This window comes from Pleurodeles waltl, chromosome 4_2, assembly GCF_031143425.1.
Source record: "Pleurodeles waltl isolate 20211129_DDA chromosome 4_2, aPleWal1.hap1.20221129, whole genome shotgun sequence".
NCBI classification, from domain to species: domain Eukaryota; kingdom Metazoa; phylum Chordata; class Amphibia; order Caudata; family Salamandridae; genus Pleurodeles; species Pleurodeles waltl.
Genome location: NC_090443.1, coordinates 198,879,872 through 199,024,050, shown reverse-complemented (window position 1 = coordinate 199,024,050; position 144,179 = coordinate 198,879,872).

Sequence of the window (144,179 nt, the reverse complement as noted above, 5' to 3'; positions counted from 1 at the left end):
GTGGTTCTCCTTCTGCAGGTGGAGGGGTGCTGGTGGCCTGTTGGTCCTGTGGCGGGGCCTCCTGTCCACTAGCGGCAGCGAAGGTGGAGGGCTGTTCATCAGTTTGGCTAGTGTCAGGGGCGCGTTGGTGTGCCACTGCCTCCTTTATAGTGTTGGCCATGTCTGCCAGCACCCCTGCAATGGAGATCAGGGTGGTGTTGATGTCCTTCAAGTCCTCCCTGATCCCCAGGTACAGTCCCTTGTGCAGGCGCATGTTCTCCTGCAACTTGGCCAGTATCTGGCCCAGCGTATCCTGGGAATGTTGGTATGCTCCCAGGATCGCGGTGAGTGCCTCCTGGAGAGACGGTTCCCTGGGCCTGTCCTCCCCCGTCACACAGCAGTCCTCCCAGCTTCCCTATTGTCCTATGCCTCTGTCCCCTGAACCGTGTGCCTACTGCCACTGACCCTAGGTCCCTGATCATCCTGTGTTTGTGGGGTGGCCTGGGGTCCCTGTAGTGGTGGACACACTGCTGATTGATGTGTCCTGGGGACAGAAGTATGGGCCCTCTGGGTGTGTGCTGTGTTGGTGTTTGCTGAGGGAGGAGGCTCTGTGGTGGTGTGAGACTGTGCCTGGGTAACCAACTGTCCGGAGATCCCTGATGGGCCAGGTTGGTCATCGAGATCCAGGCGATAAGAGCCGCTGTCATCACTGTGGGTCTCTTCTGTGGAGGGACTGGATGTTGCTGGCACCTCTTCTCCGGTGACATTGGCTGGGATACCTGTGGGGATGTAATTGCAGTGTTATTGTTTCTGCGTGTGACATATTGTGCATGGGTGTGTTGCTCTCTATGGTTGTTATTGCCCTGGCAGATTTGCCTTGTGTGATTTGTTATTTGGTGGGCTAGGTGATTCTCTCTAGTGTGCATGCAGTGGTGGTAGGTGTCCATGCAGGTCTGTGTGGGGTGTCCATGCATTGGTGTTGCATGCAGGGCTTTGTATTGGGATGAGTGGGTTGTGATGGTGGTGCATGCGGGAGGTGGTGGAGTGATGGGAGTGAGGTTAAGGGTGGGGGTTTGTGATGGCATGCAGGTAGGGGGGGTGATAATAATAGAGATTTGACTTACCAGAGTCCAGTCCTCCTCCTACTCCTGCCAGGCCCTCAGGATGCATGATTGCTAAGACTTGCTCCTCACATGTTGTAAGTTGTGTTTGAGGAGGTGGGGGTCCACCGCCAATCCTCTGTACTGCGAGCTGGTGTCTTGCTGCCACGGAATGCACCTTCCACTGTAGGTCGTTCCACCTCTTCCTGATGTCATCCCTTGTTCTGGGGTGCTGTCCCACGGCGTTGACCCTGTCCATGATTCTCCGCCATAGCTCCATCTTCCTAGCAATGGATGTCTTCTGCACCTGTGATCCAAATAGCTGTGGCTCAATCTGGATGATTTCCTCCACCATGACCCTTAGCTCCTCCTCTGAGAACCTGGGGTGTTGTTATGGTGCCATGTAGTGTAGTGTGAGTGGTGTGGGTGAGGGTGTGTGGGGTGATGTGTTGGAGTGTGTGATGTAAGGTGCATGGGTGGTGTATAGGTGATAGTGTTATGTGGCTCTGGTTGTGAGGGTGCTCTTGCTGTATCTCTCTCTGGTGAGAATGCGTTTTTAGTCGTAAAGGGTTGTGGGTACTGTGGGTGTGTGTTTTATAGTGTTGTGGGTGTGTGGGTGTGGTGGGTGTATGGGTGTCAGGTGTGTGTAGTTTGAATTGACCAATGTGGTGTATGTACCGCCAGTGGTTTACTGCCATTGAATGTCCACTGCGGTGATTCGTGGGTCATAATGTGATGGGCGCTGTTCTGTTGGCGTAACGGTGTGGGATTTGCTACCACCAGTTAATCACTGACCTTTGGGTTGGCAAACGTGTGTGTGGCTGTATAGTGACGGATTGGTATGTGTGTGTCATAATATGCTTGGCGGTTATCCGCCGCGGTGGCTTTGTGTTGGCAGCAGTCAGCATGGCAGTAAGTGGGACTTACCGCCAATGTCATAATGAGGGCCTTAGTGTGTTTTAAAATTTTCAATTGTACATTTAGCCACTTTATTTATATACACTTTATTAATCTGTTAATATTAATGAATTTCATAAGCTGTCACAGACCACCTGAGGAAGCTTTCTGGCTCCCCAAGTGTTCCCAGACCACAGGTTGGGAACCACTTATGTAAGACATCCCGGCTTAGTCTATTTCCATAATTACCTCCTGGGGCTAATGTGGCAGCATTGGTGGTAGATAATCTTGTACTGCAAATGTTTGTGTTTTCAAGTGATATGTGTGGTGTGATATGTCACAATGTATTTTATATTTGCCTGCACACATTGATGAAGCACATGTCTACTGTATGGGTTGGACTGGGTTCCCAAGCACATACTAAGGAACTCATTTAGAAGCTCCTTGCACTGCCGTAGGTCATTTGTTTTACGCTATGGTGGCGCAAACAGTCCCTCACACAGCGCAACATTTACAAACTGGAGCAATGGTACCATTGCAACAGTTTGTAAAGCCTTGCGCCACATTATACCTGCTCCTTCCCCCGCAAAAATCCTCACAGGAATGGCATAGTGAAATCTACAAGATTTCACTGCGCCGTTCTCTGCCATGACAGTGTCATTTTTGTAACGCCTGCTCAGGGCAGGCGTTAAAGTGATGTTGTGCTGTTTTGAATGGGACCCCCCCTATTAGTGCTGTACTAGTGTCAACATTTTGATTCTAGTCCAGCAATGCTACGGTGTAGCGCCACAACTGTGTCAGAATTTATGACGAAGCTGTGGACACTGTGATCCAAGGAGGACTGTACTGTAAATACAGCACTAATGGCATCATTATGGGGGCACAGGGCAGCACAAGAAAAATGGTGTATCGATCACGATGCACCAGTTTCTTCTAAAGAGGTCCTAAGTGCCTCAGCTGACAGGCATCAGACTATGAGTTCAGTCTACTATCCTTCAGAAGTATGTGGCAGTGCAAATGGGTAGCTGAACAACACACACAGAGTATTTGGGCAACATTTACTTTCATGCAAATTGTTGTAAGTATTTATTTGTCTGACGTTACTTACAATAGAACATATCACATTACAATGAGCTGCATGACTTTACCATATTACAATAGTTGTTTGTGATCTGCATTTCCAACAGGCATTCATTTTCCACAGGTCATTGACATGGACACTTCTTTTGGATTGCAAGATGTTGTCCCACCCTATTTATTACACATTGCAACATACCTTTGTTGTGTGCCATTGACTAGCAGATATGAATAGATATTTTAGTGGTTTACAAGTAACTTGGAATAAAGAATGCTTACACATTGTAAGTGGTACAAAATAATTTTAATATCCTTTTTTCAGGTACACAACGCATTTATCAGTGGCTTGAATTTTCTCATGCCTATGTGAAAGAAATATTCACAATTTTGTGTCTCTGGAGTGTCCCAGCAATTGATGCAACATTTTGATGTTGGCCCTCTTCTTCATTTTCATCTTCAGCAGGGCCTTCTTGCTCCGCATTTTCCATATCCCATGTTACATTGGTTTTCACACAAATATTGTGCAGAATGCAGCAGACTAGGATGATTTAGAGACCATAGGGGGGAGTAGAGCAATGTCTCTTTGGACAAATCAAGACACCTAAAGCATGATTTGAGGATACCAAAAGTCAGCTCGACAATGGACCGGGTCCTGCTATGGGCATTATTGTAGTTGTGCTGTGCCTCTTTCTGGGGATGTGCATATGGGGTCATGATCCATGGCTGCAGACCATATCCTTGGTCAGCTGCAAAGATAGGGAGGGAACAATCAGACAATGTTCATAATGGTTGCTGTGCCCACATTCATTTACATACTGTTTTATATCCTGATTGACTCAACTACTTTTCACACAGTACAGGAGGGTACTGACATTGGTTGACATACACTCACTTTAATTTTTGGTATGACTGACACTGTACGACACATACAAGTGTTCTGACTTTGGTCTTTGTTATTACACTTACTATTTGTCTAACTTGTGAGTGTCAATGTCATGACCATAGCAAGTCAGTAATATTATGGATAGTCAGTTGGCAATTGAGCTGACACATCTATCAAACTTCTAAATTGTTTATTTTTGGTACTTATGTTGGCATGTCTAACCTCATACATGTTGGAATTTTCAAAATTTGGAAAGTGCTGATAATGTTGTCCCATTCCTTGACACGTATTTGGATGTGACAGCAGCAGTCACTGTTGTTCATCAACTACAGCCATGGAGAGTGTATAGTGAATATCATCGTGCTTCATGATAGTCTACACGTGGCAGTGTAGTGCGTCCACTGTGTTGATTGTACAAAACTTGAGAGAATTTTTGGAGTTCAGCGGTGTACAGTGCAACTGTGAACCTCTCACAACTATTCTGACTCACCTATTGAGGACAGTGTTGGAAACATGTTTCTGCATGATGCATAATCGTGGGCTTGCCACCTGCACTTGCAATGGCAGCATTGCACCAAGACAGACAAAATATGGAAATGGTGAATGCGTGGCTTACTACACAAGGTGAAGTTGTAGGTGACCGTTAGTTTAGGTTTTTGTATTTTAAATGTAGCAGACACAGGATGGCAGGTGTTTTAACATGACAAGTGTAGTAATTTCCCAAGGTGCAATGAGATGGGTATGATCAAATATTTTTTCCTCATTAGGTTTCACAGATATTAGATATCTGACATGCTAGTTACCTGTGGACACAGAGACATAATAAAGTGGAGGTCCTTTCTTGAATACAGTATTGTAACACAATACTTTACATTTTTTTGCATTGCTGAGGATCTTTCAACCATTTTGAGGTCACACTCAGGGACTTATTTCCAGATTGTTGGCACAGGGCAGCCCAGGGGCTCACATAGCTGTACTGCCCTGCATTAAATGAAAAGGGCATACATGTGCAATAATAATAACATACAGCACATTTGTGTTTCTTATGCATGCTCAATATCACAGATTGGGGAATGGTGGCAACACATGCCCCCCTGCACCATGGTGCAGGTGTGTCTGCATTGTGGACTCACTTGTTTTTATACCGTAAGGGAGACCTTCCTGCATATGGACAGACAAGTTAGGCTTATGACACTTTGTTTATCTGCTGCAGAATGCAGCACAAATATGAAGAGTGACTGTAGGAGGCTGGCCTGGTTTGTAGTGGGTACCTTGGGTACTTACACCTTACACCAGGTCCAGTTATCCGTTATTAGTGAAATGTAGTAGTGTTCTAGCAGCTTAGGCTGATAGAGGTAGCTGTAGCAGAGCAGCGTAAGCTGAACTAGGAGACATGCAAAGCTCCTGCAATACCACATATAGTTACACAGTACTTATACACAAGTAAAGACAATACTCAGTGTTACCAAAAACTAAAGGTAGTTTATTTGGGTGACACAAGGCCAAAAATATCTTAGAGGCAATACTCCTTCTGGAGGTAAGTATTATACACAATATATACACTAGACACCAAAGTAAGGTAAGTAATTAGACATAGGATAGTGCAAACAATAGGAAATGCTATGGAATGCAATGGGAGAAAATAGGTCTAGGGGCTACACAAACCATATGCTAAGAAAGTGGAATGTGAATCACAAATTCCCCCTTAGACAAGTGTAGTGTGTAGAGAGTCGCTGGGAGAGTGAGAATACAGTAAAGGTAAATAAATTACCCCACCCAAGAGCCCAGAAAAGCAGGAGTAAAGTACTGCAAGTTTCCTTAGGACACACTATAAGTCGTGATTAGAGTTACTGCAAGAACCAAGCAAGACTGCAAACAACAAATGGTGGATTCCTGGGCCTGAAGACCGGCAAAGGAAGGAGACCAAGTCCAGAAGTCGAAAGAAGTTCAAGGAAGGATAGGAGCCTCTGCCAACCCAGAAGAGGGTGCAAAAGAAGAGCCCCCGTATGGACGAACACTGCATATATGCACCCAAGGAAGATGTCAGTGGGTTCCTGCATGATGCACTGGATGTCCCACAGAGAGAAGTTGGATGCAAGCACTGGATTCCTCCAACAAGCCTTGGTTCTGGCAAAGTCACAGTTTGCGTCACAGTGACGTTGTCTGGACCCAGGAGGGACCTGGGGGCCTTAACTCTGTGTGAGGAGGAAGAGGGGGCACTCAGCACCCACAGGAGTCCCAGGACACGGGGACAAAGGAGGTGCAAATTGCGGTTAGTGCAGCACTGCAAAGGAAGGTCCCACGCCGCCGGATATCAACTCAACGAATTGAGTGTTGCAGGACAGAGTACTTGGGCCCTGGGCCAGGCTGTGCATGATGGAATTTTGCAAATAGTGCACAGAGGCCACAGGATGTGAAGAAGACGTGGTGCATAGGGGTACTGTTGTTCTCGGGGAAGGCAAGGTCTTACCTCCTTCAAATTGGGTCAGCAGGACCTCGGGATAGTCTGTGTTGATGGGGTCCACCCTCTGTGTTCCAAGGAGCATGCTCGTCGCCGGGAGATGAGTCCAAGAGAACCGGTCGTCGACTTAGAAGGTGCCTGCTTTAGCAGGGAAATGACTCCGTCACTCCACTGGAGATTTCTTCAGTCCTTCTGGTGCAGGTTGATGACAGGGAGTCCCCAGAGCATGCACACGTGGAAACTGTTGCAGTTGCTGGCGGGAGCTGAAGTTGCAAAGGAAAAGTAGCCCTTCTGGATACTTTGTTGCTGTTACAGTGGTTCCTGGAGCAGTCTGCGGTCGATCCGAGGTCAGAGAATGAAGTAGTAGTTGCAAAGGGTTCCTGATGGAAACTTGCAAGCAGAATCTGAAGAGAAACCCACAAGAGAGACCCTAAATAGCCCTGAGAGGGGGATTGGCTACATTATCAGGTACGGACCTATCAGGAGGGGTCTCTGACATCACCTGCTGGCACTGGACACTCAGAGGCCTCCAGAGTGTCCCCACACCTTGGAAAACAAGATGACTGAAGTCTGGGACACACTGAGGAGCTCTGGGCACCACCCCTGGAGTGGTGATGGACAGGGGAGTGGTCACTCCCCTTTCCTTTGTCCAGTTTCATGCCAGAGCAGGGACTGGGGGTCTCTGAACCGGTGTAGACTAGCTTATGCACGGAGGGCACCATCTGTGCCCTTCAAAGCATTGCCAGAGGCTGGGGGAGGCTACCCCTCCCCAGCCTGTTATACCTATTTCCAAAGGGAGAGGGTGTAACACCCTCCTCCCAAAAGAAATGCTTTGTTCTGCCTTCCTGGGACTGAGCTGCTCAGACCCCTGGAGAGCAGAACCCTGACTGTGAGGTGCAGCAGCTGTAGCTGCATTGCAAGCCTCAGAGAGCTGGTTTGGCTGTACTGGGGGTCCATGGTGGACCCCTCAGGATGCATGGAATTGGCTCCCCAAAACCAGATTTGGAATGGGGGGATAATTCCATGATCTTAGACACCTTACATGGCCTTATTCAGAGTTACCATTGTGAGGCCACATATAAGTATTGACCGTGTAATGGCCTGCCCACACTCACAAAGTCCCGGGAATTGGCCCTGAACTATGTGGGAGCACCTTCGCTAGTGCAAGGGTGCCCTCACACTTGGTAACTTTGCACCTAACCTTCAGTAAATTAAGGTTAGACATATAGGTGACTTAGAAGTTACTTAAATGCAGTGAAAATGGCTGTGAAATAGTGTGTGCACTATTTCACGCAGGCTGCAATGGCAGGCCTGTGGAAGGGTTTGTCTGAGCTCCTTATGGGTGGCAAAAGAAATGCTGCAGCCCATAAGGATCTCCTGGAACCCCATGCCCTGGGTACCTAGGTACCATATACTAGGGACTTATAAGGGGGGGTCCAGTGTGCCAATTGAAATTGGTAAATGAAGTAACTAGCATATATTGACAAATTTAAAAGCAGAGAGAGCATAAGCACTGAGGTTCTTATTAACAGTGCCTCAGTGACACAGTTAAGCACTATACACACACACACATTATGCCATAAACTGTGAGCACGGGGGTCCTGACCAGCAGGTTCCCAGTGAGACAGGCAAAAACATACTGACATACAGGTAAAAATGATAGTAACATGCCAAGAAAGATTGTACTTTCCTACAAAACCCACCCCCCCCAAACGAGGGACAGTAATGCTAACCTTGCCCAGATGAGTCTTCATTGTCTAAGTGAAAATATCTGTAGAGTCCACCTTGATTGGAGTGGGTACTCTCCCTGTGCATGGAGGGTCTATGTTCCACTGTATAGTCCATCCCCTGTAGGGAAATGGACCACCTCAACAATTTAGGGTTTTCACCTTTCATTTGTTTAAGCCATAATAGAGGTTTGTGGTCTGTCTGAACAATGAAGTGAGTCCCAACCAAGTAGGGTCTCAGTTTCTTCAGCACCCAGACCACAGCAAAGGCCTCCCTCTCTGTGGCAGACCAACACTTTTCTCTAGGGGTCAACCTCATATTAATGAAAGCAACAGATTGATCCGGGCCCTCTGCGTTCAGTTGTGATAGTGCAGCCTCTACCCTTAATTCAGAAGAATCTGTTTGAACAATGAAGTTTTCAGAGTAGTTTAGGCTCTTTAATACAGGTGCAGAGTACATTGCCTGCTTCAGCTCCTCAAATGCTTTCTGACAGCTAGCTGTCCACAATACCTTTTTAGGCATTTTCTTACTAGTAAGGTCATTAAGAGGTGCTGCAATGGAGCCATAATTCTTAATGAACCTCCTGTAATACCCAGTGATACCTAAGAAGGCTCTGACCTGTGTCTGAGTTGTAGGGGGAGCCCGGTCCATAATGGTCTGAATCTTTCCCTGAAGTGCTGGAATCTGTTCTCCACCGAACAGGTGGCCCAGATAAACCACTTTCCCCTGCCCTACCTGGCACTTTGAAGCCTTGATAGTTTAGCCTTCCTCTTGCAGGGCCTCCAAAACAATCCAGAGGTGGACCAGGTGATCATCCCAGGTGGAGCTAAAGAAAGCAATATCATCTAAATATGCTGCACTAAACAGCTAAAGGGATGTTATGAGCCAGAATTAGGAGGAATTCCCTGTACTGAAGGGGGATGACCAGTGTCCTGATGGCACCAGGTTTAGGGCCCCTTACTTCAGTATAAAGGAGATCATTCTCCCAATAAACTCTGTGTGTGTCAGTGAAATCATCATTTTGCTGCTTGACAGCTTGCTGTCTGAGGCCCTCCAATGTGGGACAGGTTTGCTGTGCCACACTCAGCTCTTCCCTGGCAGGACCCCCTGTACCCAAAAGCTCAGCTGTATCAGCTTCCAGCTCCTCTGGTGTAGGTTCTGCACAGGGAGAGAATTCATCTTCCTCAAAAAGGGAATCATCAGTGGAGGGAGGGATAGTGGTCAAGGGTTTGCCCTTCTTACCCCTAGTTTTTGGAAGCACTTGGTCCATTGTTCCAGGATCCAACTTTCCCGGTTCTCTTTGTTTCTTGGCCTGAGCACTGGTAAGAACAAAGATATGCCCAGGAATGCCCAGCATTGCTGCATGGGCCTCCAACTCGACTTCAGCCCAAGCTGAAGTCTCCAAATCATTGCCTAACAGACATTCTACAGGTAAATCAGTGGCTACCACAACTTTCTTTGGACCAGTAACCCCTCCAGTTGAGATTCACAACAGCCATGGGGTGGCTAACAGTGTTGCTATGGGCGTCTGTCACTTGATACTGGTGACCATGTAGGTGCTGCTCAGGGGCACCCAGTTTTTCCATCACCACGGTGACACTGGCACCTGTGTCCATGTAGGCCTCATCCTGAACACCATTAATCAGGGGTAGCTGTTAATGGTTATCCATATTAAAGGGACAAGCAACAAAAGTGGCTAGGTCAATGCCGCCATCAGAGACTAAAACAGCCTTAGTGATCTCCCTAACTAGACCAACCCCAACTACATTACCAATGGTGAGCCCAGCTACGCCCTTGATTGGCTATTAGTAGTGCTCTTCCCACCTCCACTGCTATTACTAGGGGCACTAGTGGTTGCAGTTGGGGTTGTGGTGGTGGGAGGTTTGTTGTTTTTCTTTGGACAATGACTGCCAGTTGCCCAATAGCCTTTGGCTTTATACATGTAACACCAAGGTTTCTTATCTTTGTGAGAAGAGGTTTTGGACCCACCACCCACAGAGGATTTTTGTGGGCCTGATGAAGACTCTGATGATATTTTATCTTTATCCCCACCCTTGTCATGTGACCTACCATCCTTCTTCTTGCCATCCTTGTCACCCTCTGTATGAACTTTTCTGTTCACCCTTGTTCTGACCCATTGTCTGCCTTCTTTCCCAATTCTTGGGGACAGGTCAGATCTGGGCCCACAAGATACTGATGTAACAAGTCAGACACACAATTATTCACAATATGCTCTCTCAGAATCAAGTTATACAGGCTTTCATAGTCAGTCACCTTCCTGCATTTTTAACCAACCTTCTAGAGCCTTCACAGAACAGTCTACAAAGTCTGTCCAGTCCTGTGATGACTCCTTTCTGGTCTCTCTGAATTGAAGTCTGTACTGTTGAGTGGTTAAGCCCAGACAATCTAAGAGTGCACCTTTAAGAATTCGATAATTATCTGCATCATCCTCTCTGACAATAAGAAGTCTGTCTCTCCCCTGGCCAGAGAAGAAAAAGTAAAGAATATCAGCCCACTGTACATGACGGACCCTCTGAACTTTACAGGCCCTCTCAAGTGCAGCAAACCACTTGTAGATGTCGTCACCATCCCTGTAAGGAGGGACAACTTTGTGCAGATTTCTAGAATCAAATGAAGGTTCCCTAACATTTGAGTTTCTAAAACTGCTGCTGCCACCATGGTGAACTAACCCTGCTTCTCTTTCTCCACAGCCAGGGATTCCCTGTCTAAGGCCAACTGTGGCTGCATTAGCCTCAGTCTGGCCTCCTCTAACCTCAGCTTTCTGAGTTCCCTATCTAGGTCTGGTCCTCAGGGTTCGCATTGTGTACCATGAGAGTGTGCAGAGGGCCACTCTAGTGACCTGGCCTCTAGGGGTGAAGGGAGCCCTACTTGTGTGTGAACCCTTCCCACTACCAGTAGGGGGCTGATTAACAGATAGATATGTGGAAAAGTTTTCTTCTTTTCTGTAAAGAGTTAGCTCTGTTAGTCTACTAACCTTTTTACTGACTTTCCTAAACTTTTTCTCTTTCAATATGTCTTCTGTGGAAGTTACCCCTAGAGTTTTGAAAACAACATATGAAAGTCTTAACATTAAAAGTTTGAGGGGTCTCTGTATTAAAAGAAGCTTAGGGATTGGGAAGTACCCCAATAAGGAGTTCCTCTTAAATCTTCTCCTCCAAGATGACTAGGGACTAAGCACTGGTCCAGATCAGACAGGGGAGGAGGTAGAGGATGACTCCAACCAGGAAGGCTGAGAGGAGCAAACTGACAATCCTGGAGAGGGTCAAGATGGAGAATTTCTAAAGGCAGGAGTCACCTCAGCTCAGGGCACCTTAGGGGCTGTCCTGGCAGGTATGTGACCCCTCCTTGTTTTTCTCATTATCTCCTCTGGACTTGCTGCCAAAAGTGGGGGCTGTGTCCGGAGGGGCAGGCATCTCCACTAGATGCGTTGTCCTGGGGTGCTGGAACAACAGGCAGGAGCCTTTGAGGCTCACTGCCAGGTATTACAGTTCCTGCAGGGGGATGAGAATCACCTCCACCCAGTACAGGCTTTGTTCCTGGCCACAGAGTGACAAAGGCACTCACCCCATGTGGCCAGAAACTGGTCTGGTTGTGGCAGGCTGGCAGGAACTGGTCAGCCTAGCACTAGGAGTCGGACTGGAATTCAGGGGGCATCTCTAAGATGTTCTCTGGGTGTATTTTACATTAAATCCCACACTCCCAGTGTGCATTTATTGTGCTGAGATGTTTGATACCAAACTTCCCAGATTTCAGTGTAGCCATTATGGAACTGTGGAGTTCGTATTTGACAGACTCCCAGACCATATACTCTTTATGGCTACCCTGCACTTACAATGTCTAAGGTTTGGCTTAAACACTGTAGGGGCATAGTGCTCATGCAACTATGCCCTCACCTGTGGTATATTGCTCCCTGCCTTAGGGCTGTAAGGCCTGCTAGAGGGGTGACTTACCTATGCCACAGGCAGTGAGAGGTGGTCATGACACCCTGAGGGGAGTGCCATGTCGACTTAGTCATTTTCTTCCCACCAGCACACACAAGCTGTGAGGCACGGTGCATATGCTGAGTGAGGGTCCCCAAGGTGGCATAATTAGAGACCTTCCCTGGCCACAGGGCCCTTGGTACCAGAGGTACCATTTACAAGGGACTTATCTGTGTGCCAGGGCTGTGCCAATTGTGGGAACAAATGTATAGTTTAGGGAAACACTGGTGCTGGGGCCTGGTTAGCAGGGTCCCAGCACACTTTCAGTCATAACTGCCATCAGCAAAAGGCAAAAAGTTAGGGGGTAACCATGCCAAGGAAGCCATTTCCCTACAACAAGGATGTAAGTTAAAATCACCTACTGAAACCACAGGACTAAATAGGATGAATTAATCTCCACAATGATCTATAGAAGCCCGTAAGGCCACAAAATTATCAGTCCTATTTCTATATTAGGGAGAAACATACACATTTATACCCAACAAACTATTTGATTTAGAAAACTGCAATAGGACAGCTAAGATGTAAGGTGAACCGATGTTCAGCTGACTTAATTCACTGCCATGCCAAGAAATTAACCCCTCTTTAGCACAACAAGATATAGCAGGGATGGCTGACTCAAATAAGAACTAAACTAATTCATATAGAAAGAATTGCCAACAGCCCATGTTTCTTTGGTACAAATGATACAAAAGTTAAGACAAGAGGCGGGATGTTTCTTGAAATTCAGGCCCCTAATATTTCAACCCAGGATGCCCAAAATGGGATTAAAGCCCCCTCTAGAAGTGGTTGGGGAGGACTGGACGTAGTAGGGAGAGAGAGAGGAGATGAACAGTCAGTCCTGAATGTTCTGGGATGTAGAGAGAGTCCTGGGGTGTAGAGAGAGAGATAGGAGATGGACAGTCAGTCCTGATTGTTCATGGAACTTAGTGGCTCGAACAGATTAGAAATAGAGAGACGTTACAAATGTTTTCAGAAACTGGCTCAGAACGGGGACCTGATCTAAAGGGAACTGGGTGGATCTGGTGCAGTGCTGAGAAATCAAACAATCCAAGTGGCTGACCTTGTATGAGTGACCAAGCATCATAGGTATCAAAGAGATGCTTAAGTGGAGAGTCAGCTATGTCTGCACTGTCTAAAATAATTAACATACAATCCTCATCAAAAACAATTCTGGCCTCCCCTATCCAATCAACACGTCTCACCATCTTAACTTGGGCAAACAAAAAAAGAGTTACCCCCGGCTTGCCCATTGCAACAATGAACAACCTGGTTGGTTAACTGCTATTTGGATTCATGCACTCCGTCCTTCAGCTGCGGTACGTCCACAAAAACTATTGAATACGTTGTTCGATGGCAGAGGGGTGGGAGAAGCATGGGGGGGCAGTGATAGTCTAAAACTGTCTACGAAGCACGGTACTACCTCTGGAGGCATGTCTGTCACTCAAAACAAGTGGGGTAGGGTGAGCTGATGACCCTTGACCCAAGGGGATGGAGCTGCGATGATTTAGATCAGAAGGGTGAACTGGTTTTTATAGGGTGAAAATTGCCCCCTGGAGTTAAGGATTTTGGGGGCCCTGGACCAAATGTAATTTGGGGGCCTATGTTCGGAACAGCTTTGAATTTATGATCTTATTATAACTCTTTCATGCGCTCTCTGACCTGGAATAAAATTTTCACTTTAGCGTAAATAGCTGCCTGTAGAGCGTCCATATGTGAGGATAGTAAAAGACTTTGGCCCCCAACAGTCCATGTCCTCTATGCCCATGCAACCCCTAGCTCCCCACGATCATGCCTTTGAGACTGATTTACTGTTGTTGGTTCCCTCTCATCTTCCTTTGGCAGACTGGTAAGGATGACTCGAGGGCTGATGGACCTCTGCAGCTGCCATCATGGGACTGTGCCCCTTTCCCAAGTAGGTGGAGGCTTAGCATGGTTAACGATAATAGGTTGCCTCTGTCTGATGCATTGATGATTTGAAACACTATTGGGGTGACTGCTGCTAATCATTAGTTCCTCCTCAATAGAGCATATTTCATCTGTGAAGGCCCCCACTGCAGGAGTAGGGAAGGACATGATGGAAGAGTTTGTTTGCTTATTTGTGTTAGCGTGGTCAGTCACCAAAGGAGATTATTTTCTTTTTCCCATGTTAGGCTATGATCCTGAGATGAAAAAGCTAAGAGGAAAGCAGCGAGGCCCAACCCAGATTGACAGGCCCAGGCCGAGATGGGCTCGCCCTTGGCCCAGACTTTTACTCATGCATGTGCCCTGGTACATCCCCTGAGCGTCCTGCACCGCAGGCTTTGCTGGGATTTTTAAATTGTGCACACAGCACTGGTGATGCAGCCCTGCCTTGCAGAAATAGGGGACTGAGGGGGTCATTCTGACCCTGGCGGTCATGGACCGCCAGGGCCAACGACCGCGGAAGCACCGCCAACAGGCTGGCGGTGCTTCCTGGCCAATTCTGACCGCGGCGGTAAAGCCGCGGTCAGAAAAGGGAAACCGGCGGTTTCCCGCCGGTTTCCCCCTGGCCATAGGAATCCTCCATGGCGGCGCTGCAAGCAGCGCCGCCATGGGGATTCCGACCCCCTTCCCGCCATCCTGTTCCTGGCGGTTCTTACTGCCAGGAACAGGATGGCGGGAACAGGTGTCGTGGGGCCCCTGGGGGCCCCTGCACTGCCCATGCCACTGGCATGGGCAGTGCAGGGGCCCCCTAACAGGGCCCCATAAAGATTTTCAGTGTCTGCTTTGCAGACACTGAAAATCGCGACGGGTGCCACTGCACCCGTCGCACCCCTTCAACTCCGCCGGCTCCATTCGAAGCCGGCTTCATTGTTGAAGGGGCTTTCCCGCTGGGCCGGCGGGCGGCCTTCAGGCGGTCGCCCGCCGGCCCAGCGGGAAAGTCAGAATGACCGCCGCGGTCATTTGACCGCGGTACGGTCTTCTGGCGGTTCCCGCCAGGCGGGCGGCTTCCGCCGCCCGCGGGAGTCAGAATTACCCCCTGAGTCCCTGCCCCGAGTAGTCCTTCCAGGCTTCCTACCCTGTGAGCAATGCAAGGATTTTTTAAAACCCCAGCTTCGCGCTGGTTATGCAACCCTGTTTAGCAGAAATCCAGGGGGCGCACCACCCATAGGGCTGAAAGGGCTTTTAATAATGCAAGGACAATTATAATACATGGCACCATTTTGACTTAAATGTACAAAATTTATTTTACATTCTGGCATTGGTTTGTATTTAATACACATAGGGCCTGATTACAACTTTGGAGGAGGTGTTAATCCGTCCCAAAAGTGACGGTAAAGTGACGGATATACCACCAGCCATATTACGAGCCTCCATATGACAGGTGGTTCCCTATTCTACTCACCTAAGAAGTTGTGCGAGATCATCATCGCCTGCTCGATGCTTCATAATTTGGCTTTGCGACACCGGGTGCCTTTTCTGCAGGAGGATGGTCCAGATGACGGTGTTGTGGCAGCTGTGGAGCCTGTGGACAGTGATGAGGAGGAAGCTGAGGAAGAAGACAACGACAACAGGGAGTCAGTCCTACAGCAATATTTCCAGTGAGACACTGGTGAGAACATTTTCATTTTTACCATTGCATTAACTTTCACACGTCTACCTCTATCCTGTCTGTCGATTTCAACCAGTATTTGGTAACTGAGTTGTACCTTTCCATTACGGTTTCACAGGTGTGGTTACCAACGTGTGTCATCTGCTTGCATCCTTCAAGGACTTGTGATGTGTATCATAGGTATGTTGGCTTTACAATGGGAAACGCATTATGACTCTGTCATTGATAATACTTATTTACAATCTCACAGACTGACTCCAGATTGTTTTGTGTTTCAAGGGTGTTTATTGAAGTGCTCAGAAATGGGAGGGGGTTGTAATATGAGGATGGGTGATGGCGGAGGAATGTCCATGGCAGAGTCCAGTCTATTAGTCTCACAGGTGCACTGCCCATCTGGGCATAGGAAGTGGAGCTGGGGCAGTTCAAGTATGGACAGGGTAACAAAGTGGGTCACTGGGGGGACAATCAGGGTGGTCTCATTTCCTGGCGGGGGTCTTGCCATCTTGCTCTGTCCTGTTCCTGGCTCTCAGGGACCGCTTGCGTGGTGGTTGTCCGTCTGCAGGGGGTGGGGTGCTGGTGTGGTGGTCCTGTGGCGGGGCGTCCTGTCCACTAGCGCCGGCGGAGGTGGTGGGCAGTTCATCGTCCTGGCTAGTGTCAGGGGCCCCTTGGAGTGCCACGGTGTCCCTCATGGTGTTCTGTATGTCCTTCAGCACCCCTACGATGGTGCCCAGTGCGGAGCTGATGGTCCTGAGCTCCTCCCTGAACCCCAAATACTGGTCGTCCTGCAGGCGCTGGGTCTCCTGAAACTTGGCCAGGACCGTAGCCATCGTCTCCTGGGAGTGGTGGTATGCTCCCATGATAGAGGTGAGGGCCTCGTGGAGAGTGGGTTCCCTTGGCCTGTCCGCCCCCTGTCGCACAGCAGCCCTCCCAGTTCCCCTGTGTTCCTGTGCCTCCGTCCCCTGGACCGTGTGCCCACTACCACTGCCCCCAGGTCCCTGTTGTTGTTGGGGTGGTGGGTTCTCCTTGGTTCCCTGTAGTGGTGGACACACCGCTGATTGACCTGTCCTGGGTACGGAGGTATGGGCCCGCTGGGTGGGTGCTGTGCTGGTGTTACCAGAGGGTGGAAAGTCAGTGTTGGGCTGTGCCTGTGCAAGGGGAACCGACTGTCGTGAGGCCCACGATGGTCCGGGCTGGTCATCAGGATCCAGTAGGGCAGAGCTGCTATCGTCACTGTGGGCCTCTTCTGGGGGTGGAGTGGTGTTGTCTGGACCCTCTGGTGTGGTGACGGTCCTTCGGGTTCCTGCAGGGGCATAAGAGCATGATTAATGCATTTGTGTGTGTGATGGTGTGCAATGGGTGTGTCTGTGTACCCCAGTCTCAGGTTCAGACCTGGCCTTCAGGAGGCCGAAGGTGCGTTCGATCACCCTCCTAGTCCACCCATGGGTCTCATTGTACCGTTTCTCTGCCCTGGTCCTGGGATTCCTCACTGGGGTCAGTAGCCATGACAGGTTGGGGTAACCAGAGTCCCCCAATAGCCAGACACGGTGCCTCTGGAGTTGAGCCATCATATCAGGGATGCTGCTATTCCGTAGGATGTAGGCGTCATGCACTGAGCCAGAGAACATAGCATTTACCTGCGAGATGTACTGGTCTGCCAAACAGACCATCTGAACATTCATGGAATGATAACTCTTCCTGTTTCTGTACACCTGTTCACTCCTGTGGGGGGGGACCAGAGCTACATGGGTCCCATCAATGGCACCTATGACGTTGGGGATATGTCCAAGGGCATAGAAGTCACCTTTAACTGTAGGCAAATCTTCCACCTCAGGGAAAATGATGTATCTCCTTAAGTGTTTCAGCAGGGCAGACAACACTCTGGACAAAACGTTGGAAAACATAGGCTGGGACATCCCTGATGCCATGGCCACTGTTGTCTGGAATGACCCACTTGCAAGGAAATGGAGCACTGACAGCACCTGCACGTCAGGGGGGATTCCAGTCGGATGGCGGATTGGTGACATCAGGTCTGGCTCTAACTGGGTACATAGTTCCTGGATTGTGGCACGGTCAAACCTGTAGGTGACGATTACATGTCGCTCTTCCATTGTCAACAGGTCCACCAGCGGTCGGTACACCGGAGGATTCCGCCATCTTCTCACATGTCCCAGCTGACGGTGCCTACGAAGGACAACAGCGACGAATCAGTCATTTTTCATCCAGGTATGTACCCACAGTTACACACAAGACTACACCAATCACAAAACCCTTCCTGTATGTGTGTTGAGTGTAGGCCTAGCTATGTGTGACGCCGAGGTAAATGAAGCCATGTGGGCCCCTGAAATGGCGGCTGCCTGACCTCTAAACTGGGACAATGGGATTGTGGGGTAACAGCGCTGGCGTTGCACACCGTCGCGGTAGGCGGTCGTAGACCGCGGCGCAATGCTGCATTGGTTAACATTGGACCCTATGGGTCCCAGGAGCCAATGAACAGGTGCGCCGTCGGTGATGATGCGCACCGCCGCGGACGTCACCGCCATTTTCTATCAGTTCAATCACTAGATACCTGACCTTCGACAGGAGAGGACCTACACTGCAAGTGCTGCTGTGACCTCGGTCTGGAAGTGACAATGGCTGCTGCGTCTGGGGAAAGGGCCCCTGCCTTCAATGCTCAGGAGTTGGAGAAACTGGTAGACGGGGTCCTCCCCCAGTACACGCTACTCTACGGTCCTCCAGACCAACAGGTCAGTACACAGGGAGCACGTTGTATGGGCTAGGCCTGGGTGGAGAGGGCTGGTTGGAAGAGAGAAGGGGGCAGAGTTCATAGAATGGCCAGAATAGGGAGAGGGCCACTCACATTGACGGTGCAGTTGGTAATGACTGTTCCTCTTCCCTTCGCGCATGTCATGTAGGTCAGCACCCACCAGAAGAGGGACATTTGGCGTGCCATCGCCAAGGAGGTCCGGACCCTGGGGGCCCACCAGAGACGGGGCACCCACTGCCGGAAAATATGGGAGGACATTCGCCGCTGCAGCAAGAAGACGGCGGAGGCTCAGCTGGGGATGGCCTCCCAACGTGGGAGGGGTGCCCGTCACACCATGACCCCCCTGACGTTCCGGATCCTGACGGTGGCCTACCCGGAGTTGGATGGGCGCTTGAGGGCATCACAGCACAAGGGGGTGAGTACAACCTCATTCTGCTGAATTTGCGCGCAGTAGCGGGGTCTGGGTGGGGGAGGAGGCTGTGGGTGTACCTAGGCCTGCCAGAAACACGAAGACTAGGCCCCTCTGTAATGCAGCCCATGTGGCACTCTACCCCACCTCAGTAGAATGCCAAGTCGAGGTATAGTTGCCCCTGTGGCATCCATGTGTGCAGATGTCCACCATTGCCATGTAGGCCATATCCCAGAAATTGCATATGCAGAGGGCAGGAGCACGGCGTAATGCAGGGGGCTGCTGTGTCTGTCTTGTCCGCCAACGGTAGCGGTATGCCATGCACTCAACCTGTCTTTCTTCTGTCCCCCCCCTTTTTGTGCTCTCCCTGTTCTTTTGTACATCAGCATCATCAGGCGGAGGTACAGTGGCACCGGAGCACGAGGGAGCTGCATCCCACATGGCCATGGAGGGCCACACCATGGACTCTGAATGCACCAGTGGGACGGAGGGCGAGGGGAGCTTCACGTCGGCCACCGGATCACCAAGCAGCGACACGGACTCGTCCGCCGATGGGGGCTCCCTTGTGGTGGCGGCACCATCTGTGCACCCCACTTCTACAGGTACAGCCGCCACCTCCCCTACCAGCACCGCCCTCCCAGCAGCCCCTCAGCGTTCGCCCCGTGCCCGCTCACCCAGGAGGGTGGGCATCACCTTTGCCCCAGGCACCTCAGGCCCTGCCCCAGTCACCCCTGCTGCCCTCAGTGAGGAGGCCATTGACCTCCTCAGGTCACTCACTGTTGGGCAGTCTACCATTGTGAATGCCATCCAGGGTGTAGAACGTGAGTTGCAACACAGTAATGCATTCCTGGAGGGCATTCATTCTGGTCAGGCTGTCCTTCAGCGAACCCTACAATCTCTGGCCTCAGCACTGATGGCAGCCATTGTCCCTGTCTGTACCCTCACCCCTCCAACCTCCTCCACCCAGACCCAATCCCCTGTACCCCAGCCCATCCCAAGCACACCTACAGACTACCATGCACACAAGTCAGCACACGCAGGTAGCTCCAGCAAACATAGGCACCACACAACCCACAGGCACTCACGCAAGCCTTACCCACATACAGACACAGCAACATCCACTGCCTCCACTGTGTCCCCCTCCTCCTCTTCTCCCTCCTCCCTCCAAGTCTCGTCTACACACACACCTGCATGCACCACATCTACAGGCACCATGAATCGCACAAGGACACCCAGCACCCCAAGCCGCTCACCTGCACTCACCACCTCCACTGCCATTTACACGTCCCCTGTGTCCTCTCCCAGTGTGTCTGTGACGCCCCCTCCCAAAGTACACAAACGCCGGCAATCACACACCCAACATCCATCCACCTCACGACAGCCTCCAGTACCTGCACCGGCACCCAAAACACCTAAAGTGACACCTCCTACAACAACCTCCTCTTCCTCCACTCCCAGGCCCCCTCCAACTACCCATCCCAGTGTTCGTCAGAAACTGTCCCTCTGTAAAGTTGACCTTTTTGCCCCCCCCTCCAATTCATCAGTCCCGTCGTAGCGCCTCAGCCAAAAAGCCTCCAATACCAGTGGTGCCTGTTCAAGGTATGTGGAGTGCACCGTCCACCAGGGCAGGCAGTGTGACCCGTAGCCAAGGCACTGGCAGCCCACCCCCTGTAAAGGCTCTGAAATTGGAGAGTGGACGACGGGACCGTGTGAAGACTCCTGGTGGGAAAACAACTCACATGGGTTCCAAGGGGATTGGAGAGTCAGCTGTGACTCCACCAAAGGTGGGGAAGGGCCAGAGGAAGTCTGCCCAGCCTGTTGTGAGTATCACGGCGGAGAAGGGCGCCATCCTTCCCGACGGTCGAGACCCAACCGCCAGCACCGTCGTCACTGGTCAGGAGACCACCGCCGGAGTCATCGCCCAGGAGGGCCCAAGTATCGTCACTGGTCATGAGACCACCGCCGGAGACAGTGCCCAGGAGGGCCCAAGTATCGTCACTGGTCAGGAGACCACCGCCACCGCCGGAGTCAGTGCCCAGGAGGGCCCAAGTATCGTCACTGGTCAGGAGACCACCGCCGGAGTCAGTGCCCAGGTGGGCCCAAGTATCGTCACTGGTCAGGAGACCACCGCCACCGCCAGAGTCAGTGCCCAGGAGGGCCCAAGTATCGTCACTGGTCAGGAGACCACCGCCGGAGTCAGTGCCCAGGAGGGCCCAAGTATCGTCACTGGTCAGGAGACCACCGCCAGAGTCAGTGCCCAGGAGGGCCCAAGTATCGTCACTGGTCAGGAGACCACCGCCACCGCCGGAGTCAACCCCCTAGGAGGGCCCAAGTATCATCACTGGTCTGGAGACCACCGCCGGAGTCATTGCCCAGGAGGGCCCAAGTATGTTCACTGGTCAGGAGACCACAGCCACCCCTGGAGTCAGTGCCCAGGAGGGCCCAAGTATCGTCACTGGTCAGGAAACCACCGCCGGAGTCATCGCCCAGGAGCGCCCCGGCTGCCACAGCCCAGGTGGGCTATGAGGGAACGTCATGCCACACACCAATGCCCAGTCTAGGGAACGTCATGCCACACACCAATGTCTATACCAGAACCGCCATGGCAAAGCACCGCTGAACAGTCCCGAACCGCCATGGCAAATCACCGCTGAACAGTCCAGAACCGCCATGGCAAAGCACCACTGAACAGGGAAAAGACCCCCATGGCAAAGCACCGCTGAACAGGGCAATGACCGCCATGGCAAAGTACCGCTGAACAGGGCAAAGACCGCCATGGCAAATCACCGCTGAACAGGGCAAAGACCGCCATGGCAAAGCACCGCTGAACAGTCCAGAACCGCCATGGCAAAGCACCGCTGAACAGGGCAATGACCGCCATGGTGAAGACCGCTGAACAGGGCAAGCACCGCCATGGCAAAGCACCGCTGAACAGGGCAAAGACCGCCATGGCAAATCACAGCTGAACAGGGCAAAGACCGCCATGGCAAAGCACCGCTGAACAGTCCAGAACCGCCATGGCAAAGCACCGCTGAACAGGGCAATGACCGCCATGGTGAAGACCGCTGAACAGGGCAAGCACCGCCATGGCAAAGCACCGCTGAACAGTCCAGAACCGCCATGGCAAAGCACCGCTGAACAGGGCATGCACCGGGTAAGAATGAATAGACCGCCACATCAAGCATCCTTATCCCATGTGCAGCTGGGACAGTGACGGACAGGAACTTTCACGGGGAGACTAATCCAGTCTGGGCACCAGTCCCCCTCACGAGCCACTGGCGGATGTTATCTACTTGCGAAATTGAGGCTTTGCACTCCCCAGGATGGCACAGTGGGCAAGCCACCCACTGTAGAGACTTGAGAGACTGTGGCTTTGCACTCCCCAGGATTGAACAGTGGGCAACCCACCCACTGAAGAGACTTGAGAGACTGTGGCTTTGCACTCCCCAGGATTGAACAGTGGGCAGGCCACCCACTGTAGAGACTTGAGAGACTGCGGCTTTGCACTCCCCAGGATGGCACAGTGGGCAAGCCACCCACTGTAGAGACTTGAGAGACTGTGGCTTTGCACTCCCCAGGATGGCACAGTGGGCATGGAGCCCCGTCGTGGATCTGGCTTTGCAGTCTTCCGGCTGAGGTGCCCCCCCTTCCCTTCCCCCTGAGGTGCCTGTAGTATTTCTATCTGATGCCCCGGCAGTGTTCTCTCCAATTGTGGTCAGGTATCTTTTGTGGGCCTTGCCCATGCATTTTTGGACTAGTGGTGCACGGACATTGATATGTACATATCTGCACTACTTCTCGTAATGTATAAATTTCTGCCAGATTTTCGTACATATCTGTATATTTTTGCAAGACTTGTTTATTGCAACATTACAATGTTTGAACGGATTTCGCTTTGTCTTTGCATTCTTCCGGGGGGATTGTGGGTTGTTACTGTGATGTTTGGAAATGCATTGGTGTGTATGTTGTAATATGCGAGGGTGGGGGTGGGGGTGTTTCGTGGGTGTCCCCCTAACTTTTGCCTCCCCCATGTCGTAGGTGCAGTACTCACCGTTGTCTTTGGCACCTTCGTAGATGGTGGTCTTAGAGGAGCAGAAAGACAAGCGCAGGGAGTATTTGGAGTTCCGGCTCCATGGAGTCCTCCTTCCTCGTGGGATGTGTTCAGGTGAGCGTTTTCCCATTGCAGCAACTGTTTCCGCCGTGTTTTTATCCACGGTGAATCCGCCCCGGAAAAGGTGGCGGATTGGCGGGTTGTGATGCTATGGGCGGTACATTGTATTCCGCCTGTCTGTTGGCGGTGACCGCCGTGCTGCTTGTCTGTACCGCCGTGGCGGGCGGTGTGTTAAAGTGGCTGTCTTTGTTGGCGGTTTCCGCCAGGGTCATAATTCCCTTTTTTTTTTTCGCCGGCCTGTTTGCGGTATTACCGCCGCTTTAACACCGTCCGCCAGGGTTGTAATGACCCCCTTTATGCTTAGACTAGTGTCCTGTGAGCACAAATTAAGAATACATTTGCACTCATGAAATGGCAAGACATTTCGCAGATTTTGCTTAAACAAAATGGCACAGATTTAAGAAAAGTGGCGCTTTATTACATGAAGCACCACTTTTCTTGCGCCCCATTGTGCCCCCGTAACGCCACCATGTGTGAGCCGTCATCATGGCACACGTTAGGATCAATAACGTCATCATTTCTGATGCTATTGTGGTACTTTGCAGGATTAGCGCCAAAAATGTCGGTGCTAATCTTGCAAAGTACATAGAGGCCCATTATAAACAATGGTGTGCCTCAATTTAACGCCTGCACTGAGCAGGCGTTAAAAATGATGAGAAAAATGTCGCTGGGGAATCTGATAGATTCCACTGCGCCGTTTTTCTGGGCCTCCTTACAGAGGATTGCCCCCCTTGCATACATTATGCCTGACGCAGACATAATGTGGTCCAATGGTTTACAAAGTGGTGCAATGCGTGCATTGCACCACTTTGTAAATTTGGCGCAGCGTTTTTGCCAACCTAACACCACATTCGCGTAACACAAATGATGCTAATGTGATGCTAGGTGGCGCTAGGTCCTTCTTAAATTTGGACCAAAATTTGTGAATTTCTCAAGAGTTAATCTATGTAACAAATGTTTTGCCAAGGCCTAATGTGGGTATATGATCCACTATTGCCATTTTTGCAGAATTCTGTGTCTACCCTATAGGGCACAAGTATTAAATTTCAGCATGGGCATCACAACCTTTCATCATTCTTAAATTTATAAAATGGGTATGGATGAAAGAACGTCAGAAATCTGGTGGAGCAAGTGCTACATAAAGCACAAGTCACCATAACTGTGCAACCAAAAAAGTGTTTCTGTGGAATTGCAACACATACTAGTAATTGGCAAAGGTAATAGGTCTAGCGTGGGCACCAGTATTTCGACTTTGTCAGTGCTTGTTTTGTTTTGGCATTTCTTTGTGAACACTTTTGCTGTGTGAGCTGCTAGATAATCATCAAGATATTTTAAAATATGGTTAACAGCTAATATGTTTGGGACTCAAATACACACATCGCCATAGCAAAACCTGCCACTAAATGGAACTACTGTGAAAGAGCACAATGCCGTGTGGTGAAGTTAGCCAATGGCTAAAGTAAGCTGACCCATTGCTCCATGGTCTATGCTATAGTGAGCTGAAGAAATGACAATGAAACAACTAACCAATAGAGGAAGAGAGATGTCTGAAAGTCCCTATAAATGCATTTTAGTAGAATCGAGAGGTGTTGGCTAACGCTGGACCTAAAAAAAACAGGAAATGTTTGAGGGTGACAGAAAAATGAGTTCAAGAAACATAGAAATTATAGAACCAGGGAGAGAAAGATGTAAAAAGAATGACGAAAGTGATGAGATGTGAGGAAATAAAGAGAGTGAAATAAATAAATAAGAAAAGCAAGGCATATAGAATATGTAGGAGAGAGAGGAAAATGAGGGTAAAAGTGTAAGTGAAAGAAAGCGGGGATACAGGAACAAAATGGTAGAAATATGGAGGACATGCAGAAAGTTTTTACAAGTTTCAAAGTGTATTTATTGTGCCAGCATAGCGTATCTAGGCCATACAATATATAAACACCATTTCTTACATTGAAGTGCCAATACAGAGCATAAAAAAACATACAAAAGCCCCCATTTAAAAATGAATAAACTTTGTGGAACAAATAGAATTTAAAAGAATCCCTACTGCTAAGGTAAAGTACAAGTGCTTGGTTCTTTTGTTTAATTTGAAAATATCAAAGCCACTTTAATGGAACATCCCAGCAGGCCTCTAATACTGGATTCAAGGAACATACAGACACTTTTCTGCTCTTACCCGGACCGGTCCTGACTTACACAGCATAAAGACAATTGAAAAAATCAATGCAGCTTTAAATTGCTTTGCACAGCCCTGTCACTTATGACCAGAAGTACTAAGCCGTGGGCCTTAGACGACCCTTTGCACATAATAATAGGGGTAAAGCTCATCCAAGTTTACATCACGTCCTACATCATTTTATCTCGTTTTCCACCAGTCCCGTATTGGGTTATACTGAGCAGCTAGACAATGTTTGTGCATATAAATAAGGGCTGTATAGGCAGTATTGACTGTGGGACCCCCAAGCCCTTCATTTGCCTGCAATTTTTTTTAAATAATTTACGTATGGTCTCAGTGATCCATGTACTTACCCCTGTCTAGCCAACAAAAAACTCCCCTTAAACCCTGCTAATGATGTTACCTAGTTATTCTCCCTACAGCGTATATCTATGTGAATACTTGGGTGACAACTTGCTCCAAGTCCGTGCATATACACAAGGACAAAGCATCCTTACAGCTTCTTATTGAGTATGCTAGAAACAGCGAGCACAGGTATTCTTTTCCAATCCCGGCAGAAAAAGTGCAAAGCAACATAAAATGCATTACCATCTCCTACCCTCCATGAGAACATCCACAGTTAGATGCACTAGGCACATCTTTATGTCACGACCTGGTGTACTGCTTGACTGGCAAAGTGCCTAGTCTAAAATTTATATATGATGGCTTATTAAAGGGGGGATTAATTTTGTCCATTTATGGCTCAAAGGAAGAAAGAGGCTTAAACGCCCGAAGCTGGTCCAATTTCAAACCCATCTGATTGGTCAGCATATAGTTCCAGGATGTTTCCTTCACAGATTGAACAGTTCCTTTTTTGTCATTTTCTCTGGCTCAGTCCAATATGCAATGCAACCTATAGTCTGCAGAACGCTGGCCACATGGCTATCCCAGGGTAATTTGACTTGTTTAGTGAAAGACCAGGCCTTTCATATAAAGATCAGGTAAGGTTCCAGCTTAGGTTTGGTCCATACCTTTGTCCAGTGTAAAACTGGGCAAATTGCGGCTTGTAGCTCTATTGATCTAATACCTAGATCATATCGTAAAGCATCCATTGATGTTCCAGGACCAAGTGTGAGTAGGCAATGCAAAAAGCGAGTTTCTGCTTTGGCTAAGCCTTTTACATTTTCATACCCCCAGACCTCTGCAACATACAAGCCTGCAGCAAGGGCCTGTAGTCTTCAAGGGGAGGGGCAATGAGCTTTCTCTCCTGGCTTCTGGCGAAGCCAAACAACCCACCAGCATAATGACTCAGTGACGACTCACCCTTGATCAATTGCGGAGACTAGGTCCGCTTGGACTCAGATCTCACTCTTAAATAGTCATAGTAGTCAACCCGATCTAAAGGTGTTCCATAGATTCTGAAAGATCTCCTCAACTTGATACTGCCTTTGATGATCATGAACTTTGCTTTTGATGTGTTAATCTTCAATTCCCTTCTTGTGCAGTTAGTCTCTAGTGCATGCAGAAGCTTAAGCATGGCCAGCTCCGTGCAAGACAATCATCTGCGAAGAGCAAGATTGTGATTTTATTGCCCCAGCTGACTGGCACATCAAGGTTTAAAGCACCCAAAAAATCAGCAATGTAATTGATAAAAATGTTTAACAATGCTGGGGCCAGCACACATCTTTGTCTAACTCCGATATTTATGCCAAAGCCCTCCGTGACTTCCCCTTTTGTCGCCATACCTGACTGATGAGATTATTACTGAAAGTTCTTTGATAATTGCAAATAGCTTCCCTGGGTAACCATACCTTAGTAATGTTTGCCACACCAGGTCACAGTTGACAGTTTCAAAGGCTGTTTTTAAATTTACGAATGCCAAATACAATTTAGATTTTTCATGCTGGTATACTTCAAGGAGATATTAAATAATTGCATGGCTTGGTCAGTCGTTCCTTGCCCTTTCTGGAACCCAGCTTGGAAGTTATTGATTACCTTTTTCTTGCTTAGCCAATCATCTAGGCGAGTATGTAGTAGCTTGGCATATATTTTTCCTGCTGCTTCCAACAGTGAAATAGCGTGATAGTTGGCTGGGTCAGTCCGTGGGCTTTTCTTGTTCATAGGAACAATTATTGCTGCCTTCCAGGAAGCTGGAAGAGTTTCCTGGGACCAGATTGCATTATATAACATGGTCAGTAAAAATGTCCAGTGCTTAATCTCTGCTCTGTATCTCTCTGCTCTAATCCCATCGGGTCCTGGTGCATTATTTAGTTTCTGGTTGAGGATTGCCAGACGTACCTGCCTTTTGTAAAATTCAATTTCAATTGTTGTATTGACTTAATTACAGGTGAAGTATCTTGAATCTTCTTTGGTTGGTAGATGAGCATTTGATCTACTCCCTTTCCCAATGCTTGACCCCTAGGGCTGGGACCAGCCAGGCTTGAGGGCCTATATAATGATAAAAAGTGATTGAACTAGGTACAGGAAGTGATCACATTTTCGAGCTGCCTTGAAGGCCCTTGTGCTCCCCAACATACTATCTCCTAGAAATGCCTGCTGTTTCTCTGTCTTAAGGCTTCCATAAGGGCCTCCCAAGTCTTGAGGTTGATTTGATTTTTCTTGATCTTAATAGGGGGTTTGTAGTTCTGCCATAATGCTTTTAACTGTCTTTGACATCGGGTGCAGAATGCCTTGATTCAGGGTGAGAGTTCATGTTTAAGCTTACCGCACTCTTGGTCAAACCACTTCATGCTCCATTTGCCATTACCATCAGCCCTGCATCTGCTGGCTTGATGTCAGGCACTGTGCCCCCATTATGCAATAATTAGGGTCTCAAAGCTGCGGATGATTTCTGGATCATTTAGGTGCCCATATTCTATGTAATCCCTGGAAGCCTTTTCCACAAGAATGCAGATTATGTCAGAATATAGATCTAAATCTGGATTTGAATTCTGCAACCCAAACCCTGCAATTGATTTTCCGTTAACAGATGCTTGCAAGGTCTTTTTCCAGAGCTCAGGTACACAATGAGTTAACAGTTTGTTCACCAGTGGAATTTTTAGGTAGGCTATCAACGGATTGTGATCACTCTCAATTCGTTTCTCCATTATGAAATCATCAACCAGGTGCCAGGAATCCAAATTAATCGAAATGCAGTCCATCAGGCTTTTATGCTCCCCCGCTTGAAAGGTATGGTGAGCTGGCATATCAAAGTGCATGGCTTAATTTAGTGGTCAAAGACCATATTTAGGTACCAGAGAAGTAATTGCAGCTCCTCTCTTGGTGCGGCGAGTTAACAAGGAACGTGTAGATATGATGGTTTCCCCGAAGTGTAATTATGGAATGCATCAAGATCAGCCATTGCATTATCAGGTTTTGTATTAAAGTCACCACCTACCAGTAAGACATGTTGTTTTGCTTTTGACTGAGTCAGTGATGAGGAGGACTCCAGGATGCAGTTGATACTACCAATATAGTTTTTCAGTTTAGCCTGCTTGTATGCCTGGTAGAAAATAAATATTCATTAGGTCCAACACCCAAAGATCACAAGAAATTACCAGTTTTTGAAAGTCCTCATTAATTGGGGTAAAAACTTGGCAGTCAATACTCAATTGGCTAAAGTTCAAAATTGTAAGGCTACTTCTTGGTCCGCCCCTTGTTGCCTTTGTGGCACTTGTCGAGAACGCAGTGAACCCATCCATATTAAGCTCATCCAGGGCCCACGTTTCTTGAAAACTGCAAATGCTGTTTGGTTTAAGAAAATGTATCCAGTCCGTATCATCCATCTTAGATTTTAGCAATATTCCAACTGAGCACCTTTAGCCTGCCTTGAGGATTCACTACATTACCCTGTTCCTATGGGCAGTAAGAGACATAGGGGGTCATTACAACCCTGGCGGACGGTGTTAAAGGTGCGGTAATACCGCAAACAGGCCGGCTGACAAAAAAAGGGAATCATGACCCTGGCGGAAACCGCCAACAAAGACAGCCACTTTAACACACCGCCCTCCACGGCGGTACAGACAAGCAGCGCGGCGGTCACCGCCAACAGACAGGCGGAAGACAATGTACCGCCCATAGTATCACAACCTACCAATCCGCCACCTTTTCCGGGGCGGATTCACAGTGGATAAAAACACGGCGGAAACAGTTACTGCAATGGGAAAACGCTCACCTGAACACATCCCACGAGGAAGGAGGACTCCATGGAGCCCGAATTACAAATCCTACTGGCCCTTGTATTCCTACTCATCTACGAAGAGCAACGCCGGCGACGGCGAAGACAACGGTGAGTACTGCACCTACGACATAGGGGAAGGGGGGAGGCAAAAGTTAGGGGGACACACACGAAACACCCCCACCCTTGCATATTACAACACACACACCAATGCATTCACAAACATCACAGTAACAACCCACAACCCACCCGGAAGAATGCAAAGACAAAACGAAATCAGTTCAAACATTGTAATGTATCAATATATATGTCTCGAAAATATACATATTTTTAAATCATTCAAAAGTATATACATTACGAGAAGTAGTGCAGATATGCACATCTCAATGTCCGTGCACCACTAGTCCAAAAATGCATGGGCGAGGCCCACAAAAGATACCTGTCCACAAACGGAGAGAACACTGCCGGGGCATCAGATCAAAATACTACAGGCACCTCAGGGGGAAGGGAAGGGGGGGCACCTCAGCGGGATAAGTGCAAAGCCAGATCCATGACGGGGCTCCATGCCCATTGATGTATCCTGGGTAGTGCAAAGCCACAGTCTCTCAAGTCTCTACAGTGGGTGGGTTGCCCACTGGACCATCCTGGGTAGTGCAAAGCCACCATTCTGGGGAGTGCAAAGCCACAGTCTCTCAAGTCTCTACAGTGGGTGGCTTGCCCACTGTACCATCCTGGGGAGTGCAAAGCCACAGTCTCTCAAGTCTCTACAGTGGGTGGCTTGCCCACTGTACCATCCTGGGGAGTGCAAAGCCACAGTTTCGCAAGTAGATAACAGCCTCCACTGGTTCTGGAGGGGGACTGGTGCCCAGACTGGATTAGTCTCCCCGTGAAAGTTCCTGTCCCGTCACTGTCCCAGCTGCACATGGGATAACGATGCTTGATGTGGCGGCCTTTTCATTCTTCCCCGGTGCATGCCCTGTTCAGCGGTGCTTTGCCATGGCGGTCTCTGGACTGTTCAGCGGTGCTTTGCCATGGCAGTCTCTTGACTGTTCAGCGGTGCTTGCCCTGTTCAGCGGTGCTTTGCCATGGCGGTTCTGGACTGTTGGTCAGTGCTTGCCCTGTTCAGCGGTGCTTTGCCATGGCGGTCTCTGGACTGTTCAGCGGTGCTTTGCCATGGGGGTTCTGGACTGGGCATTGGTGTGTGGCATGACGTTCTCTGGACTGGGCATTGATGTGTGGCATGACGTTCATTGAACTGGGCATTGGTGTGTGGCATGACGTTCCTTCATTGCCCAGCTGGGCTGTGGTAGCTGGGGCCCTCCTGGGCACTGACTCCGGCGGTGGTCTCCTGACCAGTGACAATACTTGGGCCCTCCTGGGCACTGACTCCGGCGGTGGTCTCCTGACCAGTGACGATACTTGGGCCCTCCTGGGCACTGACTCTGGCGGTGGCGGTGGTCTCCTGACCAGTGACGATACTTGGGCCCTCCTGGGCACTGACTCCGGCGGTGGTCTCCTGACCAGTGACGATACTTGGGCCCTCCTGGGCACCGTACCGACCGCCGGGAAGGATGCCGCCCTTCTCCGCCGTGATGCTCACACCAGGCTGTGCAGACTTTCTCTGGCCCTCCCCCACCTTTGGAGGAGTCACAGCTGACTCTGCAATCCCCCTGGGACTCCTGTGAGTAGTTTTGCCTCCAGGAGTCTTCACAGGGTCCCGTCGGCCACTTTCCAATTTCAGAGCCTTTACAGGGGGTGGGCTGCCAGTGCTTTGGCTCCGGGTCACACTGCCTGCTGTGGTGGCCGGTGCACTCCACACACCTTGAACAGGCACCACTGGTATTGGAGGCTTTTTGGCTGAGGTGCTACGACGGGACTGATGAATTGGAGGGGGGGGGTGGGGGCAAAAAGGTCAACTTTACAGAGGGACAGTTTCTGACGAACACTGGGATGGGTAGTTGGAGGGGGTCTGGGAGTGGAGGAAGAGGAGGTGGTTGTAGGAGGTGTCACTTTAGGTGTTTTGGGTGCAGGTGCAGGTACTGGAGGCTGTCGTGAGGTGGATGGGTGTTGGGTGTGTGGGTGCCCGCGTTTGTGTACTTTGGGAGGGGGCGTCACAGACACACTGGGAGAGGACACAGGGGACGTGTAAATGGAAGTGGAGGTGGTGATTGCAAGTGAGCGGGGTGTGGTGCTGGGTGTTGTGTTGCGACTCCTGGTGCTTGTAGATGTAGTGCATGCAGGTGAGAGTGTAGACGACACTGGGAGGGAGGAGGGAGACGATGAGAAGGGGGACACAGTGGAGGCAGTGGATGTTGGTGTGTCAGCATGTGTGTGATGCTTGTGTGTGTGCCTGTGGGTTGTGTGGTGCCTATGTTTGCCTGAGCTTCCCTTGTGTGTTGACGTGAGTGCATGCTGGTCTGTAGGTGTGCTTGGGATGGGATAGGTTACAGGGGATTGGGTCTGAGTGGAGGAGGTTGGAGGGGGGAGGCTAGACACAGGGACAATGGCTGCCATCAGTGCTGAGGCCAGAGATTAAAGGGTTCGCTGAAGGACAGCCTGACCAGAATTGGGCAGTGCTGGTAGGGGAGGTGGCGGCTGTATCTCTAGAAGTGGGGCGCACAGATGGTGCCGCCACCACAAGGGAGCTCCCATTGGTGGACGAGTCCGTGTCGCTGCTTGGTGATCCGGTGGCTGACGTGAAGCTCCCCTCGCCCTCCGTCCCACTGGTGCATTCTGAGTCCGTGGTGTGGCCCTCCATGGCCATGTGGGATGCAGCTCCCTCGTGCTCCGGTGCCACTGTACCTCCGCCTGATGATGCTGATGCACAAAAGAACAGGGAGAGCACAAAAAGGGGGGGGGGACAGAATAAAGACAGATTGAGTGCATGGCATACCACTACCGTTGGCGGACAATACAGACACAGCAGCCCCCTGCACTACGCCGTGTTCCTGGCCTCTGCAGATGAAATTTCTGGGATCTGGCCCACATGGCCATGGTGGACATCTGCACACATGGATGCCACAGGGGCATCTACTGTATACATGTACTTGCCACTCTACTGCGGTGGGGTAGAGTGCCACATGGGCTGCATTACGGAGGGGCCTAGTCTACGTATTTCTGCCTGGCCTAGGTACACCCACAGGCCTCCTCCCCCATCCAGACCCCTCCACTGCACGCAAAGTCCGCTGAATGAGAGAGTACTCACCCTCTTGTGTCTGCTGTGATGTCCTCAAGCGCCCATCCAACTCAGGGTAGGCCACCGCCAGGATCCGGAACATCAGGGGGGTCATGGGGCGACGAGCACCCCTCCCACGTTGGGAGGCCATCCCCAGCTGAGCCTCCGCGGTCTTCTTGCTCCAGCGGCGAATGTCCTCCCATCTTTTCCGGCAGTGGGTGCCCCGTCTCTGGTGGACCCCCAGGGTCCGGACCTCCTTGGCGATGGCACGCCAAATGTCCTTCTTCTGGTGGGCGCTGACCTACATGACATGCACAAGGGAAGAAGAGAAGTCAATACCAACTGCACTGTCGATGTGAGTGTCCCCCCTCCCTACCCTAGCCATGTGGCACATTCATTCACATGCATTCATGTTCCCTGAACTCTGCCCCCTTCCCTCTTACAACCAGCCCTCTCCACCCAGGCCTAGCCCATACAACATGCTACCTGTGTACTAACCTGTTGGTCTGGAGGACCGTAGAGTAGCGTGTACTGGGGGAGGACCCCGTCTACCAGTTTCTCCAACTCCTGAGCAGTGAAGGCAGGGGCCCTTTCCCCAGACGCAGCAGCCATCGTCGCTTCCAGACCGAGGTCACAGCAGCACTTGCAGTGTAGGTCCTCTCCTGTCGAAGATCAGGTATCTAGCGATTGAACAGATAGAAAATGGCGGTGACGTCCGCAGCGGTGACGTCCGCGGCGGTGACGTCCGCGGCGGTGCGTATCATTACCGCCGGCGCACTTGTTCATTGGCTCCTGGGACCCATAGGGTCCAATGTTAACCAATACAGCATTGCGCCGCGGTCTAAGACCGCCTACCGCGACGGTGTGCAACGCCAGCGCAGTTACCCCACAATCCCATTGTCCCAGTTTTGAGGTCAGGCAGCCGCCATTTCAGGGGCCCACATGGCTTCATTTACTTCTGCGTCACACATAGCTAGCCTACACTCAACACACATACAGGAAGGGTTTTGTGTTTGGTGTCGTCTTCTGTGTAGCTGTGGGTACATACCAGGAAAAATATTGACTCGATCGTCGCTGTTGTCCTTCCTAGGCACCGTCAGCTGGGACATGTGAGGAGATGGCGGAGTCCTCCGGTGTACCGACCGCTGGTGGACCTGTTGACAATGGAAGAGCGACATTTAATCGTCACCTACAGGTTTGACCGTGCCACTATCCTGGAACTATGTACCCAGTTGGAGCCAGACCTGAGGTCACCAATCCGCCATCCCACTGGAATCCCCCTTGACGTGCAGGTGCTGTCAGTGCTCCATTTCCTTGCAAGTGGGTCTTTTCAGACAACAGTGGCCATGGCATCAGGGATGTCCCAGCCTATGTTTTCCAACGTGCTGTCCAGAGTGTTGTCTGCTCTGCTGAAACACGTAAGGAGATACATCATTTTCCCAGAGGTGGAAGATTTGGCTACAGTTAAAGGTGACGTCTATGCCATGGGACATATCCCCAACATCATAGGTGCTATTGATGGGACCCATGTAACTCTGGTCCCCCCCCACCGGAGTGAACAGGTGTACAGGAACAGGAAGAGTTATCATTCTATGAATGTACAGATGGTATGTTTGGCAGACCAGTACATCTCCCAGGTTAATGCTATGTTCCCTGGCTCAGTGCATGACGACTACATCCTGCGGAATAGCAGCATCCCTGATATGAAGGGTCAACTTCAGAGGCACCGTGTGTGGCTATTAGGGGACTCTGGTTAACCCAACCTGTCCTGGCTATTGACCCCAGTGAGGAATCCCAGGACCAGGGCAGAGGAACGCTACATTGAGGCCCATGGGCGGACTAGGAGGGTAATCGAACGCACCTTCGGCCTCCTTAAGGCCAGGTTCAGGTGCCTCCATATGACAGGTGGTTCCCTATTCTACTCACCGAAGAAGGTGTGCCAGATCATCATCGCCTGCTCGATGCTTCACAATCTTGCTTTGCGACGCCAGGTGCCTTTTCTGCAGGATGATGGTCCAGATGACGGTGTTGTGGCAGCTGTGGAGCCTGTGGAGCCTGTGGACAGTGATGAGGAGGAAGCTGAGGAAGAAGACAACGACAACAGGGAGTCAGTCATACAGCAATATTTCCAGTGACACACAGGTGAGAACATTTGCATTTTTACCATTACATTCACTGTCACACGTCTTCCTCTATCTTGTGTGTAATTTCATGGGATTATTTGGTAACTGAGTTGTTTCTTTCCATTACGGTTTCACAGGTGTGGTTACCAACGTGTGTCATCTGCATGCATCCTTCAAGGACTTGTGATGTGTGACATTGGTATGTTGGCTTTACAACTAAAAATGCATTTTGACACTGTCATTGATAATACATTTTACCAAATCATAGACTGACTCCAGATTGTTTTGTGGTTCAAGGGTGTTTATTTAAGTGCTCAAAAATGGAGGGGGGTTGTAAAATGGTGATGGGTGATGGTGGAGGAATGTCCATGGCAGAGTCTAGTCTATTAGTCTCACAGGTGCACTGCCCATATGGGCATAGGAAGTGGAGCTGGGGCAGTTTAAGTATGGACAGGGTAACAAAGTGGGACAGTGGGGGGACAATCAGGGTGGTCTCATTTCCTGGCGGGGTCTTGCCATCTTGCTCTGTCCTGTTCCTGGATCTCAGGGACCGCTTGCGTGGTGGTTGTCCGTCTGCAGGGGGTGGGGTGCTGGTGTGGTGGTCCTGTGGCGGGGCGTCCTGTCCACTAGCGCCGGCGGAGGTGGTGGGCAGTTCATCGTCCATGCTAGTGTCAGGGGCCCCTTGGAGTACCACGGTGTCCCTCAAGGTCTGCTGTATGTCCTTCAGCACCCCTACGATAGTGCCCAAGGCGGAGCTGATGGTCCTGAGCTCCTCCCTGAACCCCAAATACTGGTCCTCCTGCAGGCGCTGGGTCTCCTGAAACTTGACCAGGACCATCGCCATCGTCTCCTGGGAGTGGTGGTATGCTCCCATGATGGAGGAAAGGGCCTCGTGGAGTATTGGCCTGTCTGCCCCCTGTCGCACAGCAGCCCTCCCAGTTCCCCTGTGTTCCTGTGCCTCCGTCCCCTGGACCGTGTGCCCACTACCGCTGCCCCCAGGTCCCTGTTGTTGTTGGGGTGTTGGGTTATCCTGGGTTCCCTGTAGTGGTGGACACACAGCTGATTGACCTGTCCTGGGTACGGAGGTTTGGGCCCGCTGGGTGGGTGCTGTACTGGTGTTACCAGAGGGTGGAAGGTCAGTGTTGGGCTGTGCCTGTGCAAGGGGAACCGACTGTCCCGAGGCCCACGATGGTCCGGGCTGGTTATCAGGCTCCAGTAGGGCAGAGCTGCTATCGTCACTGTGGGCCTCTTCTGTGGGTGGAGTGGATATGTCTGGACCCTCCGGTGTGGTGACGGTCCTTCGTGATCCTGCAGGGGCATAAGAGCATGATTATTGCATGTGTGTGTCATGGTGTGCAATGGGTGGCTCACCGTGTACACCAGTGCAAGCATTCCTGTGGGGGGGCTTGTGTGATGATGGTTGGGGGGGTGTTCTGGGTATGTGCAGTGAGCATGCTTTAGTGCTGGGTGTCCATGCTAAGTTGTGTCATGCAGGGCTTGGTGTTGGGATGTGTGTTAGTGTTATTAGTACATTAGTGAGGAGTTGGAGTGATAGGGGAGGGGGTGAGGGTGGGTGTGTGTGATAGCATGCAGGTAGGGTGGGGGATATGATAGTTAAGATTTGACTTACCAGTGTCCATTCCTCCACCGACTCCTCCGAGGCCCTCTGGATGCATGATGGTCAAGACTTGCTCCTCCCATGTTGTTAGTTGTGGGGGAGGAGGTGGGGGTCCGCCGCCAGTCCGCTGAACCGCGATGTTGTGCCTGGAGACCGTTGAACGCACCTTCCCCCGTAGGTCGCTCCACCTCTTCCTGATGTCCTCCCGATTTCTTGGGTGCTGTCCCACAGCGTTGACCCTGTCCACTATTCTGCGCCATAGCTCCATCTTCCTGGCTATGGATGTGTGCTGCACCTGTGACCCAAATAGCTGTGGCTCTACCCGGACGATTTCCTCCACCATGACCCTGAGCTCCTCCTCGGAAAAGCGGGGGTGTCTTTGGCGTGCCATGGGGTGGTGTGTGTGATGTGTGGGGCGGTGTGAGTGTTGATGTGTGTGGTGATGTGTAGTGGTGTGTGGTGTTTTGTGCCTGGATGTTGTGTGGGTGATGGTGTTGTGTGCCTCTGTGTGGTGGGATTGTCTAATCTGTGCTGTCTCTCTGGCCTTCGTGACAAATTTTTGGTCATAGGGGTTTGTGGGTGATGTGGGTGTGTGTTTTATATTGTAATGGGTGTGTGGGAGTGTTGTTTGTATGTGTATCAGGTGTGTGTATTTGGAATTGTCCAATTGGTGTACCGCCAATGGAATACCGCAGTTGAAAGACCGCCGCGTGGATTCGTGTGTCATAATAGCATGGGCGTGTTTCTGTTGGCGTGGAGGTGGAGGATTTGTTTTCGCCAGTTTAACACTGACCTTTGGAGTGGCGGAGTTGTGTGGGTGTCTGAATTTCGGCGGTTTCAGAAATGTGTGTCATAATAGCTGTGGCGGAATTCCGCGGCCGCGGCGGTGTATTGGCGGTCTTCTGCACGGCGGTAAGCGGCTGTTACCGCCAATGTTCTAATGACCCCCATAAGGTGGAAGCTGATGCCATGCATAACGTTTCTGTGACTCCACAGGGGTTAAATGGCCCCTGTTGATTAGTCTTTGGTTGGTCTCAAAAAGGTACTGATTGAGGCTTTCACTAAGTGGCTCTATATTAACTTTTAGCCTACATACTTCCTCTTATGAGACTGTACTGGTGGCCGTAATGCTGACAGAAGGACCCCCACCTTGTATAATTCACCAACCTTATGCCTTGTTGTCTCATCATACCCTAGTTCAAATATTTTAGGGTAGGGCTCTGGGCTACTTTCCTGTACCAGTATTCCCTAACTAGCCGGTGTTCCACATTTGCCAAAAATACGGTCTGCCACCTCCTTTTTTGCCCACCATATGATTGTGGAGCCCCTCTCTCCAATATGATTGTCATTTACAAAAACAACTCTTAGTAGATCGCTTGATGACAAATTGTGTAGCCCTTGAACGGAGTGCAGGACTCTCAGTAGGTTACTCCTATTAAGGCTGTTGTGTTGTCCCCCTGATTGATAGATTGGATTGAATATTAAAATTGCAGTTTCATGTTTGGCCTCTAAGCTCTGCCTACCACCCTGAGGCTGTGTAGTGCATGCATCAGTGCTGCTAAGTGCATGCCGTTGGGACTTGTTCATATGCCAGACAGGTGACCTAATTACCTCATTTGGTACTACATGGTCAGAAACCCTTATGGGTAATTTCTCTGGGACTATATCCAGGTGTGCTGATCTGGCCAATCAGCCATTTTATGATTTTGAGTCATGAGCAATCTCTTATGTATATGAGACTGTGGCTGTTGTTGCCAAATGCTGGTCTCTAACCTCCACACAAAATCTATTTTCGTCATTTTTTGGAAGAGTGCCTATAGTATGCCAGCAGTAAGGCATTCTACTGCCCACGTCAAAGCTGGGACCTGGAACATTAAAGATGGATTCTCTGTCCATATCAACCACTGTCCTTGGGGGAACTCCCTTTCTCTATGGATGCTATCAATACAGGCTCTATTCTCATGTTCGGATGCTACCCTGGTAGTGCCAGCAACTGGTGGAGGTCCTTGACCTTTCAGATCATGGCCTGAGTTATGTACCATAGGCACTGGATTTATAATGGATGGTGCTACAGATGTATCATGGCAAACCTGTGCATGCTGATCACTTGGCGGTAGATGCATAGATTCATTGCTTGCCAGAAGAGTAATTTCATGATCTGGCACATCCTCCATGCTTGTTGTCACGTTTGTAAGGTCAGTTACTGGGACCTGCTCATCGATAATCCTCGGGCCCGTAGGGAATCTCTTAATGTGGGTATGCTCTGTGCATGATGCTTCACACTTCAGAATGTTTGTTTCATTTAACTTGTTTAGCTCAATTCCTAAGCTTCTATCAAAATTTATTGGGATGGCATCTGGCGATGTTGAATTTACTTGACTATTACTATCAAAGTGATCAACTATTTTTACCTCTGATGCTTCTCTCTCTCTACACAAGATGATTTTCGCTCCTGAGGAATTAATATTAGTTCTACTTGCTTTCCTTCGGTTTTCCTTTGATGATTTTTTAAAGATGTTGTAATACCATTGTTTTTGAAGCTGCCTTGAAGTGTTGAATCTTTCTCTGAGTTCTCTTTGATTACCCTGGCTTTCAGAGGTGCTAGAACTGAAATTCTCAGTGGTGAGTTGCTCGTCCAAGTTCCCTGCATTTGTTAGGGCATCCCCAGTTACAACGAGGGCTTTTTCTTTCTCTATGAGGGTTCTTGTTCCTGTGACTCCCTTTGCGGAATGTGGTTGGAGACTTTGTTTTGCTGTCGGTCTGCATTTGCTTGAAGTGTGCCTCTCCATGCTGTTTGTTTACAGTCTTCTAATATTGAGTTGATAGCGCCAAGTAACTCTGTGAGTTTGACAACAATCTTTGAGCAGGTTCTGATTTAACTTGAGAATGCACTGTTCTTGAGGTATTCTAACATGCAGACTCCATCATTTGAATACAAGAGTCAATTGTTGTTATGTTTGATGACATTTTACTCAAAATTCTAGTAGGATCATCCAGCTTCAGGCTATATGCTGTTAAGTTGTTTGCCATGAGATTCAGAATTCTGTGCATGTGTGTATAACAGCAAGAATTGGTTGTTCTTAATGAGATTCCAAAAAGTCAGCAACATTAACATTTGCATCAGCTTTAGTAGGCTGGATTATCTGGCAACTCAGGGATAATGATTCCATAAATCTGTTTGAGTGCAAGTAAGAGCCATTGCCCCCCTGGGCCCCCGTGGTATGTGTCCACAAGGCCCAAGACCTCCTCATCCAGTTTGAAAGTACTGTTGGACGCCAAACAGCTGACAAAAATGACTGATTTGCATAGTATGACCTGGGGCACTATAGGGTCTGGTTGTCAGACCCAGCTAGCTCACTCTTGCTTATCCCAAACTTAGCAAGGGAACTAGTACTTTGTGCTGTTGCTGATATCTGGTCTTTACATTTACCATCATTGATTTCCTCATAAATGTCTGCTTCAACTACGAACTGACGTGTACCCTGGGCATCCTCTCTTACCAGTAGTTGATGATCTCCTACGCCATCCTAGGCCTTAGCAGGGCTATTTCCTCCACCGCCATCTCTAGACAGGTTTCCTAACATAGTTATAGTTGCAGAGAAACATTTGCTTACATGTGACTCTAGGCTTTCTTTCAGCAGTGTGTTTGATGGCAGTTGCTCAGTACATGGAACAGTAGTAAAATAATTGGTAATCTTGTTTGGGGGAAGAACATTACCTGTGCTTATGGGTGTGGCTGACTGCTCTGGAACAATTGATATGGAGCTTCTTCTACTCCTAAGCAAGTCGGTTTCAACTGGGTTTCCTGGACAAACGGATGACTGAACAGTCAGCTCCACCAGACTCGTTGCCATGTTCACCATTAGAGTCCTAGTGTGGGAAGGACCTCTCCTTATGAGGTCATGGACCTCTAGCAGATCCTGCACAGCTGCTAAAGGCTCAGTATATTTTACATCATTTCCTTCTCTCAATGTTTCTTCAACTTCATTGGTGGATGCTCTAGTGCTGACAGTTTCCAATGAGGTGTCTGAAGTGTCCATGAATAATTTTGAGGTGCCCCCAGCAACCCTCATACTATTCAAGACCACCGGGGTTTCCTCATTGGCTGTACCTGAGATATTTATTTACTTCGGCTGCTTTGGGGGCAAACAGCTGATTGTTTAGGTTCTTGCTCCTTGTGGCCCTTGACATTTTTGCTGCCAGACTTAGCCACTATATAACTTTAGTCAGTCGCTGAGAGCAACTGCGCGTTGAGGATTAGAACTTTAACTCCAGTCAAAGAGTATAAAGAAGACACTTTCTCTGGCCATAGACCACAGACCTTGGGTAGACCAGGGGCACGAGCACTCCCGTAGACTTATCACTCCTGTAGGTTTTGCCACATAGACCCTTCAACGGGTTGCCCTTCAGGTTGCAAAGGATTTGAACACTGTGTGGTGAATATAGAGTAGAAGAAGGAAGATGGTAGATGTAGATAAAAATGAAGATGATATATGAGGTGAGGCGATATGAGGCGATACGGGGGAGTAAGCACACCCTGACCTGCAATCCACACCCAAACCTAGCTGGGCTACTTCCGCAGGCCAGGGCTCAAACCACCGGGGCTGAACCTAAGCCAGCCACACCCGCACTTACCCACACTTGCCTTCTTGCTTGTCTGCCTTCCTTGCTTGCTTGCCTTCCTGCTTGCGCTGTGTTGCTTATAAATGTGCTTGTGCGTTGCAGCAGTAGACTCTCACAGGGGGGTTGTTAATTGCAGAGCCTCACGGCCCCCTGCAACATCCTATAAGTCTCTTAAAAGTCTCTTAAACATTTCCTGGTAGCCTCTGGTTAGTTTCAGCATGCAAGGATCGTGATGGGGGCCTGGGTTCTTGTTGCAGGCTGTTGTGGGCTTTGCAGGCGTTTGCAGCTTTTGCCAACAAGCGGTTCCGTATGAGTTAAATTAAAATAATTTTAATTTAATTAAATTGAATTGTCTTTCTAGTCTTTCTTGGCCCTTGGCCTTTTTTTTTATCTCTTTGCAGGGAGTGCAGCGGGGGTCATAAATCCAACTTCCAGATTTACAAGCTCAATAACCATGGGGATTGGGCCACTAAATATCAGGGTGCAACTGGGTGCATAAGCACTGGAAGCACTAGAACCCCCCTGGGGGACAGAAACTACAGCAGCTGCTCTACAGCGTCCTCCTGCAGCAAATCAATACAAACCAATGCAAACCAATGTGGTTTGCTACGTGCTCCACTACGCTCTTCCCCGTGCTGTTAGAGGACCAGGTGCCAGAGAGAAAATAAAGGAAAACAGTGATACAGAAACAGTTTTAGCAAGACAGACAGGATAGAGGAAACAAGAAATAGTGAGAGGAAGGAGGCACAGCACAGAAGAGAAGAGATTTAGAACAGAGAGAGTATCAGGTGAAGAGATTAAGAGAATAAAGAGGAGAGAGAGATAGAGTGGGGAGAAAAAGAAGAAAGAGAGAATGTCAATGAGATATAGTCTGTCCAGCTGATCAGAAAGGGACAGCCTTTTTGCCTTTTTGCCAAGAGGCACTTCAAATTGCACATCTGGATCTCCATTGTGTCAATATTTATTACTTGCAAAAAATTGATATCCTAAAGCTGTGCCAGTTTCATTCTAGCAAGGCAAGCCAAAAGTAATGTAAAATCAAGAATTCTGTACCAACTATGAAACAGTTTGCCTGGGGAAGATCCTCTAATCGCTTCAATGTTCTTTACGATCTTACAATATGTTTATTTGATTAGTATTGCTGGCTGAATTTGCTTTAAAGGGACAATCTTGTAGTTTCGTTTGGGTAATTTTCTTGGATGGTAAACATTATAACACTTGTGAACTCTAAGGTGTGTGATTCTTTTTCAAAAGCACATATTATCACTCATGCAACACAACACCAAAGTCACAGTTGGCTACGAATTGCCACTCCAGCACTCCAAGAGCTCCTATTTCACGATACCTTGCCCCACAACAAATGCACACATTAGACACACTACCTGCAGCCGCCATCACACACAACAAGGCACCAAAGCCTAATAGCTGACTCCTCAACAGCATGTTCTCTCATCAACACTCCTATAAGAATCCTTCTCAATAAGACTAGCAATAGATAACTTCGTACCTCTACAGAAGAAAACAAATGACAGGGTCTACTCCTATACTCATAGGAGGCAGGCTAAGCTAAGCCAAGAAGGATGAAATGAGCGGAAGGGCTATGTGGGTATAGGGTGATCAGGGCAAGGGCCTCTGTCGATCCCACAATCACATTACCCTATTCTTTCTTCAGCTATTTCTCTTACTCATCTATCCCTCCTTATCTCTTCCCTCTTTCCACCCTTCTACTTTCGTCCTTCCTCCCTCTCTTCCACCAAATAGCCCTTACTCACACTCTCACCACAGAACTTAATTTTCCCTAATCTGTTGGTCCTCGTCCCTACTTAACCATGTCCTTTCAACACTTCCCAAGAGAAACTTAGGGAGACCCACAGAGATAGAAATAGTCAGAGAAACCAAGACAAAAAGAGAGGGAGAGATCCTGAGAGAGAGAGGGGAGAGAAAGAGAGATGGAGAGGCACGAGGGAGGTGGGAGAATAAAAAGAGAAGTAGAGTTGATCTAAAGGGAAGAAAATAGGAGAGCCATTAAAACGGGACCAAGAAAGGATGAGACAAGGTAGGGGGAATGAAGAGGGAACATTGTGCATTGAGTGGTCATCCCTCAACACTCTGGCCCTCATTCTGACCTTGGCGGGCGGCGGAGGCCGCCCGCCAAAGTCCCGCCGTCAGGTTACCGTTCCGCGGTCGAAAGACCGCGGCGGTAATTCTGACTTTCCCGCTGGGCTGGCGGGCGGTCACCTTCAGACCGCCAGCCAGCCCAGCGGGAAAGAGGCTTCCACGATGAAGCCGGCTCGGAATCGAGCCGGCGGAGTGGAAGCTGTGCGACGGGTGCAGTTGCACCCGTCGCGTATTTCACTGTCTGCGCAGCAGACAGTGAAATACATGTAGGGGCCCTCTTACGGGGGCCCCTGCAATGCCCATGCCAGTGGCATGGGCACTGCAGGGGCCCCCAGGGGCCCCGCGACCCCCCCTACCGCCATCCGGATCTCGGCGGTCCGACCGCCGGGATCTGGATGGCGGTAGGGGGGGTCGGAATCCCCGCGGCGGTGCAGCAAGCTGCGCCGCGGCGGAGGATTCAATGGGGCCGCGGTACACTGGCGGGACCCCGCCAGTGGTGCCGGTCCGACCGCGGCTTTACCGCCGCGGTCGGAATCCCCATTGGAGCACCGCCGGCCTGTCGGCGGTGCTCCCGCGGTCCTCTGCCCTGGTGGTCAAAGACCGCCAGGGTCAGAATGACCACCTCTGTTTTTTCACTGGGCAGAAATATTATTCTTCATTAGGTGCCTGACCAACACTGCAGAAAGGAAAATGAAATAATGGGAAGCGACGAGGGAAGGAACTCGACATGTTTGGTGACAGGAATCAGGGATTGACAGAGAAACACATTGAGCTTTTCAAGATATTCAAGGGCAGGCTCTAGAAAACCACTCTGAGGCACTAAACTGCCTATATGCCGCAGGCATATTCAGTTGAAGGAGAGATAACTTGTTTTCTGAAAAAAACAGATACCATGACATTTAGGAAAGTCAAATCTTTTGCAAGGGTTTATAGTGGCTGGAGGGGAAGTACAAGATTAGCAGGTAGTGCTTGAAAAGGATAATGATAAATACATGTAATTACTGTTTTGGAATATTTGCATCCTACTCAGACCTCTACGTCTGAAAATCAACCTCACACTGATTGCTCCAATTTGTCCAAAGTCTTCTTTGATTTTGTTTCAGATTTTCCCCATCCTTCCTTCTGCAAGGCTTGTTATGCTACTTTTGAGCATTTCTCCAAGACCTCCTATTTCATAATCCCTTTGCTTCACAAAACTAATTCTACAGAAAATACTCACAATGCCATTTGTAAAACCAGATGTAAACAGTTACAGCTAATCGCCAAATTATACTTGATGCACTGATGCCACCTATTTTCACAAGTACTATTATTTATTATTCTGCTTTAACCAGTATTCATGGGTATGTTGTAAATTTCTGTGCGGGACCAGCACCATGGAAGGTCACGCTTTGTTCTTGGTTTCTGCGCTCTACATGTTTCTTCATCCAATATCTTTTTAAATGTGGGTAAGATTTCAAGCTGGAGGGACAAATCATATCAAAACCAAGAATACTGGACGGAAGGTGTAACTCTGAGTTATCATGTAGTACCTTGGAGTACATACTCCACTTTCCATCTTTTCTATTGCATGCACTTGGGGCATCTTTCCCACAGAACAGAGAGAACGTTTTCTCCTTTACTAACACCCTATCCTGAAAATAGTGTAAATGTATTATATGTATGTAAGTAACGTATAAAACAAAAATAATTAAACATTTTACGCTTAAACTATGCTACCTGTCAACACTTGTCCAAAACTCCGTTGGGGAAAAGATGTACAGATATTTAACAATCACTTTTAAAGTCATATCCAACCGGCCTAGTCTGTTTTAGAATAAAACAAAATCACAGATAATCACAGACACCAGAAATAAATTCCACATCCTGCCAGGTCTAGTGGCCCAATGTATTGTAAAATTAAATGTTTGCCAACAATCTTGCTAATTTTCCTTAATGGAGAGTGCAGCACTCCCTGTAAATGTTATCAAGCACTGGTTTGCTGAGATCATTCCTACTGGCCCGGTGTGCTTTAAAATACACTGTTCACCACACATTATCCAGAACAGTGAAAGAAGGCCCCAGACGTATTTTTCAATTAAGTTCTTAAGATGGCTCCACCCCCATTGTTCAACGTCTTAGCCCTCCGCCCCAAAGTTTAAGACTAGTTGGACACCTGCAGAAATTTAGAAGGGATTATGGTGGACTGAGTCCCTGCTCCTAAAAGTCCTCCCAGGTGTCTAGTGCAGCTATAAGGCGTAATATACATAAAATAATGAAGTAAAGGTGATGGCACAGTGCTTAGGACCGGATGTATCAAACTTTTTTTCATTCGCAAACGGAGCGAATTGCAAAAATCGGCCGTTGGCGAATGCAAAAGTGGTCCCTGCGATGTATGAAAGGCATTCACAGTGTGAAAATACGGAATCTAAAAAATTGCGATTTTTAGCAATTATGACATAGTTTTGCGTGTTGCAATCAGTATATCGCAAATAGCGACATGAAATACTGAATCGCTATTTGCGAGACGCAAACTGCGACACAGTTTAGCGAATCGCAGATAACGATCCGCAAAATCCTGGTGCAATTTGTGATATGCAGATTGCGACATGCAAAACCACGTCGCAATGGGATGCATCAAAAATTTGCAATTCGCAAAAATTCGCAGAATGCCCTTTTGCACATGCAATTTACCATGAATTGAAATCAGGTGATAACCAGGTGCAACCTATATAAAGAGGCCCAGAATGACTCAGCCGCTCTTCCACAATGGCTGCACTCTACGTGATAGCGAGGAGAATGAGGATCTTGGCAGGTTTGAGGAGAGGGAGGAGGAGAAAGGAGCGCATTTTCAAGTGCGCATGACCCTTTTTGACCAGACAGAGGAGGAAATCTATGAGAAGTACAGGGTAAGCTCAGCCATGATACTTGACCTGATAGCATATCTACAACCCCTACTGCAGCACACCACACACAGGACCAATAGCATACCCACCCATGTGCAGGTATTATGCTCCCTGCACCTATTAGCCTCAGGCAGCTATCAAGAAGTCATAGCAGCAGCAGGAGGGGTCTCACAGAGTGCTCCCTCATGATTCTTCAAAGCATTTCTAAATGCCATGCTGAGCAAAATTGCACAATTCCCACATGTTATAGGTGCCTTCGATGGGACACATGTAGCTATCTGTCCACCATCGGCCATCGGCCATCGGCCACGGAGTATGTTTACAGCAACCGTAAAAACCATCATTCCATGAACATACAGGTGATTAGCAATGCCTCTAACATCATTACTGATCTTGTGGCCAGATACCCAGGTAGCACACATGACTCATACATCTTTCGCCACAGCGGGCTTCACACAAGACTGCTAGCTGGGAAGTTTGGCAAAGGATACCTACTGGGTAAAGTAATAGATGACTATGTTGCATTGAAGTTATATTGCCTGCAGATTCCAACATTACTCATTTTACCATCTGTTCATTCTAGGAGACAGTGCCTACGCAGTGCGCACCTATATACTGACGCCCTACCTGAACCCTGCAGCGCCTGGAGAGAGGAGGTACAATGCTGCACACAGGGAAACCCGCAATGTGGTGGAGCGGACTTTCGGTCTCCTGAAGAGCCGCTTCAGGTGCATCCATAAGAGTGGAGGGGCACTACAGTACAATTGCAGAGACGAACTGCAAAATTGTGGCTAAATGTGAAATGTTGCACAGCATTGCAACAAGAAGGGGCATATCTGTTGAACCAATGGAGCCGGACTCAGATGAAGATGGTGATCCCTTACCACCCCATCACTCAGTAGACAGGACCAGTGCAGCAGAGGGCAGGCAAAGACGTGCTGACATCATGCACAACCATTTCTGATGTAGGTAATGACAACACCACTGCAATTTTATGTCTTTCTGTAGTTGGCAACTTTATTACCTTGACTTCAGGTAACGTATGTGTCAAAAGGACATAGCCATGAACCATAGGCTACTGTGTGCAAATGAAAAAACAACAAGTGATGGACGGAATGCTGAACATTGTCAGACACTCACCCCCAGTCACAGATCTGGGTTTAATCCATCGTTTTTTTGCTCACCATGCCACCCCAGTTTGGACCCAGCCATATGCAAATCAGTCTTGACCCTGTTCCTCATGGGAACAGTCCAGCCCGAACTGCCAAGCCAGAGTCTCACTGGACCGGAAACAAGCATCCTGGGACCGGTTTCGGGGTATCACCCCTCATCAGCCAGGCTAGCTTGAATCCAGTGGCATGGGAAGCACAGGACCCACGTCTGGGTATACCCTTCCCACTTAGGGCGACAAAGCAAAAACAAGTGATGGACGGAATGCTGAACATTGTCAGACACTCACCCCCAGTCACAGATCTGGGTTTAATCCATCGTTTTTTTGCTCACCATGCCACCCCAGTTTGGACCCAGCCATATGCAAATCAGTCTTGACCCTGTTCCTCATGGGAACAGTCCAGCCCGAACTGCCAAGCCAGGTCCTCACTGGACCGGAAACAAGCATCCTGGGACCGGTTTCGGGGTATCACCCCTCATCAGCCAGGCTAGCTTGAATCCAGTGGCATGGGAAGCACGGGACCCACGTCTGGGTATACCCTTCCCACTTAGGGCGACAAAGCAAAAACAACAAGTGATGGACGGAATGCTGAACATTGTCAGACACTCACCCCCAGTCACAGATCTGGGTTTAATCCATCGTTTTTTTGCTCACCATGCCACCCCAGTTTGGACCCAGCCATATGCAAATCAGTCTTGACCCTGTTCCTCATGGGAACAGTCCAGCCCGAACTGCCAAGCCAGTTCCTCACTGGACCGGAAACAAGCATCCTGGGACCGGTTTCGGGGTATCACCCCTCATCAGCCAGGCTAGCTTGAATCCAGTGGCATGGGAAGCACGGGACCCACGTCTGGGTATACCCTTCCCACTTAGGGCGACAAAGCAAAAACAACAAGTGATGGACGGAATGCTGAACATTGTCAGACACTCACCCCCAGTCACAGATCTGGGTTTAATCCATCGTTTTTTTGCTCACCATGCCACCCCAGTTTGGACCCAGCCATATGCAAATCAGTCTTGACCCTGTTCCTCATGGGAACAGTCCAGCCCGAACTGCCAAGCCAGTTCCTCACTGGACCGGAAACAAGCATCCTGGGACCGGTTTCGGGGTATCACCCCTCATCAGCCAGGCTAGCTTGAATCCAGTGGCATGGGAAGCACGGGACCCACGTCTGGGTATACCCTTCCCACTTAGGGCGACAAAGCAAAAACAACAAGTGATGGACGGAATGCTGAACATTGTCAGACACTCACCCCCAGTCACAGATCTGGGTTTAATCCATCGTTTTTTTGCTCACCATGCCACCCCAGTTTGGACCCAGCCATATGCAAATCAGTCTTGACCTTGTTCCTCATGGGAACAGTCCAGCCCGAACTGCCAAGCCAGTTCCTCACTGGACCGGAAACAAGCATCCTGGGACCGGTTTCGGGGTATCACCCCTCATCAGCCAGGCTAGCTTGAATCCAGTGGCATGGGAAGCACGGGACCCACGTCTGGGTATACCCTTCCCACTTAGGGCGACAAAGCAAAAACAACAAGTGATGGACGGAATGCTGAACATTGTCAGACACTCACCCCCAGTCACAGATCTGGGTTTAATCCATCGTTTTTTTGCTCACCATGCCACCCCAGTTTGGACCCAGCCACATGCAAATCAGTCTTGACCCTGTTCCTCATGGGAACAGTCCAGCCCGAACTGCCAAGCCAGTTCCTCACTGGACCGGAAACAAGCATCCTGGGACCGGTTTCGGGGTATCACCCCTCATCAGCCAGGCTAGCTTGAATCCAGTGGCATGGGAAGCACGGGACCCACGTCTGGGTATACCCTTCCCACTTAGGGCGACAAAGCAAAAACAACAAGTGATGGACGGAATGCTGAACATTGTCAGAAACTCACCCCCAGTCACAGATCTGGGTTTAATCCATCGTTTTTTTGCTCACCATGCCACCCCAGTTTGGACCCAGCCATATGCAAATCAGTCTTGACCCTGTTCCTCATGGGAACAGTCCAGCCCGAACTGCCAAGCCAGTTCCTCACTGGACCGGAAACAAGCATCCTGGGACCGGTTTCGGGGTATCACCCCTCATCAGCCAGGCTAGCTTGAATCCAGTGGCATGGGAAGCACGGGACCCACGTCTGGGTATACCCTTCCCACTTAGGGCGACAAAGCAAAAACAACAAGTGATGGACGGAATGCTGAACATTGTCAGACACTCACCCCCAGTCACAGATCTGGGTTTAATCCATCGTTTTTTTGCTCACCATGCCACCCCAGTTTGGACCCAGCCATATGCAAATCAGTCTTGACCCTGTTCCTCATGGGAACAGTCCAGCCCGAACTGCCAAGCCAGTTCCTCACTGGACCGGAAACAAGCATCCTGGGACCGGTTTCGGGGTATCACCCCTCATCAGCCAGGCTAGCTTGAATCCAGTGGCATGGGACCCACGTCTGGGTATACCCTTCCCACTTAGGGCGACAAAGCAAAAACAACAAGTGATGGACGGAATGCTGAACATTGTCAGACACTCACCCCCAGTCACAGATCTGGGTTTAATCCATCGTTTTTTTGCTCACCATGCCACCCCAGTTTGGACCCAGCCATATGCAAATCAGTCTTGACCCTGTTCCTCATGGGAACAGTCCAGCCCGAACTGCCAAGCCAGTTCCTCACTGGACCGGAAACAAGCATCCTGGGACCGGTTTCGGGGTATCACCCAACATCAGCCAGGCTAGCTTGAATCCAGTGGCATGGGAAGCACGGGACCCACATCTGGGTATACCCTTCCCACTTAGGGCGACAAAGCAAAAACAACAAGTGATGGACGGAATGCTGAACATCGTCAGACACTCACCCCCAGTCACAGATCTGGGTTTAATCCATCGTTTTTTTGCTCACCATGCCACCCCAGTTTGGACCCAGCCATATGCAAATCAGTCTTGACCCTGTTCCTCATGGGAACAGTCCAGCCCGAACTGCCAAGCCAGTTCCTCACTGGACCGGAAACAAGCATCCTGGGACCGGTTTCGGGGTATCACCCCTCATCAGCCAGGTTAGCTTGAATCCAGTGGCATGGGAAGCACGGGACCCACGTCTGGGTATACCCTTCCCACTTAGGGCGACAAAGCAAAAACAACAAGTGATGGACGGAATGCTGAACATTGTCAGACACTCACCCCCAGTCACAGATCTGGGTTTAATCCATCATTTCAGGTAACGTATGTGTCAAAAGGACATAGCCATGAACCATAGGCTACTGTGTGCAAATAACAGTGTCACACTATTAGCATCATAGTATAACTGTACAGCTACATGTTACGGTAGTCCCCTGTAGGCCTTAAAATTACTTCTTACATCCACGCACTCCACTTGAGTGCTCAGTGGCCTCACTGGCACCTTTTGTAGCGGGTTCACTGGCAGTACTGTGCCTGATACTGCAATGCCTAGGATCCATCACAGGGGCTGTAAGACTTCTGAGGTTAGAGAACTCCTCACTATCTCCACCACCCAGTTCACTGTTTGTAGAACTGCGTGCTGTCTGCATTGCATCCAGTGGCATGGGAAGCACGGGACCCACGTCTGGGTATACCCTTCCCACTTAGGGCGACAAAGCAAAAACAACAAGTGATGGACGGAATGCTGAACATTGTCAGACACTCACCCCCAGTCACAGATCTGGGTTTAATCCATCGTTTTTTTGCTCACCATGCCACCCCAGTTTGGACCCAGCCATATGCAAATCAGTCTTGACCCTGTTCCTCATGGGAACAGTCCAGCCCGAACTGCCAAGCCAGTTCCTCACTGGACCGGAAACAAGCATCCTGGGACCGGTTTCGGGGTATCACCCCTCATCCGCCAGGCTAGCTTGAATCCAGTGGCATGGGAAGCACGGGACCCACGTCTGGGTATACCCTTCCCACTTAGGGCGACAAAGCAAAAACAACAAGTGATGGACGGAATGCTGAACATTGTCAGAAACTCACCCCCAGTCACAGATCTGGGTTTAATCCATCGTTTTTTTGCTCACCATGCCACCCCAGTTTGGACCCAGCCATATGCAAATCAGTCTTGACCCTGTTCCTCATGGGAACAGTCCAGCCCGAACTGCCAAGCCAGTTCCTCACTGGACCGGAAACAAGCATCCTGGGACCGGTTTCGGGGTATCACCCCTCATCAGCCAGGCTAGCTTGAATCCAGTGGCATGGGAAGCACGGGACCCACGTCTGGGTATACCCTTCCCACTTAGGGCGACAAAGCAAAAACAACAAGTGATGGACGGAATGCTGAACATTGTCAGACACTCACCCCCAGTCACAGATCTGGGTTTAATCCATCGTTTTTTTGCTCACCATGCCACCCCAGTTTGGACCCAGCCATATGCAAATCAGTCTTGACCCTGTTCCTCATGGGAACAGTCCAGCCCGAACTGCCAAGCCAGTTCCTCACTGGACCGGAAACAAGCATCCTGGGACCGGTTTCGGGGTATCACCCCTCATCAGCCAGGCTAGCTTGAATCCAGTGGCATGGGACCCACGTCTGGGTATACCCTTCCCACTTAGGGCGACAAAGCAAAAACAACAAGTGATGGACGGAATGCTGAACATTGTCAGACACTCACCCCCAGTCACAGATCTGGGTTTAATCCATCGTTTTTTTGCTCACCATGCCACCCCAGTTTGGACCCAGCCATATGCAAATCAGTCTTGACCCTGTTCCTCATGGGAACAGTCCAGCCCGAACTGCCAAGCCAGTTCCTCACTGGACCGGAAACAAGCATCCTGGGACCGGTTTCGGGGTATCACCCCACATCAGCCAGGCTAGCTTGAATCCAGTGGCATGGGAAGCACGGGACCCACGTCTGGGTATACCCTTCCCACTTAGGGCGACAAAGCAAAAACAACAAGTGATGGACGGAATGCTGAACATCGTCAGACACTCACCCCCAGTCACAGATCTGGGTTTAATCCATCATTTTTTTGCTCACCATGCCACCCCAGTTTGGACCCAGCCATATGCAAATCAGTCTTGACCCTGTTCCTCATGGGAACAGTCCAGCCCGAACTGCCAAGCCAGTTCCTCACTGGACCGGAAACAAGCATCCTGGGACCGGTTTCGGGGTATCACCCCTCATCAGCCAGGCTAGCTTGAATCCAGTGGCATGGGAAGCACGGGACCCACGTCTGGGTATACCCTTCCCACTTAGGGCGACAAAGCAAAAACAACAAGTGATGGACGGAATGCTGAACATTGTCAGACACTCACCCCCAGTCACAGATCTGGGTTTAATCCATCGTTTCAGGTAACGTATGTGTCAAAAGGACATAGCCATGAACCATAGGCTACTGTGTGCAAATAACAGTGTCACACTATTAGCATCATAGTATAACTGTACAGCTACATGTTACGGTAGTCCCCTGTAGGCCTTAAAATTACTTCTTACATCCACGCACTCCACTTGAGTGCTCACAGGCCTCACTGGCACCTTTTGTAGCGGGTTCACTGGCAGTACTGTGCCTGATACTGCAATGCCTAGGATCCATCACAGGGGCTGTAAGACTTCTGAGGTTAGAGAACTCCTCACTATCTCCACCACCCAGTTCACTGTTTGTAGAACTGCGTGCTGTCTGCATTGCATCCAGGACATTCGTTATTTGCACCAAGCCCTATGCAACGTCCTGACTGTAGTGTGCCATCTCCACCTGCATGCCCACAGCACGTCGTGACATCGTGGCAGTTGAGCTAGCAAGCCGATTGACCGATCTACAGAACCCATCAAACCTTTTCATAAATTGGTGATGGCGCCTACGGTGGCTGACATGCTTCTGCTAAATCTCAGTGCAGAGGTCCCTAATTGCATTTGTCAGGTCCTTTGTGTTTTCGGCTGCTGTTTGCTGTCCCTCATTCAGTGACTCCAACTGCTTGCTCATTACGCCCATGTTCTGATTGAATGACACCAACTGCCTGTGCATTGATGTCATGTGTTTGCATTGCAGGCCTGCATTTTCAGCATTAAAGTTTCAAGGCCACCAAAGATTGATAGGCCCTCTCCTTCCTCTGTGCACTGTCTGCCTGTATTGTGATGCCTCCTGAGGGGAGTTGACTGACGCTGGGACAGGGACTGCGGTGTTCCTGTGGATCTATCCTCTGGGGGTGGCGTGGGGAGTTCATCCGGCATCTCACCTGAGTCCAGGTTGTGCTCTGGGAGAGGTAACACCCTTGCCCTGCATCTGGTTGGTGCAATACTGAGAGACTCACTTGTGTTGGAATCGGACTGTGGCTGTGTTTCACCATCCCCCACATTTCCACCTTCTGCTGCAGCAGGGCCTGGGACATCTGCAACGACAATGTGCAGCATTTTATTTATTTATATCTCACAATAAGTAGCACAATAGTAAATTTTGTACTCTGACATTGTATCACTGTGACTTGTGTGTGTTGTTTCTCTATGTGGCTGAACACTAAGTTGTTTTTAATGTGGTTTATTGACCTTAGGATTGTGGGCTATCACTCCTATAAGGCATTAATACGTTGTATGTAAGATGTGGCATGGACTACTTATCACGCTGCATCAAGCTAATAGCTATTTCTAGGGGGCATTTGTACATGCACATATGGGGATACGCATCATTACTGCCCTTACCTTTGCTGGTGCTGGGTGTCCCTGAGGTGTCAATGTCAGTGACACCACTGACGGCTTCTGGAAGCAATGTGTACTTCACCATGTCTTCCATTGGTGTGGACGGTGTCTGGGTGGGTGGTCCTCCTCCGGTTCTCCTTGCCTCCTTTAGCCTGCTGGCTACCCTTTCTTTGGCATGGGAACGCAGGTCATACCAACTCTTGCGTACTCCCTCCACAGAGCAACACCCACTGCACAGATTTTTGTCTGGATTTCCAACCACAGTTTCCTTTTCTCACTTTCAGGGACCGGTAGTGAGTTCTTCCCAAAGAGTTTGTCATGGTTCCTGACAACCTCCTCAGTGAGCACCTCCAATTCCTGCTCACTGAATTTGAACTTGCGCTTCCTGTCTCCTTTGTCCTTCACCTTCCCATCAGTGGCCATGTTGCAATTTGGTCCTGGCTGGATCACAAGGATGGCTCTCTGGTGCTGGGCTGTGTCTCCCTGCCTGTGGGTGTGGCTCCTGGAAACAGCATGGGCTGACTCACTTCCTGGTTTTGATGTCATCAGGCTGTTCCAGGTTGCTGTTTTCGCAATTTGCGATTTTCAAAGACTAAATCGCAAATGATTTGCGATTCAGTATTTGCTAATCGCAAATTGCGTTTGTGAATTTTAAGAAATCGCAAATACTGACTCACAATTTTGATACATCCCATTTTGCATTTCTAAAATTGCGATTTCTTAAAATTCGCTATTTAAGAAATGCAAACCGGGAGCTTGATACATATGGCCCTTAGAGTGGTATATGTAAACCACAAACAAATAAACACAGACGGAGAACAGTTTTTACTGCTAAATACATCGAATGACTTGTAGCAGTAGAATCTCAAGAGGAATGGGCCCAATATGTGGTTAAACTTAGCCATGGTTTATTAAGGCCAGGTCAGTTAACAAAATCAACAAAATCGTTTTGAAGCCCCAGACAAAAACTCAAAGAGATCTGAAAAGCACCTCACAGAAAACAAAAAGGTTAGGCTCAGTGTTCTAGCCATGACTGGTAAACTCCATTGAAAACTCTTGTGATCTAGGCTGGAGGAACTTACCTTACAAAGAAAGTGAATACATTTTATAGATGGCCATCTGGGTGGCTTTTTTTAATCTCCTAAGGAGCTAGCTGAGGAACCGTTGCACTGTCCAACTTTTGTTTGCGCATCACATCTGTAATTAAACAATTTAAATTCCTTAAATACTTTTGCACACCGTAGGTATGCACACATAATATTATTTGGACCTTTACTATTCAGACGTGAAGTGAGGCTCACACTTAATGTATCTACCTGTTTATTAAGACCGGACTCAAGAGCTGATGTGTGGTGATTCCTTCTTTTTTTGTTTTTGTTTTGTAACCAAAGAGAATACAGGTACAGACTCAACACACCAGACATTCAGGATATAGTATACAGCAAGATGATTGACCAAGAACATGCACCTGGGACCTCCACCACCCCTGCCTTCCCTATTACCGATTAGCTAGCCATTTGCCCAATACTCCCCACGTGGCGTGGCCTTTCCGTCTCCCTTCCCTCCCTTTCATACAGCTAATGTTCAAGCTGGTATACCGAGAGAAGCCGATCCAACCAGTATCGGAATGTGGGGGGTTGCTGGCCCAACCACGCGGAAGAAATACAAAGTGGATACACAGCCATAGTTACAAAAATAAACTTAGAAACTCGTGGTCCAATAACATCAGATACCCCAAGTATTACAACCCCGGGGGTTAGTTACACATCCTGACTAGTGACCTCTTTGATAAACTGCCCAACATCCTTCCTCAGAGTCGCCAACTTTGAACATGTAGCAAACATATGTATTAGATCTACACCATATAACGGACATCTTGAGGAGTGTATCCCCTCTTCCCTACTTCACTTAGCTAGCTTCCCAGGGGTAAAGTACAAATCAAAAATTGTTTTATAATGTTGTGCCTGAAGTGATGCAGAGATCAGGATACTACACCCCAATCCAAGGGACTCATAAAATTCTGACTCACTCAGATTAAGTTGGGCACCCCACTTCTTACAGTGCTTCTCCAGATCATCTGGCGACTTTTCATTCAGTCTAGGATAAGCTAGTCTTATAGTAATCCTGTCGCTAGTTACCATCATCTCAAGCAAAGGACATTTTGCAAATCCTGCTACCCCACCCGTTTTTCTATGAATAAAATCCCTTACTTGTAGATATTTAAAAAATACCCTTTGTCCCAAATCAAATCTCTCCCATAGGTTCTCGTATGTGACTATTGTGGATCCTTCGAAGAAATCCCCTAGCCTTTGTACCCCCTGTCGATTCCAGCTCGCCAAATAATTGTCTCAGGGAGCAATGTATTATTCGCAATCCTCGTATAGTAGTTATATCTACCAAGTCCCATTCTTTTCTGCCAGGGGTCCCAGCATTTGAATGCAGCACTTAATACCTTAAAACACACCTTCTTGTAATAGTTGGGTTCCATAAATGTCAACAATGCCCCGCTAGCCGAGGATCCGATTAACAATTCATAAATATCCGGAACATACCCTTCACCACTCAGTGATCCTCTACTTTTAAACAGAGGGTGCATATACTGTAGTGCGGATGCCAGCTGGTAAAATATAAAGTTCGGAAGAGACCAGCCCCCCTTCTCCCTAGGCAATGTCATGTATCTACTAGCCCTCCTGATCTTGCCATACGATCAGATAAACCTCATCACTAATTGATCTAGCATGTTAAACCAAGATTTCTCGAACTCCAATGGGATAGCCCGGAATAAATATAAGACCTTGGGGAGAATTATCATCTTTATCATGTTACACCGCCCCATGATTGACATATGTTAATTATTCCATCTGCCGAAGTTATATCTAGCTTTTTTGACAATCGGCGTTAGATTAAGCCGGCCTATCTGCTCCATTTGGGGTCTGATATCGATCCCCAAATAGACCGCGTGGTCGACCCTTCGAGTATCAGTTGTTCTACTATACTCATTTACAACTAGTTGGGTCTTATCCTTGTTAAGTAAATAAACAGATACCATCCCAAAACTTTCAGGAGCCTTTTCAATTTCCTTAAGAGCCAAATCTGGATTGGCAGTGATAACTGCCACATCACCGGCATATGCCAAAATTTTAGTGCCCCAACCATTGTGAATCACAGGCTGGTTAGTTGTATTCCTTTCTAAATGTCGCAGGAAAGGATCTGTATATAATGCAAATAATAGAGGTAAGCACGGGCATCCCTGTCTCGTACCGCGTTCAATCTGAATATCTTTTGAGTGGCCGCCAAACATTTGAATTCTGGCACTTGGATGTTTATACAGGGCCTTCACAGCCGTAATGAATCTTTTTCCCAAGCAGTAGACCCGCAAAGTTTCCCACATGTATTCCCAATTGACTCTGTCAAATGCTTTCTCAGCGTCTAACAAAACCATGGCCATGGGCTCCTTTACGACATGAGTGGCATCGAATAAAGCTACAACTCTTCTGATATGGTCGGTTGTGTCCCTCCCAGGGACAAACCCGTGCTGGTTCTGAGTTACTAATTTACTAATACAGGGGGACAGACGAGTCAAAAGGATTGTAGAATAAATTTTCACGTTGCTATTTATGAGTGTAACAGGCCTATACCAGCTTAAGCTAAGCGGATCTTTGCCCTTCTTTAAAAACACTACTATATAGCGGTACCCCAAGATGGGGGAGGATTGCCCCCTTGCTGCACTTGAATGAACACTTCCAACATCACTGGTAGTAACGTATTCTTAAAATGTTTATATAGTTCCAGAGGGATAACGTCAGTCCCTGCAGCCTTTCCACATGGGAGCCCTCGGAGCGCTCCTTCCACCACCTCCATTGTAACTTCTTGTCCTAATACTGCGTGCTCCTTGGGAGTGATACTACCACCTGTAATCTCACTCACCCAACCACTATCAAACTGTTCCACACCTGAAGGGGTGGCTCTATATAACTCCGTATAATACTCCCAGAAAGCTTCCCTAATTGAGTCAGAATCTGTGACTAATTTTCCCAGTCTATTCTGAATCTTCAGAATTGAGCCGAGGGAAGCCCTTTGGTGAGCCCGTACTGCTAATAGATGACCCACTTTCTCGCTGAAACCATAACACTCCTTCCGCCTTGTCAAATATTTTTCAGCCGCCTTTTCCACCACGCGCTTGTCTATTAACATTTTAGCTATCGCTATCTGATGTAGGGGACTTTTGACATCCATGCCACTATCAAGCGGCCCGGTGAGTTGCTTTTCTGCCTGGTGGAGCTTTTTAAATAATTCTTGAATCTTACCTGCTGTCTGTTTCTGACGTCTATTACTGAAACTAAGCGTCTCCCTCCTTATCACGGCTTTTAATGTATCCCACACTATCTCAACTGGGGCGGTCCCCATATCGAGTTCCAAAAACTCCCTCAACCGTGTTTTCGTATGCTGTATGTATGCAGGGTTATTCAACAGTCCTCTCTCAAATGTCCAACCCTTCCTATGTCTCTGCCCATCCGTAATCTTAACCTCAAGAAGTAGAGGGTTGCTGTCTGCCATGAATCGAGGGAACAACTTCATCTTCACCCCCCCTAGGAATACAGGTGAAATGAGAAAATAATCTAGCTGGGCCAATTTCCTATGAGGAGCAGAGAAATATGTATATCCTGGATCTGGCCACTTCAATGTTGGCCATAAGTCAACCAATCCTACATCCTTTTGCAAATTCCTGAGGGCCTGAAATACTCTAGGTTTACGCCCGAGCAGCTTTTTATTCCTGACATCCCTTATGTTCTGCAATCTATCCCATGGCCCATTAAAATTCAGATCCCCACAAACAATGTACGGGGCAGGCCATACTGCTAATTCTGCTGAAATAAAATCGAATAATGTCGGATCATCATACACTGAACCATACAGTGAGCATACCATAAACCTTTCTTTGCCCATCAGGCATTCTATTATTACCCATCTTCCCAACTGATCAGCCCTGCTCCGTGTGACTATGCATTTAGTATTACTAGCGAGAATGACAACCCCCCTTTGTTTTAGTCCTTTGCTCGGTACATCCCAACAGCCGTAAGCCTAGAGTCTCCAACATAGATTTATCTATATGAGTTTCTTGCAGGCAATAAATGTCTGCTTTTAGCATTTTCAAGTCTTCTGCCACTTTTCTTCTCTTACGGGGATTATTTAGACAGCATATATTTACGGATGCTATCCTGAATACTGCCATATATGTGCCTCAAGTTGGTTTCTCCCAACCTCATTACCTAGTTGAATATAAAGTCTCTGTTCTTATAGCTGCAGCTATGATCTATTACCTCCATCTTCCTGCCCCACCGTCCGAGCGCTAAGATGACCTGCATTTTGTTTCTACACCTCATATGCATTCCCTTGTGTACCCAATTTTCTTTTTTTCCCCACCCAGAAACCCCCTCCACCTCACCCCCTTCTCCCTTTCTACCCCTACCCCCAGCACCCCTACACCCCTACACCCCATCTCACCCCTCCCTTGCTTATTCTTACTCCTCCCCCTCTACTCCTCATACCCCGCTGTCCCCACCCAGTCCCAGTTAGTAAGCTCTGGAAAAGCACCCCTCAGAGTCTTAAACATATATGCCCTGACATCATTGCCGTCCACCCCTTCTTCTATGCCTAAGAAGCACAGATTTTTCTCCTCTGCCATTTCTCCTGATCTTCCAGTTTCCACATAATGTCAGTTAATTGTCCTCCGTGTGATTCTAACTGTTCCTTTAGGGCCTCGACATTAGCCTCCACCGCCGTAGTTCTATCCTTCATTGTGTTCAGCTTTTCTTCAATTTCTGTACAAGACTTTGCGACTTGGCGAACCACGCCTTGTAGGCGTTTTGTGGCAATCCGAGGCCGCTGGCTCTCAGCCCTTGTCTCTGTTTGCAATTCCTTAATCGAATATTATATTATCTGTAACATTTCTGAGTCTGTACTGGTTGTGCTAGTGCTAGGGGCCTGGCAATCTGTGCTCCTGTCAGCATTTGGTAGAGAGTCGGATGTGGGTACTTTCCCCGTTCCTGTAATTCTGGTTCCTAAATAATCCCATTTCAGTGTCTTAATACTCTGACCTAAGAGCTCGACTCCCCCAGTAAAACCAGCCCGTGCTTTTGAACATCTACGTTGCCGTCATTGTTGTCACACAGTGGATTCCGATGCTGATGATGCACTCCAAACTCAGAAGATATGCTACCATCTGTTGCGCTTTGGTTACAGCCGGTAGCTTCAGAGTCCTCAGTTAACGAGTAGAATTTATCTCTGCTGTCCTTGGACCAGTCTGGGACCTTCTTTCTCCTTCCAATCTTCCTGGCTTCCACTTCCAAATTTTTGGCACTGTGCATGCCCCCGGTTGGGTCCCCCGAACACATCATAGGGGGAGTATCGGCTACATCTTGGGTGGCCTGTGCAGCACCGTTAAGCTCCACCGGTTGTTATTGAGGGCTGCTACCATTTACCTTAGCTTCCTCCCCGTTCGGTGCCCTTTGCTCGTCACCATTGCCCAGGGCCTCTCTCAGCCCCCCTCAGCACCTTGCAGCCTAATCAGAGGAGAGTTGCTCCCGTAAGACATTTACTTTTTTTCTTTAGCATGCGCAATCTCCTCTCTAATTAACTTGCAGTTCTATTTAGTACAGACTGGAGTGTCTTCTGGGGGAGATAAGGAGCTCTCGAAACCGCTCTCTTGTGTGCCACCAGTCAGAAAGCCCGTGATAACAGGCTGTAATTTGTCCTTCCCCCTAGAGTCTGGTGGGGGGATACCGGGAGCATTTTTGCCATCCTTGGCAGTCCCGCCTGTGTTTTTGCCACACGGTTTAGTCGCTCTTGTGGCAGGCCATCTATCAGCAGGGGCAGCATCACCACTGTCTTTCCCCGCACGTGTTGGCCGGCCCCACTTCCCTTTATCACCAAAATTCTGTATAGTTTTTGGCGCCATGTTCACTTTTAGGGGCCCGGGCACAGCAGCAGTTAGTTTTACAAACCTCCTGGACCAATACTCCGTGCCCCTCACAAAATAATTAATAGCCCTACTCAGCAACCAGTTCGCTGTCCACGCTGAGTCACACAACGTGTTTCCAGCCAGACCAACCTTAAAGCGGAGCGCAGCCAGCATTGGAACCTCCACCGAACAGCCCCTTATCTCATATTTACAATCCGGAAGTGCCCTTCATACCTTCCTGCGGGCTTCAGTGCTTATATCCAACTTGCCACAATCAAATCCTGCCGAGGTGATATAAGCGCCATGGCTCCGCAACTGCTGCTTTTCCTTGGGAACCGCACTCCGGCATCCAATGCGCACAATAATCAGAATGAGTGGGGGGCGGCGTGCTTATCGCACACTGCGTCTCCTCTGCTCCTCCGCCATTGATACTCTGTGCCATGGAGGGCAGGGCTTGACGGCCGTCGACTACGTGGCCACCATCTTGCTCCTCCTCTACTGTGTTTGATGTGTGGCGATTCCTAACATCCGCAGGTATTTCTTGCTAACTGTACAATATGGATAATAAAACCAATTCTTTGAATTAAAATGGGAGTCCCGGCGGTGGCATCCAAGGGGTTCTATGGGAGGCTGGTGGATGGCATTGATTAGTGTAAACTTGGGGGTGATGTCAAAGTTACAGTTTAGCGTCACTGTCCCTTGGGTTTGGCCCATTTTAGCACATGTGGTCCTGGAGGTAGACTGATATAATGTTTTCTCCAAGTTTAGGTCAATTCTAGTGGTTAGTGAGGTTCAATCCATTCTCAGGGCTTAAATGACATATAAGGCTCAGGCAGTAAAGGGAGGCACTTAAGGCATTATGTGAGGCAGGTAGGGAGGATGTGCTGCAGCCAGATGTGCTATATCAGGCATGGGTGGGCCTGACGTGACTGAAGCGATCCACAGAAAGCGGCGTCAAAGCAGCCGTATTAGCGTGCGCATCCCTTAGGTTGAAAGTAAAGGTGGGAGTTGTGATGGAAAACGGCACCAGAGAGTAAGAAGGTGAGCATGCAGCATGCAATGTCGAGCAAGCGCCGTTACTGATGGGGAGAAAGGTGCACTCAAAGTGGGGTAAGGTAGGGCCCGTTTTCAGGGCCAGCAGGGTCTGTGTGTTGCGAGTGTGATGTGGCTTCCAGACAGAAGAGCTGCAGTTGGGTGCACAGCTCACGTGGCCTTAACACTGCCAGCATGTACAGAGGAGGTGGGAGATGCACGCTGGGGGCAGCGGTGTGCATGCGCATGTTGCCAGGCACGAATACATTTCAGAAAGGGAAAGGCGGCATGGAAACTGTAGTAAAGACTTCTCCAGTCAGAGGAGCAGACGGAGCCACTGGGAGATGTAACAAGGAATATTGAAACTTTAGACTATGCTAAGAGGAATGTACAGGACCAGCAGGACCCTGTGAATACATTCCGGAATCAAAAAGGAGAAAAGCACATTAAAAAAGTGCCTTTGGCTATTTTATTTTTGGGCATGTTTGAGGTGAATAAAGAAAGGAGTGCCATTGGCTGAAATAAAGAGCTGTGGCAGAAGACAGATCAGTGGCCTGCAAATGTGCAGTGGCAGGCACAGCAGGGTACTAAGCAAGCACGTAGGGGGAGCAAGTGGTCAGGTAGATGGGTGTGGGTGGAGCAGCAGGAGTATGGTGCACTGGCAGAAGGCAGCGAGCAAGGGGTAGTGACCAGGACCACAGATCCCACAGGTTGGAGTGACCTGCAGTCTTTTAACTCTATGTGCTATAGAGATAAAATTACATGTTTGAAGAATTATTCTGTTATTCTGTTATATTATAGTGTCTAAACTTATAGTCAGCATTAATATTAATTTTCTAATGAGAAGTGTTGTAAAATTGTATGTAAAAATAGAGAAATGTATTTCTGCCACATATTGAAAGAAATGTATTAATAGAGATTTAACGCTTAATAAAATGCAAATATGTACACAAGTGGTTGAAATAAGCGATGCTAAATGTTAATTAAGAAACACAATTTAGATTATTTATTAAAAGATTGTATATTAGTACTTAAGGATCTTGCTCTAGTGTGCCAAATTGCTGCTACAAACTTTGCCACAGTACACACCACGGGCCCGTGGGTGCTTGTTCTGCAGATCCTAAGGGCCGAGTGGCAATCCCTGATGCTTAAGGAGTTGCAGAGAGGTCTTCTCCAGCGAGCCTCCTGCTTGTATGCAGGACAGTGGAATAGGACGTGATCGATGTTTCCTTTGGTCTTACATCCCATCGGGCTGGCAGTTTGCTTCCATTTAGAGGTAAGATCACATAGCTGTAAAGATCAAATTTTAAATCTAATATAAAGTGCACATGCTAAAGGATGTAAGATGATATCTAAGTATGCTTGACACTTGACTGATAAAAAGCTGTCCATCATGCTGCCAGATGGCGCTGATGCTAACTTTGCCATTTGCACACTCGCTGGGTATGGATCTTTCAGAATCTGGGGGGCTTCCTTGGGAGGTGCGAGGGATCTAACCAAGAGGAGCCCAGCCCAAGTTTAAAAAAGCAGCTTTTTACGTAGCTACACCATGCAATTTGTTCGACTTGAGGGGCACCCAGAAGCGCTCTTAGCCACATCCTAGAAGGATCTAAGCTATCTATGGACCAGATTCGGATCCAATACTGCAGTGGTCTCAAAGCAGCTATGTCTGCTACAGAATGCAGATTCAGATCCATTCGAATAGGTAGCATAGGTGAGCTTGAGGGAATCTTTAGCAGAGCCTTTAGGAACAATTTCCCTACTCTTTCTATATCATGCAGTTTGCCATGGCCCCATAGCTCAGCACCATACAGAACCCCCTCTAGCTTGGCTTTTGTAGATTTCTAGTGCTGGCGTCATGGGGAAACTGGACGATCTGGCAGCAAATCTCAAGATGCCCCCGTCTTTTTTTTTAGGGGCATGGTACACTTTAGCAGCTGGGCTGTCCATTTGTGGGAATTCTCTAGTCTAACTTCCAAATAGTCAAAGGCCCTCATTACAACCCTGGCGGTCCGTGTTGTAGCGGCAGTAATACCGCAAACAGGCCGGCGGAAACAAAAATGGGATTACGACAGTGGCGGAAACCACCCACCCTATTACAAGAGGCCTATCCGCCACCTTTTCCGGGGCAGAACCAACGCTATCCAAAGCACGGCGGAAACAGTACACAGAAGGGAAAACACTCACTTCTCGACACCCAACGAGGAACCGGGACGCGGTGGAGCCCGAACTACACGTACTTGCCCATGTTGGTTTACCTCCTCTTCTACCAGGAGTATGAACGGCGGCGGCGACCACGGTGAGTTCTGCACCTACAACACAGGGGAGGGGGGGAGGAAAGAGAGTGACACACACACACAACACGCAACACCCCCACCCTCAGACACAACAACATTCACACAAATACATGCAGCAACATTACATATAAACCCCCCACCCCCTGGAAGAACGCAAGGACCAAAGGAAATGATTGTAACCATTGTCATCATCAAAAATCCATTAGTCAAAAGTCAAAATTCAGTATATACAAATATGTACACCAACAACACAAGTCCGGATAGTGTTCTAATCATTGTCCGTGGACCACAGGGCCCAAAATGTATGGGTGAGGCCCACACATGATACCTGACTGGAAACGGAGAGAACACTGCAGGGGCATCAGATCGAAAATATACAGGAACCTCAGGGGGAGGGGGGGCACCTCAGCCTGATGAATGCACGACCCCATTGCTGCACGAGGGGGCTCCATGCCCATTGATGTATCCCAGGGAGTGCAAAGCCACAGTCTCTCAAGTCTCTGCAATGGGTGGTTTGTCCACTGCTTTATCCTGGGGAGTGCATAGCCACAGTCTCTCAAGTCTCTCCAGTGGGTGGTTTGCTCACTGCTTTCTCCTGGGGAGTGCAAAGCCACAGTCTGTCAAGTCTCTCCAATGGGTGGTTTGCCCACTGCTTTATCCTGGGGAGTGCAAAGCCACAGTCTCTCAAGTCTCTCCAGTGGGTGATTTGCCCTCTGCTTTATCCTGGGGAGTGCAAGGCCACAGTCTCTCAAGTGGATAACAGTCTCCACTGGTTCTGGAGGGGGCCTGGTGCCCAGAGTGCTTCATCCTGCCAAGGACTGAGGTACTGGATGTCATACTCCACTGGTTCTGGAGGGGGCTTGGTGCCCAGAGTGCTTCATCCTGCCAAGGACTGAGGTAGTGGATGTATCTTTCCACATGTTCTGGAGGGGGCCTGGTGCCCAGAGTGCTTCATCCTGCCAAGGACTGAGGTAGTGGATGTGATACTCCTCTGGTTCTGGAGGGGGCCTGGTGCTCAGAGTGCTTCATCCTGCCAAGGACTGAGGTAGTGGATGTGATACTCCACTGGTTCTGGAGGGGGCCTGGTGCCCAGAGTGCTTCACCCTGCCAATGAATGAGGTAGTGGATGATACTCCACTGGTTCTGGAGGGGGCCTGGTGGCCAGAGTGCTTCATCCTGCCAAGGACTGAGGTAGTGGATGTATCTCTCCACTGGTTCTGGAGGGGTCCTGGTGTCCAGAGTGCTTCATCCTGTCAAGGCCTGAGGTAGTGGATGTATCTCTCCACTGGTTCTGGAGGGGGCCTGGTGCCCAGATTGCTTCATCCTGCCAAGGACTGAGGTAGTGGATGTGATACTCCACTGGTTCTGGAGGGGGCCTGGTGCCCAGAGTGCTTCACCCTGCCAAGGACTGAGCTAGTGGATGATACTCCACTGGTTCTGGAGGGGGCCTGGTGGCCAGAGTGCTTCATCCTGCCAAGGACTGAGGTAGTGGATGTATCTCTCCACTGGTTCTGGAGGGGTCCTGGTGTCCAGAGTGCTTCATCCTGTCAAGGCCTGAGGTAGTGGATGTATCTCTCCACTGGTTCTGGAGGGGGCATGGTGCCCAGAGTGCTCCACGTGCAGTGTGGCCGGTACAATTCCCTCACCTGGGTGTGCGTGCCACGAGATTTGCGAGGTTCAGGTAGCATGATACGCCATGGAGGCAGCAACATACCCCACACTGCTGCGGCTGTGCCTTCCACCTGCAGGAGTGAACAGTGATGGAAGAAATGCCTCATGGAAGCTGCCCAGGGTCCAGGAACTCTCCTCCAGCCTCAGACGACTGACCACTGGGGATGGAAGCCATGTCAGCAGTGGTGCCAGTGTCCGAGGACGCCAAGGGACCAGAGGCGGTGCTTGCGGCGGTGTCTGTTGCTGCGGTGCTTGCGGCAGTGCTGGCGGTGGTGCTGGCGGTGGTGCATGTATCAGCACCTGCAGAGGGACACAGCAGGACGTTTCCTGCTGCTTCGGATGGCTGCCCACTGGGGAAGAGGCTGAGGACTGTTGCTGAGGCTGTAGACGTGCCGGGGGCGGTGCAGGTGGCGGTGTATGTCGCGGCGGTGCTTGAGGCGGTGTCCGTTGCGGCAGTGCTTTTGGCAGTGCTGGTGACGGTGCATGGGTCAGCACCTGCAGAGGGACACAGCAGGACGTTTCCTGCAGCCTCGGATGGCTGCCCACTGGGGACTGTCGATGAGGCTGGAGACTTGCTGGGGCGGTGCAGGTGGTGGTGCAGGTGGCGGTGCAGGTGGCAGTTGTGGTGACGGGGCAGCTAGCGGTGTTCACCGCTGTACAGGTTGGCGTAGTCGTGGACAGAAAGTGTGACACTGGTCCCTCAGTCGGTGCCACCATGCCCTCTCCTGACCTGCTCTTCAGCTTTTGGCCCTTCCCCAGCTTTGATGGTGCCGCAGTTGTCTTGCCACTATCCCCTTTGGTTTTTGCTGAGCCCTTGGTGGCAGGTACTTTCGGCTTCTCCCTCTGGGATGTGGGCACCTTTTTTACCTTGGCAGATGGCGGAATGTCCTTGCCCTCACTACGTGGCATACTGGCAGCCCTGATGTGTGGCGCACTCGATGACCCTGCAGTTGCTGGCACCACTGTGGCTGGGGATTCAGTGGCTGAGGTGCTGGGCTGGGACCTGGAAAGCCTGGCCCTAGGGGAAGGACGGGGGGGAGGCATGGGGAAAAGGTCAATGTTAGCCAGGAAGAGTTTTTTAGACACACTGGGATGGGAAGATGGAGTGGGTTTGGGAGTGGAGGTAGAGGTAGTGGTTGTAGGAGGTGGCTGCTAGGAGGGTGGTGCTGGTGGGGGGGGGTGGCGTCTCTACCTGTTGATGCGGTGGGCACAGAGGTGCCCGCCACCGAAAGGGAGCTCCCATCAGAGGAGGAGTTGCTGTCACTGCTGTCTGCTCCTGTCCCAGCCGTGGGGCTCCCCTCACCCTTCGTCCCACTGGTGGCTTCAGACTCTGTTGTTTCGCCCTCCAGGGCCAAGTGGGTTGCAGCTCCCTCCTGCTCCGGTGCCAATGCTCCTCCACCTGATGATGCTATTGCACACAAGAACAGGGAGACCACAAAAAGGGTGGGGGGAGACAGAAGAAAGACATGTTCAGTGCATGCAACACCACTACCGTTGGCAGACACAACACACAGGGAGCTGCCCTCGCCACTATGCCATGCACTAACAGTTCCTAGAAATTTCAGCTGACCATGGGGTACGAGGCCTAAGACCAATTTCTGGACTTCTGGAAGTCACAGGAGCCTGACTTGGTGTAGATGGCTCTTACCACTGTTGGGGTGCCACATAGCCTGCTCACAAGGCACCTTGCCTACCAACAACGCCCTGGCCTAGCGCAACCCACTGCCCACCTCCCCCAAGCAGACACCTCGTTATTCGCGCTGAGTCAGCTGAATGAGAGTATACTCACCCCCTTGTGGCTGCTGTGATGCCCTCAAGCGCCTATCCAACTCAAGATAGGCCACCGCCAGGATCCGGAACATCAGGGGGGTCATGGTGCGATGGGCACCCCTCCCACGTTCGGAGGCCATCCACAGCTGGGCCTCCGCCGTCTTCTTGCTCCAGCTGTGTCAAGGTCCTCCCATCTTTTACGTCTGTGGTAGACCCCCAGGGTCCGGACGTCCTTGATGATGGCACGCCAAATACCCTTCTTCTGGTGGGCGCTGACCTAGAGGAATGTTACAGGGGGAAAGGAAATTTCTTACCCGTCTGAACTGTCATACTCATTGCCCCCCAGTTCCACCCTTGCCCTGACGCACATACACTCCCCATCCGCACATGCAGGCCTCCGCGCCCCCCATGTATATTCCATCCACACCACTCAAAACAGGCATTGCCCATGAAGTATGCTCACAGTGTACTCACCTGTTTGTCTGGAGGACCATACAGTTGCGTGTACTGGGGGAGGACCCCATCTACTAGTTTCTCCAACTCCTCCGAAGTGAAGGCAGGGGCCCTTTCCCCAGACACATGAGCCATTGTCGCTTCCAGACGGAGGTCACAGCAGCACTTGCAGTCTAGGTCCTCTCCTGTTAAAAGTCAGGTATCAAGTGAGTGAATATACAGAAAATGGTGGTCACGTCCACGGCGGTGCGTACCATCACTGCCAGCGTACATCGTCATTGGCTCCTGGCAACCATAGGGCCCAATGTTAACCAATGCAGAATTGCGCCGCAGTCTTCGACCACCCACCGCAACGGTGTACAACGCCAGCGCAGTTACCTCATATCCGCTTGTCCCACCTTACAGGTCAGGCAGACGCCATTTCAGGAGGCCACATGGGATGGATGTTAACTGCGTCAGACCTATCTAGGCTGGGAATATAGACAGATACCGGCACAACGTTTCTGAAAATAAGACACTGTGATACCTTAGTGTTGGATGACTCTCTGCTCGCTGTTCTCCTCCATAGGGCACATCCGCTGTGGCAAGTGATGAGATGGTGGCATCCTTCGGTGTACAGACCCCTGGTGGACCTGTTGACAATGGAAGAGAGACACATCCTAGTCACATACAGACTTGATAGTGCAACAATCCAGGAACTGTGTGCCCAGTTGGAGCCGGACCTGATGTCAGCTATCCGCCATCCCACAGGAATCCCCCCTCTAGTGCAGGTCCTGTCTGTACTCCATTTCCTGGCCAGTGGGTCTTTTCAAACAACAGTGGCTATGGCATCAGGGATGTCCCAGCCAATGTTCTCTAACATGTTGTCCAGAGTCTTGTCTTCCCTGCTGAAAGATATACGCAGCTACATCGTTTTCCCCCAGGTAGAGGATTTGCCCACAGTGAAAGGTGACTTCTATGCCCTGGGACATATCCCCAACATCATTGGTGCCATTGATGGTACAGATGTGGCATTTGTACCCCCCCCCCCCCGGAGAAATGAACAGGTGTACAGAAACCGGAAGAGCTACCATTCTATGATTGTGCAGATGGTGAGTTTGGCAGACCAGTACATCTCCCATGTCAATGACAAGTATCCTGGCTCTGTGCATGACGCTTACATTTTGAGGAATAGCAGCATCCCTTATGTGATGGGCCAGCTCCAGAGGCACCGTGTGTGGCTAATAGATGAGGCCAAGGTCCCAATACAGTTGACATAGGTGTCTGAGTATGGGGCTGTCCCTAAGGGTTAGTGTGTGTCTAACAGTTGTCCCTCGACATTTGTAGGTGACTCTGGTTACCCCAACATGTCATGGCCACTGACTCCAGTGAGGAATCCCAGGACAAGGGCAGAGAAATGCTACAATGAGGCACATTGGCGAACTAGGAGGGTGATCGAACGCACCTTCGGCCTCCTGAAGGCCAGATTCTGGTGCTTCCATCTGACAGGTGGTTCCCTATACTACTCACCGAAGAAGATGTGCCAAATAATCGTGGCCTGCTGTATGCTGCACAACCTGGCTTTGCGACGCCTGGTGTCTTTTCTGCAGGAGGATGGGCCAGATGGTGGTCTTGTGGCAGCTCTGGAGCCTGTGGACAGTGAAGAAGCGGATATCGACAACCGAAACAACATCATCATGCAATACTTCCAGTGAGACACAGGTAAGAAGATGCCACTGCTTCCCACATCTCGTTCTATTGCTGGAACTAGCATAAGTGTGTCATTTTCATTTAGTGTATGGACCCTGACTTGTCACTTTGACTTTCCATTTCACAGATGTGGGTCCCACTTTGTGCCATCCGCTATGTTTACTGCTGGCCTACAGCTGTGTTACATTGGTATGTGAACACGTAAATTGACATTGCTATATTCCATAGTTATTGCAATTACACATTTGTGAAAGCACAGACTGACTCCAGATTGTTTTGTGATTGAAGTGTGTTTATTTCTGTGCTAATAAGTGGAGGGGGTTGTAAAATGGGCTGGGGTGATGGTGGAGGAATGTCCATGGCAGAGTCCAGTCTATTTGTTTCACAGGTCCATTGTCCAAAGGGGCATAGGAAGTGGAGCAATGGCAGTTTAAGGATGGACAGGGTGACATAGTGGGACAGAAGGGTGACATTCAGGGGGGGTCTCATTTTCTGGCGGGGGACTTGGCAATGTTCTCTGTCTTTTTCTTGGATCTCAGGGACCATTTGCGGGGTGGTTCTCCATCTGCAGGGTGTGGGGTGCTGGTGTCCTGTTGTTCCTGTGGCGGTGCCTCCTGTCCACTAGCACCGGCGGAGGTGGAGGGCTGTTCATCATCCAGGCTAGGGTCAGGGTCCCCTTGTCGTGCCACTGTGTCCCTCCTGGTGTTGGCAAGGTCTGCCAGCACCCCTGCAATGGTGACACAGGTGTTTTTTTTTTTGTTTTTTTTCAACACATAGCTTTATTCGGTTACTTTCAACCATAAAAGCAAAACAACCAATAATTGAATAAAAAAGGAAATATAAATTAGGTTAAAAAGAATAAGAATAAGATAAAAACATATATTTCAGCCTTAAAACACATAAAATTATTTTCCTTAAAAAAAAGCACCTAACCCCCTAATACCTAACATTTAAATAGACAAAGGGTTTTGTTTCAGTCTATGTGTATAGTTAAAATTTGGCAACTAAAACAATTTTTTTTTTTTTTTTTTTTTGGTCCTCATCATCATTATTTCCCCAGAAATTTAGTACGTATATGCCAAGCAGCTACAATATACTTACTAACCGCACAGGATAGAGGGAGAGAAGTTTCCCTCATCATGATCCTTAAGGCAACAATACAATGTCTTACCCCCATATTACTGCACACAGGTCGTAACCACTTCCGTCGCGCAATCAAATAAACAGGGCATATAAACATAAAATGTACAATAGATTCAGAAATTTGATTACAACTCGGACAAGTATCAGGACTTGCGGTCGCACTCCATGTGCTGCCATAGGATTTAAGAGGCAGACAGCCATATCTGAACTGAATATATAGACTCTTACTTAATGGGTCAAGAATTGTATCCATAAATGGTTCCAGATACGGGTACCATTTAAAATAAAAAAATTGTGAAGTCAATCTGCCGTGTGTTGAACACAGCAAGTAGTTTTCCCTGACATATATCCAGTAAACAATTTTCAAATGATTCTTCTGATCCTTCCTTATACTTTCTGGATGACTCCAAAACTCACTAAGACCCAATCTGTGGAACCATTTTGAGATGTGGCTAAACCAGGGAATGGTAAGTACATTTGGTCTGTCTAGAATTTCTTGAATAGACTCCTTGTATGTGGATAGCTCTGGGGTGGTCCATACACGGACCCAGAATAGCAATGGTCGTAGGGCAATTACATCAGAGATGCGTGAAAGGCCAAGGTCCCAGAACATAGGCAGCAGTGGGGTATTGCGAGGACAGGCCAGAGTCGACCTTACAAAGTTGTTTTCCCCCACTGCAAGCTTGCCAGTGTTCGAGGACCCCCAAATTTCAGACCCGTAGACCGCAGCGCTCTGTGCCTTTGCTTGGTAAATTTTAATAGTTGGAGTAATCACTCTCTCAGAAGTAGATTTGTGAAAGCGTAAAATGGCCCCAGATCTCTGTGCCAGAATAGCTGAACTTTTTTCAATTTGGGCCCCCCAATGCAGATTGTTGCTAATTCTCACCCCCAAATTATCTATGGAGCTTACCATACCTAGGGGGGTACCATTATGGAAAATTGAATATCTCTTAGTGGGGCCACAACCCAGGGTCATAAATTTAGTTTTGCTATGGTTGAGTTCAAGGCCATAGTCGCCACAAAACAAACTAAACTTATCCACAATTACCTGGAGACCCATAGGGGTTCTGGAGATCAGGAGGGAATCATCAGCAAATAGCAAAATTGGAATTTTATGGTTGTTCAAGGATGGAGCATCATTTTGGCAGTTGGTAACGACTTGCACCACCTTGTTGATAAACAATGTAAATAGCGTTGGGGCAAGAACACAACCCTGGCGTACTCCTCTCTTAATATCTATTTTGTCGGTGAGTTCCCCCTGCTTACCCCATCTGACTTGTGCAAATGTTTTTTCATGTAATCTTTGGATCAAATGCACTAGATTTCCTGGGATACCGATTTTATTTAATACTCCCCATAGTTTCTCTCTTGGGACTAAATCAAATGCAGATCTTAGATCTACGAAAGCAACATAAAGTTTTTGCTTAGATAGGGTGTCATACTTCCAAAATAGTAATGACAGCCTGAGGACTTGGTCCATGGTGTTAGTTTTAGGCCGAAAACCGGCCTGTAAGGGGGATAAAATTTGGTTGTCTTGAATCCAATCGGTAAGCCTATCTAGGACCTGCTTAGCAAACGTCTTCTGAAGAATATCAATTAGGCTGATTGGTCGATAATTTGCAGGTGAACCTACATCACCCTTTTTGTGAATCGGTATTATTTCTGCGCCACGCCAGGAATCTGGAATAGGGCTACCAGCTGCTATGGCATTAGACAATACATTGATGTACCATGCCCATATCTTTGGTTCTGATTTGAACAGGTCCCCTGGGATCTTATCTGGACCAGGGGCTTTGGCTGGCCTCAAAGAATTAATTGCAGCTGTTGTTTCGGCTAAAGTAAAAACAATGCTCTCAGTTGTGGTCTTGTTAACAGCCCAACACTCATCATATCTTGGGTCCTCCAGAGATTGTGGTGCAGGCAGAGCATAAATTCCAGAAAAATAGGACACCCATCTTTCGGGCTGTATGTACATACCAATGTCATCATTGCACCTTTTCGAACTAGAGGTCAACAGCCGCCAGAAGGAACTATCATCTTTGTATTTGACTGCTGCAAGCAGCTTCTGCCATATCTCATTATCCCAGTCTTTTTTTGCTTGTTTCAGGGCATTAACATACCTACGTCGGGCCTCTTTAACGGCCACTTGGGTAGAGTTTTTTACAGCCTCATTTAGATTAGATCTTGCTCGCACACAATCCTGATTATACCAATCCCTACGAGGGGTGTCAACAGGTCTCGATTTGGAAGGGATTTCCCTATAGAAGATACCCTGTAGGGAATCCACCAATTTATTGTGGATAACCATAATGGGAATATCAGAGGCTTCTTGTTCCTCATAATCTGCGAAGAGTTTAAAAAAAAATGAATATATTTCCCCAATCAAATACGGGTTGGATTCCACCTTTGGCCAGCAGACCCGAGAACGTCTATGATTCAAATAAGGGAGTGGGACGTTAGTGATCGTAGTGTGCTGGACTCTTAAAAATGCATAGTTGGTCAGTACAAGGCACAGAGGATTATGATCGCTATCCAAGTGAGGTAAGATTTCCATGTCCAGTGAACTTGACCATAGCCTAATATCCACCAGAATATAATCAATAGTACTAAAGGAAAGCCCTCGCTTGAAAGTGATGGCTCGCTCTGAGTCAGATTTAGTGCGGCCGTTACATTCTCTCAGGCCATATTTCAGACAAAGGGAAGACAGCTGAGATGCAACACGGGAAGCGGGCAAAAACGCCGTTTCCTTAGATTGGGGAATACCCCAATATTCGTCCTCCTCAGTAGTCAGATTGCTGATGGTGTTGTCCAACACAAAAGAACAATTAAAATCACCTGCTATAATCAGAAGATCTGAAGGGTCCAGAAGCTCTATATAGTCCGTCAGCTGGGTGAGAACCATTGATTCTGACCCACGGAGAACGGATCTTGCATAAGTATTCAGAACTATCATCCTGAATCCAGGTCGGAATATGAGTTGGACACCCAGCAGATCATAGGAATTAATCTTTATCATGGAGTGGTCACATTCTAGCCTATTATTCAATAGAATCATTAACCCTCCTATCTGTCTTCCAAAGCCACCAGAGGGAGGTTGTGCAGCCAAAAAATAGGTTGTAAAGCCTTGTATGGATAGCTGTTCTGCAGACCAAGTTTCCTGAAAAAGACAGATATCTTGTTTATTAACAAGGCTTACCCAGTCCGGGTCGTCCAACTTTGACTTGATTCCTGCAACATTCCATGATATAATATTAATTTTGGGAGGTATAAATATTGACTTAGTTCTCAATAGGGGGGCAGGAGATGGAGTCCCTGTAAGTTGACACTCATCATTTACTATTTTAGGAAGTACTGTGCAGGGGGCAATCAGTCAGTCTAATTCAGGAAGTAAGGGGGCAGGATTCACGGGTTTAGATGTTACAGAGTTATCTAAAGAAGAAATAACCCCAGCTGCGATGGTTCCGGATGTACAACATCCTCTACATAGCGGGGCCCCAGGCGGCTGAGTGCTAAGTCTAAGATTCGATTCCCTACCTGTACGTAGTATACCTGTCCGTGTATCAAAGGCCAGGAGATCATTAACTAGACTACTGTCATTAAAAAGAATCGAAATATAATCAAATTCCGACCCTGACTGGTTATATCTATGGGCCTCACGTATGTCAGACCGAATAACAGAGAGACAGTTCCTCTGGGAGCGTATCCAATAGATGACTTTATTAATTAGAGAGTCACTCGACTCTCTGTTACCCTGAGGTAGCTTTGGCACCCTAGTCAAATATATAATAGCATCTTCCCTCCTCCTTCTTAACCTTCCCTTGAGGTCACAGGGCTGCGAGAGTGTCAAATGATCAGGGTGAGTAACTGAAAGGGGACTAACACAACAACTTGCTGCAGAGGGCGTTGTTAATGGACTTCAAGTCCTCCCTGATCCCAAGGTAGTGTTCCTCCTGCAGCCTCTGGGTCTCCTGAAACTTGGCCAGTACTGTTGCCATCGTCTCCTGGGAATGATGGTAAGCTCCCATGATGTTGGAGAGTGCCTTGCGGAGAGTGGGTTCCCTGGGCCTGTCCTCCCCCTGTCACACAGCAGTCCTCCCAGTTTCCCTGTTATTCTGTGCCTCTGTCCCCTTGTACCATGTGCCCACTGCCCCCAGGTCCCTGATTTTCTTGGGTTGGTGGGTTTGCCTGGGTTCCCTGTAGTGGTGGACACACTTTTGATTGACGTGTCCTGGGGACAGAGGGATGAGCCGGCTGGGTGGGTGCTGTGCTGGTGTTTCCTGAGGGGGGAGGCTCTGTGTTGGCTTGTGACAGTGTCAGGGGAACCGACTGTCCCGAGGCCCCAGATGGGCCGGGCTGGTCATCTTGATCCAGTTGTGCAGAGCTGCTGTCATCACTGCGGGCCTCTTCTGTGGGGGGACTAGATATGTCTGGCACCTCCTGTCCGGTGACGTTGGTTAGGGGTCCTGTTGGGTTGTAAATGCATAATTATTGAATCTGTGTGTGCCATCGTATGCAATGGGTGGTTGACCCTCTACTCCAGTGCTTGCATTATTGGCTTGGTCCTTGTATGATTGGTCATTTTGGGGCATGAGTGAGTCTCTGTAGTGGACATGCTTGGGTGATGGGTGTCCATGCATTGGTGTTACATGCAGGGCTTGGTTTTGGGATGTGTGGGTTGTGTTAGAGGGGTATCTGTGGGTTGTTGGGGTCATGGGTGTGAGGGTAAGGGTGGGAGTATGTGATGGCATGCAGGTGGGATGGAGGGATAAGGTAGTAAAGATTTGCCTTACCAGAGTCCAGTCCTCCTGCTACTCCTGCGAGGCCCTCAGGATGCAGTATTACCAAGACTTGTTCCTCCCACGCTGTTAGTTGTGGGGGAGGATGTGGGGGTCTACCGCCAGTCCTCTGTACAGCAATCTGGTGTCTTGAGACCACTGAACGCACCTTCCCCCGTAGGTCGTTCCACCTCTTCCTGATGTCTTCCCTAGTTCTTGGATGCTGTCCCACTGCATTGACCCTATCGACAATTCTGTGCCATAGCTCCATCTTCCTTGCATGGAGGTCTGCTGCACCTGTGATCCGAATAGCTGTGGCTCTACCCAGACGATTTCCTCCACCATGAAACTGAGCTCCTCCTCAGAAAACCTGGGGTGTCGTTGAGGTGCCATGATGTGGTATGGGTGATGTGTGAGGTGGTGTCTGTTGTGATGTGTGAGGGGGTGTGTTGGTGTGTGTTCTTTGAGGTGCGTGGATGTTGTGTGAGTGATGGTGTTGTGTGTCTGTGGATGCTGGTGTTGTTTTAGGTGGTGGCTCTCGCTGGCGTGCTTTCAAAATTCGGGTAGTAAGGGTTTGTGGGTGATGTGGGTGTGTGCTTTATATTGGATTGGGTGTGTGGGTGTGTTGTGTGTATGTGTATCAGGTGTGTGTATTTTGAATTGTCCAATGTGGTTGTGTTTTGTAAGTGTGTGTGTATTTTGAGCGCGGCGGTGTGTACCACCAATGGATTACCGCGGTTGAAAGACCGCCGCGTTGATTCGTGGGTCATGATACTGTGGGCGTATTCCTGTTGGCGTGACGGTGTCGGTTTTGTTATCGCCAGTTCATCACTGACCTTTGGTGTGGGTGTCTGTATTGTGGCGGATTCCGGGCTGTGGGTCGTAATACCTGTAGTGGAATTCCGTGGCAGCAGGTGGTCTTCTGCACGGCGGCAAGCAGGATTTACCGCCAGGGTTATAATGAGGGCCAAACTCTGTTACCCGTTTGAGAATCTCGCCATCTAACAGTATACTTTTCTTCACTCTATACTTTGGGTCACCAAAAACCATGTATGTGGTTTTATTACTGTTTGTTTGAAGAACATGATCCCTACAAAGCCCCAAAGTTTCTCCAGGAGCCTGGATAATCCAGAGGCAGTTTGAGATAATAATAGAGTGTTATCAGCAAACAGTAGGCACAGTGTCTTTGTCCCACTCAGTTTGGGGGCATCATTTTTGCAATCATATAAGTAGGGGATACAGACATTTATAAAAAGTAGAAAAAGTGTGGGGGCCAACACACAACTCTGTCTGACACCTTTCTGTATGGAGAACTCTTTTGATAGTTTCCGGTTCATTCCCCACCTTATTCTGGCAAAACTCTCAGAATACAGTTCCCGGATCAGATTTAACAAAGGCCAAGGAACACCAGTTTTACCCAAGATCTCCCGTAGTTTGAGCCGGGGAACCAAGTAAAAGGCAGACTTAAATTCTACAAAGGCGGCAAACAACCTCCCAGCGTCCAGATCCACCTTCTTCCACTTCATTGTAAGAAAGTGAAAGATCTGGTCCACTGTGGCCGTCTTCTGCCTAAAGCCCACTTGCAAGTGACTTAGGACATCATTCTCCTCTATCCAATCCCTGAGCCTACCCAAGACTTGGTGGGAGAGTATTTTCTGCAGCCTATCTAGGAGACTAATCGATCTGTAATTTCCCGGGACCGACTTGTCCCCTTTCTTGTAAATAGCATCTTTCAGGAAAAGCACCCATTTCCTGGCCGTAGATCATGCATCAACATCAGGTCCATGACCTGCAGTGCCCTGGTATTAGACTTAGGCTGTTTCCTCATCGTAGAAAAAGGTGGAATTCCCCATATGGCGTCCTCTTCCTGCGTTAATTCAGAAAAAAAGGGAGTTAGGCTCTAGAAACACATTAAAATCTCCGACTATGATGGCAAAATGTGAGGGAAGTAATTCTGCCACAAGAGCACTTAACAGGCTGATGGTTTTTGTGGTTTGACTTGGAGGACCTGGTCTATTATAGAGGTCAACACACAGGAGCAGAAGTTCCTATTTGAGCTTGATTGAAACTGCCAGGATGTCAGCTGATTCAACATGGATTTCCTTCACTTCTCCCACCTCCCACGTAATGAGGCCCCCTCCTGCCCTCCCTGCAGATGAAGGGCTATCCTCCTTCCAAAATGAAATACACCCCTGCCTATACACATTTGTGGTAGCCCATGTTTCCTGGAATAGACAAATACTAAAAGTGTCAATAAACAAGCCCCACTCAGCATCATCAATCTTGTTCCGTATGCCTGCTACATTCCATGTAATTAGTGCAGGGTGGAGGGTCCTAGTTCCTGCGAGCATATAACAGGAAGCTGTGGAGCTCGGTGTTGTGTTTGATCTTCTAGTGTCGTCTGTTATGTTGGAACTACCATCCTGTACGTGCCCCCCCAGAATATTCAGTTCAGGGAACCCTTTTGATCCCATTTGGGAGTTACCTCCCTCGGGCAGTGGGATAATGTTCAGGGGGGCTGCTGCTTCCTATATTCAATCAATGTATGAGAGATCAGCACCTTGCATTTTCCTCTGCGATCTCTGCTTTTTGTCCAGGTTTGCACACTCCCTGCTGGTAGTGTCCATGAGATGGGCTCTTAGGGATGAAAATAGCTCTACAGGACCCGTGATAAGTATCCCCTTATCAGGGGTAGTAGGTACCCCTTGACTGGAGTGCTTAGTGCAATGGATTGTGGGCCTCCAGGAATATCAGGCCTTTGATCAGATCAGGGGTGGCTAACATTAGCTTAATTGTGTCCCAATGCCCTGACTCTCCTGTGTAACGCTTGGTGGAAATGATATCTGAATGTATGATAGAGCTGCATTGTCTGACATGTCTTATCCAATGGATGGCTTTGTTTTTTTAATGACGGGCTATCCTCCCGGGTATATGGTGGTAACGTTGGAACCCTGCACGTATAAATTGAGTATCCACTATTATGTTTATTTAGTGGGGGCTGCCCAGCAGTGGGATTCCATGCCACTCCCACTCGAGGGCAGGTGTAAAGGAGGGCGACTGTAGCTGTTTTCCCTGGAACTGTTTTGGCTACTGCCCAGGGGTGTTCTTGGCCTATCTAGTGGCTTGATGGGTCCCACGCCCGGTACATTTCTCTGTGGAGATGGGCAAGGTGCGTTTAGGGCTCTTTCCATGGGGACTATTCACAACCATTTCCTGTACTGCTGGTTGAAGTAAGATTACTACCTCTGTCAACATTTGTTTTGGATCCTTTATCTCTTGTTTTGCGTCCCATAATAAGGTTGGCTGCTTCGCTCTGAAAGTTATTACCTATGGCCTGATGTTTCTAAGTTTGGGGCAGAGTGGCCTTTGCCAGGAGAGTGGTCAAGGTCACTCAGTAGGGAAAACCGATTTGAGCAAGTTACGTCATGCACTACTATACTTCTGTTTGGGGCACCCGGATATGTTTTTTGTAAAGAGCTGGATCTCCCATCTGCTGCATTGCCTTCATCATCATTGACCCCTGGTGGTGGCAATGCTATGGTGGCATCTGTGTTGCAAGCTGTTGCGCCCTTTTTGGACGATCTGGGATTAAAAAAGGATGAAAGAGAGTCACTTTTTGGTCTCTTAGTGGTTGGTCTCTCCTTCCTTTTCAACATGGACTCGACCTCTTCAATTAAGGTGTCACTTTCATTGGTGACACAGTTAGAGGATCTATTCGGGGTTTTATGTGATTTGGGAATTTTAGATAAGGCAGCGGCTACCACAGGGCTCCCTTGGGCTTTACGCTTCTCCATGCTTTGGTCTGTGTTGGAATTAACAATGACTTTAGTTACAGATAAACAGTCAATATAGTAAATGTGTTTACCCTACCTTGCGATCAAGTTTGGTGGCCCAGCCCGGCCTCTCACTGCCACTGACAGACATGGACGGGCCTGGCCTTGGCCTGGGCTTCACTCGCACGAGTCCCGCGCTGCGAGTGTCCCAACGCGCTTAAGAGCGCTCAACAGGTGGTGCTGGTTGTGGCCCCGCCCCCTGACTGGGGCCTGCTGGGACTTCGAGTCCCTGGAAGTGCAACAGCGCGTCCCGCGCTGCAAGTGTCCCAACGCGCTTAAGAGCACTCGCCAGCTGTTGCTGGTGGTGGCTCCACTCCCTGATTGGGACCTGCTGTGACTTTGAGTCCCTGGAAGTGCAACAGCGTGTCTAGATTTCATTCCCATGAGAATGCTAGCTTGGTAATAGATGTCTATTATTTTACAGATAGTTTAGGAAGTCATCCTTGAGGATGGAACATTTAAGACTGTAGACTGATCTGGTCTGAGCCAAAGAAAAACAACCTGATGCACAAGAGGAGCTGTCCTTTCCCAGCTGTTTGCCTCATCTGATACTGCTTGCTGAGCTCTTTGGACTCCAAGGGGTATTGTTCTCTCTGCCCTTGCCCGTTTGAAATGCCTTGCTAAGATTTAGAGTTTTCTCCTGAGCCACAGATGAAGAGCTTCTGAAATGCTGACGTCTTTCCTTATAACTTACTTTTTCTCCATGTTAGCTAGTGACCTATTTCCCGAGATTACCGTTTTCCAAATTCTTTTTTACCCTTTTCGTCCTTTTTGTCCTTTGCCCGCATGTGTTCTCCCCTGCACATGTCAATCCCTAATTGGTTAATCTGTAAGTTTCCTGCTTGCCCACACTAGCTGAACCTTGATTATTTGAATTGCCTTAATGCTTATCAAATTTGAGCAACACTTGTTTGCAGTACATCAGGTAATTTTGCTGATGATCTGTATTGTATTTGTTGAGTGCCTGATTCTGCTAATGTTAGTATGCCTGAACTTATTTTGTCTCCTTGGTCAACCTTTGGGGATACTGTATATCTATAACTTTGTCTTGAGAATTGTGTACATGACTCTAAGTGTAAACTTACAATAAAACCCCTTAACTTTATTTCTGACTGGAGTTTCCCTTGTATGGCCACATTGGTCGTACTGTGTTATTGAATTGGTTTTTATTGAACAATTGTGTCTGGTTTTCCACACCCTTAAGATCCATTGACGTCATCAGGCATTGATTCCTGAGAAGGAAGAAATGATCCAGCAAATCTGGTAGCAGAGGTATGGTTTGCTCCACAAGGTGGGAAAGCCATTTTAGTACAGTGTAGGAAAATAGGATTGGTTCCATGTAATTGCCCAGTCCAAATTTTAACCACTCCGAATTCTGTCCCATGGTTTGTTCCAAAGATTGAGGTTCCAGCATCGTTCCTGTGAGACACAGATGTGTGAGTATTAATAGGCTTTTGCCCTTGCATTGCTTTTGGCCTGAAGATTTCAATAAAACGCATGTTGTGAAGTGTTTTGCAGAGTTGTCATACTCAAGTGATTATGGAGCTTGTTGCTAAACTATGTCACAGTTGTTGATGTTGTTGTTGATAGGGTCCATCGTGGCCTAAGATCCCAGGATAATGCATAAGTGTAGTAAACACTTGGTGAATTTACTGTCTGCAGTGTGGTGTTTGTCATGAGCCTTCATTGACAGTGCTAATAGTTTTCCTTGAATGAGTGTGAGTCTGTTGGTATTAAGTGAATCCCGAGTGCACATGAAAGACCTGTATCAAGGTTTGCTGGTCAAGTTTCACTTATTGTGTAATTGTGAAAGCATATCTCTATACGGCTTTGAAGTGTTTGAGTCCCTATCCTGTAGTGTTCAGACAGATTGTTGGTTTTTACTCACAATATTTTGCATTAAATGTGTGTAAGAGACAATTGTGAAGTGAATGCCTTGCTGAAAGGAGTAAGGGTGATGTTATCACATGCCACATTGGTATAGGTCAGTTGGTGGAGGTCAGTTGGAGCAGGTCCCCTGCTGCTGCATTGCTCTGCCCTGCTTACTGCCTCGCTCTCACTACCTTCTCCCTAACGCACATTATTACTGTTTTCTCCCTCTTTTCCCCCTGTTTTTCTGAGTACTTTCTCATGCTTTTTGCCTCCTTTCTCTCTCTGTTCATTCCTTTTTTCCCCATTCCCATTCCCGCCTGCCACCTATTTTCCCACCTCCCACCTAGCCCAGTCTCTGCCTCCCAGCACGTCTCCCTCCTCCCAGGACCAACTTATTTGAGGTTGCAGCATGGCTATGCAATGGGTGCACCAAAGGCAAGACCATCTGCACCTGTCCGCGCCTGGAACGTACCCAGCTCCAGGACCCCTGGCTCTTTTACCCCACGAAGATACACCACTGCTGACCTCCGAGCCCTGGATCCCAGACACACCAACAACCACTGCTGCCACTCACCCCCACATACCACCAGAGGACCATTGCCCTGCCGGCACTGCCTCCTCACCTTCAGCTCCGAAGCAACCAATGCAGCCGACACATCAACCGAGACCACCACAACACAACTGTGGATTCTGCTCAAGCCAGTTCACTAGTTAAGCACGCTACCAAGGTCTGGGACACAATCTCCTTCCTCACCCTGGACGTCATCTTCATCACAGAAACCTCTGCACCAGGCATTGCCACCACCATCCCTGAGAGATACAAGATATCACACTAGGACCGAACCACCAAGCGCAGAGGCAGAATCGCCATCATCTACAGGAACACCATCCGCCGCACGACATTCCCTGATGACCCGACACTGGTAATGGAACACCACAACTTCCAACGCACAGAGGGCATCATCAGAGGCACCCTTGCCTACAGACCACCAGGCCCATGCCCCAGCTTCTGCAGCGCCTTCCCGGAACTCATCATCCTACAAACAATTGTCTCCAAACACTACATATTCCTAGAGGACCTCCACTTCCAACTTGACGACCCCAGTGACTCCAATTTCAAAGACCTCCTGGAAAGCTTGAGCAACATTGGCCTCAAATCCGCATGTCACCCACCCTACCCACATTGCATGATACATGCTCAGCCCTATCTTCACCTCCAGGGACAGAGTCAGGTACATCCACACCACTCCACCACTCTCCTGGTCTGACCACCACAGCATACACTTCCCCATCTCTGGGCCCACATACCTCGGCACCGTGTCCCGGATCCAAGAGAAGAAATTGGAAAAAGGTATCAGAAGACCAGTGTAACAACACTCTACTCCCACCTCCAGGACTCTACACATGACCCTGAACAAGCAGCAAAGAACATCTCCCAGTAGATCACAGATTGCACCAACACCACCACCCCTGCCAAGACAGCCAAGGTCAAAGAACAAAGCAAAAGAGCAAGCGTGTTCACTGAGGAACCACATTCCTCCAAATGCAACTGTTGACAACTTGAAAGAAAGAGGCGCATCAGCAAAAAAACTGAAGACTGCACTGCCTTCAGGGACCGCTACCAACTAGAACCACTGCCTCCTGAGAGAAACCAAGAAGAATGCACTAGCAGCAAAGAACTGTTTGGCACCGCAAAGGACTTCCCCAATCCCCAGCCACCAAGAATGACATCACTCCCTCCTAGGAACTGTGCAACATCCTCTCTGACTTCTTCCACGACAAGATCTCGACTATGTACGAAAACTTTGAATGCCAACCCTCTGAGGCAGACAGCATCAACCAGCTCACATGCACAAACAGGAACCTCGAACATCTCTCCCACTGAGAACTCCTCAACATGCAATATACTGTCTCCATCATGAACTCCATACAATCGGGATCACCTATGAACCTTTGCTCCACCACATCTCCAACCTCGGAAGCAAAACATCCGGCGATGAGCTCAAGAAGGTTCTCAATACCTCCATTCCCATGGTTTCCTTCCCAGAGGTCTAGAAGCAAGCTAAAGTGAGACCCCTCCTGAAAAAAAATATCCACCGACCCAGCAAACGGAAGAACTACTGGCCCATTTCTCTGCTCCCCTATCAAGCAAAAGTCCTTGAGAAGGCAATCAACCAGCAACCCATTCAACATCTAGAAGACCACAACCTCCTGGACCCCTCCCAATCTGGATTTCGAGCTAACCACAGCACTTAGACAGCCCTATCTGCAGCCACAGATGACATCAGAGCCCTCCTTTACCATTGGGAAACAGCAGTCCTCATCCTCCTGAACCTGTCTGCCACATTATATACTATCTCCCACCACAATCTGATGAACAGAATCCACAACATCAGGATTCAAGAAAATGACCTCAATTGGATTGCCTCATACTTTACCGGCAGAACCCAAATGATCAGTCTACAAAACGTTCATCTCAGAGCTCAAGAAGATCATCTGTGGAGTCCTCCAAGGATTGTCCCTCAGCTTGACATTTGCCAACACCTACATGACCCCCCTGTCTGTCACCATGAGATCACACAGACTCAACACCATCTCCCCCGCCGATGACACACAGCTCATCCTCTTACTGTCCAAAGATCCCTCCACCACAAACGCTAACGTCCACAGATGCATGATAAAGGTGGCAGATTGGATGAAGGACGATGGTCTCAAACTCAACACCAAAAAAACGGAAGTGCTCATCTTTGGGAACCATACCTCGCCATGGACTGACACATGCTGGCTTACAGTGCTCGGCAACCCGTCCCACCAACAAACCACACCCATAACCTTGGCATCATCCTGGATAGCAAGCTATCCATGAAGAAACAAGTTGATGCAGTCTCAACCGCCTGCTTCCACACCCTTCACATGCTCTGCAAGATCTTCAGGAGGATCACAGCAGACACCAGAAGGATTGTCACATGGGCCCTCATCACAAGCAGACTGGACTATGGAAACACACTCTACGAAGGAATCACAGTACACCTCCTGAAGAGCCTCAGACAATACAGAACTCAGAGGCAAGACTCGCACTCAACGTCCCCCGAAGGACTCACATCGGACCCCAGCTCAAAAAACTACACTGGCTCCCAATTCAGAAGAGTTGGCAGTTCAAGATGTTGACCCACACCTACAAGGCCCTGAACAACGAAGGACCAGCACACATCAATAACAGGTTATTTGCAGTGCCTTTAAATGTTTGATTGATTGTTTGATGGGTGTACAGCCACACTGGTATTGGTGGACAGTGCTGGGTTGCTATTGCTCGAGAACATTGAAAGAAAAGGATTGTGGGATTGAAGTTATTTCCTGATTCGAACAAAATGTTATTGTGACTTGTTGAAATCGATTAAAAATTAAGTTCTTTAAAGCTTTAAAATGTGCATTAAGACGAGATGTGTGTATTTCAGTTAGAGAGGGTATAGAAACCCTGCCCAACGGTACTCCAGGTCAGTATGTAGCATCTGAAAAAGGATTTCAGGCATCTGTGTGACTTGAACAGTGGTGCAGGAATGCTGAGAAAGAAGGTGTATTAGCATTTCACTGTTGTAGGAAAGTAGCCCCTTTCTGACATAGTTACTCCCACTTTTTGCCTGGTGTCTGTATGCTTAGGCTGTAGTATACTGGGATCCTGCTAACCAGGACCCCAGGGCCAGTGTACTCTCCCCTAAATGTAGTTGGCAGGTAACTTTTACAACCCACAGTTGGCATACTGGTGCACCCATGTTAGTCCCTAGTATACGGTACTTAGGTACCCAGGGCATTGGTACACCAGTGGTCCCCCATGGGTGGCAGCATGTGTTGTGCCACCCACTGGGGCCCATGCAGACTGTGACTACAGGCCTGCCATTACAGCCTGGGTGAAATGGTGCATGCATCTTTCACCCCAGATATAAGGTTTGACCTATATCATGGTCACTACACTTTGACCCTATAAGTCACCCCTAAGGAAGGCACTTCAGCCCAAGGGAAGGGTGCTTGGTTCTCAATGTGAGGGCACCGCTGCATAAGGAGAGGTGCCCCCTATAACCCCCAGGCTCTATTTTCTGGGCTTTGAAAGTGTGGGGAAGCCATCATAAGGTAGGTAGTGGACACTGGTCAGCACAAGATGTCCAACTACATAATGGCTTCATCAAACCTAAGCATGTTTGGAATCAAACATGTTGGAATCATGCCAATATACCTATTCCAGTGCTAGCTGCATGATGCCGTTCACTCCGGGGGTTCCCTAGACGATCCTCCATGTCTGCCTGTACAGCCTTGCAGGGTATGCATGCCAGCCTGTGCTGCTGCTGACCCCAGGCACTATTCTGCTCTCCTGCTGCTGAGCCTCACTCGGGCAGGGGAAGACAGAACAAAGGATTTCCTATAAAGGAGAGGTGTGACCACATCTACCTTAGAAACAGGTGTCACTGGGCTGGGTTGTGGGGACCTCTGAGCATGGCCAGACTACTTCAAAGGGTACATTTGGTGCCCTCCTTGCATAAACCGGTTTACTCCAGTGCAGGAACTCCCACCTCCTGCTGTGGCAGGAAAACACACAAAGGACAGGGGAGTGACCATGCCCCTGTCCAGCTCCTTCTCTAGGGAGGTGCACAGAGCTCTGCCAGGTGGCCACTTGATTCTGCCATCTTGGAAATAAGATGAGCAGAGGGCCCTGGATGCATATGACTGGTTAGTTCAGCAGGGTGATGTCCCTGACCCCCCTGATAGGTGGGTCACTGCAGTTAGTGTCCAACTCCCTTCCTGGTTACTGACGGGCTCCCCTGAGGGTGGGACCCTAGAGTTGCCTGCAAGATTTCAGGAGTGGTCTGCAAGTCTCCTCTGCAAGACACTTCTGCAACCTAGACACCGGAACAGCTGCTGTTCTTCGCTGGAACTAAGAGCAAGACTGTAACCAGTAACGAGGCTCCTACTGCAACTTTTTTTCCTAGTTCTGCAAAACTTCTGCAACCCCGTGGCCATGCATTCTCTGGAGTCACAGGGACTCTGCCTGCACTTAGGAAAGCAAGAAGGAATCTCCCTTGGTGTGAAGGAGACACTCCCCCGCATCTGGAGGCACCTCAACGACGATGACCAGTTTGTGGATCCTGCTGTCCCACAGACTCTCCAAGGCTGTACAACACAGGTAGTGATTCTGTGGCTCTCCAGAGGTTTGACATGTCTTCCCTACAACTGGGAAGCCTGTGGTCCCTGTGCACTGTGTCTATTTGTCATTGCCAAGGCTTGTTGGCTCTTCAGTCTGAAGACCTCCTAGCTCCAAGAAGCCCCAGCCTCCACCACTTTCCAGCTCCAAGAACAACATCCTCTTTGCATCTCCTGTGACGTGGGCATCCCTCTTTACAGTGCTGCTGAGGCCTTCCTCTAACTTTCTCTGCCTACTGCCAGAGGGTCCTGCTGGAGGTTCCATTGATTCCTTGTGGCTCTCCTTATGCTGAGGGCTGGCCCTGACCTACCTGCAAAGGTTGAGTCACTTGGACATTGCTGGTCTCCACAAATCCTGCAATCTTCTTACAGTGCTTCTTTGCATTTGCCAAGGCTTGTTGGTGGTCCTGCAGACACTAACCCCTCTGCAATCTGAGGACCGGTGTGGGTTAGATCATAGACAACTCCAGGGGTCTTCCTGCATATTCTGGACTCCAGATGCTGCACTTCTTCGCCAACCGTCCAGCAGGAAAGCATCTTAAGAAGGGTGGGCATTGCCCTCCTGTACCGCCTGGGCATCTTCTGGTGTATGTACTCCACTGTTCTGGGTATCAACGGGTGAGAACACTATCCAACCTCCCTTGTCCCAACAGGTTTCCTCTGGGTCCTCTGGGAAGGGTTCTACAACTCGAAAATTCCAACCATGACTTCCCTAAGTTATCCTTTGGACACTGACCTGTGGTTACAACTCTGCATATGCATGCCTGGGGAATCCTATCTACTTACCTAGGGTGTTCCTGGGCTTCCCCAGTCCTAAGGGTCCTTGGGTAATAGTTCGGGTTGGGAGTGATTCTCGCACTCCATTTACTTAGTATATGATTTGGCCCCCCTTCAGGGGCACATGCTATTATGTGCTTGTTCATACCTTTTTCTAAGTGTATTTTTGTGTGCTCATATCTCCAGTTAGGAGACATACCAGAGTTAGTTCTAGTGTGGGTATTTTCTAACACTGGTGTGGTTCTTTCCTGTGGGTACATAACTGACTGTCCTGTATGGTATTTGCAACTGCTTAACACCCTTCTGAATAAGCCTTAGATTCTCTCCATAGCTACCTCTCTGATTGATCTGGTTATCTAGAACCTCCTACTCTATCACTATACTGAGCCAGCCTCCTACACCCGTTATGGAACTTTTAATCTAAGGATTCTAGATAATCCGAGGCAAGTGCCTTATGAGATGAAACCGCTTCCAAAACCTGCACAATTTGAAGCACTTATTATTTGGGAACTTATAGCAAGACTGAACTGAAAAACAAGTATGAGAATAGAGTACAGAATAATTAAAGACAAATGGCAAGGCAAGATGGGATGAAGAGCAAAAAGCTTGGAGAGCAGACATAATTGAAGGAGTTAAAATGTATCCAGCTATTTCTAGTGAAGATGGAGAAAGCACTGAAACCAAGACTATGAAAACAGCAGACTAAGCACAGCAGAGAACAGATACTAAGGATAAAAAGACAGTGATATATGAAAGTGATTCACATGATGAGTTTATAAATCAGATCTTGTTAAATCGTCCACCTCCGTACCATTCTGTTGAGGTGGGAGCAAGACATGAAGCTGCACAAAATGTAGCCTCAAGTGTGCTTACTGTTCCAATTGCACCAATTTCTAATGTGAATTAGATGGTGCAGACACCTAATGTGCTACCTGTGCCAAATTGTATTCCAAATCAACCTGTGCAAATGTTTAGTCCAGATCAGTCAATAGCAAATGTTTCACCAACCCAAACAGGACAAATTTTCAGTACTGTCTTGTCAGGACAAAGTGTAGGAATGACTATTCCTCAGAATCAGACAAATCATATCAGTCCAGATGCAGTTCCTGTAGCTATAATTATCATTGTTCCTTTGTATGCTCCAGGTATGTTTGGAAGAAATGCACAATCATTAAATGTCCTGATAGTTCCTGATACACCAGTTACTTCTGCTGGGATGTCACCAATTGGTATGCAGAGATCATTTTATTCTAGTAACTCAGAAATGGAGAGAACAGGTTCTCTACCAAGACTGTTAAACTTTACAAGAACTGAAGATCCAATCCCAATGCCAGACAGGATTTAGCCCTAATGCAAGGTTTCCTCAGAGAGCCTTATTTTGTGCCCAAACACGACCAGATCCTGAACGTTAATTAGAGAACTCCACAAGGAGGAATACCTTTTAACACACCAGAGAATATGTCTATTTTCAGTACCTCAAGTTAGCAGATGTAGGTTCTTCAAGAGCAGAAGTATTGCAGAATAATCCTGTGAGTTTACGAGGTTTCACTGCACAACGAATGAGTGAATGGTTAAATAATTTGAGTCCTGAAGGTGCGACACATAACAACAAGCTGCAATGCGAGAACAGAAGAGACCCTGAAGAGAGATAGATCATTGAATATGCCCAGAATGAAACTGGAAATAAATTAAATGATATTAGTAAATTTAAACACTGCCCAATTAGAAACATATACAGAAGATGATCAGCTATTCATGTGCAAAGACATTACTCAAGGTGCAGGACAGGCTTATGAAAAATTTGCTGAAGTAGCTAAGAAATATGATGTGGATTTGGAGAAATCAAAGTCCTAAAGAGAAGTTACAGATTGAAGTTTAGCGTAAAAGGCATAGCTAACATGAGAGCCCCTGGAATGAAAACACACATTAAAGAATTGATCACATACGTCCAGAAATGGGGAGCTATAGATAAGTGGGAAGGTAATGGGCGAAGAAAATAGATCAGAAGAAAGGAAAGCCAGATGTGCCTCTGGCAGGAGCAAGTCCAGCTGAGGCCAATGTGAAAATGTGTCCCTTGAGAGAGATACCAGGTGGAGGTTATGTTCATGTGGCTTGGAGTAGGAGTGATATTTTGTCCATTTACAATTCATTATCCGAGATTGAGAGAGGAACCAGTGGAATAACGCAAGCAGACACAGCGGTTTGTGAAGCTTTAAAAATGCCTGTGGGACGATTTGAATACAATGTTTTACATTGTGGTTCCCAGTGGTTTGTGGACTGATTGCAAAGTTAGTGTTAATTGGCTAGACCCTGAATCCCCAAGAGACACAGTAACTTGTGCACCATCTGAAAAAGTGATGAGAAGGTATTACAAGGTAATTGTGTTTTTGAAAAACAATGTGTGTCTTAAAGACATTGATTGGCAGAGGACTGACAGGATGACATAGGAGTTGATTTGTGCCTGTTATGAGAGATTGTTTCAGACTTTCAAACATTTCAATGGTACAGAAACCATAGAAGCTAACGCTATAGGTCATTTTGTGTTCAGATTTGCACATGGTTTGAAGCCAGATATGAGTGAGATGATTCAGCAGCATGTGACTTGTTGGTAGAACAAACCAATTGATGAAATTCTGTGGCATGCAAAATACTGCAGCAATGAATTGGAATTGAAGCAGAAAAAGTTGAAAGAGAAGGCCATGGTTAAGCAATTGAAAGCTGCACAGAAAGCTAATCAAAGCCCACTGATAATGGTGAACACTTGTGATATGCAAAGAGTACAACAGCAGGGAAACACCTTCTTCGAACCTAGAGGTAGAGGAAGTGGTATTCAGGTAGATCAGACTGGTGTTGTTGACATCCAGGCTTTGACGAGAGCTAACCTGTGTCATGCGTGCAGAAATTTGGGCCATTGGCAAAGGGAGTGTCCCCTTAATAATGTGAATAACCAGGTAGAGAATAATGGAGTTGCTCAAGTGCAAGGCAATAATCAGCTTCAAATTTCAAATTCAGAATTCAAAGACCCCAAGAGCAGAATGTAAATGTGCCCCAAGGACAGTGGATGCACATACCACAAGCCCAGATGACTCAACAACAAATGATTGTTCCCCAACAGAATTTAAATCAAATTGCAAATGCAAATGTGACTCAGCTAGCATCACAGTTTCGTGATGGGGAATTTTCAGAAATTCTTTAAGCAGATAGCTCAGATGATGAGGATTGCTTGTTAGGTGCATCCATGGATGTAGATCAACGTGGTCCCTAGGTAAAAGCTCATGTAATGGGTCACCATGTGTCATTTTCTGGTTGACACTGGGGCTCCAAGCTCCACTGTCAGAACAGCAGAAGTACCAAATGTTCCCCTTTCAGGAAAATGGATCTAAGTTGTAGAGTCGCAAATAAACAATTGACCAACCCTGTAACAGAATATGTCCCTGTAAAAAAAGGTTTATTTGAAGATGAATACCAATCTGTGGTCTGGATTCAAATCCTGTAAACTTGCTTAGACGCAACCTGATGTGTAAAAGTATTTGTTCTATTAGCTGCACACCCTGAGGAATTGCAATACAGATGCCATTTCAAAACTTTGGTGTAGAAAGGTAGCCTCTTTCTAGCCTTGTTACTCCCACTTTTGGCCTGTTTGTGAGTATATGTCAGGGTGTTTTTACTGTCTCACTGGGGTGCTGCTAGCCAGGGCCCAGTGCTCATGGTGAAAACCCTGTGTTGTCAGTGTGTTTGATATGTGTCACTGGGATCCTGCTAGCCAGGACCCCAGTGCTCATACGTTTGTGGCCTTTTTGTGTTCCCTGTGTGGTGCCTAACTGTATCACTGCGGCTCTGCTAACCAGAACCTCTGTGTTTATGCTCTGTCTGCTTGAAAAATTGTCACTACAGGCTAGGGTCTAATTTTACCAATTCTGATTGGCACACTGGAACGCCCTTATAATTCCCTAGTATATGGTACCTAGGTACCCAGGGTATTGGGGTTCCAGGAGATCCCTATGGGCTGCAGCATTTCTTTTGCCACCCATAGGGAGCTCAGACAATTCTTACACAGGACTGCCACTGCAGCCTGAGTGAAATAACGTCCACGCTATTTCACAGCAATTTGTCACTGCACTTAAGTAACTTATAAGTCACCTATATGTCTAACCCTCACTTAGTGAAGGTTACTAAGTGTGAGGGCACCCTGGCACTAGCCAAGGTGCCCCCACATTGTGCAGGGCAAATTCCCCGGACTTTGTGAGTGCGGGGACACCATTACACGCGTGCACTACACATAGGTCAATACCTATATGTAGCGTCACAATGGTAACTCCGAACATGGCCATGTAACATGTGTAGGATCATGGAATTGTCACCCCAATACCATTCTGGTATTGGGGGGACAATTCCATGCATCCCCAGGTCTCCAGCATAGAGCCTGGCCTGGGTACTGCCAAACTAACTTCCCAGGGTTTTCTCTGCAGCTACCGCTTCTGCCAACCCTCAGACAGGTTTCTGCCCCCCCGGGGCCTGGGCAGCAAAGTCCCAGGAAGGCAGAACAAAGGATTTCCTCAGAGAGAGGGTGTTACACCCTCTCCCTTTGAAAATAGGTGTGAAGGGCCTGAGAGGAGTAGCTTCTCCTGGCCTCTGGAAATGCTTTGAAGGGCTCAGATGGTGCCCTCCTTGCATAAGCCAGTGTACACCGTTTCAGGTATCCCCCCAGCCCTGCTCTGGTGCGAACCTGGACTAAGGAAAGGGGAGTGACTACTCCCCTGACGTCAGAGACCCCTCCTGATAGGTGCTTACCTTTCTCTGTAGCCAATCCTCCTCTGAGGGCTATTTAGGGTCTCTCCTGTGGCTCACCAGATAATAAATGCAAGAGCTCACCAGAGTTCCTCTACACTTCCCTCATCGACTGCTGCCAAGGATCGACCGCTTACTGCTCCAGGACACCTGCATAACCGCAACAAAGTAGCAAGAAGATTACCAGCAACATTGTAGCGCCTCATCCTGTCGGCTTTCTCGACTGTTTCCTGGTGGTGCATGCTCTGAGGGTTGTCTGCCTTCACCCTGCACTGGAAGCCAAAAAGAAATCTCCAGTGGGTCAACGGAATCTTCCTCCTGCCAACGCAGGCACCAAACTTTTGCATCACTGGTCCTCTGGGCCCCCTCTCATCCTGACGAGCATGGTCCCTGGAACACAGGAGCTGGGTCCAAGTGTCTTTGACAGTCCAGTGGCCCTTCTGCCAAATTTGGTGGAGGTAAGTCCTTGGCTCCCCACGCCAGACAGTAATCCTGTGTACTGTGTGAACTGCAGCTGCTCGGGCTTCTGTGTACTCTTGCAAGACTTCCTTTGTGCACAGCCTAGCCCAGGTCCCCAGAACTCCATCCTGCATTGCCCAACTCGCTGAGTTGGACTCCGATGTCGTGGGTCCCTCCTTTGTTGTTCTGAGTCGACCGTCATCCTCAGATCTTCTAAGTGCCTGTTCAGGTGCTTCTGTGGGTGCTGCCTGCTTCTGCGTGGGCTCTCCATGTTGCTGAGCACCCCCTCTGTCTCCTCCTCCAAGGGGCAACCTCCCTGTCCTTTCGGGGCCCTGGCAGCACCCAAAATCCTCAACCGCGACTCTTGCAGCTAGCAAGGCTTGTTTGCGGTCTTTCTGCATGGAAACAACTCTGCATCCTCCAGCAATCCGTGGGACACCTTCTGACCAAAGGAGAAGTTCCTGGCACCTTCCGTTGTTGCAGAATCTTTGGCTTCTTCCACCCGGAGGCAGCCCTTTTGCACCTTCATCCGGGGTTTAGTGGGCTCCTGCCCCTATGGACACTTGCGTGACTCTTGGACTTGGTCCCCTTCCTTTGCAGGTCCTCAGGTCCAGGAATCCGTCTTCAGTGTTTTGCAGTCAGTTGTTGTCCTTGCAGAATCCCCTATCTCAACTTTACTGTCTTTCTGGGGTAGTAGGGTAACTTTACTCCTACTTTTAAGGGTCTTGGGGTGGGGTATCTTGGACACCCTTAGTGTTTTCTTACACTCCCAGCGACCCTCTACACACTACACTAGGCCTGGAGTCCATTCGTGGTTCGCATTCCACTTTTGGAGTTAATGGTATGTGTTGCCCCAGGCCTATTTCTCCTTATTGCATTCTATTGTGTTCTACAGTGTTTGCACTACGTTTCTAACCATTTACTTACCTGATTTGGTTTGTGTGTGTATATTTTGTGTATATTACTTACCTCCTAAGGGAGTATATCCTCTGAGATACTTTTGGAATATTGTCACTAAAATAAAGTACCTTTATTTTTAGTAACTCTGAGTATTGTGTTTTCTTGTGATATAGTACTAAGTGATATAAGTGGTATAGTAGGAGCTTTGCATGTCTCCTAGTTCAGCCTAAGCTGCTCTTCTATAGCTACCTCTATCAGCCTAAGCTGCTAGAACACCTCTAATCTACTAATAAGGGATAAATGGACCAGGCACAAGGTGTAAGTACCACAAGGTACCCACTATAAGCCAGGCCAGCCTCCTACAATTGGCCTGAGTAACATGTTTAAAAAGCCACAATCCCTTCTGGCAAATTCAGAAAAGCCAGTGAAATAACGTTATAGGGAGATTGCTAAGGCACGCAGGTTACTGGCTCCATAAATATGAGAATAGTTGATTCTTATATTAAAATGTCAACAACAGCTGTTACAGAGCCCTATTTATTATGGTAAGAAAGTTCACTTCATCACTCCTGTTTGACACTGGTCAGGCTAAACGTAATACACTTTAGAGTGGCTTTTCCTATACAGTATATATGGAAAAAAGACACCCATTGGCCCATGTGATTTAACCCCTTCGCTGCCAGGCCTTTTCCCCCTCCTGTGCCAGGCCTTTTTTTGCCTATTTGGGGCAGTTCGCGCTTAGGCCCTCATAACTTTTTGTCCACATAAGCTAACCAAGCCAAATTTGCGTCCTTTTTTTCCAACATCCTAGGGATTCTAGAGGTACCCAGACTTTGTGGGTTCCCCTGAAGGAGGCCAAGAAATTGGTCAAAATACAGGGAAAAATTTGTTATTTTCAAAAAAAATTGAAAAAGTGACTGCAGAAGAAGGCTTGTGTTTTTCCCCCTGAAAATGGCATCAACAAAGGGTTTGCGGTGCTAAACTCAACAGCTTCCCAGCTTTCAGGAACAGGCAGACTTGAATCAGAAAACCCAATTTTTCAACACAATTTTGGCATTTTACTGGGACATACCCCATTTTTGCAATTTTTTGTGCTTTCAGCCTCTTTCCAGTCAGTGACAGAAATGGGCATGAAACCAATGCTGGATCCCAGAAACCTAAACATTTCTGACAAGTAGACAAAATTCTGAATTCAGCAAGGGGTCATTTGTGTAGATCCTACAAGGGTTTCTTACAGAAAATAACAACTGAAAAAGAAAAATATTGAAATTGAGGTGAAAAAAACATAAATGTTTCTCTACGTTTTACTCTGTAACTTTTCCCTGCAATGTCAGATTATCAAAAGCAATATACCGTTACGTCTGCTGGACTCCTCTGGTTGCGGGGATATATAGGGCTTGTAGGTTCATCAAGAACCCAAGGAACCCAGAGCCAATAAATGAGCTGCACCCTGCAGTGCGTTTTCATTCTATACCGGGTATAAAGCAATTCATTTGCTGAAATATAAAGAGTAAAAAATTGCTATCAAGAAAACCTTTGTATTTCCAAAAAGGGCACAAGATAAGGTGTTGAGGAGCAGTGGTTATTTGCACATCTCTGAATTCCGGGGTGACCATACTAGCATGTGAATTACAGGGCATTTCTCAAATAGATGTCTTTTTTACACACTCTCCTATATTTGGAAGGAAAAAATGTAGAGAAAGACAAGGGGCAATAACACTTGTTTTGCTAATCTATGTTCCCCCAAGTCTCCCGATAAAAATGATACCTCACTTGTGTGGGTAGGCCTAGCGCCCGCGTCAGGAAACGCCCCAAAGCGCAACGTGGACACCTCCAAATTTTTTAAAGAAAACAGAGGTGTTTTTTGTGAAGTGTCTACCTGTAGATTTTGGCCTCTAGCTCAGCCGGCACCTAGGGAAACCTACCAAACCTGTGCATTTCTGAAAACTAGAGACCTAGGGGAATCCAAGGAGGGGTGACTTGCAGGGCTCGGACCAGGTTCTGTTACCCAGAATCCTTTGCAAACCTCAAAATTTGGCTAAAAAAACACATGTTCCTCACATTTCTGTGGCAGAAAGTTCTGGAATCTGAGAGGAGCCACAAATTTCCTTCCACCCAGCGTTCCCCCAAGTCTCCCGATAAAAATGATATCTCACTTGTGTGGGTAGGCCTAGCGCCCGCGACAGGAAACGCCCCAAAGCGCAACATGGACACATCCAATTTTTTTTCAAGAAAACAGCGCCTACCTGTGGATTTTGGCCTGTAGCTCAGCCGGCACCTAGGGAAACCTACCAACCCTGTGCATTTTTTAAAACTAGAGACCTAGGGGAATCCAAGATGGGTTGACTTGTGGGGCTCGGACCAGGTTCTGTTACCCAGAATCCTTTGCAAACCTCAAAATTTGGCTAAAAAAACACATGTTCCTCACATTTCTGTGGCAGAAAGTTCTGGAATCTGAGAGGAGACACAAATTTCCTTCCACCCAGCGTTCCCCTAAGTCTCTCGATAAAAATGGTACCTCACTTCTGTGGGTAGGCCTAGCGCCCACGAAAGGAAATGGCCCAAAACACAACGTGGACACAACATATTTTTTCACAGAAAACAGAGGTGTTTTTTGCAAAGTGCCTACCTGTGGAGTTTGGCATCTAGCTCAGCCGGCCCCGGGAGGGGGGGGGGGGCAGAAATGCCCTAAAATAAATTTGACCCCCCCAAACCCCCCCTGCCCGGGAACGACCCTTGTCTACGGGGTCGCTCCCCCTGCGTGACATTGGCGCCAAAAAACAAATCCCCGGTGCCTAGTGGTTTCTGCCCCCTTGGGGGCAGATTGACCTAAAATCGGCCAATCTGCCCCCAGGGGGGCAGAAATGGTCTAAATACAATTTGCCCCCCAGGGGAGCGACCCCTGCCTGATGGGTCGCTCCCCATCTCTAAAAAAACAAACAAACAAAAAAAAAAAAACATTAAAAAAAAAATTGCCCTGGCGCCTAGAGGTTTCTGCCCCGACTGGGGGCAGAGCGGCCTAATAATAGGCCGATCTGTCCCCAGGGGGGGCAGAAATGGCCTAAAATAAATTTGCCCCCACAACCCCCACCCCCCCGGGAGCGACCCTTGCCTACGGGGTCGCTCCCCCTGCGTGACATTGGCGCCAAAAAACAAATCCCAGGTGCCTAGTGGTTTCTGCCCCCTTGGGGGCAGATTGACCTACAATCAGCCAATCTGCCCCCAAGGGGGACAGAAATGGCCTAAATACAATTTGCCCCCCAGGGGAGCGACCCTTGCCTGATGGGTCGCTCCCCATCTCTAAAAAAACAAACAAACAAAAAAAAAACCACACAAAAAAAATTTCCCCTGGCGCCTAGAGGTTTCTACCCCCCCTGGGGGCAGAAATGGCCTAAAATAAATTTCCCCCCCCCCAGGAGCGACCCTTGCCTACGGGGTCGCTCCCCCTGCGTGACATTGGCGCCAAAAAACAAATCCCCGGTGCCTAGTGGTTTCTGCCCCCTTGGGGGCAGATTGACCTAAAATCGGCCAATCTGCCCCCAGGGGGGCAGAAATGGTCTAAATACAATTTTCCCCCCAGGGGAGCGACCCTTGCCTGATGGGTCACTCCCCATCTCTAAAAAAAAACAACAACAAAAAAACACACCAAAAAAAAATTTGCCCTGGCGCCTAGAGGTTTCTGCCTAATAATAGGCCGATCTGCACCCAGGGGGGGGCAGAAATGGCCTAAAATAAATTGCCCCCCCACTAGGGAGCGACCCTTGCCTAAGGGGTCGCTCCCCTTGCCTAAGGGGTCGCTCCCCTTGCGTGAAATTCACGCAAAGAAAAAACTCCCTGGTGTCTAGTGGTTTCTACCCCCCTTGGGGGCAGATTGGCCTCCTCAAAATAGGCCAATCTGCCCCCAAGGGGGGCAGAAATGGCCTAAATATAATTTTCCCCCAAGGGGAGCGACCCTTGCTAAGGGGTCGCTCCCCACCTAAAAAAAAAAAAAAAAATGTAAAAAAAAAAAAAAACAATCTAAAAAATAAAATAAAAATTATCCCTGGTGCCTAGAGGTTTCTGCCCCCCCTGGGGGCAGAAAAGGCCTTCCCGAAAACATGCCCCCCCTGGGAGCGACCCTTGCCCAAGGGGGGGCAAAAAAAAATCCCTGGTGTCTAGTGGGGTTTCAAAAGCCGGATTGAAAGCAATCCGGCTTTTGAAACCCTCGGAAAGACTTCAAAGGGAAGGAAATACATTTCCTTCCCTTTGAAGCCCCTCCGGACCTCCCCCACGTGATTGAAAGAGAAATGCTTAGCATTTCTCTTTCAATCGCGCTGGAAGCTCTGCTTCCAGCGCGATGGGGGAGGCCCCTGTGACTAATCAGCGCGCGCTCGGTGGGGGGGGGTTGGGGGTGGAAGGGGAAGGTCTTCCGCTTCCATCCCCGGCTTGGGGGGGAGGGGGGTGCACGGGGGGGCGCGCTAGCGCTCCCCCAAGTTCCCCTGTGCCATGGACGAGATGATCTTGTCCAAGGCACATTTTATTTAGCAGAATGATTCACTGTGAATGACCTTTGCCAAGGATTTTTCTTCGTAAAGTTGCAGGAGGAGAGCCAGTTTTGCTTCGCATTTCGTTTGATGGTGGTGTTTTGGCATGGTGCTGATTTCCACAAGGGTTTACCTAGAGTACTTCAATTTTTAATCAGATCTTAAAAAAGAACTGAGAGTCACTTAAAATGCTTTATCATTCAGTCTTATTCCAGTATATTGATGACCTACTTTTAGCATCAAACACCGAAGATGCACACAGGAGAGACACAATTGCTCTCTTGAATAATTTAGGATAAAATGGACATAAAGTTTCCCCAGCAAAACCTCAATAGTGCAAAAAAGCCTTCTTGTACTGAGGTCATAACAATGCGAAAGGTGTGTGGCAGGTGACACAAGAACAAATATCAGAAACCATGTAAATGAATACCCCTGCCACTCAGAAAGAAGTCTGAATGTTCTTGGGAATGGTTGGCTACTGTTGCCAGTGAATTCCAAACTTTTTCACTTTGGCCAAGCCTTCACAGAGGCTGACACACAAAGATGTGTCTGATCCGATACCAGTGAGTGGCAATTGCATACATGCCTTCACAGAGCTGAGAGAAAGCCAATGTCAAGCCCCAGCTCTGGGAATGCCTGATTATAACAAATTATTTTTCTTGTTTTGCTGTGGGAGGGATGGATGTGCTCTCTCAGTTTTTACTCAGTTGCATGATGATGCAAACAAACCTGTTCCATATTTTTCTGCCACACTTGATCCTGTGGCTTCTTTGCTGCCTGGTTGTCTGAAGGCAGTTGCAGCCCTAACCATCAGCATTGAACATTGTGAAGGCATTTTTATGGTTCACGCTTTGAATATTTTTGTTCCATACTCTATGGGAATATTCTTAACCTGAATCAAGACTCAGTATCGCACCAGCGTGAGTTTGACCCATTATGAGCAAGTTATTCTTGCTGAGTCACATGTCAATTTTAAGAGATGTTCTGTTCTGAATCATACTTCTCTTTTAATTGCCTCTTTTGAAAATGAAAGGGAATGTAAGGATGCGGTTGAGCATGACTGTCTCGATGTTACTGAATTGTGCACCAAACCAAGATTTGACATTCAAGTTTGTGAATAAATTCTGTTTAAGAGACAAAGATGGTACCCTGAGAGCTAGTTATGCAGTTTCCACAGTCTCAGGTGTAACTGAAGCCTCATGGCTCTGAGGAGTCTTTTCTGCCCAAACAGCTGAGTTGGTTGCTGCTACCAGAGCATGCTGTGTTTCTGAAAAGCTGAAAGTGACAATCTTTACTGGTATTCAGTAAGGGTCTGATGTTGTTCATGATTTCAGACAGTTGCAGTCTCAGAAAGGGTTCATGACCTCCTCTGGATCCCCTATCCACATTGGAGATAAGATTTATAAATGGTTGAAAGCAGACACCTGCAAAAATTTCTGTCATAAAGTGTGCCGCCCATAAAAAATATATTGACTATGTAATTTTAGGAAATACATGCGCTGATGAGGTGATGAGATGTTGGGTACTAAGGTATACCTCCTTTAATGGAGAGTTGAACAATGATACCAATGATGAGAGGAGTCAAAATTTCATGTTAACTGCTGTTGATACATGGGAGGAAGTTAAGAGATTGCAGGAAAAAGTGACAGAAGAGGAACAGCAGAGTTGGGTTAGAGCAGGATGTGTGAAAGGAAATGAGGATGACATTTGGGTTTCGAGTGATAGAAGAGGAGTTTTGCCAAATAGCTTGTTGTCAACCAGGGCTAGCCACTATCATGGACAGGCACATGTAGGTAGTGATGCCATGATCACAACCTTTAGACAGACATGGTTTAACCCCAGATTCAGAGTGATAGCAGAAACTGTGTATTACAGGTGTGTCATATGCCAGCAGATGAATGTAGGAATGCAGACTTGTTACACTGAGTCACATAGGCAGATCAGGTGGACCATTCAACAGCATGCAGCTGAATAGAATTTCATAGAATTGCCTATGTGCAATAGACTGAGATATGTTTTGTGCATTTTCTCTTGTTGGGTTGAAGCTTACCCGAACAGGAGAAATTACAGTCTCACAGTAGCAAAGTTGTTACTTAGGGAATTGATCCCTAAATTCAATTTCCTGACATCTCAACAGTCAGGCCGAGGAACACACTTAAATAATGAGGACATGAAAGTATTATGTGCGGAATTACAAGTTGAGCAAAGATAACATTGCAGTTACAGACCTGAGTTTTCCGGAGTGGTGGAGCAAGTTAATGGTACTCCTAAGTCTAGACTGGCCAAAGTATGGGTGTCCACCACTTTGAAATGGCCACATGCATTGCCTCTTGTTCTAATGAGTATGTGCAGTACACTCGACAGAAAGACTGAAATCATCATGGGGAGGGCCATGAGATTACCAGCTGTGCCTGCAAATGGGCTTGTGAACATTACAGATGACTTTGTGTTGGATTATTGCAAAGGACTGGTTGACGTGGTTAATTTTCTGTCTCATCAGGTTGGAGAAGCTGCAGTACAGCGACACCAGGAGCTTTGCCATGACCTATGACCAGGCAATTGAGTCTTGGTGAAAAAACATGTGAGAAACACCTGCTTGGAACGATGTTAGAAAGGTCCCTACCGGGTTGTTTTGATAACAATCACAGCAGTGAAGTGTGCTGGTCTCCCTAACTGGGTACATGCAAGCCATACTCACAAAGTTCCAGGTCCCTTTGATAATATAGCCCCTGTCACAGAATGCCCAGTTACAGTGAGTGCAAGGGATCAGGTTAGTCAAGCTGTTGGGTCTTGGCAAGTGGCTGCTAGTACCGTCTGAGGGGGTGCTGAGTGAGGTAACTTCAGTGGTTGGTGCAAAGGGTCGAGACATTAGCAGTTGACTCATTCGAGCTCAGATGCTGACGAAGGACCAGTAGCTGTAGATTAAAGAACTGTACCAAGAGACAACTGGACAGGTGAACAGTGCCAGCTGTGAAAGTGACTCCGACAATTGCTGAGGGGACTGATGAGTCAAGTCAAAGCGACAATAGTGCTGAGGGTCACGTAAATAGAAGATCAAAGAGAAAAAGAGTACCAAGCCAAAAGCACCTGAATAGACATCTTTTGCTGCCAATATTTGAGGAAAGCAGTTAGCATCCTTTCGCTCTAAAATTTGAATCCAGCTCATTATTCTTGAGTTTGAGATTGTGGTGGAGCTGAACTTTGAAATCTCATTGCCACTTGATGAACAAAGACATTATGGCCCTCATTATGAACATGGCGGTCCAAACCCCGCTGCCGGCGGTGGCGGTAAAAACAGCTAACAGATGAGCGGTCCGGACTGCCAAATAAAGAACCAACTGAAACACAGGCATCCTGAAAACCACCCACCGCCAGTAGAGGAGTGCCGACGACGATGGCCAAGTCCACCCACAGGCTGACGGAAAGGCCCAACCCACCCATCAAATAATGAACCACTAGACCGCCGTCAGTTCCGGGGCGGGAACCACCGCCACGTAAATCCAGACGGAAACAAACCAAATATAAGGAAACACTCACTGGAGGCCCACACAACGCGCTGAAGCAGACATGGATAGAGAGCTGTAGATCATGCCAGCCCTGCTCCTTGCCATATACCTCCATGACCGAGACCACCGACGAAGATGACGACGGGAAGTACGGCAACCTACTAAACAAGGGAAGAAAGGGCACAACAGTTACATACCCACCCACTCCACCCACCCTGCAATGCTCCCACAACCCTTCACAGCAGCACAACCCATACACCCCACAGCAAGAGGTACTTACCCGACACAAGGCAAATCCAACCTGGCCATAGTACATACAAATGCTCCACTCCCACAAACAATGAAATGAGAGAGCAGGGTACAAGAGTGTGCCACCAAAACACAGGGCATACATAAATATTTATTTTAGCTCACAGAGCTAACTATTCACAACAAGGCCAATGGCCAGTCCATAGTTCTACAAGTCCCATGGGCCACAATGGCCCCAACCTGACTCTCAAAAGTGCACTGTACTCCACCTAATGGGGCTACAATGGGGCCTCCAGGCACCTCAGGGAACAGGTGCAGGGGATGGTGGGTGTGGGGATTTGCGACAGGGGTGTGGCTAGGACCTGCGCTCGGAAGGTGGAGGGGGCTTGGGTTTGGCTTTGGAAGCTGGGGGGTGTGCTTCGACCAGGTGGAGCCAGATGGAATTGGCTCTGCACAGGGCTTCTTCCTCTCTGGGGAAGGGGCATGGGAATGTGAAGGGTGGACGGGGCGGGCTGTGAAGTGGAAGGAGGGACAAGTCAGGGTGCCAGCCAATTGGAGTGGGCCTGGAGGAGGGTGTGGGGGTGGAGGTAGAGGGGGTGTGGTCGTCAGTGATGTAGGTGTGCGTGTCGTGGGTGCAGGTGACTGGACAATATGCCGAGGTGTGGTGGATGTGTGACGGGTGGGTGTCTTGGTGCGTTTGTGTGTTTTTGGAGGAGGGGAGTTGGACACAGTGGGAAAAGATAGGCTGCCAGTGTGGATGTATGTTGTGTGGGTGTCTGCAAGTCTGGTTAGTGTGATGCATGTGTCAACTACAGTAGTTGTGGTGAGCGCAGGTGTGGTGTCTGGGGTGCATGTCTGGATGTCTGCTATTGTGGTGAGTGCAGGAAGAGGCTCAGCAACAGTGACTGAAGGTGAAGTGATTGTGGGTGTGCATGCAGAGGGGACAGACAGGGAGGCAGAAGAGGTGGGCACACTAGGGGAAGTGGATGTTGTTGTGTGTGCATGTGGATGTTCGCTGTGTGAATGCTTGTGGTGGGAGGTGTGGTGCTTGTGTTTAGAAGTGCGCTTCTTGTGTATTGAGGTGCTTGACTGGGTGTTAGACTGTGTGCTCTGGACGGGTGAAGGGAGTGGGGTGCTGGAAGGGGTAGAGGAGGTTGGAGGGGGAACAGAATGACCAGGGAAAAATTCCAAGAGGAGGCCAGAGCCTGAAAAGATCTCTGTAGGCCAGACACGGCACTGTGAATGCCATCCAGATAGGCATTTGTCTGCAGCATCTCTGATGCTAGCCCCTGGATGGCATTGACGATGGTTGTCTGCCCTACAGAGATGGTTCTCAGGAGGTCAATAGCCTCCTCTGTGAGGGAAGCAGGGCTGAATGGGGCAGGGGATGAGGTGCCTGGGGCGAAGGAGACGCCTACCCTGGGTGAGCGGGCACGGACAACTCGGTGGGGAGCAAAAGGGAGGGCGGTGATGGCATGGGGTGGTGGTGGAAGATGTTACTGTAGGGGTGTGCCCACTAGGGTCTGCCACCGCCAGGGAGCCCCCATCGGAGGATGTATCGGAGTCACTACCTCCAGTGGTAGTTGCCTCCCCCATGGTACTCCCCTCGCCCTCCAACCCATGGGTCCCCTTGGTGTTGGATGACTCTGCCTCCGAGGATCCGTGGGCAGCTGCATCCCCACTTGCCGGTGCCTCATCTCCCTCACCAGATGATGCTGATGTACACAGACAACACAAGAGAACAGGGATGGGGAGACAAAACAGGAGAGACACTTGTAATTATCTGAAAAGAGTGAACATAGTGGCCAGAAAAACACCCCCCCAGAAGACCCCTCCAACAGGCAGCCCCTTCCGCTATGCCCATGGCCATGCCCCTGACTAGTGACCAGAACCCTGCCCTACATCCATCCCCTGAACTACCTAAGGACCTGACGTGTAGGAGACCTGACCAAAACACCCCTTCACCCTACGGAGCTATCATGTAGATGAACTTCAGTGAGAGTCCCTGCAACTAAGCAGCTTAAACCCTAATGCACACACAGACATCCATCAAGGGTTAAGATTGTGACATGAGTACTCACCCCCTTGTGACTGCTGTGCAGCCTTCAAGCGCCCATCCAGGTCTGGGTACGCCACCGCCAGGATGCGTAGCATGAGGGGGGTCAGTGCCTGACCGGCACCCCTTCCACGTTGGAAGGACTTCCCCAGCTGGGCCTCACAGATTTTTCGCGCCCAGCGCCGCAGCTCCTCCTACCTCTTCCTGCCATGGGTGGTCTGCCGGTTGTAGACCCTCAGGGTCCGCACGTCCTTGGTGATGGCATGCCAAAATGCCCTCTTCTGGTGGGCGCTGACCTACAAGGGAGACACAGAAATGTAACACAGAGGTAAGGCACTTGGAAAATATGTACAGCTGGATATACGTCCACTATGGGATGGACAGTTCCGACAGACTTACACGACATACGCACGCAGCATGGAATGAACCATGGCCCATGCAGGCTCAGAGGTGCACACATATGTACTTACAACACCATCCATTACACCAAAACAGTGCCCCCAAACCCCCGACTCACCTGTACCTCTGGCCGTCCATAGAGCTTGGTGTACAGGGGTAGGACCTCGTCCACTAGCTTCTCCAATTCCTTCTGGTTGAAGGCCGGGCCCTTTCCCCTGCAACACAAGCCACTTCCATGACCAGAGGCAGGACACAGCAGTACACTCAATGGAGTACCTGCTCGCACGAGATCAGGGAGTCAAGTGAAGTTGGAGTGACGAATTTGCATACATACTGCGGCGGTGTGCACCGTCACCGCCGACTGTGATCATGATACGCCAGGATTCCCCACTGGCATTGATGTTAACCAATGACGGTGTGAACGCGGTAATCACTGCCTTAAGCTGTTACGTCAACCGCTAGCGGTATGAGGTCACTTCCACAACAACAGTTCTGGATTACAGGGGGCAGACATTTTGGCCAAAACTACGCATTACTGAAAATGTAATTTTCACAATGCAGGCCCGATTGTTCACCTAACACACCTATGCATGTGACCATTAACAATACCACACATATCAACCCCTGTTCACTCATGAAGGTCTAGATGAAAATCTGTCAAAACATTTTACTTTTGAGTCCCTACAATCAAGTAAGCAGTGCACAATGAATGACAATGTGTGCCTATTTCTGTGTGTTCCTCACACGTGTTTCCCATCCCTCCTAGGGGCCGACCCTTGTGGCGAGGAAGGGCCTGATCAGCGTACAGACCACTTGTTGATTTGCGGCCCATGCTGGAGCGTCACATCATAGCCTATTACAAACTCACCCGTGCAGCTATTCTCAAACTTTGTGCATTACTGGATCCAGCACTGAGACTGCCAAATTGTAATCAACATGCCATCCCCACTGATGTGCAGGTGCTCTCTGCACTCCATTTCCTGGCCACGGGCTGATTTCAAGTGACAGTGGGCATGAGTGCAGGAATTTCACAGCCAATGTTCAGCATGATACTGACAAGATTTCTAAATGCGTTTGTAAGACACCTCTGCAGTCCTATGTGAGGTTTCCCCAAAGTTCTGACCTCCCTGCCCTCAAATCTGACTTCTATGCATTTGCAAACATACCCCATGTGATCGTGCCATCAATGGCACCCACATACCTATAATACCCCCAAGAGTCAGTGAACAGGTGTACAGAAACAGAAAGAACTTTCACTCCATGAACATCCAATTGGTATGTACTGCAGACCAGTACATCTCACATGTGAATGCCATGTTCCCCGGTTCAGTCCATGATTCCTTTGTGCTGAGGAACAGTAGTGTGCCACAGAAGATGGAACAACTACAGGAGGACAGAGGATGTGTCATAGGTAGGTGTTTCTATCAGCAACTGCCACCTAGCAGACAGGCTGTCTGACTCAGAGGCCTGACACTGACTGTTCTGTTTTGCACATTTGTCTAGATGATTCTGGTTATCCAAACTTGCGTTGGCTCCTGACACCAGTGAGCAATCTTGGGACAGATGCAGAGAGGAATTACAATGAGGCCCATGGACGTACTAGGAGGGTGATAGAGCACACCATAGGTCCCCTGAAGGCTAGATTTTGTTGTCTACATATCTCTGAAAAGGTGTGTAGAATAGTGGTGGCCTGCTGCATGCTGCACAACGTGACAGTGAGAAATTCTATCCCACGCTTGGATGTGGATGGTGCTGTTAATCCTGACCAGCTTCCTCAGAGAGCGGAGGAGAGTGATGGTGATGATGAGGAAGGGGAAGATGTATATTCCAGGACCCAACTGATACAACTCAACTTCCAGTAACTCTGTGGGACTATGAGCTGACATTGGTATTTGTGACACATACTGTCAGTGTGTTTTGTAATCTGGGGGGGGGGGTTGAAATTACTATTTGAAACAGGGTCCAGGTCTGCATGGTACCAAATAAAATTGTGTGCATTTTTTTACCCACAACATTTAGGCACACAGGTGTACTTTCATACTACGCAGGTACAAATAAAGTAGTTATCAGCCAGTTGCGTCCATACTTCACTTGGTTCACACATTATGACAGGGGCCAGTGTTACAGTTGTGATATGTGTTTTATTTGTGGCAGGGATTGAATAGTGCAATTTACGGTGATGGCTGTTGGTCATGGGTGGTTGTCCTCAATGCCAACATAGTGGCAGCCTAGTCGTTGGTATTGATGGGTCCATCAATGCTTACATGAGTCCTTATTGATTGTTAACACTGTTTGGTGGTTGATTGTGTGTGGGATGGTTGGTGGGCAGATTGTAGCAGAGTTACTTTTTGGAGGGGGGCTTGTTTTTGGCAGGGGTTCCAGTCTCATATCTTGGCCTGAGGGTCCGTTTGGGTGCCTGCTGTTGACCTCAAGGGGATGACATGCTAGTACCTTGTGTTTCCTCTGAGGGTAGTTCCTGGAATGCTGCTGCTGTGGCTGTCATTGTCCGGTCTGTCTCCTGTGCTATGGTGGGGGCCTCCTGTCCTGTGTGGGTCTCAGACTGGGTTTGTACCAGCTGCAGCAGTGCTCCTGCTATGCTGGCCATTGTGGCATTGTGCTGTTTCCACTGCTCCATAGCCTCTTGGTGGTGTTCCTGCTGCATCCTCTGACTGCGCTCCAGGGTGGATACTATCTGTGCCAGTCTGTCATGGGTATGCTGGTATGCCCTAGGACCACAGAGATCAATTCCTGGGCTGCATCATCCATCCTGTGGCCTCCCCCCTGGGCCGCTGATGCCCTTCCACTGGGCCTAGCCCCCTGTGCCTGTGTCCCCTGCACCGGTCTGGCAGTACCACTTGTGCTGGGGCCATCATCTTCCTGCCTGTTGGTAGGGGGTGACTGTGGCCTCTGTACCTGTGTTCCACCAGTTTGTGGCCTGGATGCACAGGTGTGGTGACGGTTGCCCTGTGCTGATGTTGTTGGCTGGGTGGTAGGGGTATCAGTGGTATCCTGGGTGGGGCTGCTGAATGGTGACAGTCCAGGACTGTGTGAGGGGCCAGCCTGCTCATCAGTGTCCAGGGATCCATCCCCAGTGTCCTGTGAGGTGCCTCTGTCTCCCTGGAGGGCACTGACACTCCTTGTCCTGTCCGTCAGGGTAGCATGGGTGGTGGTGCCTGTTGGGGGAAATGGACATGTTTGTTACAAATGCATGATCAGATGGGGTGCACAGGGCTGGGCTGTTTTGTGCAGGTGTAACTTTTTGGGGCCATGCAGGGTGACTTTGTGAGGTTTGCACTGCATTTTGTATCGGATGTGGAGAAGCATTGTGGGTGGTGTAGTGCCATTGTGAATCCTTGCTGGGGTTGGTACTGTGCACAGGGGGAGGGTTGTGGGCCTGTTAGTGGATTTGTGCGCATACAGGTGGACTGGATATAGTGATTATGGCCTGGGTGGGGTAGTGGTCCTGGTGGGTGTTGGAGGGGTGGGGTTGTGCATGCATTCCAAGTGTGATGTATATGGGGTAATTGTAGACGACTTGTCCGAGTCCATTCCTCCAGTGAGTCCAGTGAGTCCCTCAGGGTGCAGGATGACCAGTACTTTTTCCTCCCAGTCGGTGTATTCGGGTGGTGTTGGTGGGGGTCCTCCCCCAGTCTTCTGGATTGCAATGTGGTGCCTTGATGCCATGCCCCTGACCTTCCCACGCAGGTCATTCCATCTCTTGCGGATGTCGTCCCGGGTGCGTGGATGGTGTCCCACTGCATTGACCCGGTTGACAATGGTCTACCATAGCTCCATCTTCCTGGCGATGGGTGTGTGCTGCACCTGGGTCCCAAATATTTGTGACTCGACCTTCAGGATCTCATCCACCAGGGTCCCTAGCTCCCTTTCTGTGAAGCGTGGATGTTTGGGGGGTAACATAGTGGGTGTGGTGAATGGTGTCAGGGGTGGAATTGCAGTGAGGGTGCTCTTCTGTGGTAAGGTGTGAGTCTTGTATATAGTGGCGTTCGATGTCTGCTTCTGCTGCTCTCTGTCTTCTTTGTCCTGGTTTCCTTGCAAAGGGTTGTGGGGTGTGTATGTGGGTGTTTTATGGTGTTGTGGATGTGTGTCAGGTGTGTGAGTCTCTAGCTTATCCAATGTGTGCACTTCTTGCTGTTGGGTCCACTTGCCACACGTGGCGGTCGGCACCGCCAATGGTCGTTCGCTTTCCACTGACTGCCAAGGTGATTTGTGCGTCATTATTTGGAGGGCGGGTTGTGGGTGTGCTCGGTGGCGGCGGGGTGGAAGGTCCAGCATTTCCGCCGACAGGGTCCTGGCGGTGACAGGTGGACTGGTGATTTTTGGCAGGGTAGGGATTTTGGTTCATTATATGGAGGGTTTCCATTCACCCCCAACAGCGGTATTCTGTTCACCGCCGCCACGGCGGTCGGCGGTGTTTACCGCTGTGTTCATAATGACCGCCTATGTTTTGGAAGTGATTGTTAGTGATTGCGAGCTGTGCTTTTATTAGAGATGTTTGAACTTGCAGTAGAAGCTTTTGAACATTTGCAAGCAGAGAAAATACTTGATGAACTTTCTAGAAAATCAAGGAACTTTTGTGAATAATTAGAAAGTTTTGAAAGACGATGTTTGCTCATGAAATAAAAAGGGCTAAAAAGAGACAGTGATACATTAAAGTTGCCTTGCAATTTTTGAATTTTTGATTTTTGAATTTTTGATTTTTGATTTTTTGATTTTTGATTTTTTGATTTTTGAATTTGAAAATTTGGTATGAAATTAGAGAACTCATGGAGTCGAACAGAAGTAGAGGTAGTGAGTGTAAATACATATTTTTATAGCTTTAGTGGTTATGACAGCTATCATGATTATATTATTGCTCATTGGACTGAGCTACCCACAACTGATTCAGAAAAGGTTTAATCTGCAAGTACCCCTAGTTTAGCAAATCCCACAGAAGATCAAGATCCCCTATGCAATGATGGGAAATACTTATACACTGATGGTTCTAGCGGTGGTTTATCCACAAATGTATATTACCAGCTCTTGTATGAATATGTAGATACCATGGATGCTAGAGACTGTTACGTGTGCACAGAGTTGCCTTCATCAGTGAGTGAGGGAATCACCTATCATAGTTTACTCTTAACGTATGGAATTTCCTGTAACCTGTTACTAAATGTTTTGTATCAGCAGGAGAAGTTATCAATATTATTACTTGAATTATGATCTTATGTTTTTAATCATCTCAGTCATGAAGGATTTGAGTAACAAAGAAAAAGCGAAAACCATTGACACAGTGGGAGGTTTCTCTGAGCCTACATTGACATTTGGTATAGTTTATGCCCATAAAAATAACCTGACCTGTATTCTTACCCCAGGAGAGTAGGAGTTTATTGTACAGATCAAAGAAAGGCAAAGAGCCATTAAGGCTAAAATAGAAAAGAGAGCAGTTTTACAAAGTTGTGGAAACGAAGAGACACATTCAGTAGCTGTAAATCAAGGAGTTCTTGCTTCAGATTGGCGACATGTAGAACTGTTATACATATACAGACCCAGATCAAAGACTATACATTTTTTAGGGGGTGGTGTTTGGACTTTTATGTTCAATGGACAAGACCCTGCCATATCAGGTGTTTACTTAATTTGTAGAAAGAATGCCTTTACAAGCTGCTAAAAGGCTGGTATGGCACATGCTATCTGGGAGTAGTTTCTCCAAAGATACACCATGTGGACCATTTCAATGATCAAGTCTGGAATGGGAAATAAAACACCAGAGTCAAGAGAGGGGCTAGTGCTACAGAGATTGTAGGAGATATCTTTGGTGGTATAATTCCATCAGTAGGTGTGATCTTGAATGATCACAAGATAAGGAAGTTGTCAACAATAGTAGATAAGTTATCTATAGACACTGCAGGTGCCATCTTGTTGATGGATACAGAAATGGTTGCCATAATTTCAATGGTTTTACAAAATCACCTTCTGTTAGATATTTTATTTTTACAAAGGAAGTCAGAGTTTGCAAAATGCTACAAGCCAACAGTGCTGCACTTATATCCCTAACAATAGTAAGAAGATAAGGAAATACACTGTGAATATAGCAAACTTGAGACAGGACATGAAGAAGTTAACAGCAACAAGTGCCTGGGAAGCAATAGATCAGGGTTTTTCAACAAGTGTATGGGTGGTTTGGGAGTAAGGATTTGTGGAACCAGTTTGAGCCCCCTATTGATAATGGCCTTGTATTCCCTAGTTGCAGTTGGTCTTTGCAAACTGTACAAGAAGCTGAAAGGGATAAGAACAAAAAGAAACAAGCATTTGCAATGCAATTGGCCTCACATTTGTGAGAGTTAGAGCTACTGGCATTATAAATGACAACGTCTTTTATCCATGTGTTCTGGTTTGGAGTGGATTGGATGTATGTGGTGTGGAGTGGAATTATATGTGCTGGACTGAAATTGTTAGTTGTGGAATTGTGTGTGGTGGAATTGTGTGCTGTGTAGGGTATTTGTGTAGTGGAATTTTGTACATGGTGAATAGACAGGGATGAGAGCTGCACTGAGAGGAAGACAGGGAGAGAGAGATAGGTAATTTGTGCATCAAGTGGTGAATGAACTCCTGATAGAGGAGCAGAAGGAGTGTGTAAGAAAGACAGAAATAAGGAGAAAGCAGGGGGTTGGCACCTTGAGGGGGGAAAGGGAGAGGTGGACCAGTGCACAGTGTGAGTTACAGGAAGGTAGCATGTTTGAGGAGGAAGTACAGAGAAACAATAGTGAGTCTGAGGGATAGATGAGAGGGGTAGTGCAATATGAGAGTGGGGAGTGGGAGTGTGAAGGAGAGATGAGAGGAGCAGTGGATGTGTTGGGAGAGATGACAGGGTTGGTGGAAGTGCGAGGGAGAGATGGGTTGCATTGGAATTGTTTGTTGTGGAATTGTGTGGCGTGGAATGATGTGGAGTTGTGGAGTAGAAATATGTGGCATAGTGTGCTGTGCAAATATATGGCTAGTAACTGAATGGTATTAAGTGTACTGTAATTATGTGGAGTGGGAATGTGTGTTATGTAGTTAATTATGTGGAATAGTATTGTGTGTTGTGGATTGGCATGTTGTGGAGTTGAATTCTGCAGTGTGCTATTAAATTTTGCGGCATGATGTGGAATTGTGTGATGTGTATTAGAGGTAAGTGTTGTGGATTTATGGTATGTAGTTGAAATATGTGGTTTGATGTGGAATTCTGTGATGTGTTTTCGAAATGTGTGGAGTTGAATTATGTGGCGTGAACTGTGTGGCATTGTGCGAAATTATGGGTATTGGAATAATGTGTTATGGTGTGGAGTGTATTTATGTGGACTGCTTGTATGTGGCACAGAGTGCAATTAACTAGAGTTTGTGTGAGGAGATTGCCTGGTGAGTTGTGGGTACCTATGGTACTTACACCTTATACCTGGTCCATGGTTCCCCTATTAATGAAGTGTAGACAGAGTGAAGCCAGGCTCTCTAGAGGTAACTGTGGATGAGCAGCCAAGGCTTATTTAGGAGACATGCAATACTCATGCAATACCACTATAGTCACACAGCACCTACACACATAAAAGAACCACACAGTGTTTAAAAAATAAAGGTACTTTATTTTAGTGAAACAATCACCAAAAAGTAATAGGTAGGTAACCCTCTAATAGGAGGTAAGTAAACACACAAAATATGTACACTAGTAATCAGAAATAGGCATAAAAAGCAACGGAAAACAGCGCAATAGCAATAGACAACAGTGACCCTTGGGGGAGCCCAAACCATATACTAAAGAAATGGAATTTAAATGCAGGACCCCAACCCAGTTCAGTGGAATCTGTGGAGTTGAGCTGGAGGAACTTGCCACCCCAAAAGGAAAGTACCACAGTGCCCTCCACCAACCAGAAAGAAAGGAGCAAGTTACTGATTTTTCCCCAAACAAACAAAAGGACTGAGAAGAACAATAATGCACCACTCAGACAAGACTGAAAAAACCCAGCAGTGGATCCTGAAGAAGGAAGACCTGAAAGAGAAGGTGGCCCACTGCAGAACTCATGGAAGTGTCAGATGGTGGCAGGAGCCACTACCCACCCATATGTGGGTTGAGGATTTGGTCGATGGTAGGACAAAGACCATCAGCAATGCAGCCCTGGAGCTGGTGAAGAGTTCCTAGAGGATGTAGTTGACTTCCCTCACTGGATGGAAGAATGCAGTCTGTCTGTGGCATGGAAAAGATACCAACAAGCCTTGGAAAGGCAAGAGTCGCAGTAGACAAAAAGTGGAGCTGCCGGGTACCAGCAAGCTCCAGGGCGACTCAACCCACGGAGGGGAGTCCCAAGGGACCCTCAGCAATGGAGAGAGTCCACAGAAGACGAGGCAGCACCAACAGAAGACCCACTGGAAGAGGACCCAGGAGTCACAGTGGAGCCCACGCAGCACAACTGGGGAAGGGTCCCACGCTGCAGAAGAAGCACACAGAGGGTTGTGCGTCGCAGGGAAGAGTGCTGGAGCTACACGTAGCTCGACGATCCCTTGGATGAGATGCCAACAAGCCTTGGTAGCTGGAAGAGACCCGGTGCACAGGGGTACTGTCCTACGTGGGAAGGCAAGGGCTTACCTTCACCAAAGTTGGACATCTGGCAGAGAGGACCAAGGTGACCACTCCAGACCACCACCCGTGATGCAGGATCCACGCAGCAAAGGATGAGAGGAGAGCCACATGGCGGGTCATCATTGCTGTGTGTGCCTACGGATTCAGGGGAGTGCCTTCTTCACTCCAAGGGAGATTCCTTCTTGTGCAAGCTGAGGACTTGCTGCCTTCAGAGGATGCACAGCCAGGGAAATGTTGCAGTTTCTGGAAGGAGCTGGAGAAACAATGTTGCAGGGCAAAGTCGTCGTCATTGCTGCAGATTGTAGGTTCCTGTGGTGTCCAGTTGCGGTACCAGTGGCCAGAAGTAAACAGTGCAGAGGAGTCCTGCCCATCGAATCTGAGGATCTACCCAAGAGGGAGACCCTAAATAGCCCTGGAAGGGGGATTGATCACCTACCCAGGTGACCACCTATCAAGAGGGGGCTCTGATGTCATCTTCCTGACCTGGCCACTCAAATGCTCCCAGAGGCCTCTGCCCACCTTGGATTCAAGAAGGCAGAATCAATGAGTCCTCTGGAGGAGCTCTGGGCACCACCCATGGGTTGGGGATGGACAGAGAAGCGGTCACCCCCCTTTTCCACTGTCCAGTTTTGCACCAGAGTAGGGGTTGGAGGTCCCTGAACTGATGCAGATTCGTTCATGCAAGGAGGGCACCAAATGTGCCTTTCGAAGCATACCAGTGGCTTGGGGAGACTACCCCTCTCAAGCCATGTAACACCCATTTCCAAAGGGAGAGAGCACAATCACTGGGGTCCTGATTATCAGGATCCCAGTGAACACAGTCGAAAACATATTGACAACAGGCAAAAGGTGGAGGTAACCATGCCAGGAAGAGAGTATTTTCCTACAAGGTGTATTTATGTTGTATTGAGTACAGTATAATTATGTGGTGTGTAAATATGTGGCGCTGAGTGGTATTATGAGGAATGTAATTATGCTGTGTGGTCCAGAATTGTGTTAGAAATGTGCAGAGTTATGTGGCATGGTGTGGAGTAGTATGTGGCATGGTGTGGAGTAATATATGGGATTTAATTATGTGTCAGTTTACAAAGTTGAATTTATTTTGTGGAGTGTAATTATGTGTCTTGGATTTGAGTGGATATATGTGGAGTTTAAATATGTGGCATAAAGTATAGGTTGAAGTTTAATTATGTGTAGTGTAATTATCTTGAGTTGAATTGAGTTGAATTGTGTTGTGTGGAGTGTAGTTATATGATCTGGAGTGGAGTGGAATTATCTAGAGTTTATTTTATTGTTTTGTAATTATGTGGCATGGAGTGGAATGATGTGGTACGGAAGTGTGTGTAGTTGAATTGCGTGGCATGCTATTATGAGATGTGAAAATGTGCTGTGTGTAGTGGATGTATGTGGCATGGATTTTTGTGTAGTGGAGAGAGGTAGAGGAAGCAGGAGGGAAAATGAGCAAATTAGAGAGGGCGAAGAGATAGTGCTTGCTAAAATGTTAGTTATCACAGGAGATATGACCGGTGCTAAGCTATTAGCCAATACATCTCTCTAAGTGGTGGGCCACATTGGGAGTTGCGCAAAGTCCTGAGATGCACACACCCAGCTACTTCTGCAACTGATCCTCTCTTCCCCAGGTTATGTTGTGTCTAGAGTACGATGGTAGTTTGAATTACATTTTGCAAACAGTAGAAACATTGAGGGTGCAATGTTACTGCCTCACTTTGGTACTGGCCTCCTTTGCTGCCTCAAAAAGCATAAATAAAATATCTGGGATTTGTTTAGTAATCCATCAGTAAAGTGCATTTTTTTTTTCTTTTAAAGTCCAAGAATGACTTTCCCCAAAAGTGTTCTTACACTCCCCACGGATAACTGGAGCCTAATTAAATATGGGCATATGCTGGGGTATTGCAGAAATCAACAAATTGCATTACTTACATTTTTAGATCACTTTGGGGCATATTTATACTCTGTTTGCGCCGGAATTGCGTCGTTTTTTTTTACCCAATTCCGACGCAAAACTAACTCCATATTTATACTTTGGCGTTAGACGCGTCTAGCGCCAAAGTCCATGGAGTTTGCGTCATTTTTTTGCGTGGACACCTACTTTGCGTTAATGAGATGCAAGGTAGGCGTTCCCGTCTAAAAAATTGACTCCGAGGCATGTGCGCCGTATTTACACTCTCGGGCAAAATTCACGCCCGGGAGTGGGCGGGTCAAAAAAAATGACGTACGGCCGCTTTTGCGCCGTTTTTTAGCGCCTGGAAAAGGCAGGCGTTAAGGGACCTGTGGGCTCGGAAGGAGCCCAGGGGTGCCCTCCCATGCCCCCAGGGACACCCCCTGTCACCCTTGCCCACCCCAGGAGGACACCCAAGGCTGGAGGGACCCATCCCAGGGACATTAAGGTAAGTTCCGGTAAGTATTTTTTTGTTTTGTTTTGTGGCATAGGGGGGCCTGATTTGTGCCCCCCTACATGCCACTATGCCCAATGACCATGCACAATGACAGAAGTCCCCTGGGCATGGCCATTGGGCAAGGGGGCATGACTCCTGTCTTTGCTAAGACAGGAGTCATTTCTATGGGGTTTGGGAGTCAAAAAAAATGGCGCAAATCGGGTTGAGGCGAAAAATTTGCCTCAGCCTGACTTGCCCCATTTTTTGACGCCCAAGCTCCATATCCCCATACGCCGGCGCTGCCTGGTGTACGTCGTTTTTTTCCACGCACACCAGGCAGCGCCGGCGGCTAACGTCATTGATTAAATACGGCGCCCGCATGGTGCTTCAGAATGGCGTTAGCCGGCGCAAATTTTTTTGACGCAAAACTCCGTTAGCGCAGTTTTGCGTCAAAAAGTATAAATATGGCCCTTTGTTTCCCTTAAAAGGTCATAACAGATGACAAATAGCACGCTATTGTTTACATTTTGAACCATGATGGGTAAGAGCTCACTGGAAATTTTTTTTTTCAGTTTTCTAGGGGAAGTGGTTAAGCCTAGCAAAAGGCCGAGTTCCAAAATGTACAAACCAAGGTCCAGATGTAGGAAACGATTTGCGACTCGCAAACGGCAAAAAATGCCGTTTGCGAGTCGCAAATCGCAGTTTCCTATGCAGAAATGCAATTTGTGAGTCGGGACCGACTAGCAAAATGCATTTCCGAATCGCAAATAGGAAGGGTTGTTCCCTTCCTATTTGCGATTCGCAGTGGTATGCAATACCATTTGTGACCGCATATGCAGTCGCAAATGGTGTCGCAGTTACCATCCACTTGAAGTGGATGGTAACCCACTCGCAAATTGGAAGGGGTCCCCATGGGACCCCTTCCCCTTTGTGAATGGCCCACAAATTATTTTTTCAGGGCAGGTAGTTGTCCAAGGGACCACTACCTGCCCTGAAAAAACACCGAAACTAAAGTTTTTTTTTTTTTTTTTTTAAGTGCAGCTCGTTTTCCTTTCAGGAAAACGGGCTACACTTAAAAAAAAAAAAACTGCTTTATTTAAAAGCAGTCACGAACATGGAGGTCTGCTGACTACAGCAGGCCTCCATGTTTGCGAGTGCCCATAGTCGCTATGGGGTCGCAAAATGCGACCCACCTCATTAATATTAATGAGGTGGGTCTTTGCGACCCCATAGCGACTCGCAGACGGTGTCTGAGACACCATTCTGCATTGCAAATTGCGACTTGCAATTTGCGAGTCGGAAGGACTCGCAAATTGCAAGTCGCAATTTGCAATTTTGCTACATCTGGCCCCTAGTGTCCTAAACTGCAATCTACAGGAGTGCAGCCCATCTAAGTCGCAGGAAGCAGTATATCATATGCCGTAGCACATCAGATCTTCTGATGTAAAGACATACTTAAACTCACAGGGATTCTACCACTGGACAGTTAAATACCTTTATCAGGCTCAAAAAGGAAAGTCGTGGAACAAGAGCAAAATCAATACGTAGAATACAAGACCAAAAATGAACAGGAAAAACACTGGAACAAAAAGCGTAACCAGTATCTGACACAAGGGAGAAGGAGCGAAGACACCACCCAAACAGAAAGTGTTGCAGCGCAAGGAGGAAAAGTATCACAGCCCTTAAATACCCATATAACAGGAAGCGACCAGCAGGAAGTGCAAGGACACCATATTGGATAGGGAAAAATACATAGAAAGTAATGGACAAGGGACCATAGTGAGTAGGGAACTAATGCATGCTGGGAAGAGAGGGGAATAATGGGAAAAAGGAAAAACATAAAGGGAAGAGCAAACAAGGGCGACAGTAAAGAAGGACAAAATAGCAGGTGAGTGGGGGAGAGGCTATGTGTACAGGGAGGCGCACCGCGCTAAAAAGAGATGAGGCCCCATGCCCAATTTGGGGCCTCTAATACTGCAGGAGAGACTGGGGGCGCGTTGCGTCTCAGCGCCGTGCATCGCGGCCCGAGCCGAATGTTCGACTCGGGCCGTGCGCTGCGGCGCTACAGTATTCTGCCCACCACATGCCAATCCATAATTGGTTAATCTGTAGGGTTCCACTTTGCCCAAACTAGCTAAACCGTAATGATATGAATTGCCATAATGCTTTTCGAAACTGAGCAATGCTTATTTTCATTATATCAGGTAATTTTGCTGACGTTCTGAATTGTAATTGCTGAGTGCCTAGTTCTGCTAATCTTAGTACACCTGAACTTGTTTTGTTGCCTTGAGCAACCCTTGGTGATACTGTATCTTTATAACTTTGTCTTGAAGATTGTCAACATGACTTTGAGTCTAAGGGGCATATTTATACTTTTTCATGCAAAACTGCTCCAATACAATGGGAGAGGCATCTGTGGCCCATTCCATGGTCTCTGATCATGTAAATAGGCCCACAGGTCCCTAACGCCTGCCCTGACCCAGGCGTTAAATAATGACAGTAAGCAAGCTTAGCACCATTACTTAACCCCTTCGCTGCCAGGCCTTTTCCCCCTCCTGTGCCAGGCCTTTTTTTGGCTATTTGAGGCAGTTCGCGCTTAGGCCCTCATAACTTTTTGTCCACATAAGCTAGCCAAGCCAAATTTGCGTCCTTTTTTTCCAACATCCTAGGGATTCTAGAGGTACCCAGACTTTGTGGGTTCCCCTGATGGAGGCCAAGAAATTAGCCAAAATACAGTGAAAATTTCGTTTTTTTCAAAAAAATGGGAAAAAGTGGCTGCAGAAGAAGGCTTGTGGTTTTTTCCCTGAAAATGGCATCAACAAAGGGTTTGCGGTGCTAAAATCACCAGCTTCCCCGCTTTTAGGAACAGACAAAATTGAATCAGAAAACCCAATTTTTCAACACAAATTTGGCATTTTACTGGGACATACCCCATCTTTACAGTTTTTAGTGCTTTCAGCCTCCTTCCAGTCAGTGACAGAAATGGGCATGAAACCAATGCTGGATCCCAGCAACCTAAACATTTCTGAAAAGTAGACAAAATTCTGAATTCAGCAAGGGGTCATTTGTGTAGATCCTACAAGGGTTTCCTACAGAAAATAACAACTGAAAAAGAAAAATATTGAAATTGAGGTGAAAAAAACTGAATATTTTCTCTACGTTTTACTCTGTAACTTTTTCCTGCAATGTCAGATTTTCGAAAGCAATATACCGTTACGTCTGCTCGACTCCTCTGGTTGCGGGGATATATAGGGCTTGTAGGTTCATTAAGAACCCGAGGTACCCAGAGCCAATAAATGAGCTGCACCCTGCAGTGCGTTTTCATTCTATAATGGGTATACAGCAATTCATTTGCTGAAATATAAAGAGTGAAAAGTAGCTATGAAGAAAACCTTTGTATTTCCAAAAAGGCAAAAGATAAGGTGTTGAGGAGCAGTCGTTATTTGCACATCTCTGAATTCCGGGGTGACCATACTAGCATGTGAATTACAGGGCATTTCTCAAATAGATGTCTTTTTTACACACTTTCTTATATTTGGAAGGAAAAAACGTAGAGAAAGACAAGGGGCAATAACACTTGTTTTGCTATTCTATGTTTCCCCAAGTCTCCCGATAAAAATGATACCTCACTTGTGTGGGTAGGCCTAGCGCCCGCGACAGGAAACGCCCCATAACGCAACGTGGACACATCACATTTTTTTAAAGAAAACAGAGGTGTTTTTTGCAAAGTGCCTACCTGTAGATTTTGGCCTCTAGCTCAGCCGGCACCTAGGAAAAACCTACCAAACCTGTGCATGTTTGAAAACTAGAGACCTAAGGGAATCCAAGATGGGGTGACTTGGGGGGCTCTGACCAGGTTCTGTTACCCAGAATCCTTTGCAAACCTCAAAATTTGGCTAAAAAAACACATTTTCCTCACATTTTGGTCACAGAAAGTTCTGGAATCAGAGAGGAGCCACAAAGTTCCTTCCACCCAGCGTTCCCCCAAGTCTTCCAATAAAAATGATACCTCACTAGTGTGGGTAGGCCTAGCGCTCGCAACAGGAAACGCCCCAAAACGCAACGTGGACACATCACATTTTTTTAAAGAAAACAGAGAGTTTTTTGCAAAGTGCCTACCTGTAGATTTTGGCCTCTAGCTTAGCCAGCACCTAGGGAAACCTATCAAACCTGTGCATTTTTTGAAACTAGAGACCTAGGGGAATCCAAGATGAGGTGACTTGTGGGGCTCTGACCAGGTTCTGTTACCCAGAATCCTTTGCAAACCTCAGAATTTTGCTAAAAAAACACATTTTCCTCACATTTTGGTGACAGAAAGTTGTGGAATCTGAGAGGAGCCACAAATTTCCTTCCACCCAGCGTTCCCCCAAGTCTCCCGATAAAAATGGTACGTCACTTGTGTGGGTAGGCCTAGTGCCCACGAAAGGAAATGGCCCAAAACACAACGTGGACACATCACATTTTTTCATAGAAAACAGTGCCTACCTGTGGATTTTGGCCTCTAGCTCAGCCGGCACCTGGGGAAACCTAGCAAACCACCGCATTTTTGAAAACTAGAAACTCAGGGGAATCCAAGCTGGGGTGACTTGTGGGGCTCTGACCAGGTTCTGTTACCCAGAATCCTTTGCAAACATCAAAATTTGGCCAAAAAAACACTTTTTCCTCTCCTTTCGGTGACAGAAAGTTCTGGAATCTGAGAGGAGCCACAAATTTCCTTCCACCCAGTGTTCCCCCAAGTCTCTCGATAAAAATGGTACCTCACTTGTGTGGGTAGGCCTAGCGCCCACTAAAGGAAATGCCCCAAAACACAACGTGGACACATCACAATTTTTCACAGAAAACAGAGGTGTTTTTTGCAAAGTGCCTACCTGTGGATTTTGGCCTCTAGCTCAGCCGGCCCCAGGGGGGGCAGAAATGGCCTAAAATAAATTTGCTCCCCCGCCCCCCCAACATCCCCCCCCTGGGAGCGACCCTTGCCTACGGGGTCGCTCCCCTGCGTGACATTGGCGCAAAAAAAAAAAAATCCCCGGTGCCTAGTGGTTTCTGCCACCTTGGGGGCAGACTGACCTAAAATCGGCCAATCTGCCCCCAAGGGGGGCAGAAATGGTCTGAATACAATTTGCCCCCCAGGGGAGCGACCCTTGCCTAATGGGTCGCTCCCCATCTCTAAAAAAACAAAGAAACAAAAAAAAAAACACAAAAAAAAATGTTGCCCTGGCACCTAGAGGTTTCTGCCCCCCATGGGGGCAGATCGGCCTAATAACAATAGGCCGATCTGCCCCAGGGGGGGCAGAAATGGCCTAAAATAAATTTGCCCCGCACCCCCGTACACCCCCCCACCCCAGGAGCGACCCTTGCCTACGGGGTCGCTCCCCCTGCGTGACATTGGCGCCAAAAAAAAAATCCCCGGTGCCTAGTGGTTTCTGCCCCCTTGGGGGCAGATTGACCTACAATCGGCCAATCTGCCCCCAAGGTGGGCAGAAATGGTCTAAATACAATTTGCCCCCCAGGGGAGCGACCCTTGCCTAATGGGTCGCTCCCCATCTCTAAAAAAACAAACAAACAAAAAAAAAACAAAAAAAAAAAATTTGCCCTGGCGCCTAGAGGTTTCTGCCCCCCCTGGGGACAGATCGGCCTAATAATAGGCTGATCTGCCCCCAGTGGGGGCAGAAATGGACTAAAATAACTTTGCCCCCCCACCCCCCTGGGAGCGACCCTTGCCTACGGGGTCGCTCCCCCTGCGTGACATATGCGCCAAAAAAAAAATCCCCGGTGCCTAGTGGTTTCTGCCCCCCTTGGGGGCAGATTGGCGTAGCAAAAAACGGCCGATCTGCCCCCAAAGAGGGCAGAAATGGCCTAAATACAATTTTCCGCTCCAGGGGAGCGACCCTTGTCCAAGGGGTCGCTCCCCATCTGTAAAACAAAAAATTCCTGGTGCCTAGTGGTTTCTGCCCCCCTTGGGGGCAGATCGGCCTAATCAAAATAGGCTAATCTACCCCCCAGGGGGGCAGAAATTGCCTAAAATAATTTCCCCCCCCCCCGGGGAGCGACCCCTGCCTAAGGGGTCGCTCCCCTTGCGTGAAATTCACGAAAACAAAAAAAACTCCCTGGTGTCTAGTGGTTTCTGCCCCCCTTGGGGGCAGACTGGCCTCATCAAAATAGGCCAATCTGCCCCCAAGGGGCGCAGAAATGGCCTAAATAAAATTAGCCCCCTAGGGGAGCGACCCTTGCCTAAGGGGTCGCTCCCCACCTAAAAAAAAGAAAAAACAAAACAAATAGAAAAAAAAAAACTGATCCCTGGTGCCCTAGAGGTTTCTGCCCCCAGGGAGGGCAGAAAAGGCCTTCCTAAAAAATGCCCCCCATTGGGAGCGACCCTTGCCCAAGGGGTCGCTCTGTTATGTCTATTTAAAAAATAAAAAAAACATCCCTGGTGTCTAGTGGGCGTTTCAAAAGCCGGATTGCAAGCAATCTGGCTTTTGAAACGCTTGGAGAGACTTCAAAGGGAAGGAAATACATTTCCTTCCCTTTGAAGCCTCTCCTTGCCTCCCCCACGTGATCGAAAGAAAAAATGCTTCGATCACAGCTTCCAGCGCGATGGGGGAGGCCCTGTGACAAATCAGCACGCTGACGTCACAAGGGGGGTGGGGAGGGGTCGGGGGTGGAAGGGCTTCCCCTTCCATCCCTGCCTTGGGGGGGTGGGTGGGGAGCACATGGGGGGAGCGCTAGCGCTCCCCCCAGTTCCTGTGACTTGGACGAGGTGACCTCGTCCAAGGCACACGGGAACTGGAGCCTTGGACGAGGTCACCTCGTCCAAGGCACAGAACCGGTTAAGGCCCTCTTCCCCCTGTGTGTCATTTTCACATGGGGTGATAAATATGGCGCTACGTCCATATCGTCACTTTTTGCACGGGAACACCTCCCTTGCATATCATTGACGCAAGGTAGTTTCCCACAAGCAAAAACTTTGGCGCTAGACGGGTCTAGCGCCAAAGTATAAATTTGGAGTTAGCATTGCACCGAATTTGCGTAAAAAAATGACCCAAATTTGGCGCAAAGCAAGTATAAATATGGGGGTCAGTTTGTAATTATAGCCCTTAACTTTATTTCCAACTGAAGTTTTCCTTTTGTTGCCACATTGGTCATACTGTGTAATTGAACTGGTTTGTATTGAAATTTGTTATCTTGTTCGCCACACCCATATGCTGGGTCCAAAAATACATTGACATTGTCGAGCATTGATTTCTGCGAAGGAAGGAATACTCCAGGAGGAACCACAGAAATTGATTGGAGACATTCTGATGGAGGTGTGGGGGATAGTGAGAGACTGGGTGTAAGTGGATATGAGGAGGAGAAAGAGATGGATTGTGAGGTGGATTACAATGAGGAGGAGAAGGAATTGGAAGTAAAGGAAATTCATCGCTAGAGGGAGACATGGGAAGAACAATAGGGGCATAGTGTTAGGGTTTGTGCACAGCAAAGAGCATGTCCCCTCTCACTGCACTAGTGGGTTCTGTACTAGCTCCCTTTTAAACTTACTATTGAAAGCCTTTCTTGTTATCTCACCTTCCCCCCCCCCTAGGCTTCTGTGTATGTTGTTTAATGTGCTGTTTTGTTTACACATTGGGCCTTGCTTTTACCAAGGCTTCTTTAAAACACTCCGCTCTAGGCCATGTGTTAATTTAACTCATTTGCATAATAACTGAAACTCTGCACACCTTTCAAGAACATGTGCAGCATGTGAGGACCACACCCAGCTCTTCAAACCACACCCAGCTCTGCACACCTTTCAAGAACATGTGCAGCATGTGAGGACCACACCCAGCCCTGTCTATAAAAGGCAGCCCCCGAGCCTCACCCAGTGCTTGTGCTCGTCTACCTCCCGCTTACCTGAGGACAGATCCCTCGGCGCTGGCACTCCTGCTCTTTACAGACTTTCATTGGCTTCAATGGGCGCAGCTGCTGGCTCTTCCTTCTTCCGGTTTCCGGTTCCTCCTTGCCTCAGCCTCTCTCCTCCAAGCAACCTGCAAAAGAGAAAAAAGACAAGGTTAGACTGATCAGTATCTCTTGCCAGCAACAAGTAAGTGCAAAACTTTTATTACCTGAAAGAACTTTGACAACAATTTCTGGATTTGTGTATAGACAATTTGAAACAAGATACCTTCCACGAACATTGTGATTCAAACTCTTTGTTACAAGAATACTTTGCGGAACTTTGTGAGGCAAACAGTAAATCAAGGACTTGCACAAATTACATGCTGTATTTTGACGTAAAAGTACAGTATTTGTTTTATAAAAGATTCTGGAAATATGGGAAAAGTGAGTCTGCTATTGGGAATTTAGGCTTTAGTTATATTAAGATGAATGTTTGATATTGGTAATTCTGATAACGGTATTTGTTTAATGTTTTAGAAGCTTTAGAGTAATAGAAAGCACATCCCAGAGCAGTAACACATTCCAAACCTAGAAACTAGAGACCAGGATCCAAGAGGTACTTTTAGAAGAAAATTTTTAATAAATAAAGGGATAGTCAGGAACCCAGTTAGGAATAGGTTGTACTTATCTGTTCTTTGTTTATGTTTCATTAGGCACTAGTTTCTACAGAAGTCAGAGAGGGCCGCAGATTTGTGCAGCACTTCAACAGTGGAAACGCAAGAACGGTGTTGTCTCTTTATTTTATTTTATCCACTTCCCCCCTTCCCTTGAGCTTCTGTTCTTAGTGCACTGTTTTAAAAACTAGTGTGCTGGAACAAGCAGTTTCAGGGTGGGGTTGGATTGTCTTCAACCTCCATCAGAACTGAACAAGGGCTCAGGTGAGCTGGGCTTTGACACATAGAAGGGGGTCACCAATGTATCTCAGCCCAGTTATGTCTTATAGAAGGGGTCGAGGACAGCAACGATGCAGTTTAGAGAGAGAACAGGATTTCAAGCATGAGGTAGAGGCGAATGCAGGTGAGAGATGGTAGTGAAGCAGCTGGGATTGGGGAAAAGAAAAGTGGATGTAAGTGTGGGGACTTCGATGGTGGACAAAGTGTTTGGCCAGTGAAGTGGTAATAAGTAATTCAGACATTACAATGGTCAATACCAATGATAAGAAGGATGGCACTACAAGTAAAAGCAGACAAAAAGAGATTTTGGGGGACACTAAGAAGGCTAATGACAAAAAAGAGAGACAGGGATTACGCTAAGAAGGATGATGGCGAAACAGAGAGGATAAGAGGGAAAAATACTGCAGAAGGGTTTAATCAGTTGCCATACATGAGGGTTTTCACGCAGTTGGGGGCACAGCTATCCAAAAGGTTTTAGAATGGTGAGCTTGTGGGTGTCCATAAGGTACTGCACAGGGAATTGCAGTCCAAGGAGTAATCTAGGGAAGAGGCTTGCGAGTTGGCCAACCGAACTAGGGTTACAACAACAATTGACACGTGGACCTCCACCTTTTTCATTTATGTGAGCATCTACTGTGTGTAATTTCCTGAAAGGTCAGTGTCCATTTTCAAATACATGGATACTTTTCGAAAAGCCCTCATGGAGTTTAGGGGTTTTGCATGGCTGCATTATGACGAGGAGTTCAGGGCAAGAATAGTATAAAGCAGAATAAGCCTTCGGGGAATAGGTAATGAATTGTGGGTGCAATGGATGTATCCCCAGAGGCCACCCCTACTATGCATACAGCTAGCTGTCCAGGGGGGGTAGTTGGGGCAGGGGACAAAATGCCAACCTGGGGGAAAGCTGGAGCTCTAACAGAGGTTTCTGTCCCAGGATTCTTTGTGAGTACAAGCATGAGTGTGCAAAGTGTGAAAGGAGGAATGCAGAGTTGAAGTGTTTCAGGAGCAGGTACAATTTGGTGACACAGGACAGGGTAGAGGTTGAGGGATATTAATGTCTGGCAACAAGGTCTTTTACTCAAGTTCAGCTGGAGATATTGGAGGAGTAGCTGGCATTGTATCCCAAAAGAGAAGAAGCATTGACATTGGAGTGGGGATTTGAGACAGGTTTTTATCACGGTCCCAGAGTTAGAAGGTTTGTGGATAATCTTGAATCAGCTAAGCAACATCTATCAACGGTCAATAACAAGCTAAACAAGAAGGCCAGGGAGCGAAGGATGGCTGGTTTGTTAGGCTATTGACCTTTGCCAGATCTGATGATATCTTCCCTGGGGATGGGCCCAAAGAGAATACGGAGAAATTCAGATTAATTCATCATCTGTCTTGGCCGGAGGGGTCATCTGTCAATTATTTAATTGCTCGGGAGTACACGTCAGTCCAATTTGCCTCCTTAGATGTGGTGATAGCCTTGATTAGGCAAGTAGGGGTTGGTGCTGAGTTGACAAAATGTGATATAAAGTCGACTTTTAGACTTCTTGCTGTTCATCACAGCGTTTTTTTCTCTATTGGGTATCCAATTTCAGCAGATGTTATATGTTGATAAGATGCTTCCCATGGGCTGTGCCATATCTTGCAGGTTGTGTGAGACATTCTGTTCCTTTTTGCACTGGTGTTTTACATTTCATACTGGACATAAATCAGTTACCCATTACTTGTATGATTTTCTCTTCATTTATACTGGAGGTAAGGATAAGTGCAAAGAAGCATTACACACCTTTCAGAAGCTGGCAGACAAGATGGAAGTCCCTTTGGCACCTGATAAAATGGAAGGGCCCAGTACTAAGATGGTCTTTCTGGGCATAGAGTTGAACCAGTCAGGATGGAGGCAAGGACTGCCTTTGAAGGTGCAAGAATTGGCATTGTTGTTAGAGCAGGCTATGGTAGCCAGTACAATGCAGTTGTGGCAATTGCAGAAGTTGCTGGGCTACCTCAATTTTGCCTGTAGGGTGGTCCAAGCTGGGAGAGCTTTTTGTTGCACACTGGGCCTTGCACTGGTGGGAGTGGCCCTGCCACATCACAAAGTAAAGATCTTGGCAGATTTGAGGGTGGATTTGGAGGTATGGATGATCCTTTTTAAAGGTTTCAATGATGTGGTCCCAAGATGTGGATTTTCATTAGATGGTGCAGAACTATGTAGAGGCAACCGGTTCAGACGGTTTCAGTGTTTCAGACGGTAAATGGTGTGTTGAGAAGTGGCCAACACAATGGAGAGAGGAGGGGAGCATCATAGCATTCTTTGAGCTTTTCCCCTTTGCTGCTGGCGTTTGCAGTGTGCAGCAAAGAATGTGGCTTTCAGTGTAGATAACAGGACAGTTGTGGATCTACTAAATGACCAGAAGGTGAGGGACCAACTGCTCTTGAGGCTTTTGCAGAGATTCATGTTGGGCTGCTTGATGCATAACATTGTCTTTTGAGCCAGAAGTGCCAGGTGCGGACAATAACATTGCAGACACTTTGGCCCTCATTACAACCCTGGCGGTTGGTGGTAAAGCGGCGGTAAAACTGCCAACAGGCGGCGGTAAAAAAAATGGAATTATGACCATGGCGGAAACTGCCAACATAGATAGCCACATTAATACTCCGACCGCCACGGCGGTACAAACAAACAGCATGGCGGTCACCGCCAACAGACAGGCGGAAGACAATGTACCGCCCACACTATTATGACAGGCCAATCCGCCACCTTTTCTGGGGAGGATTCAATGCAAACAAAAACACGGCGGAAACAGGACTTGGAAGGGGAAACACTCACCTCTACACAATCCACGAGGAGCCAGGACACCATGGAGCCTGAACTCCAAATCCTCCCTGCGATAGTCTTCCTGCTCCTCTACCAGGAGCACAAACAACGGCGGCGACGACCACAGTGAGTACTGCACCTACAACACAGGGGAGGGGGAGGGAAAAGAGAGTGACACACACACGCAACAAGCAACACCCCCACCCACAACAACATACACACCAGTACATGCTGCAACATGACCTTTACACCCCCAACCCCTCCTGGAAGAACGCAAGGACAAAAGGAAATTATTGTAACCATTGTAATCAAGATTTATCCATTAGTCAACAATTTATATACACTATAAACAATTATGTACACCAAGAATTCAAGTCCAGGTACTGCACCTATATAGTCCGTGGACCACTAGGCCCAAAATGCATGGGTGAGGCCGACACTCGATACCCGATCGAAACGGAGAGAACACTGCAGGGGCATCAGATCGAAATAAAACAGGCACCTCAGGGGGAAGGGAAGGGGGCACCTCAGCTGGATGAGTGCACAACGCCAGCTCCACTAGGGGGCTCCATGCCCACTGATGTATCCTGGGGAGTGTAAAGCCACAGTCTCTCAAGTCTCTCCAGTGGGTGGTTTGCCCACTGCTTTATCCTAGGGAGTTCAAAGCCACAGTCTCTCAAGTCTCTCCAGTGGGTGGTTTGCCCACTGCTTTATCCGGGGGAGTGCAAGCCACAGTCTCTCAAGTCTCTCTAGTGGGTGGTTTGCCCACTGCTTTATCCTGGGGAGTGCAAAGCCACAGCCTCTCAAGTCTCTCCAGTGGGTGGTTTGCCCATTGCTTTATCCTGGGGAGTGCAAAGCCACAGTCTCTCAAGTGGATAACATTCTCCACTGGTTCTGGAGGGGGCTTTGTGGCCATAGTGCTTCATCCTGCCAAGGACTGAGGTAGTGGATGTATCTCTCCACTGGCTCTGGAGGGGGCTTTGTGCCCAGAGTGCTTCATCCTGCCAAGGACTGAGGTAGTGGATGTGATACTCCACTGGTTCTGGAGAGGGCTTTGTGCCCAGAGTGCTTCATCCTGCCCCAAGGACTGAGGTAGTGGATGTATCTCTCCACTGGTTCTGGAGGGGGCTATGTGCCCAGAGTGCTTCATCCTGCCAAGGACTGAGGTAGTGGATGTCTTTCTCCACTGGTTCTGGAGGGGGCCTGGTGCCCAGAGTGCTTCATCCTGCCAAGGACTAAGGTAGTGGATGTATCTCACCACTGGTTCTGGAGGGGGCTTTGTGCCCAGAGTGCTTCATCCTGCCAAGGACTGAGGTAGTGGATGTCTTTCTCCACTGGTTCTGGAAGGGGCTTTGTGTCCAGAGTGCTTCATCCTGCCAAGGACTGAGGTACTGGATGTATCTCTCCACTGTTTCTGGAGGGGGCTATGTGCCCAGAGTGCTTCATCCTGCCAAGGACTGAGGTAGTGGATGTGATACTCCACTGGTTCTGGAGGGGGCTTTGTGCCCAGAGTGCTTCATCCTGCCAAGGACTGAGGTAGTGGATGTGATACTCCACTGGTTCTGGAGGGGGCTTTGTGCCCAGAGTGCTTCATCCTGCCAAGGACTGAGGTAGTGGATGTGAATCTCCACTGACGGTGATGCAACATGCAAGCTGCCCAGGCCCCTGGAACTGACCACCAGCCTTGTACGAAGGACCACTGGGGATGGCAGCCATGTCTGCGGTGGTGCTACTGGCTTAGGATGTTGCGGGCCGTTGGTGGTGCTGGGTCGGAGTCAGTAGCAGCGGTGCATGCGGCGGTCATTGTTGCGGCGGTGCTTGCGGTGGTCATTGTTGCGACGGTGCTAGTGGCGGTCATTGTTGCGACGGTGCTGGTGGCTGGCTCGCTGACTGCTGTGCTGGCTCAATTACTGCCGTGCTGGTGGCTGGCTCACTGACTGCCGTGCTGGTGTCTGGCTCACTGACTGCCGTGCTGGCGGCGGTGTCAGTAGTGGCGGTGCTGGTGGGAGGCTTACTATCCAGTGCTGGCGGCGGTGTCAGTAGCGGCGGTGCTGGTTGCTGGCTCACTGGCTGCTGTGCTGTTTAAGGGCACAGTGTTTGCGGTTCTGGTGAAGGGCTCAGTATCTGGGGTGTGGCGGCGGTGTCCGTGGTGGCGTGCATGGGGCCATGCCGGTGGCAGTCTTGTTCGCCGTGCAGGTTGGCGGCGACGTTGACTTGCCTTTCATTTTTAGGCCCTTCCCCACCTTGGATGGTGGCGCAGCTCTCTTGCCACTTCCAACAATTGTCTTGCCTGAGCCCTTGGTGGCAGGTGTTTTGGCCTTCTCCCTCCGGGATGTGGGCAGAGGTGGGGGAATGTCCTTGGCCTCTCTTCTTGGGACACTGGCAGACCTGTTGCTTGGCGCACTCCAAAATCCGGCTATTGCTGGCACCACTGTGCCCGGTGATGTGGTGGCTGAGGTGCTGGTTTGGGACATGGAAAGGCGGGCCCTAGGGGACGGACGGGGTGGGGGAGGTGAAGGGAAGAGCTCAAGGTTTGACAGGAAAAGTTTTTTAGACACACTGGGACGGGTAGATGGAGGGGGTTTGGGAGTGGAGGAAGAGGTAGTGGTTGTAGGAGGTGTTCGTTTGCTGACTTTGGGTGAAGGTGCATGGGCTGGAGGCTGCCGTGGGATGGATGGCTGTTGGGAGGGTGTGTGCCTGCGTTTGTGTACTTTGGGAGGAGGGCTCACAGACACACTGGGAGAGGACACAGGTGATGTGTGAATGGTAGGTGGGGGTGGTGAGAGCACGTGAGCGGTGTGTGGTGATGGGCGTGCTGGTGATGGAGGTAGCGGCTGAAGATGTGGTGCATGCAGGTGTGAGTGGTGACGTGACAGGGATAGAGGAGGGAGACCTGGAGGTGGGGGACACAGTGGAGGCAGTGGATGTTGGTATGTCTGCATTGGTATGATGCTTGTGTGAGTGCCTGTGGGATGTGTGGTGCTTATGTTTGCCAGGGCCACCCTTGTGTGTTGAGATGTGTACATGCTGGTCTGATGGTGTGCTTGGGATAGGCTGAGGTACAGGGGATTGGTTCTGGGTGGAGGAAGTGGGAGGGGGGAGGCTGGACACAGGGACAATGGCTGCCAGAGCCTGAAATGCTCGCTGTTGGGCTGCCTAACCAGAAAGAATGGCCTCCAGGTATGCTTTTGTCTGTTGCAACTGCCTCTCTACACCCTGGATGGCATTCAGAATTGTAGACTGCCCAACAGTGAGGGATCTCGGGAGGTCAAGGTCCTCCTCACTGAGGGCAGCAGGGCTGACTGGGCAGGGCCTGAGGTGCCTGGAGCGAAGGAGATGTCCACCCTCCTGGGTGAGCGGCCACGGGACACACGCTGAGGGGCTGCTGGGAGGGCGGTGCTGGTAGGGGGGGGTGGCGGCTGTACCTGTAGATGTGGTGGGCACAGAGGGGCCCGCCACCGCAAGGGAGCTCCCATCAGAGGATGAGTCGTGTCGCTGGTCTCTGCTCCTGTCCCCGGCGTGGAGCTCCCCTCGCCCTTCGTCAGACTGGTGACTTCAGACTCTGTTGTCTCGCCCTCCAGGGCCATGTGGGATGCAGCTCCCTCCTGCTCCGGTGGCACTGCTCCTCCGCCTGATGATGCTAATCCACACAAGAACAGGGAGACCACAAAAAGGGGGGGAAGAAAGAAGAAACACATGTTCAGTGCATGCAATACCGCTACCGTTGGCGGACACTAGAGACACAGCAGCCCTCTGCACTACGCCATGCACTTAGAGTTCCATAATTCATCACAGGGACATGGGGTACAAGGCCTATGCCCAATTGCTGCACACAGTGTAGTTGGCTCTTACCACTGGTGGGCTTGGGGTGCCACTTAGCCTGCCTCACTAAGGGTCCTTGCCTACAAAGCTCGCACTAGCCTAGGGGAGCCCACTGCACACCTCCCCCCCCCAGACACCTCCAATTCGCGCAGAGTCAGATGGATGTGACGGTACTCACCCCCTTGAGGTTGCTGTGATGCCCTCAAGCGCCCATCCAAATCCAGAATCGCCACCGCCAGGATCTGGAACATCAGGGTGTCATAGTGCGACTGGCACCCCTCCCACGTTGGGAGGCCATCCCCAGCTGGGCTTCCGCCGTCTTCTTGCTCCAGCGGCGAATGTCCTCCCATCTTTTACGGCAGTGGGTGCTCCGTCTATGGCGGACCCCCAGGGTCCGGACGTCCTTGGCGATGGCACGCCAAATATCCTTCTTCTGGTGGGTGCTGACCTACAGGAATAGTACAGGGGAAAAGGAAAATCTTTAACCGTCCGGACCGTCACAGTCATTGTCCCTCGTTCCCACCCTTGCCCTGATGCACATACACACACCGACCGATCATGCAGGCCTCATCCTCCCCCCCCGTCTCTTCCATCCACACCCCTCCAAACAGGCATTGCCCATACAGCATGCTCACAGTGTACTCACCTGTTTGTCTGGTGGACCGTAGAGTAGCGTGTACTGGGGGAGGACCCCATCCACTAGTTTATCCAGCTCCTCCGATGTGAAGGCAGGGGCCCTATCCCCAGACACATGAGCCATCGTCGCTTCCAGACTGAGGTCACAGCAGCACTTGCAGTGTAGGTCCTCTCAAGTCGAAGATCAGGTATCAAGTGAGTGATCAGACAGAAAATGGTGGTCACGTCTGCGGCGGTACGTACCATTGTAGTGTGGTTAGTTTTACGTATCCTTTGTGCATTAGCTTCAGGCTTTAGGCCTTTGTGCACTGTGCCTTGGATGTATTTTACTCATTCGCTTGCAGCTTAGAGCCTCTGTGCACTTTGCTCTAAATGCTTTTTATTAGGCTTCGTATTGTTATTTTTCAAATAGCCAGTTCTACGGTCTTGTTTTATATTCATATCACACTGTTTAACCTACTTCAGCACTGGAGTTCTCCATAACACATTCTTGTTCACTCTGTGCTTCAGTCAAGGATACAGTCTGGTACATTGCCGATAGACGTGGTAGGAGTTTAGTATTTGGCATTCCTGCGTAGGGACATTTTGTGATCACGCTGAAATGTTAGTTATAAAAACACTTCCTTGTCCCAATACACGCAAGAGGGAGATTCCGACCAGGGAACCACAACTAGACGCTGACTGCCTCGTTGCAGATGCTGAACCAAGATCACAGGCCTTTGCTCAGGTATGAGGGCTGATGTCTCCCCAGTGATTCAGAAAGGCAAGTTAGAAGCTTAACATGCTGTGCTCGAAATAGAATAAGCAGAGGGAGAGTAGAAACTATTGGACATGATGATAGCTTTTTTCTTATGTTTTACTCTCCTGGTGACTATTTCAATCCTACTGTGTTGTATGGTTCTGGTTATTGCGGCTCACGCCTTATTATCTAAAATGCAGTCGTTTTATTAAAACATTATATAAAACTTATACTGCCTTTGTCATTTGTATATGAGATCATACTGTAAATGAGAGAGTTGGTTTGGATCTGAGTGACCACGACTTCCCTGAGAAGTTCCAAATATGTCATGTGCTCGGCTGCCCAATCATCTCTTCCCCGTGGGAGAAATGAGGCACTGCTAGTTAGCCGGAGCAAAAACCGGATTTAGGATGACAGAGTTCCTTACACGTGGGTCAGACTCAGTCCCCCACACCGTTATCGATCCTGCTGCCTAGAAATCCAGTAGTCTCATTTAGGATAATGAGAGCCCACGCGACACCATCACCGCCGGTGTACATCGCCATTGACTCCTGGGACCCATAGGGTCCAATGTTAACCGATGCACGATTGCGCTGCGGTCTTCGACCACCTACCGCGACGGTGTACAACGCCAGCGCAGTTACCTCATATCCCCTTGTCCCACATTACAGGTCAGGCAGCCGCCATTTCAGGGGGCCGCATGGCATTATTTTTAAATGTGTCATACATATCTACGCCTTGCATACACACAAGACAGGCACATAGGGGGTCATTCTGACCCTGGCGGCCGGTGGCCGCCAGAGCCACCGACCACGGGAGCACCGCCAACAGGCTGGCGGTGCTCCAACGAGCATTCTGACCACGGCGGTTCAGCCGCGGTCAGAAGCGGAAAGTCAGCGGTCTCCCGCTGACTTTCCGCTGCTCGTTTGAATCCTCCATGGCTGCGGAGCGCGCTCCGCAGCCATGAGGATTCTGACCCCCCCTACCGCCATCCTGTTCATGGCGGGAAAGCCGCCATGAACAGGATGGCGGTAGGGGGGGTCGCGGGGCCCCTGGGGGCCCCTGCCGTGCCCATGCCAATGGCATGGGCACGGCAGGGGCCCCCGTAAGAGGGCCCCGCAAAGTATTTCAGTGTCTGCCTTGCAGACACTGAAATACGCGACGGGTGCCACTGCACCCGTCGCACCTTCCCACTCCGCCGGCTCGATTACGAGCCGGCATCCTCGTGGGAAGGGAGTTTTTCCCTGGGCTGGCGGGCGGTCTTTTGGAGACCGCCCGCCAGCCCAGGGAAAAACTCATAATACCCTCCGCGGTCTTCTGACCGCGGAGCGGTATAATGGGGGCGGAATTCTGGCGGGCGGCCTCCGCCGCCCGCCAGAATCAGAATCACCCCCATAGTGTATTGACAAATATGTGCAATTAAATTTTTTTTTTACTACCTCAGTGTTGGCTGACTCTGTGCTCGCTGTTCTCATCCATAGGGCATGTCCGCTGGGGCAGGTGAGGAGATGGCGGCATCCTCCGGTGTACAGACCGCTGGTGGACCTGTTGACAATGGAAGAGAGACATGTAATAGTCACCTACAGACTTGATCGTGCCACAATCCAGGAACTGTGTGCCCAGTTGGAGCCAGACCTGATGTCAGCTATCCGCCATCCCACAGGAATCCCCCCTCTAGTGCAGGTCCTGTCAGTACTCCATTTCCTGGCAAGTGGGTCTTTTCAAACAACAGTGGCCATAGCATCAGGGATGTCCCAGCCTATGTTCTCAAATGTGTTGTCCAGAGTGTTGTCTGCCCTGCTGAAACACATGCACAGCTACATCGTGTTTCCTCAGGTGGAGGATTTGCCTGCAGTGAAAGGTGACTTCTATGCCCTGGGACATATCCCCAACATCATAGGTGCCATTTATGGGACACATGTGGCCTTCGTCCCCCCGCAGGAGTGCACAGGTGTACAGAAACCGGAAGAGCTATCATTCAATGAATGTGCAGATGGTGTGTTTGGCCAACCAGTACATCTCCCATGTGAACGCCAAGTTTCCTGGATCAGTGCATGACGCTTACATTCTGAGGAATAGCAGCATTCCTTATGTGATGTTGCAACTCCAGAGGCACCGTGTGTGGCTAATGGGTGAGGACAAGGACCCTATACCGTGTGAATAGTTGTCTGGGTCTGGGGTTATCCCTAAGGGTTAGTGTGTGTCTAACAGTTGTCCCTCAACATTTGCAGGTGACTCTGGGTACCCCAACCTGTCATGGCTACTGACCTCAGTGAGAAATCCCAGGACAAGGTCAGAGGAACTCTACAAGGAGGCACATGGGCGAATTAGGAAAGTGATAGAAAGGACCTTCGGCCTCCTGAAGGCGAGGTTCCGGTGCCTCCATATGACAGGTGGTTCTCTGTACTACTCACCAAAGAAGGTGTGGCAGATTATCGTGGCCTGCTGTATGCTGCACAACTTGGCTTTGCGACGACAGGTGCCTTTTCTGCAGGAGGATGGTCCAGAAGGAGGTCTTGTGGCAGCTGTGGACCCTGTGGACTTAGAAGAAGAGGAGGCAGAAGAAGAGGATATCAACAACAGAAACAACGTAATCCAGCAATACTTCCAGTGAGACACAGGTTAGAAGAAATCACTGCCTCCTACATCTGATAAAATTGTTAGACCTATCATACGTCTGTCACTTTTACCCAGTGTATGGACCCTGACCTGTCACTTTGCCATTCCATTTCACAGATATGGGTCCCACTGTGTGACCTCTGCTATGTTACCTCATGGGCTAGAGCTGTGTGACATAGGTATGTTGACAATACAAAGGACTTTGCTATTTTCCTGAGTTATTGCAAATACACATTAGTGAAAGCACAGACTGACTCCAGCTTGTTTTGTGATTCAAGGGTGTTTATTTAAGTGCAAAATAGTGGAGGGGGTTGTAAAATGGTCAGGGGTGATGGTGGAGGAATGTCCATGGCAGAGTCCAGTCATAAGTCTCACAGGTGCATTGTCTAAAGGGGCAGAGGAAGTGGAGCTAGGGCAGTTTAAGGATGGACAGGGTGACAAAGTGGGACAGAACGATGACATTCAGGGTGGTCTCATTTCTTGGCGAGGGTCTTGGCATTGCTATCTGTCTTTGTCCTGGATCTCAGGGACTGTTTGCGGGGTGGTTCTCTATCTTCAGGGAGTGAGGTGCTGGTGTTGTGGTCCTGTGGCAGTGCCTCCTGTCCACTAGCGCCGGCGGAGGTGGTTGGCAGTTCATCGTCCAGGCTAGTGTCAGGGGCCCCTTGTTGTGCCACAGTGTCCCTCCTGGTGTTCACAAGGTCCTTCAGCACCCCTACAATGGTGACCAGGGTGGTGTTGATGGACTTGAGTTCCTCCCTGATTCCCAAATACTGTTCCTCCTGCAGCCACTGGGTCTCCCGAAACTTGGCCAGTACCGTTGCCATTGTCTCCTGGGAATGATGGTATGCTCCCATGATGTTGGAGAGGGCCTCATGGAGAGTGGGTTCCCTGGGCCTGTCCTCCCCCTGTCGCGCAGCAGACCTCCCATTTACCCGGTTTCCTGTGCCTCTGTCCCCTGAACTGTGTGCCCACTGCCACTGCCCCCAGGTCCCTGCTGTTCTTGGGGTGGTGGGTTTGCCTGGGATCCCTGTAGTGATGGACACACTGCTGCTTGACGTGTCCTGGGGACAGAGGTATGGGCCCGCTGGGTGGGTGCTGTGCTGGTGTTTCCTGAGGGGGGAGGCTCCATGGTGGCTTGTGCCAGTGTGAGGGGAACCGACTGTCCCGAGTTGCCAGATGGGCCGGGCTGGTCATCTAGATCCAGTTGGACAGAGCTGCTGTCATCACTGTGGGCCTCTTCTGTGGGGGTGGTGGACATGTCTGGAACCTCCTGCCCAGTGATGTTGGGTAGGGATCCTGCAGGGGAGTAAAGGCATGATTATTGCATCTGTGTGTGCCATCATGTGCAATGGGTTGGTGACCCTGTACCCCAGTCTTACATTCTTGTGTAGGACCTTGTGTGATTATTGTTTTGGGATCGGTGTGGGTATCTGTAGTGGACATGCTTTGGTGATGGGTGTCCATGCTTTGTTGTTGCATGCAGGGCTTGGACATTAGTGGGACATATGTGAGGTGTTGGAGTGATGGGGGTGAGGGTGAGGGTGAGGGTGGGGGTATGTGATAACATGCAGGTAGGGTGGGGGATATGGTATTTAGGAATTGACTTACCAGAGTCCATTCCTCCTGCTGCTCCTGCGAGGCCCGCAGGATGCAGTATAGCCAAGACCTGCTCCTCCCATGTTGTTAGTTGTGGGGGAGGAGGTGGGGGTCAGCCTCCAGTCCTCTGAACTGCAATCTGGTGTCTTGAGACCACGGAACGCACCTTCCTCCGTAGGTCGTTCCACTTCTTCCTGATGTCATCCCGTGTTCTTGGATGCTGTCCCACTGTGTTGATCCTGTCCTAGATTCTGCGCCATAGCTCCATCTTCCTAGCTATGGAGGTGTGCTGCACCTGTGATCCGAATAGCTGTGGCTCTACCCAGATGATTTCCTCCGCCATACCCTGAGCTCCTCCTCAGAAAACCTGGGGTGTCTTTGCGGTGCCATGGGGTGGTGTGGGTGATGTGTGAGGTGGTGTGTGTTGTGATGTGTGAGGGGATGTGTTTGTGTGTGTTGTGTGAGGTGCGTGGATGTTGTGTGAATGCTAGTTTCCTGATGGTAGTGTCTCTCTCTGGCCTTCTGTCGCTATTCTGGTCGTAAGGGTTTGTGGGTGATGTGGGTGTGTGTTTTATATTGTATTGGGTGTGTGGGAGTGGTGTGTGTAAGTGTATCAGGTGTGTGTATTTGGAATTGTCCAATGTGGTTGTGTTTTGTAAATGTTTGTGTATTTTGAGCGCGGCTGTGTGTACCACCAGTGGAATACCGCGGTTGAAAGACCGCCGCCTGGATTCGTGGGTCGTGATAGTGTGGGCGTATTCCTGTTGGCGTGACGGTGGAGGTTTTGTTATTGCCAGTTTATCACTGACCTTTGGTGTGGCGGACTTGTGTGGGTGTCTAGATTTTGGCGGATTCCGAGCTGTGGGTCGTAATAGCTGTAGCAGTATTCCGCCGCCGCAGCAGTTTGTTGGTGGTCTTCTGCACGGCGGTAAGCGGGATTTACCACCAATGTTGTAATGAGGGCCTTTGTCTCATTCGCAGTGGTGGAGATTCTATGGTCTGACACTCGGGCGGACTTACAGAAGACACAGGTACTGCAGGAGGTTTGGGAGTTGGCACAATGAGAATCATGAAATTAGTAGAGAAATCCATTGCTGTGAGCACCAGAAATGCATACAGAAGAGCTTGGGATATTTTTGTAAGAGGAGGTGAGAATTTCAGTCCTCAGGATGACAATAATAACGCAGCTAGGTAGGAGGATGTCATACACTTTATTATGACTAGTATTGACAAGAAGGTATTAGCTGCTACTATTGAAGGAAGTTAGCCGATATAGGCTTTTACTGTAAATTCTTTTGGGGGTAGGAACCTTCAGCAGGTGAGTTGGGGAGAAGGATATTAGCGGGTTAGGCAAAAGAGTTCAAGAAGCGGACTTTGGTGAGAGAACCAATTACTATGGACAAATTGGTGCTTATTGTTAAAGGTTTAGTACGTTGTTGCTACTCACAGTTTGAGATGGCATTATTCCAACTCTGTATTTTTGTTGTGTTTTGAGCCACTTAGGATCTCTGAGTTACTAGGGGGCATAAAGAATGAGGGTTTAGCAACAGAGTAGTGAGCAGGTGAGTTGGGGAGAAGGATATTACTGGGTTGGGCAAAAGAGTTCAAGAAGTGGACTTTGGGGAGAGAACCAATTACTACGGACAAATTGCTGCTTTCCTTCTCATTCTAGGTTGTGTGACAGCACCAGCTTTGGCCACCTTATCCATTTGGATTGTGGGGCATTCCTTCATAAAGTACGCAGTAAAGCATGCAGAGAAAAGACTGTGGGGGAAAAACCTAGGTTTTCGTTTAGTTTCGTTTTCATCTGGAATGGTGATGTTGAGGGGGTATGAAATGGGGTCAGCTTCTTCCTCACTTGTCTAATTGAATTGCAAATCTAATGTGCCCTAAAGTTTTGATTATCCATCTGGGGGAATATTATTTGGCAAATGAATCAGGTTTGGGAATAATGAAAGAGATGAAAAGGATCTGGAATTGACAGGGAGGACATGGTCTGGTACACATGTTTTTTGTGCAGCCTTTGTTCCTAGCTGGTTCTAGCAAGGTGCCCTTACGTATTTTGCAGTAGAGAAAGCTAGGAGAAAGATGAACAGGGATATGCACCGCTTTTGTAAAGCCAGGGGGGTAGGTTGGTAAGAACATGAGGATATCACGAAGGATGATTTTGAATTTTTTAGGCAGGATGGTGTGCATCTCTCCTTTAGAGGTAACAAGTTATACTTACTGGAGATCAAGGACACCTTGACCAAGGCATTGGCAGGGAAATGGTGGATTTAGCAGCTGTTTGGGTGACAGCCTTTACCCCACAGGGGTTTTTGCAGCCAAGTGTTTTGACGACTGTTGCAGTGACAGCCCTGGCATTTTTGCTCAATTCAATATGTGGGCAAACTGGAGGGTTTGACAGGGTTTTTCCTGGTTGCAGAAAGGGAGGAGCTCAAGACAGGCCAGAAGGGTTGGGGACCTTGCAGGGTAGGCATGGCAGAGGTAATGCAAGGGAAAGATGGTTGGGCCAATTTGAAAGGACAGTGAAGGAGAGCAGGTGATGACTAAGAAAGAATGTTTGGATGATGGATGGGGACTGCTTATTGGTGGGGGTGAGGCTTAAGGGTGGGGGGTCATGAATTGGTTTGTTTTAGTGAGGCTGGGGTTTTCTGATAAATGTCTGTAAATAAATAGAGTTTTTAATTCTGTATACCTGTCCTAATAAAGCAGACTTTTGTCCTCATAAGTGATCTTCACTCCTGATGGGGGCCCCGGTGGTGGCATCCAAGGGATGTCCACACCTGGGGTTCTTTGGGTGGGTGGTACGACCCAGGCCTCCAAGGGATGGCATTGGTCAGTTTGGGCTTGGGGTGGGGACAAAGTGACAGCTTAATGTTGCTGTCCCTTGGGTTTGGCCCCTTTTAGTACATGTGGTCCTGGAGGTAGGCTGCTATTAGGTTCTGTCCCCATCCTCCCTCCCTAGATTATTAAATTAGTCAAGGTTTGGGTTGTTTTGTTGGGTAGGTAGGAAGACTTTCTTTAGTTGTCACTTAGGACAGGTTGCAGAAAGGGAGAAGCTTAAGACAGGCCGGAAGAGCTAGGGGCTTTGCAGGGTAGGCATGGCAGAGGGAATGCAGGGTAGAGATGGTTGGGTGGAGTTGAAAGGACAGTGAATGAGAGAAGGTGATGACGAAGAATTAATTTTGGATGATGGTTGGGGGACTGCTTATTGGTTGGGTTGAGGCTTAAGGGGGGGGTCATGAATTTGTTTGTATTATTGAGGCTGGGGTTTTCTGATAGATGTTTGAAAATAAATAAAGTTAGAAAGTCTGCATACCAGTCCTAATAAAGCAGCCTTTTGCTCTCAAAAGTGTCTGGTTATTCGTGCCTTCCTGCCTGATACATACTTTACTTTTGTTATTATTATTCACCAATCCAACTTGTTTTCAAAGCTAGTTACAGCCTAAAAGGCTGTAGAAATTATAGAACCTTTTTAGCTTCTGAATGATTGTTTTATATGATTCAGTGGCAGTGTAAGTGGTAACGACTGAACATTTATGACCTGTATTGACGTACATCACAGATTAATCTCTTGCATGTGAAAAACCCTAAAAAGTAATGTCTTGAGACCCAAGAATGAACTATAGAATACCTAGACCATTTTATTGATTGGAATTTCAAATGCTAATAAAGCAAAGAGTACACAATTCACATAAACAAGCTAAAATCCAAACTTCAATCTAAAAAATGCATCCTATATCTTAACAAGCATAGATGAAACACTAGGGCAGGGCCTATAAATGAAAGTTCCTTGATGTTTCCCCCCATGCAGTCACTCATACAATCCTAAAGCCAGTCACTCATCATCCAGATTTAGTCACTCATCCGTGAAGTTGCACATTGATTCATCAATCCATTGACTCATGCTTGCTTTCATTCTCGCACCCATCGACAATGAATCCAAACACTCACAAATGAAGAGGCAACTTTAGTTATAATACAGACCTAAATAATTTAGCTGATAGTTTGTGAGAGGTGTAAGAGTGCTTTTAATTGTGTTTAAATGTACCTTGTCTGGGTTATAATAGTGCTCTCGAGTGTGTGACTGGTAGCATGTGATGAGTGTGAGAGTACTATGGGTAGTGCAAGGCTGCTAGTCTGTGAGGGATATGAGAATGCTGTAAAAGGCGTGAAACTTTTCTGTGAAGGATGTGCAAGTGCACGTGCTGTTCAGTAGTGGGTAAGTGCTAGACTCTGAGGAATGTGACAGTGTTGTTAGTAGTGAGTGACGGTTAGTCTGTGAGAGGTATGGGCATGCTTCCAGTAATGTATGACATCTAGTTTGGGAAGGATGTGAGAATGCTGACAAAGGTGTAAGACTGTTCAGTGAAATGTGTGAGAGTGCTTTCGTTATTGTGTGACTGGTAGTCTGTGAGGGTGTGAGAGTGCTCTCATATCATGAGACTATGGGCCTGATTTAAAGTTTGGAGGGAGGAGTGATATCTGCCAGGACAACAGAGTAAATTACTCTGTCACCCTGATTAACTTCCCTTCCCCCAAATTAAGAGATGTTCATCGGCCATGCGGACATCTCGTAACATTGGTCGCTTGCCTCAATGGTTTCTGTCAATGTTCTAAAAGTTTGGTGGACTGCTCTGTCAAACATGATGGCTGGCCATCAAACTTTTAGAAAGTTTTACTTTTTTCAAAAATAAACTCCCAAAGTGGTAGTGTGTTTCACCATAAAAGTAAAACCAATGACCCCTCACCAGGAAAGTTTTGTCCCATGGTGTGGGGGTCATTTTAATTGACTCAGAGCAGTCGTTAAAAGGAAGAGCACCATTGTTTACAACAGGCCTCAATGGGCTTTGTAGGATTAGTGTCAATATTTTTTACACTAATCCTGCAAAACTCTGAACTAGCGTCAAAATTTTAACGCTAGTTCCCTAACTATTTCCGTGGTGCGCATATCTTAGATATGGGGCACACATGGTAGCATTAAGAGGCGCAAGAAAAGTGCCGCTGCACTGGGTGCAGCGCCACTTTTCTTACATCTGGCCCACAGTCCCCTGGAGATTTAGGCCATCATTACAAATTGCCGCCCGGCAAGTTGTAACCGCTGCGCGGCCGCCAATGCGGCTGCACTTCTGCAGTGGCCATTACAACATCCCCGCTGGAAAACTGAGTTTCCGCCTGCCGGCCCAGCGGGGATGTCGGCCGCAACACGGGAGCCGGCTCCAAATGGAGGCGGCGGTGTTGCGGCGATGCGACAGGTGCAGTTGCACCCGTCGCGCTTTTCACTGTCTGCTATGCAGACAGTGAAAAGTTCCATGGGGCTGTGCCAGGGGGCCCGCGACTCCCCTTTCCGCCAGCCTTTTCATGGCGGTTTCTACCACCATGAAAAGGATGGCGGGAGGGGGACTCGTAATCCCCTGGGCAGCGCTGCAAGCAGCCCTGGAGGATTAAATCCGCCGGGACCACTGTGGCAGAAAACTGCCGGGCCCGGCGGTGCGACCCCGCGGTCGTAATACCCAGGATTGCACCACCAGTCCTCTCTCCCTAAACTCCTTAATGTTCACACATACTCAATTTACAATGCAGGACTCTGCTTCGGACTTCACATGAACAACTCTACAGTAGCTTCTAGCAGCTGCTCTTATTAGTTGATGCAAGTCCCAGTATATGAATTTTCAAGTCACCCCATCTCCCCTGTTTGCACTCACACATAGCATTCATGGACAGCAACGCGCTCTTCCTATACAGAGCACAAGTGCAGTACAGTGAGATTGAAAGGAGCAGATGGGTTGTCACAAAGCATCGTCATCATTGACACATGTACCAAAAAGCATGTATTCATGCATACAGCAAAGATTTTCATACCTTTGTACAAGCTAAATCAGGGTAGCATATTATGTACCATAACCACTGTTAAGCTGGGGAGGAGGGAGCTCTTCAAGCAGCTCTTGAATGGGATACAATAATGCATAATCTGATCACTGCTGGGAGAACGCAACAGAAGCCTGCCCATTTGCTTACTACAATACACACAGTCCACCAGCCCACTCCATACACTGCTGCGTCATTTCATTTCAAGGAGGTGGCTGTATTAGAAACAAGGATTGTACAGTGTCTCTTGCCACATTGTACTGCTCATGCTGCCATTCAGTGGGTCAATTATCTTTATTTGGCTGTTCCCATAAAATCACACAAATTAGAAAACCTGTACCAATTACAGATTAAAACTTTGAAATTCTATCAAATCCCAAAGCATTTTAAAGCCAAAAAGTAAAACCAACATTTTAAATATATGACATTCAACATTTTAAAAAAAACATGAACCACTTCATACCATTTCCTAACAGCTAGTGCAGATCTTACAAAATGTAATACAGAATGGCAGATTTCAATGGTAGAACATTTTTTAATATATACCAATGCTTTCACATAATGTCTCACGTTGGCAATAAAAAGGCAGATCTTGGAGCAGTATGAAAGGTGCAAAAAAATAAAAAGTGGCACATGCTATTCATATCGACAAGTCCTTTTGCCAGGTGCCCTGTGTTGGAAATGCCACCCTAAAAAGATTTAAATTTACCCTGACAAGTGCAAGATAAGAACGATGTGCTGGATTATCAAACCATAATAAATAGGGCTCTATAGTATCTGTTGTCAAGATGTGGATATAGGGCTCAACTGCCTTCATTTTCTGGGCACCCAGTAATCTACTTGCTAAAGAAATCTCCCTATAACAATGTTTCACAATCTCTTTTGAGTTAGCTGGAAGGTTTTGGGGATTTGAAAACATGTTACTGAGGCCCAGATTTTGAAAAGTAATTTTTAAATAAGTGAGCCACAGGATTATATTCACATTTGCCAAATTTAAACAATCAGTCAAGCACTCTCTCACCAAACTGGCCTTTCGGTTTCTTTAGCATTTAATCCAAAGGAGAAGTGGGGATATAGCAATCTGTTCCTCTATATATGTCAGTCCTAATTCATCACAGCAGATAATGTTAGCAGTATTCTTAGTTAAGGCCAACAATCTGCGTATGAAGCTTTTTTCAGAGCGTGGTGATGGATCTGCTTTATATTATCTCCATACCTCCACCCCACAGAGAGCTGCCGTTAAACATTTAAACTTGTAAAGAGTTATCATCTCAGATACAGGTTTGTGGCCCAGTTTACGGGCAAAACAAAAAAAGACCTCAATGTTCCTTTCAAGTTGTTCAGTCTTTGCCAAAAGGTGGGATTTCCATAACAGAGAGGAACTAACAGTCATAACTAAATAACAAAATAATTGACCTTGTTAAGAACAGTCCCACCCATCTTAAACTATCTTGTCTTAGTGTTCAAATGCCCACTTGTCATAATGTAAGATTTAGCAAAAGTCACTTTCAAATCTAAATCCTGCATAAAAGCTAAAAAAAAGATCTAAAAGGCCCTGCAGCCCTTTTGCGGTGCGGAAAATCAGAACAGCATTGTCTGCATTCAGGAGGATTTGCAGCGGTCTCTCACCAATCTTTGGTAAATGGTTTCCTTGCCTTATCAAATAGTCTGATATCCCATTTATGCAAATAAAAAAAAAGGGCTAAAACATATCCCTGTCTCACTCCTCGCCTTGGAGATATTTGGGGTGTTCGCTCACTGCATGTACCATATCGTACAGTGTCTTCAAGTCATGATGCAATCGTTTTATTAGGTTCAATAATTTTAAGTCAACACCTAATGACTTCATATTTACCAAGCTTCTCCCTGTTAACGAGGTTGAACTCACTTGAGAAGTCAATAAAGGCCATATGGATGGCTTTTTTTTTTGCTAACACATATTTACTTATGATAATGTGCAAATTTAAGTCTTGATCCAATGTGCTTAAGCCCGGTCTAAAAATATATTGTAACCGGGACAAGATAACTTTCTGTGTCCCCCAATCCTGCAGGCGTGACAGGATCACTTGACCTAAATTTTCTACAGTTGAATCAATAAGAGAGGTCTAAAACAGGATGGTTGTGCTTGCCCTATTTTTTAAAAATTGGGACAATTTTATCCAATCTCCAAGAAGATGGGATAACGCTCTCTACT